General features: G+C 44.6%; 2 long non-coding RNA genes across 4 annotated transcripts; one reads left to right on the forward strand and one right to left on the reverse strand.

The window, feature by feature from the left end:
- The first annotated feature begins 6,236 nt into the window (after positions 1–6,236).
- LOC148001183 (uncharacterized) lies at positions 6,237–62,505 on the forward strand. The gene is made up of 5 exons (XR_015637686.1): positions 6,237–6,376; positions 9,900–10,003; positions 35,817–35,949; positions 61,346–61,481; positions 62,232–62,505. It is a non-coding gene; the product is annotated as an uncharacterized LOC148001183 (long non-coding RNA).
- LOC102551594 (uncharacterized) lies at positions 61,325–66,169 on the reverse strand. Of its 3 annotated transcripts, XR_015637689.1 has the most exons (4): positions 66,061–66,169; positions 64,073–64,265; positions 63,701–63,842; positions 61,325–62,763 (listed from the first exon to the last, which is right to left on the reverse strand). It is a non-coding gene; the product is annotated as an uncharacterized LOC102551594 (long non-coding RNA). The 3 variants fall into 3 exon arrangements; XR_015637687.1 differs by lacking the exon at positions 66,061–66,169 and having other exon boundaries at positions 64,073–64,441; XR_015637688.1 differs by lacking the exon at positions 66,061–66,169 and having other exon boundaries at positions 61,982–62,763; positions 64,192–64,419.
- Positions 66,170–131,516: the final 65,347 nt, after the last annotated feature.

Consider the following 131,516-nt stretch of genomic DNA (forward strand, 5'->3'; position numbering starts at 1 on the left):
AGGGAGGAATGTGAATTTAGCTTGCTTTTGCATCAGCTGGGGTTGGCTGTGAGGGGCAACAAAACACCACTTATAACTTTTATCAAACATATTTTAAACCTTCCTAACTCTGGCCTTAAATCTGTCAGTTTCTTCAGCAAAGCAGGCATCTACAGAGAGGAAAAGGTGATCAGCTACCTTCTGACAGAGGGAGTGCCTCACCAGTGTGTCTAGTGTGTGTGTATGTATGTGCTTGTGTGTGTGCATGTGTGTGCATGAGTATGTCTGTGTGTTCATGTGTGTGTCTGTGTGTGTTAGTGTGTGTGAGCATGCAAGCATGTGTTTGCTTGTGTGTGTACATGTGTGTTCATGTGTGCATGTACCTGCATGTGTGTTAGTGTGTGTGTGCATGTGTGTGTTCATGTACCTGCATATGTATTAGTGTGTGCGTGCATGTGTATCCATGCCTGCTTGTACATGCATGTATGTTAGTTTGTCTGTGCATGCATGTGTGTGAATGCGAGCTTGTGTGTGTGTGTGTGTGTTTTCTGAGTTTTAAACCTTCCTAACTCTGGCCTTAAATCTGTCAGTTTCCTCAGCAGAACAGGAATCTACAGAGAGGAAAAGGTGATCAGCTACCTTCTGACAGAGGGAGTACCTCACCAGTGTGCCTTATACACAGTGTGTGTGTATGTATGTGCTTGTGTGTGTGCATGTGTGTGCATGAGAATGTCTGTAAGGTTTTTTTTACCTAACAATTGATAAGAATTAAATTCAGGTTAAGGAGAAAAAAAATAAAGAACCATAGCCTACAAAGAAATTTGAGTGCGGGGGTGGGGGACTGAGTAAAAGAATTAAACAGCAGTAGTCTAGCCTTTCATTTACGTGACACACATTAACCGCACATAGAAGTTCCAGGCGAACTGTCTTGTTCTCTTGTCTCCAGGAGCCCATGTAGGGTACTTTAATTGCCACATTTTCAAACCGATATAATGGTGGGGATGTCTTAGTAATTACCTTAATGAGATAACACCTTTCCTTCCCTCAACCTACTCATTATCACGCCTCTCGTTCAAATTTCAGCTACAAAGAACTACGCTTGTAAAAAAAAAAAAAAAAGAGTCTGAGATGTATTGTTCCAGGTCTCATCCCTGTAAAACAGTTCACATTGCCCGTATCTTAAAATAGGAAAGACACGGTACACACCAGCAAATCAAGTATGGTAAAGGAAAGGCCCGAGATAAGTAAACTAAACATCTGGGCGCCCTTTAATTATTCTTGGTTGGAGTCCCTGTCTTGACCCACAGTGATGTGAAGGTGCCAAAATGATGAATTTTAAGATGTTGGGCTGTGAAGACGCACAGCTGCAACACTGATGGATTTAGGGAGGGATGGCAACAAGGTTAGCTGCATGTGAAGTGTGAATTGAGATTTTTGCAAAGAGACTGTGATTGCAGATGGGCATAATGTTGTACCCTTGCATGAAATCTTGCTATTACTGTGCAGTGGTCAGACAGAGTGTGAAATGACTTATTATTTTTCTTTTATTCTTTAATGAAGTTGGTTAGAGCGGCAGTAACGCTGCTAGTCAATATTAGTAATGCACACACACACGGGAACCTATATGACAGGTGCTGAAATATTAAATATTTATTTAGTTTTGACTCTTTCCCCTAATTTTCATGAATATCCATATGCAAACAGAAGCGCCTCTCCCTCCATATAGACAAGTTTGTACTGATTCGTGTGTCTGCACTTACCCTTATTACCCTGTATAAATATCCTACAAGGCCCCGATGAAGAGAAAGGCTTTCGGTGGCCAAGAAATTTCCACAGCTCTCAGATGTCTTTAAAAAATGCTACAATGCTTCTTCTCAGAATTCTGATGCGAAAATCCTGTTGGATGATTTTGAAGTAATTAGTTCTTTGCTGCGGTGACTGGAACAAAACGGTGAAAGCCCAGAAAGAGTCAGCACCTAGCACGGTTGGGAGAACTTGGACGATGAAGTTGTGATTTTCACTGTTATAGTGTGGACTATGTACCTCTAAACTATCTTGCGGTAAACATTTATGTCGTGAACCTGTAATGATAAGGTTTCACTACTTTCCCACGTCAGAAGAACAGGAAGAAACCAGCTTTGGAAATGCTGCTATGATATCGAGAACGACACACGGACCAGTTTCCTCCCAGTGTTGGGCTTTTGCCTCTAGATGTTTCTTTTGGGGCAGCATGGTTCATGGCTTTTATGAAGCTTAGGTTTTGGAGTTGGGGGTTCTGTTGCATACAGGATTTGATGTGTCGTGCCGGGTTTATAACAACACTTTCCATGCATTGACTTTGTACAAATAGTGAACGTAGAAAGCCAAAGGAGTCTTTAACATAGGTGGGTTGTTTTTTTTTTTAAGTGAAAACTTAACATTTTCCAAGAAAGATTCATTTGAATTTGTTTACATTTTCCATAGTTCTAGAGTTTCATCTGGATCAAAATTTATTACATCATAGTTTGGAATAGCTACAGAGTCACGCAATGTTCTTCAGAACAACACAGTCAGTCCTTCGAAACATAGGGACCGTTGACCTAAACATGGTGTTCAGTCTTTTCCCCGGCACCATATTTACTGGCCTATTCCCGTACCTTCTTTTGCCATAGTTTGCTCAATAGAAAGAATTCCACAACTGGGCCATTCCTCACCAGCCATAACATGGGGTCATTTACACTTATTTAGGTGAAATACGGAAATAAACATACCATCTCTTCCATTTCTCTCTCTCTCTCTCTCTCTCTCTCTCTCTCTCTCTCTCTCTCTCTCTCTCTCTTAGCTGACAATGTTACCTTTTACTAGAAGCATTTTGGTATGACAGTGGAGGAGATGTTTAAGCTTTTCTTCAAGATTTTGCTATGGACAGTATTATGGGATATTATGTAGAAAGAACACTTTCGAAAGAATAGAATTTGTGGGCTATCTTAACTTTGTGTGTTTGTCACACCAGTTTCAGGAACGATAACTTCTTAATCTGCATACAGGGCGACTTTGCCCACGTCTGTAGGAACATGATCATTCCTACAGTCTTTAGCGACGTCTTCCCCGGCTTATTCCACACCCCAGCATTCAGTGCTGTGATTGGCTCCCACAAAAGTAAGATTAGCGCGTTTATAGGTGTATGAAAGAGAGCATGCGTGGGAATCTGGCCCTGACATTGTGTGAGAACTTGATTCAATGCTCAGGACTCTCAGGTTTTAAAATCCTGACTCGGTGTCTTTGTGTTTAAGTGTTCCAGCGTCTTAGGGATGCTGTGCACCCTGCATGCGTTCGGTGTAAAGCTTCGGGTACTTCCTCACCAGGGAAAGCCTTCTGCATTCCATGAATACCGTACGCACATCACGGACTTTTCCAGTCGATGGTTTTACCCTTCCTATCTCAGTGTAGGATGAGAGAGATCAGTCTTCACATCGAAAGTACTTCATGGTGTTTTCCTTAGTGAGACCGGACATCTTCCTTATGGACTGGCCCAGGAACCATGTGACAAACCATTGGCCCTGTAGTCGAAATGAAACACCTTCCTCTCTCTTCCTCTCATGCTAGTTTCTACTTCTAGATTTATGTCAAGAGCGTTATTCTATACTCTCTTTGGGTCACAACTGGTGGATTAGTACCTAAAAGCACCTTTTCTATGTGATGTTTGTAAGTGCATTATTCACACACTAACATGTAAGTTACATGCACATGTTTTTTTTTTTTTTTTTTTTTTGTCCCTAATATTTAGGTCAGTTACGCAAAAACAGGCTGGTACTCAAAACGCTCATAGAATCGAACACGGAGTCACAGGCGAGTGAAAAAACGAAATCTGCTGCTTTCGATGCAGAGAAATTCATGGAATGATGATCTAAGTTCTGTACTTTCTAACACCGTGCTTCCTTAGTGAAGAGTGAGCCAAGGGCCCAGTCTCTTTTCCGTGGGAGACGATATTCTAAATTGTACTGGTAAGTACATCTGGGCAGCCCTATAGACCTAGAAAAGAAGTAGCAAGACCATCAGCTTATTAGGGATAATTCTAATGACAACTGGGGAGAGCGGCCGAGTTAGTAACTTAATAGGGATAATTCATAGAGTAAACAGACACGCCAAGACTTTGTGGTTAACAGTACTGCACGAACAAACTGGTCAGAAGACACCGCTGAGGAAAACAACCTTTAAAACGAAGCTGCACTTAGCAACCACCTTTTGCTTGAAGTATTTGGCGTTAGCGTTCTGCATTGCTTGATGTAAGGTGAACTGGGACCCGCGACGTGCGCAGCAGAACAGAGCACGGACGCTTTCCGGTGCAGAGCGCTCAATGCTCAGCCTCTGTGTGTTTTACGACACCCGTCCGTGCTTGACGGTTCTTGTAGAAAGGAAGCACACCAGCGGCGGGAAGTCTGCAGCAGCGTCTTGTCAAATATTATTTACGTGCTACTATTTTGTTGAAAAGATGTGAGAATACGAGGAATTAGAAAACAGAACAGCGAAAATAAGTTACTAATGAGTCGCATCCCAAACACACACGTGGAGTCTAAGAATGTAATGACAACGCGTTTTCATTATTCCCTAACAAATTCTGTCTGATGGTTAAAAACCTAGTAATTGGATATTTTAGCTACTCGCCAAAGGGATCTGGCTATAATAAGTCGACTTTTCTCCCAGGGCGTAAACTAATGCGATTCTATCGGATGAATCTAGCTTTCTATACTCCATAATTTGTGGATATAGGAAGCATTGAGAGTGTTTTGAAAAACTGTGTTGAGATATTTTATAGGGGAGACTTCAAATTTCCTAAGTAGTTTGGGCATCAAGATATTTGAGGGGAAGACTGCAGACCAACAAAGCAGGAATCTCAGAAACACGACTCTCTCCAGAGAACCTGCGTGGTTCATAACTCACAGGGGAATGGGGCTCAAGTGGCTGGTACTTTTTATGATCCAAATGGGATTAATACTGCACTCCGCAGATACAACATGCCCACAGCAAAGAGGCCACATTTCAGCTCCCCGCTACATTAAGGCATAGAGGAAAAGGGCATTAGAATATCTTTAAACTTCCAGAATGAAAAACGGTCAGAGGTGCAATGATCTGTCCAAAGGTTGAGATAATTTTAGAATTATTGCAGTTTTTTTCTTAGGACGTCTGGGGTCTATTCACAGTAAGTATGGCTAGGGCTCACATTTACTGCTTTTAAAACAGTGAAATGTGCAAACACTTTTTTTCAGCCTAGACACTGCATTGCTGGCACCTACACTCTCAGGCCATCAGTCCTGTCTCTAAACTGTGAGAACTCCGGTAATGAAGTGAGTCCTGGGCTTGTTTTTGTGAACGTACCTTTTTAGTACCAGCGGAGTCACTCACTTCCAATGCCATTGTGAGACCATTGACTGTAGGCAGTAAGCATTGTTGGCGGATGGACAGATGGACCGATGGACAGACAGCTAGTATTATTTTGCAAGCCATTTTGCGGGGAACTATCTGCGCTATTCTTGAGAGCGTTTTTTTTTTCCACCCACCCTTGGTACCTGCAAACATAACTTTAAGTGTCTAATGCATTTAAGGCTGCTTGGTTTTGTGTAGAGTGATGGGCCGGGTCACCAGCTCAAACTTTACATAGAACGTGTTGCATTTGGCGGTTTAGCGCCCTCCTGTCCAGCTTCTTCTTCTTTTTTTTTTCTTTTCTTTTTTTTCTTTTTTTTTCTGGAGCCGGGACCGAACCCAGGGCCTTGCGCTTGCTAGGCAAGCGCTCTACCACTGAGCTAAATCCCCACCCCCCTGTTTAGCTTCTTACTCAGCACACGCATCCTGTCATCGGCAATGACTTCCAAACGCAAGGCTAGAAACTGACTCCATCTTTTCTGAAACAGAGGAGGAAAACCGAACACACACTGTCTTTGAAAGGAAAATCAGAGGGTTGGGGATATAGCTCAGCGGTAGAGCGCTTGCCTAGCGAGCGCAAGGCCCTGGGTTCGGTCCCCAGCTCCGAAAAGAAAAAAAAAAAAAAAAAAAAAAGGAAAATCAGAGCGACGAACCGGATCCCTAAAGCCAACAACAACAACAACAGCAGCAGCAGCAGCAGCAAGGGGAGGGCTAGGGCGGAAGTGAGAGATGGCCACAGCACCGCTGCCTGGGAAAGTTAACCTTACTGGGAAAGGCCTTAAATACAGGAAGGAGCATCCAACGACCATTTTGATTCTATATTCTATGACGACGTAATGTTCGATAGTTCTGAAATGCACTCTTGGCTTCCGGCTTGCAGCTGCCTCACACGATCCGAGAGGATAAGTTCAGGGCTTCCGTGGGGGACTATTAAAGAGTGTCTTGTTTCTTTCTTCGTAGCTGCCGCTCAGGATTTATCCAGCATTTCTCGGCAACGGTGAATAACCCTGCAGTCCTGGCAAGGAGAGCCTTGAGGAGTTGGCAGAGGAGAAAGGGCCTACCCTGTTTCTCAACTACCCAAATATTTTGTGACTTTAAATCCCAGCGGGCGTCTTCTCCTCCATAGCAACAGTGGGTGCATTGGGGGATTACTGTGTTTCCCCCCTCCCACCTCCCGTGGGAGAGTACCACGCTAAGCTGGGATGAATCAGGTCACTAGCTGAATTCAGCACGGCTCGGTCAGACTCTATTCCTAGACAGTTGGTGCAATAAGGCAAGGTGGGCCTTTGGAGGGACCCTGAAAGAACCATAACCAAACAGAACGTGATTACAAGTTTTAGCGTTGCATTTTTTCTTTGCGGCTGTAGGGCATGTTAAGAACGATATCTTGCCTATAAGAGCTAAACACACATATTCATAATATGTTAAAAAACTAATCCTCCGTCTTAAAGCCATTTCCACAGAGGGACTCTCATTAAACCCAAAAACCGACAGTGGATAATGACCAAATACCCACGTGGTGGATAAGCTCGGCGTTCAAGGTCTTTACGGAAACGGTTTGTGCGACACTGATTGTTGTGCCGTGAACATTCCCAGTGATGGGAACAAACCTTTGCCAGTGAATGACAAATTTACATATGCGTCGTGTCAGCCAGCAATGCTTTACAGCCTTATTTGCACTAGCTTCAGGCACTCCACGAAGGAATGGAGTGTTTAATGTCCTGCAAGTTACTTTGTTTCTTTGCATCGTTAAATTATTCTGTAATTTGCCTGCTTCCCTTCTACTGCATTGTGCATTAAGTCATTTAATAATTTACAGCATAAAAGGCACGGTGAGGTTTTAAGTAGAGCGTCCAGCTCCCTTTCCAGAAGGTTCTGGACATTTAGAAAACCTGAAACCCTGAGATGCATAATGCGTTTATCTCTATCTTATATTTCACGAGAAAAAGACTTGTTGCTAAGACTTTAATGCGCCCTGCCTTGTGTGCATTCATGTGTGCACGTGTGTAGCTTTGTGAGTTTTTGTTGTTGTTTGTTTGTTTGTTTTTGACAGGGTATATATCCTGGTCTACTCACTTTGTAGACCAGGCTGGCCTCGAAGTCACAGAGACCTGCTTGCCTCTGCCTCTCAGTGCAGGGATTAAAGGTGTGTAACACCACGCCTGGCTGCTAATATTTAATTTTAGGTAAAATAGAAAGTTACAAAGATCTCCAGGTGAACGGTATGTTGCTTTGTTATTTCTTGGAGTCAAGCTCTCACTGTGTAGCCCTGGCTGTCCTGGAATTCACTCTGGGAGCCAGGCTGGCCTCAGACTCTTAGAGATCTGCCTGCCTCTGCCTACCGGGTGCTGAGATTAAAAGCGTGCACCACTAACTGGCTCAGGGTTTTGCTTGTGTCATTTTATAAGTGTTTCGACTGCATGTATGCATGTGCTGGAATTAAAGGCATACACTCCAAGCCCCACTCCGTCTGGTAGTCTGGTACCTTTAACCACAGAGTAGATTCTCTCTCTCTTTTTTTTTTTTCTTTTTTCTTTTTTTTCGGAGCTGGGGACCGAACCCAGGGTCTTGCACTCGCTAGGCAAGCGCTCTTCTGCTGAGCTAAATCCCCAACCCCCAGAGTAGTTTCTCTTATTTGGCAACATCTAACATAAAGCATGAAATCTAAAAAGCCACCTGTGCTGGGTTAAGCCAGTTTTAACAGAGATCTATCAACACAGAGGAAACTCATTCTTCTGACTATGGCTGCTATAGGTCTGAAATAAACTGAATTTTTTTTTTATCATTTTTCAAGTGTACATTGCTATTTGAGTTATATAATTTTTACCAGTCGGAGGTTGACCTTGGGTCCACTGGTGAAGAATACCCACTATATCACCGTTTCCGACTTCAATGCTGCCAGGCACACTAAGAAGTAGCAAAGTTTACCCACGTCTGTGAGGCCAACGGCACCTGAAATGCTTGTCTCTCCTAAATACGCTGTGTACAAAGAGTTCCTTGTCTTTAGTTACAGAGTTATCAAAAATACTATTCTAAAGAGCAGTTTTAATAATGTATTCCTAGAAACTTTATTTTCAAAATTCCATGAATAAAATAAACGTATGTTCTTTTTGGATGCCTGTATCTGAAGAGATAGAAGATTTTATTTAAAACGTAGAAAAGAAAATGCACATGTTCTTATATTAGTTATACCTTTTATTCCCTTTAATTGTTGTATTTATCTGTCGAGTTTCCCGACTGCCTTTCGACAACTTTAAAGTTTGGTTACCGAGTCTTCGAGATGCTTAAGAACAGGGCAAAGCTCGGCATTGTCTGTCTGAATTACAGGGAGGGGTGTCGAGGCTAAGGCGTCCTCCACCAGTGTTCGAGAGTGTTTATTTAGTTGTTTACTTATTTGTTCGTGCTCTTAAAGACAGGGTCTCTTTGCACAGCCTGGATGTCCTAGAACTCACTATGTAGACCAGGCTGGCCTCAGTCTCATGGACCTGCCAGCCTCTAACTCTCAAGGGCTGGGATTAAAGGCATGAATCAGTACACCCAGCCCAGGTTTTTATTTATTTCATTTTGTGGGCGTAAGTGCTTTGACTGCATGTGTATGTGTGCACGGTGTGCACGCCTGGTGCCGGCAGAAGTCAGAAGGTGTCAGATCTCCTGGAACTGGAGTTGAAAGATGGTTGTGAGCCACCACTTAGGCTGGGAACTGACCTCAGGTCCTCTGGAAGATCGACAGGTGCTCTTAAGTGCTGAGCCATCTCTACAGAACCTACCCGAGACTTTTTTATACCTCTAAACCCACAGAGAAAATTGAGTTGCATAGATATTGAACCCATGGCTGATATGACATGATCGTTTCCCTCTCATTTGGAAGAACATGTCACACTCTGTTAATCAACTGTATTACTTATGATGAAATTTAAAACTAGTGTACAGGCTGGCGAGACGGGTCAGTGAGTGAGGGTGATGGCTACCCTGGGTATGGTCCTGGGAATGACACAGTAGGAGCGAACCTCCTCTCACAGTAATCTCACTCATCTCCACAGGCTTGCTCTGCCACTGGAGCTTTCCCCACAAATAAATAAATAAAAGAAACCTACTCTAATGTTTGATGAAACCATATCTGAAAGATTGGATCACCTGGGGAAGTTTTCTGAATATTTTTCCCTGTAACATTTTTTTCTCTCTTCTCTCTCTCTCTCTCTCTCTCTCTCTGTGTGTGTTTTGAGGGGTGGGCATCTTGTACGAAAGGTTGTTGAAAGTCATTTTGAGACAGCAAGACTTTGCTGCCACCATAAATTTAGTTGGCTGCTCATTAATGAAACGCATCATCCTTTAGATGACAAGGGTTGACAGAGAACACGGGTAGGAACCGGTTGCAGAGCTCAAGACCCAGTGCTGACCCAGCACCAGATTCTATTCTGTGACTTAGAATGTGAAGCCCGGAAGCTGTATTTACTCGAAAGCCTGTATTAAGTGCTGCTTTTCAGTGTTTCCAGCCTTATCATGTGTTCTCTACCGCCCAGATGCAGTTCAGCAGAGACAGAAGAGAGGCCCGGGATGGTCAAGAATGGCTTCCCCGCTCGAATGTTTACGTTGTCGAGCAGACTGAAATTATTTGCAGTAGCAGGTAGGTTCTTTTATTTCTTTGTCTATTGAATTAATATGGACACCATGGCCAGGATTTTGTCTGAAGCAATGTTGGCCTCATAATTCTTACAGGAAGCTCCCACTGTCCACAATTTCCAGAACACACGGTAATTACAGTGTTCCTCCACTAAGAAAGAGAATGGCATGTAAGGAAAAATTGATTCTTCTGTTTGCGTCCTCAGGTCTAAGCCTTTTCTTCTTGCCGTGTCTTTGAAATCATGAGGAATAACTTGATACTCCAGCACATGCGTGGGGTGGTGAGGGCACAGGTAGGGCGAGGGAGGGTGCTTGTGGCTACATTTCTGTATTGAATTTAATTTTTCATTGATAATTAGACTCTTGGAGCCACCTGATATTTTTGACCAGCAGGAAACAAAAGCCCACTGATTGACTCAGGGGATACGCTGGAGAGGCCCCCACTGTGTTCACACAGCAGTGCCACAAAGACTACAAACAGGAGCTGTGGCAAATTGGATCACCATGCAAGTTCCAACTGGCCCATTGTGTACAAGCAGCAAATTGGGAGCTGGTATTTCTGAGAACTATTTATTAGTGAAGCTGTGTGTTTTTCTCCCCCGCCCCGAAGTTTTCTTCAGCAAACAGCTTTCGCCAAGTTAGATGAGCAATCTAAAACACTTACCAACAATACAGCTCATTATCCAAAGAGTCACCCGAATCAGAAATGTACTGGTCACGTATGTCAAGCAGCTTAATTTGTTTTCGGTGATCCTAACAGGTGTTTAGATGTGTGGAGTCGTACGAAGGGCAGATGGACGGTATGCGATAGTTTGCCAAAATGCAAAATAATGTTTTAAATTTCAATTGCATCGCTACTCGTCTTATTGTGAGTTTTAAATGAGGATGCCTCACTGACAGCTTCTGGTAGAGCGATCGGTTCTAACCATTTAGTACAAAGAAAGGTGTGAAAGTACCAGGCGGCGGCCAGTTAGCAGAAATCATAGTTATACAAGCCTAGACCTGCATGTCTTGCAGGAGAATTGATAACTCTGAATTTTGTTTTCCATATGAGTAAGGCAGAGAGAGAGAGAGAGAGAGAGAGAGAGAGAGAGAGAGAGAGAGAGAGAGAGAGGTGCTGATTGTTTCATTAGTGGCTTATTTGTGTACTGTGTCTGAGAGTTTGAGCTTTGGGTGACTTGGGATATGGTATGCCTAATTCTATCAATATGATAGGGACAAGCTTGTGCAACTGCGACAATAGTTTCAACTCATTTTTATAATAAGGCTTTTGTGGTGATGTCAGCTCAGTTTTGGGCATTGTTCTTTTGGTGTTTTAAAGACACCATCCTGTTCTTTTGTTTTTTGTGTCTATCCACTCCTACGGTGTATAAACTGATCCTGTGGGTCATGAGATGATGCGGAGAGAGGGACTCAGAGTAACATAGCTAATAGTGGTGTTCCAGCCAGGGACACAATGGGGACCATTACGGAGAGGGTACACGCTCTGCTCATCGTCTTGCTTCCACGTGTACTAGGGATCGGTCATCAAATAGTAACAGGTGCCTACGGTGTCCACATCTGTTACATGCTGTAGCTGAAGAGAAGGATGTGGCACTTGCTTTCTGCATCCAGAGCCTGTCACTTGGCAAACAGACAAAAGTTATGGCACAAGGCAACTGTCAGACCCTTGTATTGCAGAGGCTGTCAGGTCAACATTCCAGAGCTGCAGTCGTCGCAAGTTTTAAATAAATCTTCTTTTAGAAAGAATGGAGTGTCCATTTCCTTAACCGGGAAGCTTGTGTGGAGTCGCTGGGGTTGTTGTACCCCAGAAAAGAATACATAATTTAGGGCACCCTCATTTGACCACTGGGGAGGAAAACAGGCGGTAGAGACTCATGATCAGAAGACACCGACAATCTGAAAAGCCTGGAGAATACAAGGAATAGAATGTGTTGACGAAAACTGATTTTGTCTTACTTTTTTTTTTTTAATGCAAGACATTGAAGAAGGATAAATGGCTTCTTTGTTAAGGCTGCTCATTAGGCTACAATGTAGATTAGATGGGGGTGAATATGTAAGATATTTGACACATACTTACTTTTCTTGAAAACAAAGCTAGTTGTTAAAAAGGAAGCTGTGAGGGAAGGTTGAAGAGTTTCTGGTGCCTGGGAATCAAGACTAGATTGGACGTGACAATTCAGTGTCCTGCCTTGGCTCTCAGAGGGTCAGATGGGTAGGTGCTAACTGGGATTGGGCCCCCAGCTTTCTTTACAGACTGAGCATTTACTTCTAAAACTACCCGTTTGCTATCTCCATGGGAAATAGACCCAATTTCTGGGTCCTGTGGACTCCTCTCTGAGGCATTTGACATTTTCAACCTTCCTCTGGTCTTCTGAAAATGTCCTTTCTTTGACTTCTGGGAAAACCATTATTTACTCTTTCCACTTTTCCCAATGTTCACTTTGCCTCTTTTGACAGATTTCCATTTCCTTTGTATGAATACTCCTCTCTTGACGGAGTCCCTTCTCCTCTGTGTGAACAACCCCCCCTTTGACTTTTTGTTTTGTTTTACCCCAGTTTGATTCTCAGCACTTACTTTGGAGTTTGAATGGGCTCCCTTGGAGGCACTCACCACTCTCACCAAGCCCGCTGTCCTATGGTCACCTCAGCTCTCCACATCCAGCCCCTGCCTCTCTGTAGGGCTCAAAGATGCACTGCCAACTAATTTCTCTTGCATCTCCCAGAGTTACCTTAAATCCAACCTTTCAGGTTGGAATTCATTTGCACAGCAGGCACAGTTCATCTCCTACATCCCCTTAAAAAAGGAAAAAGAGCTTCTCATGTAGTGCTCAAATGGACAGATTGCCTGGGGCTGGATGCTTCCGGAAACTCTGGTCATTCAGTTCATAAAATAGAGAAGGTCCCAGTCACCTCTGTGATCTACAAAATTTCCCCAACTAGAGACCTGTCGGTACTTACCACATTCATCTCTTACCAGAAGTGAGTCACTGAATCCCAAATACTGTATCTCAAAAGTCTTGCTCAAAACTCCCTCCCGTTCTGTCAGTGTGACTGTCCGTGTTCGGTATTTATTATTGTACTTATTCCTAACACATCTGCTGGCAAAGCAGCCCACTTGGTGCCCTCTGCTTTCACTTATTCATTTAATACACAGTCTGAGCAGTTCACATTCCTCCCACTCTCACGGTCAGGGTGAACTTAGCCATTCAGCTAAACGTTAGAAAGGTGCGAATCATTGTACTCTGCCATACGCCCCTTGGCTCTCCCACTCCACCAGAACCTCTGAAAGGGGCTGTTTATACCTCCAGGCAGCATCTTGATGGATGCTCCCCTTCGCTGCCCTCTCCTGGGCAGGAGAGCATTCCTGGGCATTCCTATCTAAACCCCTGCATCCCAACCTTCCTAATGCTGGGACCCTTTAATGCAGTTCCTCGTGCTCTGATGACCACCAACCATACAATTATTTTATTGCCACTTCATAACTAATTTTGTTACTGTTATGAATTATGAGGTAAATATCTGATATGCACAAAATATGTTGAGAACTGCCGATCTCATCACAGTGAGACAGAAACAGCCTCACTTTTTTTTTTTTTTTTATAGTGCTCTGCTCTAGGTGAAGCCAGCTTGCACGTCGTGAGGAACACATGACCTTAGGGAGAGATCTTTGTGGTAGGGAATTGAGGCTTGCTAACCCCCAAAAATTCTGCTCCTGGTGTGAGAGAGCAGGACCAGTTTGGAAGCATCCAGTTCTAGGAAGCCACGGGCTGACATTAGCCACCAGTACCCAGACTTTTGGAAGACCCTGAGCCGGAACAGCTCCCATGAGCTGTTTGAGCTGTTCCTAGACTGCCCACTCTCCTCCATCCTACCTCAAGCTGCAGTCACACCCACTGTCAGTTAATTTGCTTGTTTATTTACTCCACAAAAACCTCTGAGCTCCCATTTTAACTGTGTGTGTGTGTGTGTGTGTTTGTGTGTGTGCAGGTGTGTGTGGTGTTTGTGTAGGTGACCTGTGAAGGGAAGAGGCCAACCGCAAGTGTTGTTTCTCAGGAGCCACAAATTTTTAAAAAATTATTTATTTTTCTTTATGTATGCATGTGTGTGTGTGCACATATACATGTGTGTGTGTGTGTGTGTGTGTGTGTGTGTGTGCACCTGTGTGTACATGCTCCATGTACAATGCAATGGCCACAGAAGCCAGACGGGCATTACATGCCTTGGAACCAGAGTTTGAAATGATGCAGAGCTCCCAGGGACTAAACCACCAACCAAAGAGGACACATGGAGGGACCCATGGCTCCAGCTTCATATGTAGCAGAGGATGGCCTTATTTGGCATCAATGGGAGGGGAGGCCCTTGGTCCTATGAAAGCTTAATGCTCCAGTGTAGGAGAATGCCAGGGCAGAGAGGCTGGAGGGAGTGGGAGCAAACACAAAGAAGCAGGGGGTGGGGGGATGGGATGGGAGTTTTTGGGGTGGAAAATGGGAAAGGGGATAACATTTGAAATGTAAATAAAGAAAATATCCAATAGGGAAGGAAGGAAGGAAGAAGGAAGGAAGGAAGGAAGAAAAAAGAAAGGAAGGAAGGAAGGAAAAAAGAAACGATTGTAAGCTTCTCACTGTTCTTGCTGGGACTCGAACCTGTGTTGAGTGAAAAAGCAGCAAGTGCTAGCTAGCGCTCTTAGCCACTGAGCCATCTCATCAGTCCCATCACCTTCTTCTGTTTTGTTTTTTGTGTTGTGTGCGAGACAGGGTTTTTCCATGTAGCTCTAGTTGGTCTAGCTCCCTGTGTAGAGCACGTAGCGGAGTCTCAAACTCAAATCTGCCTGTCTCAGCCTTCGGAGTGCTGAGGTTAAAGGCCGATGTTACTACAATTGACCATCATCTTGTTTTCTGAGACAGGATCTCTCATTGTCCCAAAGCGTAGGGATTAGGTATGAGACAGGATCTTTCATTGGCCCAAAGCGTAGGGATTAGGCACGGCTGACTGGCCATCAGGCCCCAGGGCTCATCGCATCTCTGCCTCGGCAGTGCTGGGATTAAACGTTTGTGCCACCATTTCAGTTTTTGTGCACAGGTGTTTTGCCTGCCCTTGTGCCTGTGCACCACGTGGGTATCTGATCCTCCGGAACTCGGGTCCTCTGCAAGAGCGGTTGGTGGTCTTGTCCAGACATCTCTCCAACCCCGTGCCCAGCTCTCTAGCTGCAATATTTGAGGGGTTGCAACGCAGCAAACATTTCAGTAAAATCTCATCCGAAGCGGTCTTCTCAGGCCTTCCTTAGAACTCTACAGAGAGACCACAGGTCTGTCTGTAACATCTTCATATTCTTCCCCTCAGAATCACAATGCCGTCTACTTTTACATTTGATGTATAAAACGTAACCTCTTCTAGGCAATACTTGCCCACTGTTCATTTTCTGCCGGGAATCATCCCGTTTCATCTTTGTTTTCTCCTATTTTCCTCACGTACCCAGAATTTGCCACTAGTTGACAAGATGATAAGCATCAACCTATCATTTAAAAATCATGTTTTTTAAAATTATATTTATTCATTTAATATATATATTTATATTTATATAAACGCACGGAAAGCAAGGATGAGCTTTCGTTTTATTTTGTCTTTCCAGTGGTACACATAGATCTAGGCAGGGTATGCTTTGGATTGCGGTCGTTTAACTGGTTTTAGTAGATGCAAATGTTTTGTTTTGTTTTGTCTTGTTTTTGTTTAAGCCAGACCTCATCTGGTGACATCGCCTTGTTTTGAACATTAAGCTTAGGAACCCAGGAAGCAGATGGCAGCCGTTGAAACAGCCTCTGGCTGCCTCTGCAGAGCCGTTCTCTTTGCTAGCCCAGGTCTTTCCTTCGGTCTTAGCCTTTATCCCAGACTTTCTTTCCCTCAGGCTTCCATAGTTTAAGTCATAGTCCCCCCCAAAAAATCCTGCCAACATGTTTCAGTCTTTGGTCCACTGACCAGCTCTTCAGGTCTCTTTCTTAGCTCTTTAATGTTTTCTCTCTGGCTTGACTCCTGGCTTCACATCTTACTCTCTGTGGGAAAGCATTAAGAACTCCACTAAACAAAAAGTTTCTGTGCACTTCTGATGTTTAATCTGTTCTCTGAGTTCAGAAGTTTCATTAATCTGGCCCTTACTCTGCCTCAGTCCTGGAAGTTCAGGCCTTGTGGGCAGAATTTTTATTTTTTGACATTTTTTTTTTTTCCTGTACAGCTTTTTAGCGATCATCAACCTTTGGAGAACCCAATGGGCTGCAGGCTCATGAGCTGAAATCAACTCTTGTGAGTGTATGCTCGTCAGAATAAAGAAAACGATTGTCTTACCATGCATGTCGCTGCTGTCTAGAGTCGAATTAGGAATCCAGGGTGAGCTGAAGGTGGATCTGGTTCTAGAAATTGGAGAGTTGCTTCAGCCATGACAGCTGATTTAACTGGTCCAATGGAGAGAGCCCATGATTTTGGATTTCCTGGGCCAATCACTGCATGTAGGTTTTCTCTAGGAAACAGGTGTAACCTTGGGTAAAACTTCTGCTGAGTTCCGTGATTAGCCTTGGGTCAGCTTTCTTCTGCTGAGTTCCATGGTTAAAAACAAGACTCTCTGTACATTTCTGTGTAGGTTTCTCAATGAACATAGTTTTTCTTTTCTCCGAGATGAATATCTAGACACAGGAAGCTGGGCACTATGGTCATCCTAGGTTTCATTTTATAAGAAACAGTATGGTGACTTGTGCCTTTGGTCCCAGCACTCAGGAGGCAGAAGCAGGTAGATCTGTTTACTCTGTAGGTCAGGCTGATCTACATATCCAGTTCCATGACAGCAAGGGCTACACAGAGAGACCCTGTCTCAAAAAGGAAAAAGAAAAGAAGAAAGCCAAAGTCTCCAGAGCAGCCATACCATATTGGTTTGCTTTGCCCTCTCCCCTATCCCTCCCTTGCTCCCTCCGCCCCTCCCCTTATATGGGCATACATGTGTGCACAGCTATGCATGTTGGACGTCAGTGTCTTATATCTGATATCATTGTCCTTTTGTTTTGAGACCGAGTCCCACAGTGAACCTGGAGTTCAGCAGTTTGAGCAGAAGGCTGGTCAGAGGGCATGCAGGATCTGCCTGCCTACCTCCCCAGCACTGAGGTTACAGGCACCGACAGACTGTAGCCAGCTTTTCATGAGGGTGCTGACTATGAACCAGCCCCACTCGCTGCATTTCCCTCAGCAATGCACGGATACCAGCTGCTCTGGGATTGCCGCTCCACATCGCGTGTCCTTGGGTTTTCTGTTTCTTTGTCTACACTGGGAGCTGAACCCGGGGCTTTACTCGCATGATGCAATCACGGCGACTGAGACATGTTCCTGGCCTCCTCTTTTATATTTTATTTGCTTGTAATATTTTAGATATATTATTTTATGTGCACGAGTGCTTTGTTTGTAAGTATGCCTGTGGACCAGTTGTGTACCCAGTGCCTTCAGAGGTCAGAAGATGGTGCCAGATCCCCCAGAACTGGAGTTACAGATGCTTGTGAGACGCCATGTGGTGCTGGGAACTCCACCCAACCTCCGTAAGAGAATCAAGTACGATTGACTGCCCAGCCATCTCTTCAGCCCTTACGGTTTTGCTGGTCTTTGTTCTGTCTTGGGAAACAGCTCTGTCCAGTCACCTCGTGAGATCTGGATTTCAAACTTAGGCGTCAAGCCTTGCCTCTTGCAATGGCTACTACTCCCTGGGCAGTCTAGCTAGTTTCTCTTACCCAGGCTTTGTTTTGCTTCATGTTATCTGGAGACAGGTCTTGCAGAGGCTGGCCTCAGGTCCATCGTCCCTGGCTTGTGCTTGGGTCTCTCTAGGACCTGTGATAGCAGATGACTGCTTCCCTGTCGCTGTGGCTGGAATTTGTTTCCAAAATGTTCAATGCTAGTTTACATGTGTACATTTGGTATTCATATACTCTTCATTGATGAAGTGCTTGGTCCCTGTGTGTGTGCATGTGTGTGTGCGCGCGTGCATATGTGTGTACATGTGTTGTATGTGTATGTGGTGTGGTGTGTATGTGTTTGTGTGTGTGTGTATATATGTGGTGTGGTGTGTGTGTATGTGTATGTGTGTGTGCATGTGTGTGTGCATGTGTGTGTGCATGTGTGTGCATGTGTGTATGTGTGTGTGCATGTGTGTGTGTGCATGTGTGTGTATGTGTGTGTGGTGTGGTGTGTGTGTATGTGTATGTGTTTGTGTGTGTGTGCATGTGTGTGTGTGCATGTGTGTGCATGTGTGTGTATGTGTGCATGTTGTGTATGTGTGTGTATGCATGTGTGTGTGTGGTGTGGTGTGTGTGTATGTGTATGTGTGTGTATGTGTGTGTGTGTGGTGTGTGTGTTTGTGTATGTGTGTGTGAGTGTACGTGTGGTGTGTGTCCCACACTGGCCTTGAACCTTCTATGTAACCAAGGACAACCTTGAACTTCTGCTCCTCCTGTCTTTCCTGTCTTACCACCTTCCAAGTACCAAGATCATTTAGGTGTGTGATTCAGGCCCAGTCGTGAAATACTGGATATCCATGCCTGGGCTTTGTGATACCAGACAATGACTTTACCAACAGAGTTACAGTTCTTAGTTCCGTACTGTTTACACTTAAAAAAAAAATTACGTTTCCAAGTAACACAGAAAAAAAGTAATATCAGGTAATTGTTTTTCTTGTTTTTGTTTTCACTTTGCTTCTTTGCTGATTTTTTTTCAAGTTTTTCAGATATTCTGTGGACAATTGCTTTGCTATGTATGTGATTTAGATTCTGGTGCTGTTCCCTAGTTTATGATGTGTCTCCTTACTCTCTTTATCAAAACTGAAATCAAAACAGTGTTCTATGATGGTCATTATAAAGCCCAGCTTATAAGCTTTTAAAATGAACTGTTCTACCAAAGGCATAAAGAGTCTCCCCAGGTTTCCTCTGACTTTTACATGTAGGCTGCTGGCTAATTTGGGGACCGATGTTTACAGATGTGCAGGTGGAAAGTGGAGTTTTGACTGTGGAGACCCCGTCATTGTGTGTCCATCTGCTGGCAAAGGCTGTCCTTTCTATGCTAAGTTGGCCTTGTACATTCCTCAAGAACCAATCAACTAGGTTTATGTTGCTTTACTTCTGAAGAGTCTATGTGTCTAGCCTTTCATGTGTTACCAGTGTCTTGGTTGCTAAGGAATAAAACCATAGCTTAATATGGGTAACACGAATTCCTACATTTAGTTCTTTAATATATATTTAGTTTTTTGAGACAATAACTCATCACGAAGTTTGGGCTAGTCTCAAATTCTCAATCTCTCTTGCCACAGCCTCCCGCACAGGAGGGCACAGACATGTGCCATCGTGCCTGGGGAACTTTTCCTCACACCAGGGAAAGTAGTTTTTATTTTTATGTTGTTGAGGAGTTTCCTCCTTTTATTAAAAAAACCACAAATGGGGGTTGTGGATTTAGCTCAGTGGTAGAGCGCTCGCCTAGCAAGCGCAAGGCCCTGGGTTCGGTCCCCAGCTCTGAAAAAAAGAAAAAAGAAAAAAAAATCACAAATGGATGTTGTTTTTTTTTTTCTGCATTATGTGGTACAGTCACACAGCTTTTCCTGTTTGCTCTGCAATATGGTAGGCTGTGCTGATTGCTCCTCACATGGGATAACACCTTTCTTTTCTAAGACAAGCCCTACTGAGTTGGGCCGAATTAGTGCACATATAACAAAGTTTGGTTTGTGAAAGCTTGGCAGAGCTTTTTAGATCTGTGGTCATGAGGAATTTTGGTCAGTAATTTTCTTGTCTGATTGGCTTCTTAAGTAGATTAGCAATAAGATTTTCTCATTCTATTAGCTCTTGATAGCAGCTGTGGTTGCCCCATGCAAGACCTGAAAAAGATCAAGCCAGTCAGAGTTCAGGAGCCTTGAGGGTTGAATGTTGCCACTCAAGGAGAGTTGGTTTTCTTCAGTCAGTTTGCTTAGGCTCATTGGATTACATGAACACACAGACAGCACAGAGTGAACAGAGTGGGCCATGAAGAGAGGACACTACGTTGCAGATGATGTGATAGGAAAGAGGGGGTAACTGCAGGGACAGAGAAGGGTGAGCACAAGAAAAACAAAGTGTCCGCATGTATGACAGTCTCCCGGACTAACAATTTTTCAAGCCTGCCATCTGATTTTGGAGTTTGTTTTACTGGAAGTCTTTCAGTTGTTCTTCTATTTAACAGATGTTTATTTGCTTAAGAGGACAGTTATCTCTCTTGATTGAATTTTGCTACTTAGTGATACTTAGTATCTTTTGAAGAATTTCTTCATTTAGTTCATCAAATTGATACTCAGTGAACTTTTTGTAGTGTTTTCTCATGGTCTTTTATTGTCTATAAGTTTTATGGTGATTCCTCTTTTCACTGTTGATTCTCATCGTCTTCTTCCTCTCTCTGCCCTCCCCCATCCCACCCCACCCCCACTTCTGACTTGGTTTTTCTGGTCTTGGTTCAAAGATTGGTATAGTTTTTGGTATAGATCCAAACCTCCATTCAACAAAGACAAGACAGCTATCCATACCCTGGAAACACAAAGATGAGTTCTGGAGCCAGAATCATTTTTCCTCCTCTTCTTCTTACATGTACATGTTTGTATGGATGTACACGTTTATATGATGGTACATGTAAAAGCCAGAGGTCAACATTGGCTGTCTCCTCAGCCTCTCTCCATCTTGTCTTTTTGAGACACAGTCTCTCACTGAGTTGTACTGATTTCACCATTCTGACTAGTTAGAGAGCCTCAAAGTGTCCCCATTCTCCGCCTTCACAGAGATGGGAATACACATGCCTGTGTCTGCTCTTTACCTGGGTCCTGGTATTGAACATGTCCTCATGATTGTGTCATAGTACTTTACAGACTGAGCATCTTTAATCAAGATGATCAACAACTGGAGACACCTCCAGGAAGTTCCTAAAACTGATCAGGTTCACTAGGCCCCTCCCTTCCATGGTGAGCAATAAAGAGTCCTTCTCAGACAAGCCAAGCTGCAAAGAAGACACTGAGATCAGACCAGCTATCTGGAAGAAGTTTAGAACAACCAAGTCACTTGGAAAGAACACTGTCCAACCTGTTAAACTTTTTGCCGGCTGTGCAGTGTCCTCCAGGTTCCCAGGAGCTGGTTTACAGGTTCAGAGGTTTAGTTCTTTATTGTTATTGTGGGAATCACGGCAATGCGTAGACCAACATGGTGCTGGAGAAGACGCCTAGAGTTTCATATCTGCACTGGCAGGTAGAGAGAATCTCTGGGCCTGGCTTCAAGTTCTGAAATCTCAAAGCCCCCCTCCCCCCTCAGTAACACAACTTCTTCCAACAAGGCCGTACCTATGTCAACAAGACCACACCTCCTAATGCCACTCCTTAAGCATTCAGATATTTGGGCGTACGTGGGGATTCTCATTCAAACCACCAGGAGTGGTTTCCATCCTTTGATCTATCATGGATTCCCTGTCTGGGATGAGTAGATAGATACATGTGTGTACTGTGTTTATTCAAAGAAAGTTTTGTCTCACAATATACTATTATTAAGTAATGAAATTAGTGGCCACAGTTAGTAATAATGTGTATTATTCAGGGTTCTCTAGAGGAACAGAGAGGACACTATTAAAAGGGGGTCTATTATGTTGGCTTACGTGATATGGTCTAGGTTGTTCACGATAGGTGTCTGAGAGAGGGTAAGAACTCGAAGTCCGCATGGCTCAGCATTCCAATACTGTTGTGAAGGCCTTAAGGACTGTGGCGAGCCATCGGTCTTTGGTCCAGTTTGGAAGTCTGAAGCTGGATCCTGGCCTCAGTGGGGAGATTGGCAGTGTTAACAACAGAGCCAAGGAACTTAAAAGTCAGATGGAAGGCAAGCAGGACCTCTTCTCTCTGGGCAGCCACCAGAAGGTGCCATCCACCCTGTCTTAGGGTTTGATTGATGTGAAGAGACACCATGACACGGCAATTCTTACAAAGGAAACTATTTAATTGGGGCTGGCTTACAGTTTCAGAGGTTTAGTCTGTTATCATCAGGACAGGAAGCATGGCAACCGGGAGATGAGAGTTCTACATCTTGATCTGAAAGCAGCTAGGAAAAGACTGGGAATTCCACACTAGGCAGAGCTTAAACATAGGAGAGCTCAAAGTCCCTGTAGTGACACACTTTCTCCAACAAGGTTATGTCTTCACCAACAAGGCCACGTCCACTCCTACAAGACCATGCCCGCTCCAACAAGGCCACGCCCACTCCAACAAGACCACGCCCACTCCAACAAGGCCACATCCACTCCTAGAAGGCCACGCCCGCTCCAACAAGGCCACGCCCACTCCAACACGGCCACGCCCACTCCAACTCGGCCACGCTTCTAATACTGCTATCCCCTGTGGGCCAAGAGTCCATGTGAGCCAAACCACCACACAGATTTAGAGTGGGTTTTCTTGTTTTAAATACTCTGATCAAGAAAAATCCTTCCCACAAGCATCCAGTGGCCCATCTTTTAGTTGTTTCCAGATCCGGTCAAGTTGATACCACAGTATTAGCCATCCCTATAAGTCACCTCCTCCGAGCCCTGAAATGCTACCCTTCTTTGCTCATCTGCCCTGACCTCCTTGCTCTTACCTGTCCCCTAGGGCTCAGCAAGCCTCTCATCATTTCTCACTTTGTCTGCCCTCCAAAACTTTACCCCAGAACGCTTTTACCGTCTCTCTATGACCTCACATCATCTCTGTGTCTGATTGTGGGGAAAGGTCATATGTCGATCTGCAAGCGAAGGAAAGCTGGTGAATATCTGTGCAATGGATTTGTTGACTTGGAATACCGATAGACCTTCTTGAAGCCCCAGAGCCAGTTGGATGCTTTCTTGTTATTAGTGCCTCACTGGTGGCCAGCCCAATTCAGAACAGACAACATAAAGAGGTCGCGTGCAGAACACAGTTTTCAGTTGTTCTTGCTGGAAATGTGGGAGCCTCTGTCTTTCACTGGAATCCCAGTGCTGGGAAGAGGAGGTGGCAGGAATCTTGAGTAGGCTGAGCGTGTAGTCATGCTATCTGTGAGCAAGACTCCAGCAGGTCCTGGAGGTGCCGTGATATCTAGGTACTTAAAATTATTTGGAGGGACCTTTTCAAGTTCGATTTATAACATTTTAACATACAGGAGACATGCCTTTCGGTTAGAAGAAATCATTTTCTTTGAGCCTTGCATTTCAGAGCTTGGCAAACACTGATTTCCTATTTGGATACTGGGGCCTCAGGTGCTTCCTCTGAAGATGTTTACAGGGAGACTCTGCTTTCTCTCAGCACCCAGAGCACAGGAATGGATACTATGTAAAATAGTTGTCACAGCCTATGAATGGTGCACTCCTGTTTACCCCAGAACACTTGTTTTATTTTTCTCTTGTAGAACGCAAGACAGGTATAGCTATAATTATCATGTTGCCTAGCCGGTTAGATACTCTGTGAGACTATAATTATGCAGAGTGTAGAAAGAACTTTATTTATAAACTTAGTTTCCAGGAAAACAAAAATCAGAGGCAGAAAGCTAAGCCAGCACACCATCTAATTCTCAATGTAAAATCATGCAGGAGTGCGGAAGATGAACATCTGATTTGTCACATCTGATACACTAATGTTTTATCCAAAAGGAAGAACACATTGTAACGTGCTCAGTCATCTGCATAAACACCACCTGGCCCTTTCCAGGCACCCACTCAAGTAACGAGTCAACAAGGCATGGCGGCAAACGGCAAGCCTGTCTCTTCTTTAAACACAAAGATTTTATTTACAGAACCAGCAGAATCTGGTACACGCTTTTTCGACAGCATAATATCTATGTGATTAAAGTGAAGTGGACGGAGCTCGCCACATTAGGAAATGCATGATCACAAATTCCCTAGATTTTTCAACAGCTGAAAAAAAAAACCAATCATTATCCTTTAAAAAGACGGTAGTTCAAACCAGATCCTGGGTGATGAGGTATTTATTACAACACGAAACCACTTCCCTTGGGTATATAAGCAGGCCGTACATTGGAAATAGGTATGGTTATGTGTAAAATATCTTGCTAGAGAAGGAAAATTATTTTCATCTCCAAACTGACACATTCTGGTCGTATGCCTCAGTGAGCATGCCGCCGTGCTACATTACACAGAGAGAGGCAGCATGGTATCCCCCAGTTGTCCTGATATAAAAACGAGAAGCGTCCATCACTGGGGCATGCTGTACCAGCCCTGAATATTTCAGAGGGTGTTCACTAGGAGCGTGACCAGGAGTGATGAGTCACCATATTTACACCTCAGAGTCGAGACACGCTACGTAATCCAAAACATACTTTGTGGTTAGCTGCTGGGCTGTCTTTCTGACTCTTGTTCTCCCCATTGAGAAAATATCACGAAGGCTCAAATAAGTTGGATATAATAGGTGGTTATCATTTTCATAATCAGCTATTGTTTTGCAATTTCGTAGGTATGAGAGAATTTACTTATACATTATATAAACATATAAGTGCTCTGCTCCTGACCATCCCTTAGGTTTTCTTGTTTTCTCCTGAAGCTGCCAAATGCTTCCTTGCCAAGTTTCCTTCTTCATCACATCTCCTCTCTCTCTCTCTCTCTCTCTCTCTCTCTCTCTCTCTCTCCCCTCCCTCTCTCTCTCTTACAGATAATGTTGGAGGACCACTGAACTCAGTTACTTGCTCATGTTTTTACTGACTCTCTGTGAGTCATCTCTAGCTTCTAGAAGTCTCTGCCTTGCAATAAGTCTTCCAGTTATTCATGACTCCCAGGGGCCACTTGAGAAGTGAGTTCATAGCTCTCCTGTGTAAGGGTTCCAGACATGTGTCCTCAGCCAAGTCTTCTATTCACAGATTTTTAATGTATCTCCCTGGTGATGAGGGTGACTTGGCCCTCCCCACTTTTGGATACAATCCACTGTGGTATTCTGCAGTTTAATTGCCCAGGGCATCTATGTCAACTTAAGGTAAGGGCTCCACCTCAACAGGCTCAACAGGCATCCCCCTACTGCCTTTGACACAGATTACCTGGTTCATGGGGGGAAAAAGACGCTGGCATTAAATAAAGAAAAGGAATTTTCTCTTTTTCCATGTTCCTAGAGAAGTCCAGAAAGCATTTATTCATCTATTATTCTACTGCTAAAAGTCCCTACTATACTCCACTGCTAAGCAGAAACACACACAGGACAGACAGACCTAGGTCTGCGTCGTGCCACTTTTATTCTAATAACTTTGAACAAATGCTGACCATGTTTTTGCTTCAGTGTCAGAGAAACTCTTAGTCATTTTGGGAATAAATAAGAAATCACTCCTCCCTCCCACCCCACCCCCCAGTTACCGTGTCGGTACAGCAAGCAGCATGCTACACACCATCTAATTTAATCTCCACCACAAACGTAATAATTTTATGAATAAGCAAATTGATACATAGATAGGTAGGTCTTACCGCTTTCTCAACAAGATGGCTACTCAGGTCCATCTGACTGTGAGGTTTAATTGCTGTGGGTCTCTGTTGGCCTCAACTTCTGAGAAGTGTGTTATATACTTTAGTGAGTCAGCTAGAGGGAACGTTTCCTTTGATGTTGACACCCGACTTGTACACTCTGTTTGGAGAGAGGTGGGGCGTGTGAGTTGTAAATGTGCAGTTTCTTGATTTTTATACTTTGTTGGTGAGTTACATTCTTTAAAAATTTTGCCAGAATCCAAATTAATTATCATTGAGTGTAAGTTTTAGAACATTCCTCCCCTCATTTTCATCATATGTTTTCTTTTTTTCTTCTTTTTCTTTTTTAAAGATTTATTTATTTATTTTACGTATGCGAGCACACTGTCGCTGTCTTCAGACACACCACAAGAGGGCATCGGATCCCACTACAGATGGTTGTGAGCCACCATGTGGTTGCTGGGAATTGAACTCAGGACCTCTGGAAGAGCAGTCAGTTGGAGCCATCTCTCCAACTCTGTTTTCCCCTTCATAACGACAGCTTATTTTCAAGCTATTTAAGCAAAACCAAACCTAAAAAATAAAAATGAAATCCTCAGCGTAAGGCCGACTGTGGTGTAGACCTTTTAACTCCAGGCTGAGTCAAGGGGATTGAGAGTTTGAGGCCAACCTGTGCTACATATCGAGGCTGGGTCTAACAACTGATAAAGTAACCTCTTCCTGGGTACAGTGCCATCCAGGGTGTAGGTCTGGGTTTGTATTCTCTGCCGATTAAAGAAAAGGCAGAGAAACAGTGTTAGCAGAAATCCGGGGGCACCCTCGTGGAGTCACTGTGCAATCTGAGGAAAACTGAGGCCCTGGCGTTCTTAGTTACATTAGTAAAAGAATTTGAGAATGGACTCAAATGAAAGCTCAAGACTGGCGGTTTCTGTGAGTTCAAAATGAAAACCCAAGCCAAGCGAACTATGAACCTTGAGCTGCTTAGAGGAGGAGTAAGGGGAAGGAAAGAAAATGCCAGGCGGTTTGGGATGGCAGGCTCGGAGGTCAGTCCTGGGAACCTCGGAGTTCTGGGAGGGAAAAGTCACAAGGTGAACTTACCGTCTAGGGTGACCCCCAAGCCAGGCCCCTGATCTGCTCCACTGGATTAATTCTTAAGGGAGGAGACCCCGGCACAGCGCCACCTAGAGGTAGATTTCATTCTCTCCTGTAATAACGTTAAAGAAAACTCAGCGAGCTATGCATTGGGTTTGGCATGATGGCCGAGAGGATTATATCTGAGGCGACAAGAAGCCGTGATTTATTTGGTTGGCATGCCCTACAAAAATCTGGAGACGAAATGCTCAACTTTGATTATCAAGGTAAGAAGTAAGTGGTGTTGTTATACTAGCCACCACAGAGTCTCGGTGGGGGTCTGACATCTGAAACCAGAGTTAGAAGCCTATTAGGCTAATGAGTAAATGTGAAGCGAGATTTGTATACATTTTAAGTGGGGTTTGTACAAATCTTAAATTACCATGCATAGTATGACTTCGAATGGTGTTGAAATACTATTTGATGGCGTGGACCCAATGAGCTAAGAATGCTGCCGGGAGAAGAAGCTCTTCTTGTCTCTAAGAAAATCATCTTAACAGGTGTAGCCAGTGGCAGAGTGTACTCTTCACATTCGCGAATTTGCCTTCTGGGTTTAGAGAGTTAGATTGTTTCAAGTGTTTTCCAGAGCCCTAGTTAATTATTAACTTTCAGTCTAGTGCAGTCTTTGTAATGACTAATTCTTTTTAATGCTACTTTATTTAGGCAAACCAAATGAAACTAAACCATGTGCTACCTGGGTCAAGGGATCTATGGAAAATATGTATGCAACATCAGGGCTAGGTAGCAAAGACACGCCTCACACGGTGGTGCTTTCTAAGCTGGCACTTTAAGGAACTCTTGTCTTGAGGAATTGTAGGAGCCAGGAGAAAGAGAGAGGGAGAGGGAGAGGGAGAGGGAGAGGGAGAGGGAGAGGGAGAGGGAGAGGGAGAGGGAGAGGGAGAGGGAGAGGGAGAGGGAGAGGGAGAGGGAGAGGGAGAGGGAGAGGGAGAGGGAGAGGGAGAGGGAGAGGGAGAGGGAGAGGGAGAGGGAGAGGGAGAGGGAGGAGGAGAGGGAGAGGGAGAGGGAGGAGAGGGAGGAGGAGAGGGAGAGGGAGAGGGAGGAGAGGGAGGAGGAGAGGGAGAGGGAGAGGGAGAGAGGGAGAGGGAGAGGGAGAGGGAGGAGGAGAGGGAGAGGGAGAGGGAGAGAGGGAGAGGGAGGAGAGGGAGAGGGAGAGGGAGAGGGAGGGAGAGAGAGAACAAACCGATGTTTTATAGAGATGAGGAGAAAATACTGGGTCAGTATGAGTGATTGCTAAGGGGTTGGTTGATGAAACATTGTTCTTTCCGGAGTCTGGGAGTTTCTGGGAACCCATGTGGTCATTACTTTTGTGAGATTCTTTTTCATCTTCAGAGAAAAGAGGCCAGGGGTCAGTGGGAACACGATTTTTCCTCTACAGAGGCATAGAGCTTTGTGCCTAAACTCTTAATGAAGTCAAACTGTAAAACTGCACAGACCTAGATATAAGAGCAAGCATAGCTTGTTTCACTCTAGATCGTTCTAGGGAATGGGGCCCTTTTATCTGTTGCTGCTGTTCAGAGAGAAGCCTAGAGCCAATCTTGGTTGGCTTCCCAGGACCTGGCAATGACGTGAGGAGAGTTGGAGCTGTGAACAGTTACAGTTAATGTCATCCCCCAACCCCTCAACCCACTGAATCTTCAGTGACTTGGGCTGGTCAAATGACTCAATGGGTTGCCAAGCCCGATGACTCAGGTTGGAGTTACAGGAACAACACGGTGGGCGGAGAGGACTGACTCCAGCGTGCTGTCTGCTCTCTGAGCGACACACACTGTGTCATGTCCCCACCCTACGTGCACATAGATAAATGAAAAAAAAAAAAAGTAAAGTAAAAGAAAGAATTGGGTAAACATAAACAACATAAACATAAATATTTATGGACAGGTGCCAAGGGGACTTGGCCTTGGATGCTTATGGAATTTGAAACAGTGAGGAGGAGCTAGTGTAGTTCCAAACTCTTGGTCCTGGAGGACTAGGTGAAGAGCTGAGCTTCAATCTACTGAACCATGAGTCTAGGAGAGAAAATGAGTCCTTTTTGTGGTCAGGTGGAGTGGGATTGAGTTAGAGCAGGAACTCATGTTGGAGTTAGGGAGAGCCTACTTGGAGACACAGATGTCCTGTTGATGTCTCTTGTTTTACAAATGAAGGTATCACCATTCTGAGAGTTACTTATAGTCCACAGAAACGAAATGATCGGACCATAACAGAAATCTAGGTGTGTTGGAGCAAAACCTTGCATATTAGATAATGCCATATGCCGTTTATAAACGTTTGTGGGTCTGAGGAAAGACTTCACATAGATGATACTAAACTATGAGCTAAGTGTATGGTGTAGTTCCAGGGCTGGATATGCTAAATGCTTAACAAAATACTTAAGCTTTCTCTTGATGACTACTTCTTCTTCTTCTTCTTCTTCTTCTTCTTCTTCTTCTTCTTCTTCTTCTTCTTCTTCTTCTTCTTCTTCCTCTTCCTCCTCTTCTTCCTCTTCCTCCTCCTCCTCCTCCTCTTCTTCCTCCTCTTCTTCTTCCCAAAGATGTAGATATTTAATTAGCTAGCTATTATTACTGGCTTGCTTCCTTTCTTCCTCCTTTCCTCCCTTTCTTTCTATTTTTATTTTTATTTTAATTTTATTTTTAAATTTTTTTTTAGTATTGAGGATGAATCTGGGCCCTACTGTATGCTAGGCGTGTGTTCTACCGCTGGCTTACAGCCTCTGCCCTGCTTCCTCATTTTTATGGATAAGAGAACTGAACTTTTTAGGTCGAACAATTGTTCTTTTCTCCAGGTCCTATGATTTGTGAAGCCAGTCCAAAAAGCAAACCAACCAACCAACCAACCAACCAACCAACCAACCAACCAAACAAACAAACAAAAAAAAACAAACCAAAAAACCCAGGGAGCTCAACCTCTTATTCAATACCCTTTCCTCCTATGGTAGAAAACAGACAACTGGAGAGATAGCTAATCTGTAACTTCAACTAAAGGGGCTCAGAAGACTCAGGCCTTTGCAGTCTGCACTCTGAGCACCTATGCACCCCCACTCACATAAACAACTAAAAATACTGGAAAGAAAGTCTTAAAAACATAACTTTCATGGGTGCCAAGCAAGGGTGCTAGAAGGTGACTTTAAACCTCCACACACCTGCACATGCACATACATGCACATGGACACACATGCATATGGACACACATGTACATGCACACACAGGCACACACAACTCATACACACCCATATGCACCTACACAATCATGTGCCTATATACACACACGCAGAGAGGAGATAAACATTCAGAGTGTTCTGTTCTACGGAGCTCCTTTGATTCTGTCCTAGGGTTATTATCGGTCTGCAGATCTGACGTCTGCTTTTCCAAGCTCTCACTTCTCCCTTTAGATTTTCAGCTCAATTGAGGCCACTTCCATCCTGTTCAATTTAGGGACATTACCCGTGCTTACTTACACAGGCAGCTTTTTCCAAAGCCCTAGAATATGCCTCTTTAGGATGTATTGCTGGCTTCGTAAGCTCTAGTAGCTTTCCCTGCTACCTTCTTAGAACAAAGGTGTAATTAGAGATCATTTGTAATAAAAGCCACTTACTTCCCTGTCTCTGAGAGAAGAGCCTTTGTGCCTTTGCTGACCTCTTTGAAAATTACAGAGAAATATAAAAATCATTCTGTCGAAAAAAATCCACAAAACTCAACACCTCATCCAAATAACTTCCCCATCCCAGACTGAGTGCCCTCAGAAGGAAGCTTCCTTGGTCTTTCATCTAAGGCCAGTGTGAAAGCCTAGGTAGTCCTTGGGGCCACTTTAATCAATTTAATGGGATTTGTGGACTTTGGGATGGTACAAAGAGACACTCAGATGTGAGCATTGAGCCAATGCTCTCCCGACACGTTGGGCTGAAAAGAGCTGTGTGTGACAAGAGGAGAGGTCAGAGAGAAGTCAATGATGGTCCACTCAGGCTGGATTGATACCATCTGAAATGCGCTGTGGCTTCCTGAAGGTGTGACACAGCCAGTTGGACCCTCTAGGCAGCATCATTTCCTGTACGAGGTACTTGTGAGAAAAGATGTGTACGGTGACGGACCTTTGTTAGTTCAAAGGTTTTTCTTCTTTATCCTAAAGCTCCATTGTGAATTCACAGGGCTTAAAATATGTATTACTGTCCCTTTCATTTTATCTTTCTGAAGGAAATCAAAGATAGAGAAGTTTCCTTTCCTTCCCAATGAGCTTGTGTGGTGTTTGTACATTTTTTTTTCTTTTAAACATCTCAGCTGATCTCAGCTGGTTCAGCGGGAGCTGCTGAAACATTGCTCTTCTTCTCTTTCAAGCCTCTTTTGCAAAAACCTGGACTGACTCTCTTCTCTTCAGCAACTTCAGTTTAGCTTATTGTAAAATGCTGCAAAGAAGAAAGCCCTCAAGTGCATTCAAATTATTTTATGTGTATTCATGTTTTTTTTCTGCGTGATTATTTTTGCACCACTTGGGTGCCTGGTCTCACAGAGGCCAGAAGAGGGGTTCCTCTAGTGCTGGAATTACAGATGGTGTGAGCCACCTCGTGGATGGTGGGAATTGAACCAAGTCCTCAGGAAAGAGCAGCCACTGCTCTGAACTGTTGATCCGAGAGTGTTAATTCCCCTTTCATTTACTCTTAAAGCTGAGGAGTTTGTCTTTCTGTAGTCCCTAACAGAATTGAGAATGGTTTTGGGGATCACACGGGGGCTTTGGACATGTTAGTGTTGGAAGATATTAGTGCTGAGGAACCCCACCCCCACCTCACCCGCCACCCTGAACTCAGCTGGTTTTGAACTCACAAATTTCCCATCTTGGTCTTCGGAGTATTGAAACTGTAGTTGAGCATTTCCATTTTTTGTTTCCAATCGTTGAGTATTTTTATTCATGACTTTTGCTTCAACAGAACCCAGATAAATAGAGTAGGCTTTGGGCATAACCACTGTGTTCTACATAGGGTGATAGTTAAAAAAAAAAGTAAGTTCTTGTCTGTATGACCAAAATCACGGTCTCACGAGTATTACTAATTGCTGTTTATTTCTGTCAGCCTGAGGAATTTTCCTGTAGGCACTTATTTCTTATTGAGAATTCCTTGCCCCCTGGAGTCTCCATGTATTATGTTGTTGTTTTTTTTTTTTTTTATCTGACATACGATCCATACTTTAAAGCCTATCTTTTATCCATTCGATACAGTTTAAAGTTTTGTTGACTGACAGTTTATGAAAACAAGACATGTTCACTTTTTCAAAACCAAGAGAAAACAGAGTAATCTCTTAGCAGCACAAAAAAGCCCCCACCAGTGACACCATCCAGTTTCCTAAAGAAACACACTGTTCACTAGCTCCTAAAATGTGATTCAAAACACTCGAGACAGGTGAAGGAAAGGGGGAAAATTAAGATACGGCACAAACAAAGCAGCATTAATAATTCAGGTAAATACAATCTGCGTACAAAAGAAACTGTCAGGGTAACAGACTGATTCTGCAGGACAGGACATTCAGGCAGTGGGAAACAAGCTGAGGTTTGAACGTTCTGTACTCTGCGCAAAGGCTCTACAGAGTTTGAATTCTCTCTAGATCTCCTTCTGATACATGTGTTCATGTGGTGTGTGTGCACATGCACATGTGTGTCCCCTGCACGCACATACATGTGTGTGCACATGGAGGTCAGAGGCTGGCATTGGGTGTCTTCCCTGCTCACCCTTATTCATTGAGAGGAGGTCTCTCTCTCCCTCTCTCTTCAACTCAGACTTTGCTGATTCAGCCAGTACAGCTAGCTAGCTTGCTGGGGAACCGCTCTGTCTCCCTTCCCTGCATGCTGGGCTTACATTCGTCTGCATTTATCAGGGCATTCATGTGGGTGCTGGGGATCCAAACTCTAACCCTTAATGCTTGTGTACCAAGTGCTGTTTTGCACACTGAGACGTAACTCCAACCTTGAATTTCCTCTTTCAAGTCCATTGTTCTGGTAAGAATCTAGCCTTTCTGAGGCAATGGGGGCTGGAGTTTTTCCTCTGTGGTACACATTGTTGTGAGCTTTAAGAGACTGGCAGTGGGGACTCCCTGCTGTTCTTTGGTGATATGTAGCTTATTGTCACTAACTGTAACTGACCGGAAGCGTTTACTTTTTTGGTTAAGCCATCTACTGTCACATGTGTCAAATTCCATTGATGGTGGCTCTGAGAGGGATTTGAATCTAAATGATTCAATCTTTCAGTCACAATGTAAAAACATGACTGTGGAAGATGCCTGAGAGGGCTAGGATCACAGGTTGCATTGACAAGGGTTTAAAATGAGAGGGTGCGTGCTCAAGATAATTTAATTAATGCATCAATAGTTAATTAGCTGAAAGTGTATTAAGGTTTCTCTGTGTAGCTTTGGCTGTCCCTGAGCTCAGAGATCTGCCTGCCTCTGCCTTCTGAGTGCTGGAATTAAAGTCATGTGCCACTATAGCTTGGTAAGATCCATTATTTTTAAGGAGAAATTTACTGAGTTTGGAAGTGTTACATTTAATTAGAATACAAACTGGTTTAATAGTTTTGATCTGCAGTGACCCTCAAAGGATCCTGTACTAAAGGTGTGATTGCCAACTCGTGGCATGATTGGGAGCTGTGAAATCAATCAATGGTGGGGTCTAGTGGAAAGAAATCGAGACGTTAAGGGCTGGCCTATGAGGGGATCTTAGGGCCCCGCTCCTTCCTCACCTGCTTCCTCACCAGCAAGGGAATAGTCCACCGCTCCCACAGGTTCCCACATGAGTAATGAATTATTACACTCTGGAAACAACCAGGGACCGAAATTATGAGCACAAAGACCTTCCATCCTCTGAGTTCATTTACTCAGCTACTGTGTGTGTGTCTGTGCGTGGGTGTCTGCGTGCGCATGGGTATTTATGTGCGGGTGTCCGCGTGTGGGTTTCTATGCAGGGGATTCTTGCGTGGGCATCTGTGCATCGATGTCTATGTGTGGTTGTGTTTGTGGAAGCCTGAAATCAATGTCAGTTGCCTTCTTCAATCGTTCCCCACCTGTTCATTTTTGTCTTTTTGAGATTAAAAAAGTCCTTTAACTTAGAGCTTGCCGACTTGGCTACGCTGGCTATGGAGTGACACCAGGAACCCCACTGTCTCTACCTCCACTGTCTCTATTCTACTCTGGAGTTACAGACACAGAACTCTTACTTTTATGAGAGTGCTGGGAACTGACTTCAATTCCCCATGCTTCCTGTTGTTCTGAAGGACCAGTTGCTTTGTCTAACATGTCCCATCTTTTGGGACAATGGCTGAACCAGCAAAGTCCCTTAAGATTGTTCGAGTGATGGTCATGGGGCAAAAGACTTTGCTCTCCTGGGTTTCTGGTGTCAGAAGCAGAGTTGTCTTTTGTTGATTTTTTTTTTCTCCTCTACGATTTCAGGCTCCAGGCTTTTCTACTTTGTGAAATCAAGGACGTTTGCTCGTGTTCACCTGCGATGGCCACCTCTTTCTCTCTTACTCCGTGTTGGCTGCTTGTCTGTTCCTTTTGCCCTCGTGGGCTTATAGCTTCTTCTTTTTTTTTTTTTTGGTTCTTTTTTTCGGAGCTGGGGACCGAACCCCGGGCCTTGCGCTTCCTAGGTAAGCGCTCTACCACTGAGCTAAATCCCCAGCCCCGGGCTTATAGCTTCTAATGCCCGCTTCGTCGCTGTAGTAATGTATAAGAGGGAGAGATAAACACACAGGGTCAAGGTGCCGTATTTTCCTAAGTCAACTTAGGTGATCGCACAGCACCTGGAAACATTCACAACTATAAAATCCTACAGAAGAAAACCAACCGTTTTACACACAAGGAGCAGATGGTGAGAAAACCTTTCTACTCTCGCCCTGTCATGATAAAGCCTGTATATAATAACAACACTCATCTATTTGTCTGTCTGCCTGACTTTCTTTTTGTTGTTGTAGTTGTTGGGTTTTGTTCGTTTGTTTGTTTGTTTGGAGACAGGATTTCTCGGTGTAACAGAGCCCTGAGTATCCAGGAACTCATTTTGTAGACCTGACTGGCCTCAAACTCACAGAAATCCTCCTGCTCCTGTCTCCTGAGTGCTGGGATTAAAGGCCTGTGCATATATATATATATATATATATATATATATGTATGTATATATATGTATGTTTCTGTCTATCATCTATACATATATAGTATAATATATTAGTATACCTAATATCTATAAGGGATATAGCTGGGTTACTGTAGTACCTTAAAAATTTATATATTACTGTCTGTCATCTCTCAACCCTATGTTAGTCATGTTTATGGGCATATATACTTTCTAGATGCTAGACATTCATGTAGTCCAGAATTTTCTATGTATGTATAAACACAACGAATCCTTGGTTTTCTTCTCTCTACAAAACTAGTCATTATACTTAGAGTCACATTCTTGTTCGTCCATGGTGCTATTTGTAGTGCTTTCTCTTTCTTGTTTTCAGTGATGGTGGGACAGTGTCTTAGTCAGGGTTTCTGTTCCTGCACAAACATCCTGACCAAGAAGCAAGTTGGGGAGGAAAGGGTTTATTCAGCTTACACTTCCACACTGCTGTTCATCACCAAAGGAAGTCAGGACAGGAACTCAAGCAGGTCAGGAAGCAGGAGCTGATGCAGAGGTCATGGAGGGATGTGTCTTATTGGCTTGCTTCCCCTGGCTTGCTCAGCCTGCTCTCTTATAGAACCCAGGACCACCAGCCCAGGGATGGCACCACCCACAATGGGCTGGGCCCTCCCACCCTTGATCACTAATTGAGAAGATGCCTTACAGCTGGGTCTCATGGAGGCATTTCCTCAAGGGAGGCTTCTTTCTCTGTGGTAACTCCAGCTTGTGTCAAGTTGATACACAAAAGCAGCCAGTACAGACAGTTTGTGAGTGCAGTTTATGTACCACCCCTCCACTGGGCACTGGGATCTGGGTCATCACCAATCTTCTGTTCTTACACATGTCGCTGACCTCTCTGTAACCTCACATGCATGCCGACCGGCTTTCCAAAGTGGGATCGCCAGGTTGAAGGGCACACGAATTTGTAGATCTTGCTAATAGTTTGTCATAAGAATTAAATAAATTTACACTTCTGCCAGCAATGGTGAGAAGGGTGAACTGACCCTGGGCTTCTAGACTACAGCCAACAGAGTTCCTGAATTTTTCTCCTCCTGATTTTGTTCTTCCAGATTTCTTGGAACTCTATACATTATGCAGATTCACTCATCGAAAGGACCTCCATACGGGATCCCCACTGTGCCCATGGATGAAGGAGAACCTGAGAGTGTCGTTGAGCCAAGAGATTTTGAGAAAACTGGCAAGGTCAGGAATAAGGAAGATCCTTAAAGTTTGTTTCCACAAAGAGATGATCCTGGGCCACCATGGCTCAACCAGGCGGGCAGCAGGAGAGGGTCGAGGCAGTGGAGGAGCGGAGGGTACTGTCACTGCTGCCAAAGACGCAGTGGCCTTCACTGACACATGACAGAGTTTGGAAACAGATCTCACTTTAGTAAACTCTCAAGGTGAGATCACAATTAGTATGTGTGCAGGTGGGCCTGCCTATTTCTCTCTCTCTCTCTCTCTCTCTCTCTCTCTCTCTCTCTCTCTCTCTCTCTGTCTCTGTCTCTCTGTGTCTTCTCTCTCTCTCTTTCTCTCTCTCTCCTTTATGTGTGTGGAATCTCTCTTCTCTCTGTGTGGAATCTCTCTCTCTCTCTCTCTCTCTCTCTCTCTCTCTGCCTTTCCTCACTCTCTGTGTAATCTCCCTATCTCTCTCTTTCTATCTCTCTCTGTCTCTGTCTCTCTGCTCCACCCCCCCTGCCCCCGTGTGGAATCATCTGTCTGTGGAATTTCTCCTGTCAACCAGAAGGTCTTAACATGTTGTATTCTGGTTCAATTCTGAGTGTTTAAGGATTTTGTTTTTAATTATGTATATATGAGCGTCTGTGCATGGATTTGAGCATGCAAAGGACAGAAGACAGCATTGGAGTCTCGAGAGCCAGAATTGCAGACTGTCCCGAGCCACCCTGTGGGGTGCTGAGAACCAAATTCTGGTTCTTTGCAAGAGCAGTGTTTGCTTTTGTCTCTGTGCCCAACTCTGAGTGTCAAATGGTGATGGCCAAGCTCTCTCACCAGTGTCCTGGTGCGGCATCTCTACATCCGTAGAAGGAGGCACACACTTTGTGCACAGGTTCATTCAGTATTTCCAGAGAAAGAGCAGAGCTTGTGAAATTCATTAAATATTACCACAATAAGAAAAAGGGACAAACCACAAGAGAAAAACAATCTGTGCACAAGGCTCCATTGCAAACTAGACTGTTTCAGTGTTTATAAATACTCGTCTGTGGAGAGAAGTGCGTGTATTACAGTAATTATGCATTAGTGCCTCATTAGTGGGGGTTACAGCCATGCTGCTGCTGTTTTCTCTGGTGTATTTCTGATAAGTTAGCATTTTTAAAGTCTTATTTAAAATGTAATAAAAACAGAGGAGAGAGTGTGTGTTCAAGAGCGCATGATTTGTAATTCCTTCTGCTGTCTGAAGAAAGTAGACCGTGGCTTTCTGCGCCTCCAGAGAGAATCAGGAAGTGCCTTCCCCTCAGAATCACAGTCCAATTAAATGCAAACTGCCAGTCACAGCAGAATCTAGATACCACTCTACCGTTATTTACATTTAAATTCTAGGTGTCCCAAATACATCGTGAGTGTAGACCAGAAGGTCCAGCATGGCCTTCATGATCCAACTTAGTTCACATATTCTTAATTCAAAATCTTGGGCATCCTCACTAGATCGCCTGAAAGCCAGTGCAAATATTGATATTCACAGGTGTAAAGAGATATAGTTTATATTTATTTTATACAACCTTTATTTCTTATTAATCTCTTTTTTCTCTCTGTCTCTGCCATCCCGTGTGTGTGTGTGTGTGTGTGTGTGTGAATGTGTGTGTTAGTATGTGTATGTGTGTTAGTGTGTGTGAAAGTGTGTGTATGAGTGTGAGTGTGTGAGTGAATGTGTGAGTTGTATGAGAGTGTGTCAATGTGTGTGATTGTGTCTGAGTCTGAGTGTGTATGAGTGTGAGTGAGAGTGAGTGTCTTAGTGTGTGAGAGTGTGTGAATGTGCATGTGAATGTATATGAGTCTGAGTGTATGTGTGAGTGTGTGAGTGTGTGAGTGTGTGAGTGTGTGTGTGTGTGTGTGTGTGTGTGTGTGACACATGTGCAGGTGCTTGAGGAAGCCAGAAGGGTTCATCAGCTTCCTAGACCTGGAGCTACAGGTAGTTTCAAAGTCACCCTCTGTGGCTGCTGAGAACCAAATTTAGGTTCTACGGAAGAGCAGCAAGAGCTCATAACTGCAGATCTGTCTTTCCAAACCCATACTTTACATTTCTACGAATATCTTTGTGTCTCTATTAAATCTGTGGATGCAAAGCAGCCATTTGCAACTGCTTGTTGGATATATAGATATCTTGTAGGCCTTCAGAGCCAAACAAGACCAAGCAGGAGTCTTGTGTCTTGGACCCTTCTTGGTTCCATCTCAGGCAATGGGCTGGCCATCGCTCAGTCACTAGAACAAGAAACATCGACATTGCCTTTGGCCAATTCTGTCACGTCCCTGCCCGTGTCTACCGTCTTGCATTCTTCCAGACTTTCACCTACAGATTTGCAATTATATTCTTATGTTTGTGTGTGTGTATTTGAACACTCAACCCTTTTTCAGTTTACAGTACATGAGACCGGAAGGGTAGAAATCTCTTGGCTTTTATAACTCGCCCTCGGAGATGGCTATAGGCAGCTGACTGTAGAGGGCAATCAGAAGCACGGACTTAGGTCCACTGAGCTCTCACCACCTTCCTGCTCTGTTTTTGGTTTGTCCCAATCCTTTGGCTACACTCCCTTCAAGACCACAAGTACCTCCTCTGCCCACATCCAGGCCTCTGCTCTCTTCACTCTGTGATCAAAGAGAAAACGAAACAGCTGTGTGCGGACAACCAGAGAAACACTCTCAGGAAGAAACTAAGAGTTAGGCTGATTTGAGCCATCCATTATGTTGGAAGGAGGGGTCGTCAGGGCACATAAACTTTCTTAGAAAGAGCACAGGTTTGAGATTGATGGGGAGAAGATTTTTCTAAAACTTGAGGGAACATTTGACAGTTTTAATGTACTTTGCATGTAATTAACTCTCGCTGTATGCTAAATTTTCCTTTAAATAAAAAAAAAAGTCTGTTTGAAAAATGGTAATAAGCAGAAGTGTTAGGAACTGATTTTTACAGCCGTGGAGATCAGCGGTGTGTTAGCTTGGGGTGCCAGGTTAAGTCAGGCAATTTCTTGGAATAAAACTCCAATGATCTTTTAACTTCAGGGCACCCCTTACTATTTGCAACTGCTTATCTGTGTGAAGCAATTCTCTGCAGCAAGAATAAGATACACACATGCAAAGGAATTTCCTCCAATAGTGACCAGGGTGCTGCTTAGACAACTGCCATCACCTGACACCATGCTCTTCTGATCCTCTCACAACCGGAAGGAGTCCCATTCTCCTTTATGGACTTCATGTTAAGTATACGGAGGGGGATTTGATTCAGAGACTTATTGCTTACTGATAAAATAGTAGTTTCAGAGGCTTTCTTCAGGAGATGTGCTGGTTGTTGTCAACCTGACACAAATCTAGAGGTAGCTGGGGAGAGGGAACCTTAAGAAACTGCCTCCATATGATTGTCCTGTAAGCAAGTCTGTGCCCATTATCCTGATTCATACTCTCTCTCTCTCTCTCTCTCTCTCTCTCTCTCTCTCTCTCTCTGTGTGTGTGTGTGTGTGTGTGTGTGCATGCGCTTGCGCACAATTCACTGTGGGCTGTGCCACCCCTATGCATGTGGTTCTGCACTGTGTAAGAAAGCAGGTTGAACAAGTCATGAGGGGCAAGCTGATATTCCTCCAAGCACTCCTCCATGATCCTAACCTAGTTCAAACTGATACTAGGTCCTCTCTTCTCACAAGAGCTGGATCTCTAGTTTTCTTGTATTCGTCTGAAAATAAAATGTATCAGTCCCTGCCTCCAGGTTCCTGCCCTGCTTGAGTTCCTGCTCTAAGCTCCTCCTGGATGAACTGTGAACCTGGGAGTACGAACAAAACAAACCCTTTCCTCCCCAAGTTGCTTTTGGTCAGTGTTTTATCATAGCAACAGATGTGCTAATTAAGGCAGCAGCCTTTCATGTAGAGCTCAGTGTGTGAGCTCCTTTTCCTTTATATGGAGGTGGCCTTCATTTTTTTTTTTGTGCATTTTTGATAATTCCAACTGGGATCTAATAGTTGATGATTTTTTCATAGTTTTTTTTTTATTGTTTTCATTTTGAAGACAGGATTTTGCATGTTTCCTAGGCTGGCCTTGAGCTTCAGATTTAAACAATCACCCTGCTCCGACCTCACAAGTAACAAGAGCTCCGGGATGCACCACTACACCGGTTCTGTGTCTGTGCTTCAGGCTGGGTCACACTGTGTAGCCCAGGCTTGCCTTCCACTTGCTCTTTAGCCTGGCCTTTGTTGCTACACCTGGCTTTCATGGTAGTTTTGAGTATTTCCCCCCAAAATTGGTGATATTTAGTCCTTCCATGCACCTGTTGGCAGTCTGTTTCATGCTATAATATATAGCGGATTGTTTACATGAGTACACGACTGTGCATACCTTGTACACAGACATTATATGTCTTGGAGTGTTTTTCCTTACGTTTTCTTCTAGAAATGTCCACTTGGGCATCCTAGTTTTGGAATTTGATTCATTTTGAGCTGAACTCTGTATATGATAAGAATCCTGCTCCTAAAGAGGTATCTGTAAGCAGATGTCTAATCTTCCTTTACTGAAGATATGTCCTTTTTCAGCATTTTTGTCTGTGTGTCTGTGTATTTTTTGTTTGTTTTGTTTTGTGTGTCATCACTGAGAATTTACTATCAGATGATTATATTAGGCCACCCAAATGAGTTACTTAGGCCTCTAAAAGAGCCTGGTTCTATCCTAACGGCCATTCTCACCACACGGGTATCTAACTTGACACTAAATATCGAGTCAGGTTGTTTTCGAAACCTACAAACTTTAAATTAGCTCAAACATGCGGCTTTTTAGAATGCTCCTAAACAGACCCGTGGTTGCTGATGGCTTTCCTTATGTGCAGACGCTCGACAGTGTTAACTAACCCTTGCTTCTGATTCCTGTGCTGGATGAGTGAGAGGTTTAAACTAGGCATCCTAACCTAGTACAAACTGATACTATGATTCTCTTCTCACAAGAGCTGGATCTCTAGTTTTCTTGTATTGGCCTGAAAATAAAATGTAGCCGAAAAACTTGATTAAAGATGAATTGAAACACAAAATAATCCAGTCTGGGTCCACCTAGTGAAGAGATAATTTGACACTGAAGACAAGGGGTGGAGTACCACTCAGCATCCCACTGTCTTTAGAAAGCCAACCATTAGAATGCTTCTGCAGCCTCATTCCCGTCAATGCAATGTCTTTCTAGCAATAAAGGGTTTGCTCTGAAGTGAATATACTTCCCTTAAACACCGAAGGAGATTTGTCTCAGCCCCCACGAAGGTTGGCGTTCTAGGTTGAGAGGAATTTACGGTGGAGTTGGAAGCTCTCAGGGGACACATGCATTTAGGGCACTGGTAATTTCTTTCTGCAACCTGATTGTGGGCCTGGAAGCCGAAAGCAAGTGCTTCTGGTTTTCTTTCTGGAAGGAGATTAAAATGGACAGTTACACACCCCAAGATGTAAACAGTGCACCAAATTGTAGAAGAGTTAGTTTGAATTCATTGCTTCTTGACATGAGCCTGTTAGTTGAGAGAGATTTTTGGCAAAGTCAGAAGAATGTTGCCAGGGAATTAATTTCCTTCGTGTGATTGATACTTAAAGGCGGTGAGAGTCATATATTTATGAGGTTCACGTGTCATGTGGACTCTCTAACACTTCCCCTGAGCAGACTCTCTCATGATGAGAGGAAAGAACGGCAAACACTTCGCTCCTAACTTAGTCTAATGATGCTTTCTGGACTTGGTGTTTACTGTGCTCGAGATGTTAGATTTGATGTTTAAAGAGTTCTGTGTTGGGTTAAATTTCAAATGCTAGACTTGAAGACTTCTTTTTCCCTCCCAAACAGCGAAGCCATTTCATTAATAGTTCATGGAAACTTACCTCTTGAAAAGCTGTTCTGATGTGTTTTAGAACCTACTGTGGGTTATTCAATGCTGTGCCGCTTAGGCTCTGACAGATTGTTGAAATCTGTTTTTTTTTTTTTTTGTTTTTTTTTTTTGTTTTTTTTTTTTTTTTTTGGTTTGGGGCAGGGAGGGGCCTTGGCAAAATGTCTCCTGAATGAAATGTATGTATGACTTGCATAGGTGTGAATGGCTAGCATTTCGGATGTAGCATGCAGTCCTCCTGGGGTTGAGAGAGCTTTGTTGGATTCCAGAGAACATTAAACTTGAGTAAGAAGATTGAGTGACAGCCAAAGATAGGTTTCGCTGGTTCCACAGTTCTCGAAGGCTTAACCTCACCAGTGACACAGGGCAGTAATTAAAGAAAAAGCAGCATCCCTTAGGTGCCCTTCTTGGGGTCCGCCCTCATGTGCAGCTCATGGTTCAGTTCTCTCTTCACGAGGCAGGAGGCCTTGGAGGCTTTCTAGAACAGAGTCCCTAACCAAATGGTCAACAGTATCCTTGACTCTGATTTAGAAGGTGTGAAGCACACACATTCAGAATTTATCCTGTGGACCGGAAACCCTTGCTTTCTGATGAGATGAGCCCAGGAGCCAGGACTGCTGCACCCCAGTCTTTCCACCGACAAGTGGGGAACCTGTCACCTTGGGCAAACTCCCTGATCTTTCAGAGACTGGAGAAGTACAGATTCGTGGCTCAGAGAGAGAGAGTGGGCAATGTGAGAGACCCACACGAGGAGAATACATTAATATTTTAATAATGTTCAGAGCAGAGCATGAACAGTTGCAGAAAATGTGTCCTCAAGGGAAAGACGAGTTTAAGATGAGAATGAATTTTTGCAGTGTAAGACGATCTGCTAAGGATTGTGGTCTGACCTTCAGTCCATCCATCTATTTCCTGGTTTTTAAGAGCAAAACCATCTTCTCTATCCCTTTCCCGTTGTGCTTTTTCCCGATTTCAGAAGAAAGATACTTTTTTTTTTTGGTAGAATATCTGGAAAATACAGAATATTGCAAGGAGATAAAAATAATTTTATTACTCACTGAATAAAAACAAATTATAGATTAATATGACTGTGTGGTCTTCAAACCCCTGTGAATGTTTATGTGGTAATTTTGTGTATTATAGTGTACACAACTCCTTGTTTTATATTATAATATTATATGATGTTCTATGACTTTTTTTTTCATAAACTAGATGTTCTTCTAAAACGTAATTTAAAGTGCTGTGGTTTCAGAGCGGGAAGTTTGTTTTCTTTCCCAATATGAAGTATTCATTGCTAATGATTGTAGAAATCATAAAGAGAAGAAATATAAAATCAGTGATAATTTTATTATAAAAATTCCATGTTCCCATTATTTCTGTAGGTATCTCAAACATCTCTATGATATATAATCTATCTATCCAATGTGTGTGTGTGTGTTGTGTGTGTGTGTGTGTTGTGTGTGTGTGTTATGCATGTATGTGAATGATCATGCGTGGTAGTTTGAATAGAAATGGCCCTCATAGGCTCACATATTTGAATGCTTAGTCATCAGGGAGTGGTACTATTTGAGAAGGATTAGGAGGTGTGGCCTTGTGGGAAGAAAGGAGCCATTGGGAGCTAGCTCTGAGGTTTCAGAAGCCCCACCAGGCTGAGCATATCTCATTCTCCTTGTGGTTCAGGATGTAGCTCTTAGCTACTTCTCTAGCACCATGCCTACTGCCATGCTCCCTGCTCTGATGATAATGGGCTAAGTCTCTGAAACTGTAAACTAGCCCCCAACTAAAGGCTTTCTTTTGAACAGTTACTAAAATACTCATGTATGCAGGAGCACATGCATGTATTTGTATGTGTGTGAAGCTAGAGGACAGCCTCCATTAGCAATCCTCCTCAGGTGTCATCCACTATTGATTTTCAGACAGAGTGTCTTGTTGACTAGGAGCTAGCCAAGACTGGCTCCTTAGTGTTCCCTAGTGATCCACCTATCTCCCTAACTAAGATTACAAGCTTGTACCTCTATACATTGTGCACTGGCTTATTTTGTTTTTAATGTGGGTTGAACTCAGGCCCTTGAGTATAGCAATATCTTTATCTACTGTGCTATCTCCCTAGCCCCATATTCTATGTATTTTATTAACTAGCATGACATAAAAAGTTTATTGTATACGTTAACATTAGAATTCATTGTTTAATTTGTGGAGTTTGTGTTTACAGTTAACTTTTAGTGTGATTACATAAGTAAATAATTGTACTTCACAGTTCATACACTTACCATACGTATGGAGACATTTCATGTGTTAGATGACTGGCATATTCATAAGAAAGGAACAAGGCACACACTCAATGATAATCCAGCATTACCTAGTCTTTTGTTCTCATTACCAGCCTGTGTTTACATACAAGCTGATGTGTTTTGATGTTTCTTTATCAACAGCCACATTGCAATCTGTTTTCTTCATCATTCCTTTGTAACTCATTCAGTGAATCGCTGCTGTACCCTGAGACCACTGCCATCCTCTCTTGAGATTCCTGTGAGAAGATCCTTACATAACCCTCTTTTGCACATTTTAAGTTACTTGTCTGTGACAATTTCCTAGAATGTAGTCCTGGCACTTAAAAGTCTGAGGGCAGCTCTCAGCCCTCTACCCAGAAGCAGAGACCATTGCAGAAAGTCACAGCTGCTCAAAATGCAGAGATCAGCTGACTGCAGGGGGCCCAGCCGCCCCTGATACATGTATCACACAAGCCATTCACTGAAGCTTCAGGGATCTCCACCCAGGAGTGTGCTGGAGGTGGAAGCACTGACAGCCCAGGACCAGGAGGCTTCTTGCAACGTAGTATCTTCTAAAAGACATGGAACTGTATCTCTGAATTCCTCACAAGGTGGTTGCCTAATCAAGACCTGTACAAGGACAGATGGGGGAAATCTTACAAGGCTCCACTCCTACATGAAAGAGTGAATGTAAGGGTTGGGGATTTAGCTCAGTGGTAGAGCGCTTGCCTAGCAAGCGCAAGGCCCTGGGTTTGGTCCCCAGCTCCAGGAAAAAAAAAAAAAAGAGTGAATGTAGGTTAGAGGGGAAGAGATAGCGTTCTCCAGAGACAGGTGATAGGTCACCCGATGCCAAGTGGCCAGCCATATAAACACTAAGTAGACTCTGCAAGTTGAATTTAGGCATTCATATATGTGTGTGCACATACTGTGCAAACTGTGTTTCGGCTGCATACAGAAAACACACATACACTCAGAGAGAGAGAGAGAGAGAGAGAGAGAGAGAGAGAGAGAGAGAGAGAAAAGAGGCCATGAATTCTGAGGGAGTGAGGGACATAGAAAAAAATTGGAGGAGGTAAAGTGGGGTGCAAATGAAGTTAACATAGTACACATATATGAGATTCTAAAAAAAAGTGTAAAAAATATGTAGGGGCTGGAGGGTGGAGAGGTGGTTCAGTGGTTACGAACATGTACTGTTCTTGCAGAAGACCCAAATTAGTGGCTCACAGCCTCCTATTTCTCCAGCTCCAGTGGTGTTGCTGTCCTCATCTGGTCTCCATGGGCATAACTACTCATGTGCACTGATATACATTGCACCCCTCCCGCAAGGGAAACCAAATTAAACAAACTGCATTCATACTTTTCAGTTTACTTGTACAATAACAATTTTCAGGTACTGATAGCAACATAAGTGCCATTTCTTAACATGACACAAAGGGGTATCACTGCCATTTTAATTTGGCATGCTCCCTAAATGTTTTGCTGGTAACTTATTTTTGTTTATTGGTATTGAGTCCTGTGGACTTTTACAATATTGAAGACACTAACTGTGTTTCTGCTTGATAAAGTTTCTTAGACTCTGGTTTTAATTTAATTTTTTAATTTTAAATTTTTATTTAATTCATTTTATTAATTCATTAAATTTAAACTTTAAAAAATTAATTTTGTTTAAATTTCCACATTCAGAAGTTATACGTTTTAATTTATACAGATTCACCAGTCTTATATTGTAGCCTTAGGTTTTATGTCAGAAAACACATTCTGTCCTATTATGTCTAAATTCTATGTACTTACATTTTACATGATTTCATTTTACATTTTATGTTGTTAGTGTAAGAAACATCGTTTAGCTCAGCTGGAATTTTGTATTGAGTCACAGAGCCTCTCTATATGGACCTGGGAGCCATGTTTGGGTCGTGGAGCTCCGAGAAGACACTGAGCGCTTTGCTTGCAACATGGGTATAGTTCATTTCAACACAGGCGACCACGAGCTCTCCACGGACGACCACCCGCACCTGCTCTCCATGGACGACCACTGCCTCTGCTTTCTGTTCTGTTTCTTGGTGTTTCCTTAGGATTCCTTCCTTCCCCCTTTAGTTACAATCTTACTTTACATACTCATTTAGAATTTGGTATTCCAGAGATGTTTTTCTTTTAAATTACCAAGGAGAATCTTTTCTTGTTTTCAATTTTCTCCCTGAATTGTTCAGGATCAAATCCAGGTCTTTGCGCAGTCAAGCAAGTGCCACACTGCTGAGCACTGCCCCCACCCACCCACTATGGCCCTGCCCCTGCACTGCTAGCACCGCCCCCAACCCCCAGCCACAATAGCCTTCCCTTTCTTTCTTTCTTTCTTTTCTTTTCTTTTTTTTTTTTTTTTATTAACTTGAGTATTTCTTATATACATTTCGAGTGTTATTCCCTTTCCCGGTTTCCGGCAAACATCCCCCTCCCCCTCCCCTTCCTTATGGGTGTTCCCCTCCCAACCCTCCCCACATTGCCGCCCTCCCCCCAACAGTCTAGTTCACTGGGGGTTCAGTCTTAGCAGGACCCAGGGCTTCCAGCCTTCCCTTTCTAATTTTGGATGCTATGTTAGAATTCTAGTGCTTATATTTTAAATGTGAAGATTTCTTTGAGGTCTTGATGTACCATCGACTTTTATATGTATTTCACTTTTTGAAAAGATGTGGTAACTCGTGGTTCTATGGTTTCTGTCACCTAACTTTCCCCTCAGTTATGTTTAAGTCTTTCATTATTGGATAGCCGCCTGCCATTTTCCTTTCATGAAAGAGAGTTTCTGTTCAGAGCTAATTTAACCATTCTCCCATTTCCTGTATTAAAGCCTCCTTGAGGGCTTCCCCTCTCTGTTGCCCCCCCCCCCCATTTCCTTCTTCCTCCAACCCCCTCCCCCTGGTTTCCTCTCTAGGTAAGACTGAGACTTTTATTTTTAAATTTTTAAAGTTATTTGTGTATTTCATGTGGGCGTTTTACCTGCCTATGTGGGTATCAGCAGGTGTGCAGTGCTCCCAGGTCTGGAAGAGCTGAAGTTTTTGGATCCCTTAGGACTGAAGTTACAGACAGCTGTGAGCCACTGTGCGGGTGGGTTAAGGGTGCTCATTTCTCCTCACCTGTGAGCCACTCTCTCTCTCCAACCTTTACTTAAACATGTGACTATTTTTTCTTTTCTTAAGATGGGGTCTGGCTGTGTACCCCAAACTAATCTCAAACTCACAATCAAATCTCTTATTTACCCTCCCAAGTGCCAAGTGCTGAGATTTTTTTTTTTTAAAGATTGATTTATTACATATAAGTACACTGTAGCTGTTCAGACACACCAGAAGAGGGCATCGGATCTCATTACAGATGGTTGTGAGCCACCATGTGGTTGATGGGATTTGAACTCAGGACCTCTGGAAGAGCAGTCAGTGCTCTTAACCACTGAATCATCTCTCCAGCCCCAAGTGCTAAAATTTTTAAGTGTGTACCATTACACCAGGCTGTCTCTCTCAATGTCCTCAGGTAAGTCAAAGACGGTTTGGATTTAGAACCAGAGAAGATCCTGTTTTAACTATATAACTGTGCCGGTCAGTTTTTTTCTTTTGTTTTTGTTTCTGTTTGTTCTTTCATCAACTTGACACAGACTAGAGTCATCTGGAAAGAGGGAACCTCACTTGAGGAGGTGCAGAAGTGCCCCATCAGATTAGCCTGTAGGTAAGTCAGTGGGGACATTTCTTTTGATTAATGACCGCACTCTGGAGGGTCTAGTTCACTAGGATTCTCACCCCATGGCAGGTTATGCTGGGAGGTCTAAGAAAGGTAGTTGATAATGAACTGAGAGACAAGTCAGTAGACAGCAACCCTCCACACCTCTGTGTCAGCTCCTGCAGGTTGCTGCCTTGAGTTTCTGCCCTGCCTTTGGCTCACGACCCTCCTTTCTGTTCAGAGTCAGAAATAGCTTTGTGGGTGCCTGCTTCCTTCTCTACTCTACACTAGCTGGCTCCCTGCTTTCCTTTCCTGCTGAAGACCAGATTATCCATGCAATGCCTTTTACGAACTCCCCCTTTCCTTGTGCGGAATGTGTCCTCAGGTTCTGAGGATTAGATTGTGCCTTTGGAGGCTGCTTCTTTTGTCTGGTTCTCACTGGCGAGGGTGAGGACAGGTCATTTCTCTTTTCTTGGGCTCCTTAAGGTAGATGAAATATTCCACCACTCTGAGGAGCTCTCACCTGTGTATCTCTCCTGTTGGAACTGACATTTTCATGTCTTCATGTGCTCTCTTCTGGGGAAGAAGCACAGGTGATTTTTTTTTAGGTGTGGGCTGCTCTCGAATGGGGCCGCCTGCTGCTCCAGACCTTCGTTTTCTTCTGGACATCTGTACTTTTAATTTTTACAAGGTCTATTTCTTGAGCTAGACAGGATATCATGGGGAGTGTTCTACAATTCACTGTCAAACTGCAGCTGTGTGTGCATGTAAGACCTCGGATCTCCCATCCTCCTCATACTGATAATGTGGGAGGATGGGCTGGGTTGATGATGGCTCAGGAAGATGGGGCCTGGAAGATGGATCGAGCAGTTAAGTCCTTGTTTTGCAAGTATGAGGATGTGACTTCAGTCCCATTCCCCATGAGAAAGAGCTGAATGTAGTAGCTTGGTGGCTTGCTTGTCATCCGGGTGCTGGGGAGCCTGGCACAGGAAGGTCTCTGGAGTTCACTGCCCAGCCTAGTTTACTCGTCTAGTTTAAGGCCAGTGGGAGATTCTGTCTCAAAAACTACATGGACAACACAGAAATGATGTCTGAGATTGACTTCTGGCCTCCACAGGCCCAGGAGGGCACATGTGTGTACCAGCAGACAGACAGGCACACACACACACACACACACACACAGACATACAGACACACCCACAGGTACTCACATGTACACGCACATACACACATATGTACTCACACACAATGCACACACATGCATAAATACATATTACACACACATGCATACATACCCACTCATGCACACGCACATACATATACATGCACAGGCACCCACATACATACAGGCACACATCACACACAGAGAGAGAGAGAGAGAGAGAGAGAGAGAGACAGAGACAGAGACAGAGACAGAGAGACAGAGAGAGACAGAGACAGAGAGAGAGAGAGAACGGAAGAGCACAACACCATCTCTTAGTAAGCAGTCAGTGTGGCTTCGTGTGTGAGGAAGAAGAAAATAATTTGTATCTTACAGTGATCTTTCTGTATTCAGGTCACAGCCTTCGCTACCACATTTGGCAGGAGTCAGGTGTTTAGTCATACAGACTCCACTCTAAGGGAGTCTACGGGACCTGAAAATACATGTCTTAGGGGTTGCAGACTCTTCGTGTCTGTTAGAGTTCTGTCAACAACAGCTACCACAAAGAGAGAAGTGATGGGCTCATTACTGCAGTTGCTAAAGCTGGGGGCTTCTGTCTGCTTGAGACTTCACACGGCATTTCTCTGCTTTTGGAGTGTGGCAAGGTGGCCGCGTGCAGCCCTTGACTCATAAGACAGCAAAAGCCAAGTCAAATAGTGGGACAGAGATGACACCACTGTCTTCACTGCCTTTAGATTCCCAGAGGTCCCTTCTTTTGGTCGGCAGGAACCACCTCTGCATCCAGTGCTGTAGCTGATTGGAAGGGTTCCTCTTTTCCCCCATTAATTAGTTTATTTACTTTACGTGATCAGAAGGTTCCTGTCTGTTGTTCATGTCTCAATCTTTGGACTTGAGGGAAGAATGGGGAAACATGGCATCGGTCAGCCATCTTGAATCAGAATCCTCGGCACACTGGATAGAGTCTAAGAGCTGTTAAGAGCTGTAGACACACAGAAGTCAATATCCTGCCCACTGGGCTCTTTGAGCTGGAGAAGGAAAGATATACAAACTGTTTCTCAGTATTTGGATCAGTGATGAGATGCCATGCACTTTAAACGTGCAGTTGTTAGTGCTGTCAGCTTTAAACGTGCAGTTGTTAGCGTTGTCTTTAGGTCTTGGCGACCGCAGCCTGTTTGCTCCCTGGGCTGTAACTTGGCTGCATCTGCTCATGGTGATGTGAGCAGTGAGTGCCTCTGGTGCCCAGTGTCACGTTTCATTGCCGGCTTCCGCTTACAGTGGCTGCTGCGGTGGACAGTTCTGAACAAGTTCACACTCACCTTGCTCTGAAGCTGGGCGGCAGGTGTCTCTGCGCTCTCGTCCCCAGGGCTTTCTTGGATGACGACTCTATCTACATGCAAGCATAGCTGCGAAATGTCAGGGCGTCATAACCTCAAGGTCAACCCTTGGCCAGTGTGGTACGAGACCCAGTGGCCGTTGGCCCAGCTTCCTGTCATTTGTTCGGATGAACGTGGTCCTCAGGAGTCCTGAGGAGAGTCAGATCCCACTTCCCATTGGGAAGCTGGGCAAATAAACTGCCTTTTAAAGTATCTTATTATTATAATATCTTATTATTATAATATTTATGTGCATGAGTATTTTGCTTGTGTGTGTGTTTGTGTGTGTGTGTGTGTGTGTGTGTGTGTGTGTGTACAACATGCATAACCTGATAACCTGCAGAGGTCAGATTCCCCGGAACTAGGGTTTTAGATGGTTGTGAGTCTCCATGTGGAGCTGGAAACTAAACTCCTGGGTCTTCTGAAAGAGCAGTACACATTCTTAGCCACGAGTCGCTTCTGCAGCCCCTAGCAACACATTTATTTTATTTTCCCTCCCTATCTTGGCTCACGCTCCTGGTTTCTCTCTTCCTTGGAATCCTCTCCAGAGTAAGTTTCCTCAAGGTCTTATCCCAAACTTTCCTTTTGGTAGAACAGAACTGAAGCTGAAACTGTGATATTAAAAGTCTCTGTAAGACCTTGAAACATTGTTTCAATTAAGGAGAGATACTTTATAACTACCTGAAGAAATGGTTAGAGAGTCAGTCAGGAACCTCGGCATCCTCCACTGATCCCCGGAGTTGTGATCACTTAGGCTGTGTGAGCATTTATAGCCCAAGAGTATTCTGGCACAGGGCACGCCGCTGAGTCTCCGAGTCGATCTGCTGGGTCTTCTCAGCACAGCCTCTGTCAACAACCTTGACAGGTGAGTGAGGAGATGAACCAGCACTTGGTTCTTCTGTGAGCATGGTTGGCTTATAGACTTTATGTAGCACATCCATGTCAGCACTCCATTTTCTCTGACAATTTTAATTTCTTTTTACAAGAATATAGAAATTTGGACCCTGATACAGCTGTCTGCTGAGAGGCTCTGTCAGAGCCTAACAAATACAGAGGCAGATGCTCCCAGCAAACCATTGAACTGAGAACAGGGTCCCCAATGGAGGAGTTAGAGAAAGGATTGAAGGAGCTGAAGGGGTTTGCAATCCCATAAGAAAAACACACTATCAACCAACAAGACCCACCAGAGCTCTTGGGGACTAAATTACCATCCCAAGAGAACACAGAGATGGACCTATGGCTCCATCTGCATATGTAGCAGAGGATGGCCTTGTTGGGCATCAATGGGGGGAGAGGCCCTTGGTTCTGTCAAGGCTCGATGCTCCGATGCTCCGGTGTAGGGGATGTGAGGATGTGGGAGGGAGTGGGTGAGTGAGGGAGCAGTCTCATAGAGGCAGGGGGGTGGAATAGCATGTTTCTGGAGGGGAAGCTGGGAAATGGGATAACATTTAAATTGTAAATAAAAAATGCAATTAAAAAAACACAAAAAACTAAAACCAAAACAGACAAAAAACAGACAAAAAAATTTTCATACTTTTAAAAACTGTACTTGTTAATTTTCCTCGACCAACATGCTACCTTTGTTTACTGGGGTCCTTACTGTAGTGTTAAAGGCCCTGGTAAGCTGAAGGATGTTATTTGTAGTAAGGATATTACGCCTACCGCCATCTCTTGTATTTGCTATGTAATAGCTTTTGTGAAAACTAATTAAATTTAATCTAATGGCATCATTTCCTTCCAACAACATAGTGCACAGAACTTGAAGGCTATAAACTAGGGTAGCAGTGTTATGAACAAAGGAACCAAACAAGTAGGGGTTGTGGCTCCCATCAGAGAAGACTTAGGCCCCTCATTTAAATAACTGCCTTAAAAATCCAGGACTTGTCTTCCTATAATCACACAGAGAGCTGTCCTTTACTGTTACTTGACCTTTTTTTTTTTAATTCAATGGGGACATTACAATTACCGTCCCTGAAAGCATCTGTATCAGTTGCTTTTCTATTGTTGTGCTAAAACACCAGGAGGAAGGCAACTTATACAAGAAAGTGCTTAATTGGGCTTATGGTTTCAGAGGGTTCAAGTCCACAGGTCAAGGGGTGATGGGAACAGCTGAGAGCTCACATCGCAAACCATGAATAGGAGGCATAGAGACTCTGGGAATGAGTCTCAAAGCTTGTCATCTCCAGGGACACACCTCCTTCAAGCAGGCCACGCCTCCTAATCCTTCCCGAACAGTTCCATCAACTATGGACCAAGTATCCAAATACGTGAGCCTATTGGAGCCATTCTCTTTCGAACCGCCATGCCACCTTTTATTAATGTTAGCGGAACATTAGCCCTATGTTGAGCGTAGAGGTGAATGCCTCATAAAGACCACAGAGGCATCTTAAGTATTTCTGAACAAGAGAGAAGGGTCAGTGACCAGGACAGCTGACCATCATAAAGCTGTCACCCTCCTTGTTACATGTGCATACAGATATGTATATGTGTGTGTATATGTTCATAGAGTCAATCTTCTAGATTCTGTTCCATCATTTAAAGATCCCCTTTAGCCAGCACACTGACCATTTACACGCACGCACACACACACATACACACACACACACACACACACGTGCAGTTTTATGATTTCAATCATCATTGTTTAAACAATTCCATTGTGTTTGTGAATTGCTATCAGACACTCTGTTTCATAACCACAAAATCCTTAGTCCAAGGGGTATGCTTCCTCTTTGCAAGTAGTTTTATTTTTGTGGTCAGTCGGATCATTTGAGGGCCCCAATTTAGAAAGCAATTTAGGAAGGAATTTAAAGCAAATGATACAAACTCATTAAAATAAAATAGATCTCTCTCTCTCTCTCTCTCTCTCTCTCCCTCTCCCCCTCCCCCCATACACACATACACACATATATAATATATAATATATAATATATAATAAATATATAATATATAATATATAATAATATATAATATATTATATATATATAATCTTTTGACATTAAGAAGTTAGGATGCTGGGTTTCCATTACTATGACAAAATGCTTGAGATTATCAAGTTGGAAAGAAAGACAGTTAGCCTTGACTTGTTGTTTCGGAGGCCTGTGGCCAGTCTGTTGGCTCTCGTGGCCTTTGGGTCTGTGCTGATGCAGTGCAGGAGAGTAGGAGGCCATACTACCCTGGTGCATCAGCCAGGCTGCACTCTAGGAACATAGCAGCAGCAATGCATATATATACATACATATACATACATATACATACATATACATACAACACAAGAGTGTTCCCTTTAATATATATATATATATATATATATATACATATGTATGTATGTATATATATTAAAGGGAACACTCTTGTGTTGGCTTACACGGTACGGCTGGAGCAGGGTCTATGTCATGTTGCAGAGACTGAGAATCTGGATCTCACTCTGTCCACCGGACTGGACGCCTTAGCAGTCCCAATTTGGCAGAGAAGAACTATTGTTCTTCAGTCCACATTAGAAGCCGGAGGAAGCTGGTTTTAAGATCAGGGAAGGGTCAGGAGTGGCAGCCACAAGGCCGGTGAACTTGCCAGCGAGAGTGAAGCTCCAGTGAGGGAAGACCCAGAGACTTCTCCCCCTCCGTTGTACTTTCTCTGGGCTGATGGCAGGTCTTCTCACGTCATTTTAGGCCATTGAGACGTACCCACGGGTGAACGAGATGTACACAATCCTTTACAAAGAGTCGTTCACCGGACAATTCTGGGTTGTGTCAAAACTGCGCATCACATATGGTTGGAAGGAACATGGGCGAGGGAGAGGGACCAGGGAGTCACCGTTATCTGCAAGGGCGTTAGACTCCGCCCCTTAAGATTTCTACCATCCCACAAGAGCGCCACACAGAGGGCGAGCCTTCACCACACTGGCCTCCCCGTGGTAGCAGGGTGCTCATTTGTGCGGGACGCTTGTTTGTAAACTCACTCTAGACCATTTCACAAAATCTCAGTTCAGAATCTACTCAGAACAGTCAGGGCGTTGCTGGGGTGAGAGCGACCTTTACGGTGGGTGTTGACACCGGCGTATCTTAAAAGCTGTTCTTTCCCTGAACCCCCAGTGAACTAGACTATGGGGGGAGGGCGGCAATGGGGGGAGGGTTGGGAGGGGAACACCCATAAGGAAGGGGAGGGGGGAGGGGGATGTTTGCCCGGAAACCGGGAAAGGGAATAACACTTGAAATGTATATAAGAAATGCTCAAGTTAATAAAAAAAAAAAAAAAAAAAAAAAAAGCTGTTCTTTCCTGCTCTGAGTGGGAAGCTACAGTTCCTTGTGCTGTCAAACCTTATTCTCTTCATACTCTGAAGCCTCATTTGCTTTACCTCGTCTGTTTGTAATACACAGTTTTGATTGACATTTTTTTTTACCTTATCCTTGGGATCCTGAATTATTGTGGCCAGTGCTGGGTAAGCAGAAACTGCAGCCTTAGTTTCCATCATATAATCATTTGTTCTAAATATACGTCTCACCAAGAAAGAGATGCCAAGTAGAAATAGATCGTTATTATTTTTCTAATCTAAAATATCTAATTACACACTTAGCAGATTTTGTGAGTAGAACATCACATCTTAATGACTTTTAATGTTTGCCATAAATATACTTTCTCACCTTTATTTTCATTCGTTTTGTGTCTTCTAATAATAGGTGGATACATTTCCCTCATTTACTGGCAAAGTCTCTGTTGATATAGCCAAAAAAGAAACCAAAAACCAAAACCAAAACAAAACAAAAAAACCGATATGGGGAATCTTCTAATATTCTGACAAGCTAATAAGGAAAAATTCAGACCCCTTTTTGGTTAGGTCAAAAACAACAATTAGGAAAATAACCCATAACCACATTCTTTGGAAAGCAATTCTCTCGGGGCAGCGTCTGTCAGAGCCGGCGTGCTGTGCTGGGGGCCCGCTGTGTTAAGCTGCACTGAGAACTTACGATTTTCACAGGTGTGAAGCTATGCAGGTGACTTCGAACTCCGAGTGTGTCAAATGTCATGCTTAATTAAAAGGTGTTCCTTGCAAATTCAGATCTAAAATTAGATGTAAGAATTCAGTGCCTCTCCCCATTACTCCTGAAAAACTATACGTTGTACTTTGGGGTTTTATTAGATAACCTAAGCCCCCGGAGGCACGTTTTCTCTTCCATTTGAAAACGAGGAGGGTGACACTTCGCTGGTAACATATGCTAAGACTTAGCTACAGAGAGACTCTAGGTTTAAGTTGGACATTTATAGGTTGGCTGAATTCTAATTATAAGGAGAACAGGGTTTTTTCCCCCTCTGCTTCTCGGTTTAAAATTTGCTGGATTGTGTCACAGAGGCAGAAGTTACCGCTGTCGTCCTGACTGGCTATGCAATGTTAGCATCTCAGAAACGCCACCATTGCTCTTAAGGGTAGATACAACCAGTTTCATGAAAGGCCATAGCAGCTCTGTTCAGATTATTAGCTCGCCAGTGGTCACATCAGCATACTCCTCAGTGCTGTGATAACAGTGGTCGACCATTCATAAACTCAATTACCATTTAACCATCCGAAATTAACACATAGGTGCCTGTTTTTCCTAAAACACAAAATAAGGGCGCTAATGATTAATAACATGCTTCCACAGAGCTGAATTTTTAGCCATCGGATGCCGAAACGCAATTAGTCTTTGTTATTTAATATTTAACACTGAGAATTTCTACACGAGTGAGCTGAAAATTCCGCACATTAAAATTTAAATATCGGGAAGCTTATGGAAGTGCACGGAGCTTCCTGAAAGGGACGGAGATAAATTTAAATACAAGAGTGGTCTTAAAATCCAGCACTTTTCTAGGCAAATGACCTCTCGTAAATTCCCCCTTTTTCCCCTTGAGTCACAGGCTGCCTCGTTCGTTCGTCCGGTTTTGAAAATACACCGAGGACCATTGTCTGAGCTGCTGAACAACCCCTGTGGCATCATAGGCCGAGCAAAGATGCTGCCTCTGGAAGCTGCCTTGCTGTCTAACTTGCTCCGTACTCTGCTGTGGTTCCCTGATGACTGTGCACGGTGTTGATATTTGGGAACGCTGTCCATCAGCTTGGGGGTGGGGGGAGTTTCAGAAATCACACCAAAGACTTGAGATCCTAGTGGAATTGGTTAGAGGAGAGCCAGCATAAGAGCCCTTGCTTTGATGCTCCTCATAATAGCCAGCAAAACCCACCCTGGGCAGGCGTGAGAGCAGAGACCACTCTGATACGTACTCAGTTCTTTGGGGGTGATTATGGCTTATTGAGGCAGAAAACTTGTTGGAGTTCAAACTCTTTGAATTCCTTGTTCACTCAAGAGTGCGTCAGAAAAGAGTATTCAGTGTTTCATGTCACAAAAATCACCGACGGCCTAAATTGTTCCTATTTCTCTTTTGCATATGGTGTGCAAGACAGTGTCCCACCCTCTTCCGCAGCACCACAATGCTTTGATAGGGGCAGCATCGCCATAACAGCCCGCATTCAGGAACTTATATTTTATTCTTCTTTTCAGTGTACATAAAAATCCCAGCTTAGTCTCTTTTTGTCTTTTCGATCCTTTGAACCCTTTCAAGCTATGATTCAAGACTTTCTGGGCTTTGCTGGGGCTAGGCATTCACTGTAAACGCCGGCAGTCAATGCCTCAGTGAGACCACAAGCAAAACTCCGGAGTGTCTTAAGCAGGGGACCACACAACTCTTGTGAGAATTTGCATATTTTAGCAACTCCGTCGAGTGTGAATCTCAAAGCAAAGAATTCGGTTCATTAATTTCCTTCGTTAAATATCTTGGGTTGGAGACTTTTCTGACCACAGTGTTACCTGTGTCAGATTCTTGGGAAGGAGGCTACGGGGAGAGTCTAGATGGAGGTGCGAATCTTTGAAAACCGTGTTCGCATACCCAAGCCTGGCTTGGTAGTAGCACCGTGGAACATGTTTACTCTGTGGTGCGAGATTCTAGAATAAAGTGTTGATTCAGACACAAAAGTATATACACGTCCCGAAGTAGCCAACTGTGGGCTCAAAGGGAGCAAGGCCAAAGCTGGACTGCTCAGTTCACTTTCCAGCTCAGTAGCTGTCCTAATCCAGCTTCGCCAGCTGCTAACAAGATTGGGTCTGAAGTTTACCCCCACAATGAGATAATCAGATTACCAGCCACAAAGATCAAATAATGACCCAGCTTTCGAGCAAGTTCAGCAGGCCCTTGATAACACTGTGTGGTCCTTGAGGCTTGATTAAAAAAAATTAAATGGCTAAACTTTGCCTCAATATTTTGCATTAGGATTTTGGGTGACTTGATGGGTCTTTTCAAGGCACCACTTTCCTACCCTTCTACTGGTTTGAAATTAAGAGGTAGGAGCAAAGGAGGGTGCCCCGCTGTGCGATCATTCTTGAGCTGGGTTTTAAATGAAGCATGCAGAATTTTTAATTTGGTGGAGGAGGGAAGACAAGGCGAACGCAAAATCATTTGCGAGCAAGGAGTTGGGCTACAACAACAACAACAGCAGCAACAACAGCAAACCAACAGCCTCTCTCTCTGCTGCGTGCGGGTTTTCCAGCTCTGGACCAGAGTGGATGTGGTATTTTTTCTGCGAAGGGGGGAAAAGTTTGAAAGTTTGTGTTTTGGCTACTCGATGATAGCTGTTTCCAGTGGTAAAGGGATTATTCTGAGAGGCATACAAATGTGATTGTCTCACAGCAGATGGTGCGCACTGTTTCACCTTTGAGCAAAGTTAATTAAGCCAAGCATATTGGGCCCATAGAGAGGAAAGTGTAGATGAATATTGAGCGATCAAATTCAGTGTCTCCTTTTTTCATGCCTCTGCAATGGGACACAGAATCCCATTGAAAAAGAATTATGTACAGAATCAAATTAATTCACATCCAACTTTACTCTCTTCCCACGTTTTAACAGGGTGCGCACCAGGCCCTCAGAAGTTTTGTCTGCAATCAATGGGCCACACTGCAGTGTCCACTAAATTAAATGAACCAGCGCAGAAGATCTCTTGTGAGATATTAAAAGGGCGAGAGACTGTTTAATTCAAATCCTTCCGTAGAGTCTTTTCACAGCCCCCTTTCCTTGGTACAGTATAAATTATTAACTAACCTCTTTCATCCCAGATCAATTTACAAAACAGAAACAATTACCCCTTGTTAATGAGAACGAACGCTTCTGATAATTATGAAAGTTGCGTCTGCTTGTTCCCTCACAGACCCTTGTTTACAATCTAATTTAGAGTTGTGTGTGCAGGGAAATAAACCAAGGGTTTCCCAGTCAGCTCCGTGGCTGGTCAGGAAGCAATGGCCTTCTGCAAATGAACGGACCCTGAGGGATGCGGTCAGACACTTAGCTGCCTGAGTCACTCGTCTCTTCTCTGGATGGTGTGTGTAGGGTGCTAGCTACCGAGGGGGATGCTTTAAAGGACTGTGTTTTGCAAGGTGTTCAGACAGCTCTACAAATGGCCTGCCAGTCATTGCTCATGCCCAGGCTTTCCTTGGGAAGAGCCAAGGATTTCTCTGTGGCCTCCTGCCATGCCGAGGGCTCTGAGGTCTCAGGCAGGCTCCTGACCTTAACTTTATATTTCCCTTCAGGATCAGAGTTCAGAAGGATAAGGTAGACATTAGACTCCAAAGGAGCATGGAGACACAAACAGAAAGGCCGATTTTCATCTCAATTGGACATAAAGGGGTCGGAGGAAATGACTCAGATCTTTGAAAGAAAGGGCCCAGTCTGAGGTAGGCCTAGCAGCTGGGCTGCTGCACCTGGTCACCGTCTTTCCCAAGACTGGCCATCCCCCAGCCTCAGCTATTGTACTCAATACTCACGGTGAGTTCAGAGAGGACTAGTAATGCTGCAGCCTGGAGGAGGAGAAGGGGGTGTCCCTGCCAGGGAAGGAGGGGGTCAGTGTTGTTATCTGAGGTTGTTCTTGGCTGTGGAAAGGAAAAGTCCAAAGCAGGAAGAGTTTCAATAATCACATCGGTCACAGGGCCGGACATTCACACTCTGTGCTAGAGTAAGATGTCTGATGGGGGCGGGGGTGGGGAGGGAACAAATGACTCAAAGGCTTAGAAATGATTAACAAAGAAAGCGGCACCATTGTCTACTTGTGCTGAGAGGTAGATTTTTTTTTTCTACTTTAGAGCCTTCACGGGAGAAACAAAATCCTTAGGATCCGCCTTTGAAATTCACCAAAGGCTCCTTAGGAAGAAGCACTGAAGTAAGATGTCAAGGCAACTGTGCTGTCTCTTCCCGCCATGCCTGTCTTCCTTAGCCTGGTGTGGTGGGGCACATCTTCTAGTTGCAAACATGGTATGGACCATTCCCAGGTCCTCTCTACCCAAAGTTCCCTGTCACTAATGTCTTAGATGGTCAGAAGGCATGCCTCACAGTTAAAGTAATGTTACCACCGGATCCTGACTCAGGTCTGAGACCTTTTTAGCTCTTTGTGCTCTTCCGCTAATTCCCTTTTTTTTTTTTTTTTTTTTTTTGTCTCATGGTCTAATTCACACCCTGCTTGTGCTTGGGGTTGTGACGAGCTCCTTCTGTTGGATGATTTCGATGTTCTGGAGGGACTCTATGTTTTTCAGAGTGACCTTCAATTTTCCTCATGTCTTTCTCACAAGCAGACTTAGGTATTATGTATTTGAAGCAGACAAAACTGCCATCCATCCGCTACTGGTATCTGATAGCATCCAGGGTACTTGATGTCAACAGAACTCATCGCTCCTGGTCTCCTGGTGTTGGTTTCGTAAGTCAGTGAAATAGTGTGCCACTTTCCTGTACAGTACACTGCACACCTATACATCTATATAAATTATTTAGAATTTTACATGGAGACTTGTTCAACTTATCTGTTAGGTCTTTGTGTAGCGTCAGACTTACAATTCTCCCATCACTCTGGGCTGTAATCCAACAGTGCTTTATGGCGTAGCTGAAATTGTTCCAGACTCTGACATTTGGAGCTGCTCAGGTGGTTATAGGAACAGAGTTCTTTGGACAACCCCCCTGTAGGTCATTATTATTTCACGCTCTGTAATCACTCAATATTCTAGATTATTCCAGATCCAGAATCATCCTAGAATCATTTCTCTAGGAATCTCTTATATTGTGGTCTTAGAAGTCAAGATCTGCTACTGCTGCTAGATATTTTCAATGTGCTGTAAATTGTGAAGGAGAATAATTGTGTGTGTATGTGTGTGTGTGTGTGTGTGAGAGAGAGAGTATATGTGAGTGTATGTGAGCGTGTATATATGTGGATGTGAGCATGTGGGTGTGTGTATCAGTGTATGTGTGTGTGAGCATGTGAATGTGTATGTGTGTGAGTGTTGTATATTTGAGTGTGTGAATGAGTATGTGTATGTATGTATGTGTATGTATATGTGTGTGTATGTGTGTGTGTAAATATATGTGACGGAGTATGTGTGTGTGTATGAGTGTGTGTATGTGTGTGTGTATGAGTGTTGTATATGTGTGAGTATGCGTGTGTGTATATGTATGTGTGTGTGAGCATGTGAGTGTGTATATGAGTGTATGTGTGTGAGCACGTGATTGTGTATGTGTGTGAGTGTTGTATATGTGTGAGTGTGTGTGAATGTATGAATGAGTATGTGTATGTGTGTGGGGACATGTGAGTGTGTATATGAGTGTATGTGTGTGTGAGCACATGATTGTGTATGTGTGTGAGTGTTGTATATGTGTGAGTGTGTGTGAATGTATGAATGAGTATGTGTATGTGTGTGGGGACATGTGAGTGTGTATGGGTATGTGTGTGTGTATGTGTGTGTGGGTGTTTGTGTGAAATCTCCAATCCTAAGTTCTCGTCCATCTGCCCATCAGTCCATTGATCAATTAACCAGTTGGTCCATCCACCCATGTATCCATCCTTCCAAGCATTCATATATACAAAGACACTGGGGATGAAAACACGAAGACTACTCTTTGTAAACATGAATCATGTCTAGAGGCAGACCCTTAGATATTTACACAAACACCGCACACGATTTTGTTTGTTTTTATTTAACAGGTGTTTGCTGTACACATCCTGTGTAATTGACACTGCTTGGTGTCTGAGATTCACAGGGAGATGTGGTCCGATTTCCACTTTTGAAGAACTCCCACTTAGCATGGCAAGGGAGGGAACTAAAAAGCCTGGTGGACAGGTAACCATGGAACTGTGTGGCCTTCCTCCTCTAGAGGAAGAGCTGGAGGCTTGGGTCTGCATCCTCATCAAATAACTTTTCATCCTCATCAAATAACTTTGCAAAAGCTGATGGCATCCAAATTCCCATGGGACTAAAAATGCAGCCCCCGTCTCTCTGTGTGTTCCTGGTAATGGGCATGGGAGGTCTTTGGGGTCTTACCCATGTCCACAGTGTTTGTCCTGACCCCACCCTTAGAGCTGGGCACACACAGAGCATCCATGGCTGCTCCCAATACCTGCTCCATGAGGAGCATCTATGTCCCCTTCCCAGAGACCAGTGCCTTGCTTACTGCTGCCCCCATCTGGAGTTGGGATCCATCACAGCCCCTTCTGTGTCTGATGCACTGTGCTCCCTGGTGACTCTCTTTTTATTTAAATATGAAACTCTCTATTGGCTTAAAGATTTTTTTTTTGGAGACAGAATTGCCATCTCAGACAGGAATCACATGATAACATCTATATTTTACTTACAGAGGATTTTAATGATATACACAGAATGTCCATGTTCATTAATGAGCCTCAAAAAGTCACCCCAATAGCTGTGTAGAAGAGGACATGACTAGGGGTGTATTCTCTCTCCTCTCCTCTCTCTCTCTCTCTCTCTCTCTCCCCCCTCCCCCCCATCTTCCGGCCCCCATCTGCTCTCACCTGGAACCGCCCAGGACAAACATTGTTTATTTTTTCATTTTTGCTCTTCCGTGAGTTACAGGTCATCATGGAGGTGCAGCTCCCAGCCTAGCCTCCTCCTCTGCCTGGGCAGTCAGCTACCAGTCAGCAGACAGAGAGGAAATGACTAAAAATTGAATGGAGACTTCCAACAGGGCTGCGAGGAGATCTAGCCCATTTTTAGCACCTTTTAATGTGAAAATGTCTCTCAGCAGGGCTCCCTCCCCCCTTGTTTGTTTGGTTTTGCATCTGGAAGTGGACACAATCTTCTCAAATTACTCCTGCCAGACACCGAATTACAGCTCAGAAAGACAACCTTTTGATTGTTACCTCATTTCTGTTACACGCCAAAGCTGACCCAATGAGGCCTTCTCTCACTGAATTCCAGTGGAGCTAAAAAACCAAACAAAGCTGGTTTAGAGGATAGGGGAGAGCCTGGAGCAGTTCACCACCGCTGCTGGGATTTAGACTCAGCCTTGTGAGTCCCAGAAGAAGAACGCCCAAGAAACTTGTCAAGGCGGGGCCAGCGAACCGATGGGAACATGGTGACTGTCTCTACCTCCTTGGGGTTGCTCCTGAAGGGCAGGAAGAGAAGGAAGGGGTCAGAGTCATATGATAAAAGGACAAACTACCCTGTCATGGCAAAACTGACAAGGTTTTACTTTACTAAAATGTGGTTTGACTATGAAAAAGCAATCAATGGCTGACTCTTCACATAGTCTCCCAGATGCTGTTGTTACTGTTGAGAAAGGGAATTGTCACGTAGCCTAGTCAGCTGGCCTTGAACTCACTGTAGGCTGGCCTCAAACTTCTGCTGTTTCTGAGTCATACGTCCAAGTACTGGGATTATAAGCATATTACCATCACACTTAGGTCCATCTATTATTTGTGTCCAGTTATAACTGGATTTGTATGGAAAGGCTTGTTCCCCTTTCAACAAGGAGACACCAGGGACTATATGCCAGGTTCTGGGTCACATGAGTATCAACAACTGGTCAGAGGCATCCTCCCAGCTCTTCCAACACGGTGGTCATTATTTGACTGTCTAACCCTTTTTTTAACCCAATCACCCCAACTATACCATTAATTACAGAAGCGAACATACATGGGCTAATTGTCAGCTGCATTGCCTTATCTTTCTCAAAGGGCTTTCCTCTGCCTCAAGTTGTGTTTAATGCCAAATAATGTGTTAAAAAAATTTTTTTTAACCTATAGTTTGCTGTCCTCATTTGACCTAAGAACATCACAGAACTCTTTACTCAGATTTACGCCAGAAAACCAGGCTCACGAAGACTTAAGATGTCATTTCTAGATCCTATTTGGAACACAGAGTCCTCCCACAGTTGTCTCTGGATTTATCTAAAGCTTAGATGTTTAAATTCTCAAAGTTAGATTGTTCTTAGATTCAAGCAGTCGTCTGCTGTACAGATAACTCCTTCAAATGCAGTCAAAGTCTGGCCATCTTTGGTGACTGCAAGGGTCAGTTCTACCCAGCTTTCCAGTCTGACTGACCTGGAAGAGATCAAATTCCCTTCGAGGAACCGTGGCGCTGGCAACAGCCAAACCTTCAGCTTTCCCAGGGTTTCACCAGCTTCTTTCAAAGGTTAGGTTGACAAACACCAGAACGGTGGGAATGCAGGCACAGGAAATGAGCCTCGGAGAGGAAAGCAAGTCGAGATACCAAGTGTCATTTCCTAAATATTCAATATTAAGAAATATGCCAGATGTACAAAACATAGGATCGCTAACAGTATTTAAAAATTTTTTAATCAATGTTATTCTTAAGGTAGTTTTATGGTCACAGCAAAACCGAGTGCAAACCACATAAGACTTCTACATGTTTCCCAGCTCCAGGCATCCGGTCTCCCTACGGCTGACACTCACCGGAGTGGCGCACTTACAGTTGGTGTGAGTAGTTCCTTTTACATGTTCAGTTGTAAACGTTACTGGGGTGTTGTGCACATGCCACACACATGGGGCTTAGTGGAAAATCCGAAACTCACTTCTCCCACCTTTATGTGGGCGCTGACGTGCTCCAGTTTCCTTCTTGTTTCTGTGATTCTCTGACCATCAGCAGCTTAGGGAAGAGAGGGTTTATCTCAGTTCACAGGTCACAGATCATTGTTGAGGGAATTCAGGGCAGGAACTTGAGCAGAAACCGTGATGGATGTGCTGTAGGCTTGCTCAGACTCATGTTTAGCTAGCTTTTCCACAGAGTCTGAGATTGCCTAAGCAGAGAGTGGTTCCTCCCATAGTGGGCAGGGCCTCTTACATGAATTAGCCATTCAGGCGCTCTCTCCCAGACATGCGCACCGGTCAGTCTAATCTGAGCGATTCCTTGGTTGAGACTCAGCTCTCAGATGAGTCTAGGCTGTTTCAAGGTAAGAATTAAAGCTAACAAGGTCAGGTCACTATACTTGTATTGCAAGCACCGGTACTTAGGGAACCATAATACCCGGTGAATAGACTTTATAACTAAACCACTTCAGAGCAGTAGAATATACATACATACATATATATACATATATATATATATATATATATATATATATATATATATATAGTCACTCACAGACAGCCTTCAATGTTCTCCTCCCCAGGGCCCCTACCTGAATTTGAAGTTTACTCATTTGCATAAATTTTGCTCCAAGTCTTTGCACATCAGAATATGACGTTTCATCTCATTTTGTCTCCACAGGAATGACACTGTATGCACTCACTCCACAGTAAAGCGTCCCAGTCAGCACTGCACTAGACCACACTATACAATACTCTGTGCTGGCCCAGTAGCTCCAGCTTATTTCCTATGCTACACAATCCTTGTTCAATAACATCCATACCTTTTATTTGAGTTTACTATTCACCAATGTGTAGACTATTTTGGCAGTTGAAAGCGAGGCTTCTCAGGGTGTGGCCCATGCCCAAGACCTCAGCACTTGGGAGGTGGTAGCAGGAAGATAGTTCAAGGCTAACTTTGGCTATATAGTTAGTTTGGGGTTACCATACATGAGACCCAGTCTAAATAAAACCTCAAAAATTTATTTAAAATGACAGCTATAAATATTTTAAGCCTCTCTTACATACAAATGCTTCTTTATTATGAAATGGAATTTATAGCCATGTATGCTGTAGGCATAGGGCAGCTCTGGAGACAGGCTGGAGGATCGTATATCCAAGGTCTATAAATGCTGCAGAATCAAGGCCAGCCTGGGCAACTCAGTGAGCTCATCTACCAATAAGATGTAATGTGAGGACTCGTGGCCAAGTGCTGGCCTTGCAGGCTAAGTCCTGAGGTTCAATCACAGAGTCACAGGAAAACACCACATGCCCTGAGAAAATCTCAGGAATGGGTTTATAGATCATAGGTGGTCACATGATGTGTTCTAGCTTGTTGCACGGCTTGTCATGTGACTGCACACTGATGGTTTATGGGGTTTATAAATTTGCTCTTGGCTTCAAACTCTTGCAACACCCAGAATGAGGTGTGGCTCATAGGCTGGGTGAAGTTTCAATGTTACTTTAATCTGAATTTCACTGTCTTCTGGGGATGTTGGATATACATTTATGATCTTCCCCATTTGGGTTTTTGGATTTTTCTTTGAAGTGTGTCAATAGCACTTGCTCATAAGAATTTTATTTCCTTATATCTTAAAAAATAATAAAAAATTGCCATAAAAAGGTGGACAAGAAACAAAACAAAACATAATATTCCCTTAAACCAAAAGCTAATTCCAGGTCTACTCTAGACAGGTTTATCTATGGCTTGCCTGAGGAAGTTCATGGAAAAGGATTCTATGTACACCTATGTCCTGGTTACTTTCCCATGGCTGTGACCAAACATGTCCGACAGAAACAACGGAGGAAAGATTTACTTTGACTGAAATGTTCAGCAGTCTTCGCCTGTCGTGCAGAAGAGACAGAATTCTGGGAGGTAGCAGCGTGTGACCAGCATGTGACCAGAGACAGGCTCCGCCCCCTCCAAGCCATGGAAACATCCCTACAAGCTGGGGTCAGAGTGTTAAATCACACACCTGTGGGAGACGGTTGAGATTTCAACGGTCACCGGCTATGTTCAGAAAACAGAAGCCGTGTGCTCGTGTGCATGTACTTCTTACTACATATATGCTGAACGTAGGTTTGTGCGGACCGCAGCCTATCATCCGTGTCGCCATTTGCATATTTCTTTGTCGTATGCAAATATTACAGGTTGGAGGAGAAGAATGTGGTCTTGACACATAACCCCTGTGTGACATTTTGAGTGATCTGTCTCCTCTTCTCAGACGGTGGGTTGAAGCGATGGGTGGAGTAAAATTGAACCATGATCTAAGACCCTGAACAAGGCATGGGGGACTAGGAGGGTCCTGTCTGCTAGGGACCCAGACTACGCAAGCGGCTTCCATTTCCAGGAAAATAATGGAAATTTAATAAGACTCTACAGTTCCACCTTGCACTTTTCATCTGAAAACCTCAAGGCATTCAGGAAACATTAATTAATTAAGCTTTCCAACAGCCCTGTGAACTAGGTAAGGGTATAAGAAACACGCCTCTAGGGGGACGGTGCGGCAGCTGTTTGGAAGCGTACACGAATACTAAGTGGCAGGCGGTAAGGAACTACAGACACGGGCAATTAAAAAATGATGAGGGCCTGTGGGGTGGGGCTCTGTCCTGGAACTTGGCCCAGATCCCGGCATGGAGCATTAGGAGGAAGCAGGTCCTGCTTGGTCCGGCGCAAGTGCTGCGCGCCGGGACTCAGTCATTTGAAGTAAGCGCCTCATGAGGCTGCATCCTGAGACGAGATGAGTTTCGTCTATTTTCAATTTTAAAGTATGTTTTGACACAAGCTATTGATTCTTCATGTTCAAAACCCCTTTTTTCTTCTGAAGAGCGAGTAGAGGCAGGGCGGAAAATTCAGCAAAGTACAAGCCTTTCAGAGTGAAAGATCCGATTTTGATAGCCTTAAGATTTCTGTTGATTGTTTTTGTTTTGTTTTCTCATCTGGAGGCAAGAAAAAGGCAATAATAATAATAATAATAATAATAATAATAAATGAATGGTGCCCGTGTTTTGGATGTAAGAAGAAAATCCAAATGTTTATAAGAGTAAAGTTTAGATCTATTCATTCTGGCTGGGAACCGGTTGAGAGGATGGGCTGCCTGACTCCTCCCATCTGGCAATCGCCAACTTTATGACACCGAGTTACTCCTTTTCATCTGAAGACTTCAGGCAGAGAGGGGTTTTCCACTTAAGGTCTCCAGTTATTATTTCCATGCACAAGGAACCAATGGTGTGGGCTCAAATAGAAAGAGTAGGTTCAGGGAGGAATTATTGCTATAGCTATAAGAGAAGGCAGGAAATATTTCCACTCAGTGCCAAGGACCTCACAGACTGTGATACCATTCCACTTAATTTGTTCATTGGTACACTCGATACCCTTATCAAGTGACATCATAGCCCCATCATATTCCTCCTCTTTGTGTGTATTTTCAGAAAAAATGTTTTCTCTGTGTGCTTGCATATCTGGAAACAGAAGTCATGCACATGTGGATTTCTTATTATCCTAGTTTCCTTTCTGTTTTTGTGACAGAAGACTGGCAAAAGGAACTAAGAGGAGGAGGGTGGATTTACTTTGGCCCAGGGTTTGAGGCTGTGTTTGTCACAGAGGAAGGAACTCGTGGCCACCATCACTTACATCCACAGGGAAGAAATAGCGATATATGAGTCATAGTTTATGTCTGGCTCTCCTTCTCACTTCTATACAGCCCATATCCTGTCCCCGAGAGTGGGGCCACGCAGAGTATCTCAATTAACCCAGTATAATGTTCTCCCACAGGTATGGCCAGATGCCCTTTCCCAAGTCTTTCTGCATAGCCTATAGCTAACGGTTGAGATAAATCATCACAAACGTGGATGTAGACCTCAAACGTATACAAATGATATTGTACCACCCACAGCACAATTTATGCAGCTTTAAAAATAAAACGACCCCGTTGGCAGCTACTTCCTTTCAGAGACTGGAATACAGTCCCTCTATGCTCTCCTGACTTTTGAAAACATTTGCTGAGGTGTGAGCTGCTCTTTCAACTGCTTTCCCTCTCTGTGCTTGACTGGACATTTCTCTCTTTCAGCCCTTGGTGTCTTCTCCTTGTCTGCGGACTCAGCTTTTTAACTATAACATGGTTCTTTTCTGGCCTTTCAAATGCTTCCTGTATCTGGCTGACTATCCCCTCTCCTAAGGTTGAGAAATTTTCGGTGGTGATTTGTTGAATATATTTTCCATGCCTTTGGCTTGCAGCTTTTCTTTGCCTGTATTTGTAGGTTTGGTCTGTTACATGGTTATAAAGCTCTCCTAGGATCTCTTCTTATCTTAACCTCTTTGGATGTTTAATTCACTTAGCTGTCTTTAAGCCCTAATATTTTGTTCCTTTGATACATTCTATCGATAAAGCCTTCCATTAAAATTTTTTTTGACCTTTTGGAAATTTCATTTCTGAAATTTTGATTTTTTTTGGCATTTTAATATATTTTTTTTCTTTTCTATTTTTCAGAGCTGGGGACCGAACCCAGGGCCTTGCACTTGCTAGGCAAGCGCTCTACCACTGAGCTAAATCCCCAACCCGCATTTTAATATTTTTACAATTGAATTATTCTTTCATGCCCTACACAGGCTCTCGTTTTGTTAAGGCATTTACTTGTACTCTCTTTGATTCCATTCAGTGGTTTGTTATCTCACTGATTTCACCGGACATTTGATAAAGTTTTTTGGAAATTTTTTTTCTGGAATTTTCACCTCTCATTTGGATTCATTACTGTGGAATCAGTGCCTTTTGAAGAAATCGTGTTGCCTTGAGTTTGGGGGCTTCTTGTGTTCCTTCAGTGGGACTAGAGTGTAGTAAGATTGGGCTTTCCCTTCTTACTGGCATGGGAGTGCGGCTCAGTAGCTGAGCTCTCAGTCTACTTGTCAGGGCAGTGATGCAGTATCTAGCATTGCTCCAAGACTAGAATATTGACTGTGGAAGCAATCACTCAGATGCATAGGCCTACTATGGAATTAGAGGAACTGTGGCTGGATGGCTCAGTCATTAACAAGGCTCGATGCTCAATCATGAGGGACTTTGGATCTCTGTACCCTTGTTGGGAGGCCCACAGATATCTGTAACTCCAGCTTCAAGGGATACGATGCCCTCTTCTGGCCTCTATGGGCACCTGCACATGCTCTCACAGACACATGGGCATACACACACACACACACACACACACACACACACACACACACACATAAAATAAAGGAGAAAAACCAGTACCAGCCAGTTAAAAATAATTGCTCCTTTATTCCAGCAACTTCGGAGAATAAGGAAGATAGGTAAGTGAATACTAAGAATTACTAAGGGTGGGAACTGGGAAAAACAAGCTGAGATTATCAATGAGTATTAAATCCGTGGGGAAAATTAAATACTACAGAGATAAGTGACTAGAAGGGCAGGTCTAGGTCGTGACACTGCAAGAAGAGACAAGGATAAGGAGACGAAATTACAACATCAGACAAGGAGGTTGTGGCTGGGAGATGTCCCAGTCACAAGTCTCCCTTTGACCTTTGAGTGAGGCTATCTAAGAGTGTGGGAGAGGACAAAAGGAGTCTGGACATCTAAACTCAGATGTCAGTAGTCTGCCTGTTTCTGTGTGGTCACCGGTATGGAACCCTGCTCAGACTGTGTCATTACTTGCTTATGTACATGCGCAGAGCCTGTCTCTAAGGGGCCTTGCTTTCCCTCCTCTGGCTATATGGGTTGGTGTCTTCTACAGGCTTTGGTTGACTCTTCCAGTGTAGACCTTTGTGTGGTGGGCATCAGAGCTAGTGGTGTTTCTCGGGCTCTTGGCATTGGTAAAGACTGACAGTGAGTTTGCCCATGGCTTGCCCAAGTCTCCCGCACTTGTGAACATTCTTGCTCCAGGGAGGTAGTGAGTTCCACTCTGGTCCATGTCTCTGACAGGATTCCCACCTCATGTAACATTGAAGGGCAGGTCTCAGAGAATAGCCTCTGAGACCTGCTTTGGGTGTCTGAGGTGGCCTGTGTGAGAAGGGACAAGTCTTAAGGGCCATCTAGCCATTGAACAAAGAGGAACCCTTTAAAATAGTTTCGTGTGGAGTTTCCATGAACCTCCAACAGCCCACCAGCTGGGGACCAAGCTGTCAAGACACAAACCTTGGGGAGGACATTCATGACCAAAGCATACTATTAGATTTCTAAGATCCAACTGTAATTTTGTTAGAGGCTGTTTGCTATTGGGCATTTTGGAAAACAAGTGGCATTGTCTTACAAAGTTGAACATCTGCAGACCTCACTACAAGTCTCCTTGAAGTCTGTATCCCAAAGAAAGTCTCAGGATGCGTAGCCAGAGGTGAGTTCAAGAGTGTTTATAGAAGCGTGCTTGTAACTGCAGAACTCTAAAAATAGTGTAAGTCCCTATAAATAAAAGAAAGACCATATATTAAAATATTTACATCAAGAAATAATTTATATTACTATTAATGAAAGACTTTAATTAAATTTTAAGGTTTATTTTAAATTACATATATTAAGTGTTGTTGCAGTAAATATTAAAAAACAAAACAAAACTGGTAACATTTTATCCTGAGTTAGTGCCAGCACCCATGGGGCTGCATGGCACAGAGGGATAACTTTACCTCATCAGCTCCATGCTGCCCCCAAGTACTCTCTGACCCAGGTGGTCCTCAGGCCGTTCCAGTGTGGCACCTTGCCACTCTGGTCCCTGGAGTTAGTTCTGGCACCTGTGGGGTCATATGGAACTAACCATAATTTATCCCTGTGACTCTCTGCTAGCCGGGAACTCTCTGGTTTCAGCTACCCAGTAAAATCAGGGCAAGAAGTCCAGCGTGGGGCTGGCCTAACGGCCTAATGGCTGCCACAAACTCTGGTAAACTCCCAACAACCTCCCCCTGGTAGTTGAGGTATAAACTTCCAATGGCCCAGTGAAATCTGGACTCAATAAACTGTAATCAATCAGATTTATATGTTAAATTCTCAATCCACAATACATCGACACAATAAACTCACAACCAATTGATAAAGATATAACCCCCCCCCACCTAGATAAAGATAAATTGACCTATAGAAATCCAACCCTTAAGAAATATTCATAACCACCTGAATGTATGCAGGATGCATGGTGAGGATTGTTTACGTCTGCCTCCATGTTGCTTCTCCCTTTCTGCCTCTCCCTTCCTTCTAAAACCTCTGTTCCTGACGGGCTTTGTTTTATCTTGTGTCTGCCTTCACCTGAAAAATGACATCAATCTATAATGCATGCACACATGCACAGCCCAAATGAACTGCACACACACACACACACACACACACACACACACACACACACACACACATGCATGCACACATGCACGCATGGCACGCACGTACCCACGGAGGCCAGAAGAGATGGTCAGATTCCCTTGTAGATGGAATTATGTGGTCATGAGCAGATGGATGTGGAATCTGGGAACAGAACTCAGTTCCTATTCAAAAGCAGTACACACTTAACCACTGAGCCCCCCATAATTATTCTCATTTAAATACATTATACCAGATATGAAAAGCAGCTAGAGGTCACCAGTGCATTAATTTGCACTGCTAATTCTGCTCATAGTCTTGGGGACTTAGGAGAAATAATCTATTATGTTGTTTATATATTTGAGCTTGATTTCTAAATCCTTAAACTTGTACTTCTACACTGTCTTTAAAAAGACATGGACCACTGTACTTGAATAGTTTACAGATGCTGTATAGCAAGCCTTGTATCATGGCACAGTCGTAACTCATGTTACAAACAGTAACAAATGTTACAAACAGTAACAAATGTTACAAACAGTAAATGAACATACAAGCCAACATCAAGTGAATGTGGCATGCTTTGATTGGAAAGGCCCAGTGTATTATACTTGTCATGGGAGTATCTTTACATGTTTTCAGTTATTCCATCTAGGACAAGCACGTTTGGCATATAAGGGAAACTGATGGAAGCACCATGCATTTACAGTTTCTCTTTGGAAATGCATGCCAGGCCGACTAGGTCACAACCTCAACTGCGCCTATGCTGTGGTGATCTACTCCTTATCCTGCCCTGATGAGAGGCTTTCCCCTGTGGTTGCTGTGGAAAGATGTGGATGGCGTGTGTCTTAGGGTTTCTATTCCTGCACAAATATCATGACCAAGAAGCAAGTTGGGGAGGAAAGGGTTTATTCAGCTTACACTTCTACATTGCTGTTCATCACCAAAGAAAGTCAGGACTGGAACTCAAGCAGGTCAGGAAGCAGGAGCTGATGCAGAGGCCATGGAGGGTGCTGCTTACTGGATTGCTTCCCCTGGCTTGCTCAGCTTGCTTTCTTAAAGAAGCCAGGACCACAGCCCAGGGATGGCACCACCTATAGTGGGTCCTCCCACCCTTGATCATTAATTGAAGAAATACCTTACAGCTGGATCTCATGGAAGCATTTCCTCGAGGGAGGCAGTAAATATTAAAATAAATATTAAAATATTTCTCTGTGATAACTCCAGCTTGTCAAGTTGACACACAACACCAGCCAGTACAGCTTCTTTGAATGATTCTGTTCCACTGTAGAGCAGCTGGTGCCTCTGGAGAGCAGCTGGTATCAGTGGAGAGCAGCTAGTGCCTCTAGAGAACAGCTGGTGCCTCTGGAGAGCAGCTGGTACCACTGGAGAGCAGCTGGTGCCTCTGGAGAGCAGCTGGTGCCTCTGGAGAGCAGCTGGTAACACTGGAGAGCAGCTGGTAACACTGGAGAGCAGCTGGTAACACTGGAGAGCTGGTACCATTGGAGAGCAGCTGGTGTCACTGGAGATAAGCTGATACCTCTGAAGGGCTGTTGGTACCACTGGAGGGCAGTTGGTGCCTCTGGAGAGCAGCTGGTGCCACTGGAGAGCAGGAGAGCAGCTGGTGCCTCTGGAGAGCAGCTGGTGCTACTGGAGAGCAGCTGGTGCCACTGGAGAGCAGCTGGTGCCACTGGAGAGCAGCTGGTGCCTCTGGAGAGCAGCTGGTGCCACTGGAGAGCAGCTGGTGCCTCTGGAGAGCAGCTGGTGCCTCTGGAGAGCAGCTGGTGCCTCTGGAGAGCAGCTGGTGCCACTGGAGAGCAGCTGGTGCCACTGGAGAGCAGCTGGTGCCTCTGGAGAGCAGCTGGTGCCTCTAGTGGAGGTTCTAGTAAGGTTGGAGACTCTCAGAGGGAAAGAGTATGTCTGGTGAGTGAGACTCAGGATGCAGTGAGGATCAATAACAGGAAGGAAGAAGTGAAATTTTAGACCAGGCACTGTGGTTTGCCAGTTTCAATATTCGAGCCTATTAAAATGCTTTCATTCTATCTGTAGATTAGCCTTATGATGATAAATGCTACACATTTTAGTTGTGACCAGAACAACACTTATTAAGGAACATGTTTTTTCTACCACTGAGGTAAAAGCCTCCTGGATACATCTCATCTTTGTCAGAGCATATCCCCTTTCTTTTAGGTTTTATTTATTTATTTTATACATATATGTGTTCTATTTGTATATAGAGCTTGCATGCCAGAAGATCCCATTACAGATGGTTGTGAGTCCCTGTGTGGTTGCTGGGAATTGAACTCAGGACCTTGAGAAGAGCAGACAGTGCTCTTAACCACTGAGACATCACTCCAACCCCCACATGTCCACCTTTTTAAAAATTTGATTTATTTGTCATTTTCCCCTACACCTATTTCTGCATAAAAGGAATAATTTCTATAATTGTATTTTGTGCTAGTTATATATATATAATGACTGATTTTTGTTTTAAAATTTGGCTTGCTCCTCTTATTGACTATTCTTACTGCCATTTTCTGGTTGGTTCTTTTGCACTGATGCTTAAGTGATAGACATTCTTATACAGAGCTTCTGAGATATCGATCTTGTAGCAAAGCATCATTCAGCTCTCTCCACTGATTGAGGTGCTCAATAGAGGACTCTCAATTTTATTTTTTTTTCTTTTTTCTTTTTTTTCGGAGCTGGGGACTGAACCCAGGGCCTTGCGCTTGCTAGGCAAGCGCTCTCTACCTCTGAGCTAAATCCCCAACCCCTCAATTTTAAAACATATTAATGCAAAGCTATTTCAATCCCGTAGAGATGGAGGAGAAAGTCAAACAGAAGAAGAACCTAGAATCTTGGTCCTACTGTAGAGTGTGCATGCACACGTGTGTGTGTGTGTGTGTGTGTGTGTGTGCGCGCGCGCGCGCGTTTAAATTAAATTTTTTATTTACTCTATTTTTTCTACATATGCACCTGCATTATTACATGTGTCCTTGAGAAATGTGGAAAAGGTGAAGCTAAATAAATTTGGTCATTTGGGTACTCGGTCAGGCAAAATGCATATTGACCATCAAGGAGACTCCTTCATTGACTTCGACTATATTGCCCTTATGATTCAGCACGAATCCAGAAATTTGCAGTAAGCTCAATGACAGGAGGTCTGTCATCAATAGGAAGTTCCCCTCTGTCTCCCTAGAGGAGAATCCCACCAGCATTAAATGCCGGGCCATGGCGGCCACTGGTGTCTTCAGCACCATGGAGAGGGCACTGGAAATAGTTTCCAGTAGGATCCACTATAGGTCACTCATTCAAGCTGTAATTCTTGGTGTGATCTAACTTTTTTCAAATTGGTATGATTCACCTTTTTTTTTTTTTTTAAAAAGCATCGAACATGGAATGCTTTGGCTATATATCTTGCCAACGACTCTTAATCTCTCTTATTTTACTGGGCATACATTCTTACATTCACTGTAAGGATCTTGTCTAGTTTCACAGGCTGAGGTTCCAGTGCAATTAGAAATTTGAACTTGCCATGGGTAAGAAGTCTTGAATCTTACTGTTTTTTAATGAACTGGAAAGTTTTAGTTTATTGTGTTAATGTATACACAATATTTGCTATTTTAACTATTTAAATGAGGTTTATCTATTTAGTCTTGAATTAAAAGGTCGGTGTTGCATGACTTAATGCATGCTGGATTAGTTACTTTTTTATTGTCATGTCCAAATACCCGATAAGAAAAATACAGGCAGAGTTAAGGTTGAGGACCACAACCCATCCTGGTGGCAGAAGTGGAGGCAACATTGTATCAACTGTAGAGGAACAGAGTAGATGGGAAGTTGGGCTGGATTATAAAACCTCAAGATCCAACCCTGTCACTCCATTCCCCACTAGTCTCTACCCCCTAAAGGCACCGAAGCCTTCCCAAACAGCACCATGGGCTGAGGACCAAGTGTGCAAACGCTTGAGACCGTGGGAAGCATTTCAAACCATAGCAGAGCTAAGGTACTTCATAAAATGTAGAAGCTGTTCTTTGTTAGTTTACTTTTGTATTCTCTGAAAATTTTGTATGTGTATACAATGTATCCTGATTATATCTGCCCCCTACTCTCTCTTCCAGGTTTGCCCTGCCCCCAGACTCTTCACCAACCCTAGTAACTTCCTGTCTTAGTCTATTAATTTTTAGCATTTTTTATGGTTTGAGATTTTCAAATTTCAAATTTTGCACCCACCTGCCATTCCCTCCCCTTACATCCCTCCCCAAGCTACCCCCACACCTTTACCTCCCAACTTCATGTGCTCTTTTTAAAAACCCATTGAGTCCACTTCAGATTGCCTGTATGTGTACGGCCGCAGGGGCCATCTGTTGGAGCATGGATACCCTCTGAGGAGCCATATCTGTAAGGACAGCTGACTTTCCCTCTGCCAGTAGCCATGATTGCCAGTAACTCCTTGCGTAGAGGGAGGGAGTTCATGAGCAACACCCTCCCCTCATGTACTCCGGCTTCCAGCAGCTATTCTTGCTTGCTTGCTTGCTTGCCTGAGACAGGGTTTCTCTGCATAGCCTTGGCTGTCCTGGAATTTTCTCTTTAGACCGGGTTGACCTGAATCTCAGAGATCTGCCTGCCTCTGCCTCCCAAGTGCCAGGATCAAAGGTGTGTGCCACCACACTCATGTGCGCCATCACACTTGTGTGCACCGCCATACTCATGTGCACCACACTTGTGTGTGCCACCACACTCACTTTGGCACCTATTTTAAATAAATGCTCTAAAGCACAATGGGGGCAGACAAACTCCTCAACACCACACAGGCCATTCTACAAAACTGGAACAGGAGGCAGAAAACTAGCTTGTGGTTCAAGTAAAGGGCACTGTATATTCATGTAAATTAAATTTCATTGGGATGGACCACACTAACTTGAATATACACTGCCTGCCTTCATTCTGTCATTCGTGCTGTACGGAAGAGTTGAATAACAGCACCAATGACCATGATCACAGAGTTTAAGGTGTGTGTTTTCTGGCTTTCAGTGGGAAAAATTATCTGTGCTGACCCCTTGCTAAAGAAACAAATAGTAAGGTTATTCTCAGCAAAAGTAGGAGCAACTAGAAAATATACCTTATTGCAAATATTATTTATTCTGCCCTCCACTTAGTAGGGGAGGCAATCTTAAATCTAAATCCGATGAGGTAATGCTTTTCCCCCCATGATTAGAAAGAGACTCCAGCTTATTCCTAGGATCCCCAGACTGGCATGCACGGCTTGTCCCGAGCTGCTCCTTTCAGCCCTCTGCCTCTCTCTTGATCATCATATTTCAGTTCCACTGAGGGGTGGGGGCAGAGCACTATCCATTTGAAGGACTGCAATGAGATTGGTCTGGCAGGAGTAGCGTAAGGTAGGAGAAGCAAGGTGGGCCAGAACATGAAAGCGTCTTATGCCAGGTGTTAGGAGAAGGCCACTGAAGAACCGTGGTAGGAATGGGGTTTGATCCCTACAGGGAGTGGGGAAAACATTCTCTTCTTCTCTCTGGTGTGGCCATGAGGGGGACCTGAAAGACCCCAGATCAAATCACTTCCGAAAAGGACAGGCTTCCATGGTTCTGATTTTTACAGTGACTCACTTTCTCCCTGGAGAAAGTCTCTCCGGTACCTGACAGTCATGGCATCTGAAGAGCAGAGCTTGGAATACCCGAGGTGCCACTTGCTGTTCGGTTCTCCACAAGAACGAACGGCACTGTAACTTGTTTGCAAAACCCTCCCTGTTCCTGATTCCCCCAGGTAGAGGGTTGGGGCACAAGTGGTAAATGCCTTCACTTCCTCCTTCAGAGCTAGAGACAGTCTGGAAATAAACATCTCTTCATGTGGAGTAAAGTTCAAAACAACATGCCAGGTAACCAATTTACACCTGTGGGGGGAAAGAAGCGACTTCAATGAGAACTAATTGAATAGCTTTGCCCTGGAAGCAGGCACTTGTTTCTGCTGGTGGAGAGAAGGCCCCTGGAGAACCAAGAATCCACTGACCTCGATTTCCCTGGGAATGCTTGCATTCTGGAGAAGCCCGGGACTTCTGAGCAAGGATTTCTGTTAGCTGTGGCATGCATGCAAGTCGAGCAGCTGGTTCCTGAATGCTCCACGGCCGTCCCCTCTGAGGCCTCTGTGAATGGCTGGAGAGAGCAGTGGCTGTGTGTCTGCAACTGGGAGGGGATCCCAAGGTGCAGTACCTACTTTTGCGTGACTTCCTGGGGAGATGTGAATGGCACCTCTTCTCCCTACAGAACAATGGATCACCCAGCAAAGGGGCGATTCCACCAAAGTCCACCTTGGCAATGATTCTATCAGGCTTACAGAGCACGGGTGAAGGGCTGCTCAGAAGAGCGTAGACTCAAAGGAAGCAGACTCATCAAAGGCCTGACATGACTCATGAACTCTGCATTCCTGGAACTCCCTGTAAAACTGGCAGGTAGCTTGGACAGGGCATTCTCTTCCAGCTGCTGTTGCTGCCTGTATAACCTTTAGGACAGTGGCTGTAACTATCTGGTTTTAGGACCTTCCTGAGTCTTGTGAGGTTTCTTTTACCCTCTAGTTCTAATGTGTCTCCTGCAGAAAGGAGTGTTTCATGTTTCAATTCAATGGAAATCACTGCACAAGATTTACTGTGACAGATCCAGCACCTGGCAGCTCCAGGTGCTTGTGCCTCTGGAGGTCTGGACGGCTGTTTCCAGCAGGAACTGTGCGAGCCACAGTGGAGAAAACATGACTTGCTCAGGGACATAGATAAGATTGACTGGGTTACGAGAGACTGACAAGAACTTCCACAGGTGATGAATCATGAGCTGACCTTGATTTTCATTTAAATTTTGTCTTGAAGGAGTCTGAGGGATGGCTCAGTGGTAAAGTGTTTGCCACTCAGCCACAGGGACCTGCATTCAAGTCGTAGAACCCAGATTTTAAGAATCTCAGCATGGTGGTGCCATTTGCAATATGGAGACCGGCAGAACCCTGGGGCTGTCTGACCAGCCATGCCAGCCTAGTAGAACGAGGGAGAGACCCTAACCCTAAAAACAACACAAAGTCAAGGTGGATGATACCTTGTGGAACAATGCCTGAGGTTGACTTTTGACCTCCTCAGATGCACAACATAAGAACAATGACAACAAAGGACTTTGCTATGAAGGAGGTGAGAGGCAGGTGGCAAACTAAGAAGTTGGAGACAGGTCATCAGAACTACTCCAGAGGTATCTCTGGCGGGACTCTACTCTGCTGCCATGATGGCACTGGTCCCTCAGCAAGTGTAGGATAGGGTCAGCTCCTTGGTCTGGACATAGTAAAGAAGCCCCACCACACACACACACACACACACACACACACACACACACACACACACAGACACATGCATGTGCACAGAAACAGACACACATGCACATACACATGCATATGTGCACACTCACATATGTACACATATATGCAAATGCACACACAAAATGCACACACATGCACTCATGCACATGCACATATACATGCATATGCACACACATGCATGCATACATTGTGCACACACACATACACACAGACACACACACACACACACACACACCTCCATGCCTAGGTTCTCATTCTCAGGCAGTGTCTTACTCTGATAGTTCCCTGTGATTCCCACAGCATCTGTACCTCATGTTCTGCCTCTGGTATTTTCTATAGAATGTCCTTTCCTGACTGACAGCCTGGTGACATCACACTCCTCCTTATGAGACATCCGAAGTCCTCACCTCCAGGATTGTGAAGGGGTAGAAGGAGGGGATGTCTCTGTGCTCAGCAGACATACAGTTTATTTACACTGGCACAGAGCGAGTATGTGAGCACACAGTCTACACTGACACAGTCAGTGTGTGAGCACATGGTCTACACTGTCACAGTGTCACTGTGTGAGCACATGGTCTACACTGTCACAGAGTCAGTGCATGAAAACAGTCTATATTGTCACAGAGTCAGTGCATGAGCACATACTTTGGGAAGTGAAGTGCCCAGGCTCTTGTCCTTTTCCTGATATGACACCTTACCCATGGGTCTATTTTCCTGAGTTGTAGAATGTCGACCTTGCTCCTATGTATCTACCAGACCCTTTCCCTTCATTTTGGTTTTGAGATAGTCTTGCTATGTGGCTGGGGACAACTTTGAACACCCGATCCTCCTGACTCCTAAGTGCTGAGTTTAGCACGTGCCCTGTAGCCAGCTTTCCTCGTGCCATTTCATTTGCTATCAATACACATTCATATTCCAAGAACACTGGCAGTGTTTAGCTCACGAACACAAAATCGTACCCAAGCATGTGCACAAATGGCCTTTCGGTCTCATTTCAAGGAAGCAATTAAAAAGCAGAAACAAAAATGTAGCATATCTGTGTAAAAACTTGGAGAAAGAGAGGCTGGTGCAGACCTTAGGAATGCCAACATCTCTCCTGGCAGTGCGATTAAACTCTAATTCTGTGCCTTCCCAGCAGCGGACATGGAGATCGCATTCTCCATGGGAGGGCGGTGAGGAGGGCATGAGCTCTGTGTGTAAGAGCCTAGTGTAGCTCTTGACACAGACGCACTTCCGTAGTGCGAGTTTTGTCTTATGAGATTGCGTGGGGATTGACGGGCTGTGAATGGCTGAGACCCAGACTCTGTCCAGCTACTGTGGTCCAGAACTCAGCATCAGCGTTCAATGTGACCATAGGGGGACAGCAGGGAAACCAGCCACAGCAGCTATAGCGTGGGCCATCAGCCATTGGCAGGTCTGTGCTCACGAGTGCCCCTGAGACATGACAGCCACCTCCTAAGGGGAGAGGGAGGCTGGGGCCTTACTCAGTGGCCTGAGACACTCCAGTCGGTGCAGTTTCTGGGGTTGCCTTGCCCGTGTGATGCCTGCAGTAGGAAAGAGCCCTCATGAGTCAACATGCGGGGAGGTTCCAGCATGGATCACCTGGGAAGCAGAGTCACTGACATCTTCTATTAAAATGCAAATGCAGTCTGGAAGGCAAGGCACATTGATCTCCCACCTTCATTTCTGAAATTACAAATCACACGTGCGAGTCTCCCATCTGGGTAGGAAGCCAGGCGGGTCTCAGAGCACGGGGTATCTGTCATCCCTAAAAATAGGTTTGTGCTAAACCGTCATCGTGTATCTTCCCTGCTGAAGTCTGGACAATTTCATTTTCTCTCCACCGATTTTATAGTTGAGCATGCGTAACTCAGGCCCAGCTCACATAGCATTCGACGTTTTACAATTCAAGAAAACAGTGGTTTGGAAACGAAGGATACTCTTGGAAAGTGAATAATTTTGTTGGTCCTGGTTAGTTCAAACTCAGCCCTTCATCTTTACTTAACATTTTCTGGTTTTTATTACCACCATCATCCTCCTCCTCACCATCACTGTCATCACCATCATCACTGTCATCATCACCATCATCACTGTCATCTATCATCACCATCATCACCATTATCACTGTCATCGTCACCATCACCATTACTACCATTATCACCATTGTCACAACACCATCGTCACCATTACCATCATCACTGTCATCACTTTCACCATCATCACTGTCATCACCATCATCACTGTCATCATCACCATCATCCTCACCATCACTGTCATCACCATCATCACTGTCATCATCACCATCATCCTCACCATCACTGTCATCACCATCATCACCATCATCACTGTTATGATCACCATCATCATCACTACCATTATCACTGTTGTCACAACACCATCATCACCATCATCAGTGTCATCACCTTCACCATCATCACTGTCATCATCATCACCGTCACTGTCACCTTCACCACCAACATCATCACTGTCATCACCACCATCACCATCATTGTCATCACCATCATCATTGTCATTGTCACCATCACCATCACTACCATCATCATCATCATCACTATCGTCAGTGGCACTGCCACCATTGTCACCATCATCACCATCATCACCATCATCACCATCATCATCATCACTATCGTCAGTGGCACTGCCACCATTGTCACCATCATCACCATCATCAGTCATCACCACAACCACCATCATCGCAATCACCATCACCATCACCACCATTGGTCATCACTATCACTATCATCACTATCGACACCTACCTTATGTATTCAAGTAAATGAGTTGATGAACTGAGCCTTTAAACTATGAAAAACCTGAGCAAACCTTGGTCAGTGAACAGAAGATCTCACTCTCATAAACCTGTATCAGGGATGTGCTGTGGAGCAAGCGAGCAAGCGTGAGAGACACAGACACAGACACAGACACAGACCCAGAGAGACAGAAAGAGAGCAGGCACATCAGGGGCTGACCATGACCGTGGAGATGAAGGGAGGAGCTAGGCCAAGATGTGCAGTGGTGAGGAGGGAAGAAAAGGCAAACAGGCTCCAGGTCTTGAGCTTGGGCATCGAGATTCTAGGACATCAGCAGAGAGATGATGGGGAAGAACAGCTAGGTTGGAGCTCAATGTTGGCTCAATGCAGAACATGGGCTTGAATGAAGGTCAGGTGTTAGCCACCTGCCACTTCCGACAAGGATGAGCTCATGTGACTTCCAGCTTCATGGCTCCTGTGTTCTCACATGTCTTCAAGTATCCTCACATGTCCTGACATGCCCTGACATGTCCTAACATGCACTCCTGTGTCCTCACGTGCATTCCTGTGTCCTCATGTGTACTCATGATGTATGCACATGTCCTCACATGTCCTCATGTGTCCTCATGTGCACTCCTTGTCCTCATGTGTCCTCATGTGCACTTATGTGTCTTCATCTACACCCACGTGTCCTCACATGCACTCCCGTGTCCTCAGGTGCACTCCTGTGTCCTTGTGCACTTATATGTCCTCATGTGTCCTCCTGTGTCCTTGCATGTTCTCCCATGCTCTCACATGTCCTTATGTGTCCTCATGTGTACTTACTAGGGCTCTGAGCTGCTCAGTGAGAGGGTTCGAAAGACACAGTGTTTGCTTGAGAGGACATGGCATTGGTCATGGTAAGAGCACATGTACTCAGCCGCACCTACTGCCATGTGAGCAGCCAAGAATGGGAAGACAGAAGGGATGCTGGGACAGACAGGCTGCCAGGGCAGGCAGCAACATGCAAGCACAGAACTAGAGGATTGTTGGGCAGAGTTGGTGGGGGCTGTGGGCGGAGAGGGGCAGGGGCTGGGGCGGGGCCATGGCTGGGGCGGGACTGTGGGCGGGGCCGTGGCTGGGGTTAGGCTGGGTCGGGCTTGTTACTTCAAGAACCTAGAGCTCAGTTGTCCCTTATGATCTCAAAAATGAGAAGTATTCGTTCACAGTATAACTCCCACTTAGAAGTGAACGATACATGAATAAGCAGACGTGTAGTGCTGTAATGACCTTTAACCTCTATCACTCGCTCATTGCTTATTATTTTTGTCTACGGAGTGGGGAGGGAAGGGGGGAGGGAGAAAGGCGGGTATGAGAGATCACTAGCAATTGATTATTTTTATATCTTTATTAGGAAAAGAGGTTTCTAAAACTTGAACAGAGGAGATTTTCTGCCCTGAAGAATGGGTTAGGGGTCCCTGGAGGCGTTGTCTTTTTGGCTTTCAGCCGCCTTCCCATCCCTCTTCTGTCTCACGGGCCTGTTTTGGGTTCTCTGTTCTGGAAGGCTGCTCATTCTCACTGATGTAACATTGCCGCCAAGAAGCCTCGGTGTCATCAGGAGGAGCGACCGTGGCTCAGGAGGCGAACCCAGACCTTTGCCAACACTCCAGCGGGTTGCTGCTTATGCAGTCCTGTCTAGGGCTGTCCACAGGGGTGTCATTAAAGTCCTTCCATATGAGGCTGAGAACATCCGTAATGATAACAGATCTAACAAATGACACAGGCCATCCAACATTGCAATGGCGCTTTGGGCGGCCATAACAGTGGTGTTACGGATCGGAAATCATTCCCTTCTGATGAGGATCACATTACCCATTATGGAGGGGCAGCAGCAGCAGCAGCAGCAGCAGCAGCAGCAGCAGCAGCAGCAGCAGCAGCAGCAGCAGCAGCAGCAGGATTAGAACATTTGACTTTTGGAGTGTACATTTTGCCTCAACCTCAACTCTGACAGTGGCCACGTCAGATTAAAGGCTTTACTGTCTCATTAAAATAGTGCCATCTAGTGGTGGATATTTTAAACTCTAGCTAGGTGTACAGAGGGTTGTCACAGACCTTCAAGGGGTCTGTGCCCATATGTGTATGTGCATGTGTATGTGTATGTGTATGTGTATGTGTATGTGTATGTGTATGTGTATGTGCATGTTCATGTGCATGTGCACGTGTATGTGAATACACATGTATATATTGTATATGTGTATATATACATATATATGTGTGTATACAGAATTATAATTTATAACAGGCATATATACTTATTTATCTATTCCTTCACCAAATTTATTTGCCAATTATTCCAGAATCGGCCTCTTGATGGGGGTTGTATTCAAGGAGTAAGGAAGGTTGCACTGATCTCCAGGGACTTATGGTCTAGATCTTTGTAATCCAGACTTAATGACTCTGACACAAGAATGTGGGGCATTCAGGAGACCCCAGTGTCCAAAACTTTAGTGGTGTTGTTGGAAGTCCACCTACATATAAAGGCATACCTTGCTTGGAAGCATGAAAATCATAAAGAGACCATGGAGATGCATCATTTCCTTGAGCTAGCGTAGGATTCCCAGACCTCTAAGATCTCCTTTGGGTTCTCCTCATGTCTCTGGCCCTCTGTGTAAGTCAAGAACCAGAATGAGCTTGAGATTCACTATGGATTCTCTTGCTTTCATGGATTTGCCTCCTACTGGGATTTGGTCCTACTGGGATGCAGCTTGTTGGACGTGGTGGTATGCTGGAAGCCTTGAATGTTCCCCAGGAAAACAACAATGCATTTATGTTCCTCATCTGCCATTTGCTCATTTATGTTTCCCCTTTCTGCCCTGGAGATTTTCTTAGGCGTCTTCCTCTCCCCTGTAGCTGTCTCTGAGCAGTCTGGCCACACGGTTCTTTTCTGACATTCACACTTGTGTCAGCCTGCTGAGGCCCCCGATCTCTCCTACTCCAAGGGCTGTTTTTACTTAAAAAACCAGGCCAATAGCATTGACCTACCTACCTTAATTAGCGTTGGTAAAGTGTTTTAATTATGATTTTGTATGCTCTACCATCCAAATACACGCTTGTTATATACTTTTTTTTAACTTGTTTTAAGTTATACTGTGTGAAAATTTCCCCTCATACTGCTTTTGGGTAGAGTTTAACACTTACAAAATTTCCACTTCATTTGCTTTTTAACACCAGACTCCTAGAATAAGTCTTTTCACTTTCCTTCTAATTGGTTCTTATTAGTTCCCCATCTTCCCCTGGTTTTGCTAGGAACAGCTATCTGTCCATTCCGCTCATCCTCCTGGCGCAGTGCTCGTGCTTACTCCTTCTGCCCTACTCTTGTCTTTCTTGGTTTCTACAAGATTGCCCAATGCCATTTCCTCTGCGAGCTCTCCCAATGTGTTTTCCTTCACATGCTCTCCCGATGTCCTTTGCTTCTCGTGCTCTCCCGACGTCCTTTGCTCCTCATGTTCGCCCACTGTCTTTTCCTCCACATGCCCGCCCTATGTCCTTTCTGCCCTTGCTCCCGCTGCCCCCAGAACCCTTCCCCTACATCTCTCACGTTCGTTACCTTTTGATGTTTCTGCTCTCTCCATCTTTTGATTCCATCTCTCCAGCAAATAAAGAGGTCCCATGTTTAGCTTGTCCCAGAAACCCACCGCCCCATCCAGGAAAATAATATACTGCTGCAGAGAGAAGGGCAAAAGATATGTTGGGAAGAAGCAAGAGTTAGCCATTCACCCACCCACCCACTGGGCATGCGCGGAGTACCTGTGAGGTACCAAGCGCTGTACCATGGAGTACATGGGGACAGAGACTAACAAGTACAAGATGGCCCTTGCTGACTAAGGGGCTCAGACTCTAACCAGAAACCAACTGCTATGATATAGTTATGACTTGGGCTACATAGACAACCGTGGAAAGAAGCTGGATGCTCTACAATGAACGGCAGAAGACACGGAAAACTCGCGAAGCATGAGGCCCCTGGAGAAGGGATGTAAAATGGTTTGGAGGACATACTTGGAAGTGGTTTGGGTCCCTGAAGGTCATTTCAGACAAATGACAAGAGAATGAAGCTGTTGGTGAGCCTGGTGGATCCAGAGAATGGGGGACACAGGCAGATAAAGCTGTAGCAGGGAGAAGATCGCTCTGTGGAAAGTCTGATGTGCTGTGCAGCAATCAGGGCGTTATTGCATAAATACTGGGTAGTTGTGTGCAGACAGTGAGCTGGTATGTGTACTGTGTGCAGAGCAAGGGGATTAAAAGGGAATGGATTTGATGTATTTAACATCAAATGGAAGGACAGAAGTGGTGGGCGACTGGATGTGGAGGGTAGAAGAGGAGTTGCTACAATATGACTGTGTTCATCTGGCCTGTTCCCAAGAACTTCAAATTCCCCTGAGCTGATTTCCTTTTCTAGACTCCGGACTTCCTCTTTGTTGGTAGGGTGCTTTCCTAAGGAACGTAGCCCTGCAAGTTTCTATGCAGCTTCGTGGAGTCGATGCCTTAAATGTGACTGAGAGGTCATGTTTTCTCACTCTGCATGGGTTTGGCTATTTGGTGCTGAGCTCTGCTGGTTCTGATGTGTATAGATGATTCCATTGCTCAGCTTCTGAGGGGGACAGATTACGGGGTGCAGGGTGCTAAGACACCTGCACACATGCCTGTGTGGTGGTGGTGGTGGGGTAGTAGTGTAGGTAAGGAAATAAAAAGAATTTCAACTGCCAAGCTTACAGCCCAGGAGTCCTGTTGGTGTTTGTGAGAGGGAATAAATACCATTTCCAAATGTGCCTAAAATAAAGAGAATTCCTGTTATCCTCACAATATATTATCGAAGGGCTCTTCAAGGGAAGCCTGGGTGGGAAGGTCAGCTGTGGGGCAGTGGGCTGTGTTATCAGACAGAAAACTTGGTGAGGTTGAGTGGATTCAGAAACCCTAGTACCCTCATACCTGAGGATGGTAGGTTTTTCATCTACTTCCAACAGGGTCCTGTCCTGGAACATGTGACTATGATACCTCATGGAGTGAACTGTGACAATCAGTCAAGTAGGGGCAGCGCTCAAAGCCCCTCCACATGCAGATAAGGCATCCCTAACATCTCAGACCAAGCCCATAGAAAGCATCTGCCTTTAAACCCCAACCCAACTGAAAATTTATATAAGACCTTGTCCACAAGGAATAAAACATGAGTTATTTCATCAAAGATCGTCTCAGAGCTGAAAGTGTCTGTCATATGGAGCCATGTGTAGTAGCACTTTGGGGAAGAGAATTTTCTCTTGAAGCTTTCAATGCTGGAAGCTTCTCAAGCCTTCCAAGGTCACTTCCTGGTCTGACCTTGGCTCCGAGCTGCTCACTGAGTTGCACTGACTCCAGAGCTATTTCAACCATGGAAGAGACCTGGCAGCTTGTCTCCATCTGATGCCCTCCACCAGCTCACTGTGCCCAGCTGCCTTCCACACCACTGTGGCCTCAGAGGATCAGCTTCCCTTCCCCTTCAGAAAGCACAACGTTTTTGGCTGCTCTGGCTGGGCTAGAACCCCACAGATCTCCACAGAGAGCATCTGGTACCCAGACTGGCACTCAACGACTATTTTCTTGTTACCCAAACTCTAAAATTGTTTTCTATTTCCCCAACTGAAAAGCAAGGAAGAGGTGGATGCTCTACTGTGGTGGTTTTTTGTTTTTTTATTTTGTTTTCATTTTCATTTGTTGTTGTTGTTGTTGTTGTTGTTGTTGTTGTTGTTTGGTGGCTTTTGACCAAGCTAGGGTTCTCTTGTTTTAGAATTCACTGAAGGATCACTATACTGACTTGCCGTAGGGCTTAACATCATGGTTTAAGAGATGAGACACTGTTGAAGGGTATTCGATTACACTGTGAACCCCAAGATTGTGTTATTTACTGAAAAACCTGTTTCTAGTTGTAGTGTGATTCAGCCCTTAGCATATGCCTCAAATTCCTTTGGCTGGGATACAGACATGTTTTTAGTACACACCTTTCATCCCAAACAATGAAGGTAAAGTTAGTTTGTAGAAGGAAGCAGCAGCCATGTTTGGAAGGGACGTCTAATTGAGTGGCAGACAAAGCGACGAATCAGAGAAAGATCTGACGGAATAGGAGATACCCAGCTCTCATGAGAAGAGAGAGGAAAGGGAAGCACTTGAGGGGCAGAGAGGAACAGGAGGAGGCAGTTTTACCAGGACAGTTGTGCAGAGACAGGTTACAGAGAGAACAAGCTAGACACGGGGGAAGACGGAATGAACCAGAGAAGAAGGAGACAGAAGAACAGATTGTCAGAGTTAGCATGAGGCCAAGTAGAGCAGTTCATTAAGACACTGAGAAAAGCCAGATTGAATCAGGCAGCTTGGAGAGGAGTTTGACCCAGAACAGCTGGGTTGACCAGCCAGAGATCAGAAAAATAGAAAGACAGCTTATTCAGCAATAAGTCTCAGAGGCAGAAAACATTCTAGGTATAGATTAAATGATATGGAAGGTAGAAGCTCCCAGGACTAGGCCTAGGTTAGCAGACTGGGACAACAATTACACAAGGCAAATAAAAGATAACATTTGCATCTGGTGCGCACCATGGTTGGAAGAAAAATCTAAGGTGACTGGAGAAGGAGAAAACCCTACCAACATTGCAGAAAGCAGAGGATGTGTGACAGACAGAAAGCCACAGTGGAGAAATTTACCCGGGATCATCTACAGAGGAAGCGTCAGTTCTTCAAGTTGGGCTGGGCTCCTAGAGAGACACAGAAACTCTGAAGAAGCAAGAACTTCGAGCCCAGAGCAGGAAATGATGCAGGAGCCTCCAAGACCGCAAGTCACAGTAAGCCATCTAATAGGGCAATCTTAATTACACAGTCAGACTTTCCCTGCATTCAAAAGGTGGGAAACTCCATTCCAGATCCCTTACAAGCAAGGAGAAGACTTGAGGGGATTGAACAAGCACAACTGTGACCACTGGAGTAAACCCCTCCCAATTACTAATCACCATCTTTGTATCTTTCCTCTCAAAAAAGGCTGAAAAGTAGCCATACAACAAGATGGATTAGCTATGGGAATACGGAGGCTTGCAAGATAAAAGACAGAGGAAGTGAGAGAATAGGGATGGTTTAGTTGAGAACCTGTGGCACCTAATGAAGACAGACAGTCCATTGACAATGGGTATGAAGCCCAGCTCGACAGTGAGAAGCCAGCCGTGCAATGCAAGCACCTAGCTGCCTTGTTTGTGTGTGGACCCATGAAGATCTAATGGTACTTTGATAAACAGGCAAATAGGATTACTTGAAAGGCATTGTATTGTAGGGGAAAAACTGCCGAATTAGACCAACCTGTGTACTTTAAAGATGTTGTAACATCAGAGTGGAGCTCAGGGAATGTGCTAAGCTCTGGAAGAGGTTTTACCTATGAAAGACCATGGGCTACAGGTTCCCTCAAAACTGGTAAAGATCCGGTCCAAGTAAGAGAAGCTTCCTCATGAAAAGCCTTAAGGAAGGAAGGGGTGCAGAAAGATAGCAGCTCAGACAACACAGAAAGCAGGTCCCCCTCTGCATGGAGACATCCCCACAAACCAGCTAAGGACAGATCGTTCCTCAGACAGGCAGAGTGGAGAACCTTGATGCTGAAGTGGACCATTGCCGAGGAACAGGTGACCGGAGCTGCAGTGACAAACGGTCAGGGCATCTCAATGCATCTTCACAGGGACATCCAGACTCTTACATTTTGGGGATTGATACTCGTTTCTGATATAATAGCTAAGCTGTGTACAATTTTTAAACAAATGGGGGGGGGGAATGTCGCAGGATATTTGATCACACTGTGAGACTGTGTTATTTACCAGAAGAAAAAAAAACTATTTCTAGTTGTGGTGTCGCTCAGCCCTTAGCTTTCACCTTTAATCCCAAACAATGAAGGTAAAGTTAGTTTGTAAAAGGAAGCGCCAATGTTTAAAAGTGATGTCTAATTGAGTGGCAGACAAAGCGACGAATCAGAGAAAGATTTGACAGACCAGGAGATGAGCCCAGCTCTCATAAGAAGAGAGAGGAAAGGGAAGGCACTTGAGGGGCAGTGCAGAGAGAAAGAGGCAGCGTTACTGGGGCAGGCTGAAGAGAGAACAAAGTAGATACAGGTAAAGATGAAACAAGCCAGACAACGAGAAGGAGCCAGGATATTAGAACAGACTGCCAGAGTTAGTTTGAGGCCAAGCACAACAATTCAGTCAGAGGCAGAGAGAGAAGCCAGGTTGAATCAGTCAGCTTGGAGAGGAGTTTGACCCCTAACAGTTGAGTTGACCATCAAGCCAGAGTTCAGAAAGAAGTAGGAAGGGTGAGTTTATTCAGCAGCAAGTCTCAGAGGCTGAAAACATTCTAGAAATTAGATTAGATTAGATTGGTTGGAGGGTAGAAGCTTCCAGGACTAGGCCTAGGTTATCAAACAGAGGCAGTAAGTCGAGGAGAAGATATTACATTGATGAGTAAAGATTACTTTTATCAGACACATTACGTGTAGATCCAGCATCTCCTCTTCTTTACCTCAAGAGCCATCCCTAACCTGCCCACTCCAGTTGATGATTTCCTGTGTCTATTGCTTCTGTCTGGGTCTGGGAAGGGTCATTATGTGCATATTCACTGTATGCACACTCATTGTGTGCACACTCACTACCTACTGTGTGCACACTCCCTACCTACTGTGTGCACACTCACTATGTGCACACTCACTACCTACTGTGTGCACACTACCTACTGTGTGCACACTCACCACTCACTGTGTGCACACTTTATATGTGCACACTCGCTGTGTGCACACTCACTACCTACTGTGTGCACACTCACTACCTACTGTGTGCACACTTGCCATGTGCACACTTGTGCACACTCACTATGTTCACGCTCACTATGTGCCCATCTGCTCCCTGGTGCCCCCCTCTCCGTGCACTTCTCCAACATCTGAGGTGTGTTACACATTCTTTCTTCACATTCACACGTAGATTTCTGTCTCCAAAGTCTAGTCCTGAGCAGCCTCATGCTGACTGATCACATGTCCCGATGGTATGTCCCCCATGCTATTGATGTGTCCCTTTGTAATTTCATTCATTTGGACAGGTTTTCCCATCTTTGATTCTGAGATTAGACATTCCGACTTTGGTCTTGTGGAGTTGCTACCAAAGAGCCTGATTCCGGTTTTGATGTTAGCCTATGGATAAAAATCTAGACTTCTAAGCTGTCCTTCCTGAGAATGGCCCCCATAGGCTCGTATATTTGCTGGACTGTTTAAGGGTTGAGGAAGTGTGGCACTAGAGAAGGTGTGACACTAAATCCAGGTTCTCTTCCTGCTGGGTGGATGTAGAGAAGACACAAGCTCTCAGTTTCCACTCTAGTGCCTAACCTGCTTGCCTGCTGCTGTAATTCCAGCCATGATGATCATGGGCTCACTCTAGGAAACTGTAAACCAGCCCCAATTAAATGGTTTATTTTATAGTTTGCCTTGGTTGTGGTGTCTCTTACAGCAACAGAACAGTAACTAAGACTCTTTCCTACCAGTCTCTTTGTTAGGAAACATGCGAGCATCCCTTGATATCATGGCATCCTTGAGCATGCAGGTACCCTGACCCACACAATAACCCCTCTCCATCCTTATCTGAAGCTCTACCAGAAGACTGGCTCAGTCTAATTTTGTTTTCTGTCTTGCCATCCAGATTAGCCATTCACTATCGCGTGTGCAATAAACTTGTATACGCAGTATTAGCAGCCTCAATATCTAGCCTATGAATTAGGGGCAAAGTGGAGTCTCTCCCTTCCAGGGTGACCACAAAACAAGACCTAAAGGATGTGATGCTTGTAGATGGCTGAAAGACATCTCCCTTGTCATGGCCGTCCTCAGGCCAAGCACACGGAATACTACTCTATTGCCCAGTCACCTCCATCCGCCAATGGTGGACCCCAGATATGTGATCAAGCTCAGCTAACATTCCCGGAGCCTCCTAGCTAAGCAACAGCGGCTTTAGTGAAGCCAGGCAAGATCAGTCAGGTTCGCTAGAGATAGCCGAACCCCCAAACTTGTGAGGTAAATGGTTACTGTCTACGTCTTTGTGGTTCTGCAGTCTTAGGAAGCAAGAAATGAGTGCAGACTTCTAGACAGACCTTGGCATAGAAGACAGAGTCTCCTAACATTAGCAAGTCCCCTGGCAACCTGTAGCTTCACAACGGAAGCAAAGGGTTATAATCAAACTCATGTTTAGTTCTTACCACTCTATTTTTAAGAGTTTATTTTGTTTAATCTTTTTTTTGTGCTAGGACTCTTAATAAGCAATTAAAAAAAACCCTTAAGTAAGATTAGCAATTTGCACCTTTTTAAAAATTAACAGCGCTCTGTTGTTTTGATATTGAGCTCCATCACCAATTTGCATCTCTAAAGAGGTGTAACCTTTCTCAGATATTTTGCTCTGTGTTCTTATATTTAACTAGCAAGACTCGATTCTTACATTGCATTTACTATTGCGCAATTAAAGCAAGCACGGAAGGGAAAACAACCTGAGGCTCAGGAACCAGGAACTTGATGTCAACTTCAGCAGTGTAGCCTATCTGGAGGAGGTGAGCAATCCTACCAAGAGGTAGCCCTGTGCGTTCACAAAGGAAGGACATTCTCGAGTTTCAGGAGACACATTGTGCTAGTTACTTCGTCACTGCTGTGAGAAGACACCATGATCTCTGTAAAAAGCAACTCACAGGAGAAAAGGTATTATTTTGGCTTTCAGCTCCAAAGAGATGGCGTCTACCACGGTGGGGAAGGTATGGCCGGAGGCACCAAAAGCAGGGTGGCAGAAGCTGGAAGCTGGCAGGTCCCATTGTCATCCACATTGGAAAGGAGAGGCAAGGCTGTAAACCCTGAAAACCTGTCTCCAGTGGCATAATTCTCCCGCAAGGCTGAGCCTCCTAAAGATCCCATAACCTCCAACACCAACTGCGGACCAGTGGCGGACATTTCTAATCCAAACCACAACATACATCAACAAAAATTTCTTGAGTGGTTGAGGACCATACCTTCTCGTTTATTACAGTAACTCCAGAGAACAGTCAAACCTGCTCCCAGCTGTACAGAGTCACAGACTCTTTCAGTTATAAAATCAAATTGTCTTGGTGAATGATCCTCCACACTGCCTTGCCGTGTGTCCACTTGTCCCGTGGCAGAAGGTTCACACATCCTAGAGTCATCCTCGGCTTCCTGCTAATATCATCTCTAGAGGATGATGCTTGGTTCTGGCAGTGTGTTCCTTCCATGTAAAAGGAAAGCAAACATTCCTTGCTTGATTAGAAAAAAAAATCTATTCACCATGTTTCCCAGTAGAAGGAAATATATTTTAAAACTAGATTTTGTAATCCCCAGGACCTATGTAAAAAGCCTGGTGAGGCAGCCTGTCCCTGTAAATTCCAATGTCAAGAGGTAGAGATAAGAGGACTCCAAATGCTTGCCTGCCTGCTAGTCTAGGCAATTGGTGTGCGCTACTGGGAAACCCTGTCCCCCTAAAATGAGATCGGGCACTACTGACCTTGACCTCTGTCTCCACACAGCACTAACAGGTAAACACATGTGTACTCACACAACACACACACACACCACACACACACACACACAGGCATATACATGTATACTAATATATAACACACAAATGCACACACAAGCACACACATGCACACAATACACACTAACAGGCATACACATGTGTACTCACATACAACACACACACGCACACTAACAGGCATACACATGTATACTATCATATAACACACACAAGCACACACGTACACACACGTACACAATACACACTAATAAGCATACATATGTATACTCACACATAACACACGTATCACACACATACACACTAACAGGCTTAAAATATGTACTCATGTGTAGCACACACGTGCACACACATATGTAAGGGTCTGAAAATTGCTGAAGGAATTCCCTAGACTCAGAGAGTGTGCAAAGACAAAGAGCGTTAACTCTGTAAAAACAACCAGCATGCAGGGCTCAATCATTCTTTGAAATGGTGGCCCCAAGCCTTCTTAATGGGAACCGGGGAAACTCTCTAGGATTAGGTAATCTAAAATGTCATGGTGGGTGCTAGGGGGTCATAGGTGGTCAGTGGTTTGCATTCCTATGTCGTGAACATTCTGTGATGAAATAGGGCTGCCCAGCACAGATAGCCTATTCTGAGATAAGATAGTTCCCCATTTTTGTGGTTATCCCCAGGCTGTCCATTGGGAGGGGTTTATGACCTTGTTTCTGGATTTTATGGTCTGTACCTGGTGCTGGTGTCTTATGGCCTTCTTTTCAAAATCATGCCTGGTCCTTAAATGGAGACAAATGGGGTTTATGTTGCCCATGCACTAGCAGGCAGACACACTTACACATCACACACACATGCATACACATACACATTACTCAAGTTTAGGAGGAGTGCCTGCCTGTGCACACACACATGCAGGCACTCCTCCTAAACTTGAGTAATTGTCTATATACTTTTCAAATATACCAAATTACGAAACACATGAGCAGATGTCATGAAACCAGGAACAAAAGCCATGTGTTTGTTTTTATCAATGGTCAGATGACAACTGTAGCCCACTTTATAAATTGTCTCAAACCCACGTGGTCTGGAACAGAACCAGATCTTGATGACTCCTTCCTGTGACCCTATCTTTTAGGAATTCTCTGTACATTTTAAAATTCTATGTGAAACCTAAAAGCTTGAATTTTTTCTTTAATTAATATAATTTACCTCAAGTTAATTGTTCTTTTCTATGGTAAGTAGAAGAGGTGGAAACAGGGTGGGGGGAGCATTCGGGCAGGTCCCACCTGGCGGCCTTGGGCCACCTGACCCCATCCTCAATCTTGCTTTTGGCTGCCTGTGAGGGCGTGTTGTCCCCATGGTGACAGTCTGAAGTGATTTACATGGGTTTCTTTGGAGAACCCCACTCTGGAAAAACCATGGGATCTTCTAGCTTACCATTTATAGCTCAGCCAAATGGTCTTTGGACTTTCAGTATCTTCTATTTCTAAAATCCAAACAGGTCGAAGTAATGTAAATGTTGATGAAGTGGGCATGTGTGCCTTAACAAAGTCACCATTGTGATCAGACCAGTTCTCTTAGTGTTCCAAAGGTAATCCAGACAGAATAAAGAATTTGTTTAAAATACTTTACATCGTTATGTGTGTGTGTGTGTGTGTGTGTGTGTGTGTGTATGCACCTGGTATGTGTGTGTGCACATGGTCTGTGCATGTGAACATGGTCTCTGTGTGTGTACACATGATGCGTGTGTATACATGGTGTGTGCATGCACATGGTGTGTGTGTGTGTGTGTTTGTGTGTGTATGCACCTGGTATGTGTGTCTGCACATGGTCTATTTTTGTGTACACATGATGTGTGTGTGTATACATGGTGTGTGCATGCACATGTTATGTGTGAGTGTGTGTGCATGGTGCGAGTATGACCTCACAGAGCTCAGCGTACAGCTTTGTGGAGTTGGTTCTCTTCCTCCACCTTTGCCTGGGTCACAGAGCTCAGGCTCAGGTCACCAGGCTTTTGCAGAGAGCTCCTTTACCCACCCGTCTATTTCACTAGCCCAAGGTGAAGAATTTGTAGAGGAGTAAATGTTTAAGGTGACAAGGATGTGTAAGAATTGTTACATAAGATGTGCTGCATTTGGAAATTAGGAAGAAAGAAGGCCTGCTCTGTCCATGAACAGTGCAGCCTCTGACTTAGCCCTGGTGATGAGGGTTGCATGGCGTCCTGTGCTGCTGTCTGCCACAGCGGGATTTGGTCTCTAGCATCCACTGCTTAGAGTCTTAATTTTTTCCTTTACGTTTTATAAATTACACAGGAATTCATTGTGGTCGTCTCAAGCGAAACAATGGAAGGGCCATGCAGGAGACATTGCCCTCCCAGGCTCTGGCGGACTCCGCCTTAGACACTTGCTGAGTCCCACACTTGTCATCCTTGTACACTCACGTCAAAAGAGCGTTGCCATGCATAACTTAATAAGAGACATCAAAATGGGACCAGGCTATGCAAGTAAATTTTTATTTTGCATTTTACATTCGAGAGTGAGCATTCCTAGACAAATTCTGAAAGCAGACCAGATCCAACACCATCATCATCATCACCATCACCACCATCATCATCACCATCACCACCACCATTACCATCACATCACCATCATCTTCACCATCACCACCACCATCACCATCACCATCATCACCACCATCATCACCATCACCATCATCATCACCATCACCATCATCACCACCATCATCACCATCATCACCACCATCATCATCACCATCATCACCATCACCACCACCATCATCTTCACCATCACCACCACCATCACCATCACCACCACCACCACCATCACCATCATCACCACCACCATCACCATCATCACCACCACCATCACCATCATCACCACCATCATCACCATCATCACCACCACCATCACCACCACCACCATCATCATCACCATCACCACCACCATTACCATCACATCACCATCATCTTCACCATCACCACCACCATCACCATCACCATCATCACCACCATCATCACCATCACCATCATCATCACCATCACCATCATCACCACCATCATCACCATCATCACCACCATCATCATCACCATCATCACCATCACCACCACCATCATCTTCACCATCACCACCACCATCACCATCACCACCACCACCACCATCACCATCATCACCACCACCATCACCATCATCACCACCACCATCACCATCATCACCACCATCATCACCATCATCACCACCACCATCACCACCACCACCATCATCATCACCATCACCACCACCATTACCATCACCATCACCATCATCTTCACCATCACCACCACCACCACCATCATCATCACCATCACCACCAACATCACCATCACCATCACCATCATCACCACCATCATCACCATCATCACTATCATCACCACCATCATCACCATCATCACCACCATCATCATCACCATCACCACCATCATCACCATCATCATCACCATCACCACCACCATCACCATCATCATCACCATCACCACCACCATCACCATCATCATCACCATCACCACCACACACAGGTACATTTCAGTTTATGTAAGGAACCTACAAAATGCTCACTTCAGATTGAGGTTGGATCTGGTACCCTTGCCTTCCTTCTCATTACCTCCTCTCCTTTCCCCTTCCCTACCTCCCCTCTCTCTCTTCCTGCCTCCTCTCTCACTTTTTTTTTTTTTTGAAACATGGTCTCTATATAATCAAGGCTAGGCTGCTTATTGTGAAGCTGAGGCTGGTCTCGAACTCACAATCCTACAGTCTTGGCTGGGATTGCAGGTATGAATTGCTGTGTCTGGCGATCTTCCTTTGATTTCATCTTAGAAATGCTCTTTCTTCACATGATCATGTCAGTGAGCCCCCTTTGCTGCTCATACCCAAAAGTGTATTCACAACGTGGACCACTTTTACCCCCGACATTCAACTTGTGCTGGGTATCGCCATCGAAGCTTCCCACGGGCGTCTCAGTGTAAGGATCCTCCACTTCTCTCCCTGTCCCCTGGCATGTATTGAAACACAGCCGTGACCATCCTGGTACAATGCTGGAAGCCAGCCACGTGTAGTTCCTCACCCGTGTCTGCCTCTCACTTAAAGAGCCTTGAACAGGTCCCATCTTTCCTGCTTTCTCACTAGTATACCAGTTATTAAGGATTTTATTGAATACTGCAAGGTTTTCTATTTTTTCCCACTCACTACCCAAACCATAGTAAGTCCATAAGAATGTATATAGCGCTGGCCCAATACAGAAAATGCTGTGTTGTTTGGAACAAGGTTGGAAGTAAGGCTGATTTGTTTGTATGAGGTTTCTCATTGTTCTTTGGGAACGGAAAATGCAAATTATTTATTAATATGTAAAACAAAAGCAGCGAGCAGAGAGAAGCTGGACGGAGCTGATGTCAGAGCAAGAGGTCACGTGTGTAGGCTCACCCTTCCCTTTCAAGACCTTTAGGTGACTCTTGCGTCATGGGATCTTTCTGTTCCAATATGGCAGCACGGCAGAGTCCGGGCGCGGGAGCAGGAGGCAGGATTAGTGGGACTGAAGACCTCTTGGGTTTCCTCCATCAGCTCCTATTGGTTAACCCGCGCAAACAGTCCGCTAGGATGGTTCAACTTCCGATTTCCCAACGTCACAAGGGTGTAAAACTGACAGGCCTTTGTAGAAATTGTACTCCCAGTTCCGAATTTGGACCTTTTTGCAGAATTGTGATGTTATATGATACTCTGGCAGTCCTGGGTAGCAGCCGCCATTCCCACCCCTAGCTTTGCCTGCAGTTACAAGGGTGTGGCTGTTACTCTACCTGTGCTGTGTTGCCAATCGAAGCTTCCAGTAAGTCACGGAGGCGGCCACCATCGACCGCGCCTTCTCCGCGAAGTTACAGATGAACTCGGCCACGGTCTAAGGTGGAAGGCACGCCTCCCCAGCCACCGGCTGATGGTACACTGTATTTTATTTGCAATGTCTACCTCAGGGTATAAGCAGAGAGGCATTTGTAGTTGAAACTAGGCTACCACACTTCATTTTGATATCAATTGCCAGAAATCCCACAACCTTCATGGAAAGCTTGGAAAAAGCAGTCACGGCCTGAATCAGGCAGGAACACAAGCCAAATGTCTGGTTTGGGCCCTACCCATGTAGACCATGTATGGAGAGCAGACACTGCCAGCGAACAAAGTAATAGAAAACTTGCATTGTTCGGTCAAATGGGGGGTTTGATAAGGGAAACACACTACGAGAAGTATTTGGTTCTCAGTGTTTTCATACTGGGCTTAGCACTAAGAGTGTTCTGGTATCCATGAGGGAAGGCTATTTATTGGATGAAGAGCTACTTGGATGTGAGCGACTCAGAGGTGGGAAAGCAAACAGAATCAACCATCATTCTTTTTGCAAAAGTAGAAGTACGGATCAACTGCATGCTTCTAAATTATAATATCATTAGCCTTGGCCCCAAGGAACGACAAGGAAATGATGCTTCGAATCCAGGAAAGTGAACACTCGTGACAGTGGGGGGGCCCCAGCAAGAGTGGGAGCCAGAGAGGTAGAGTTGGCTTTTGTGTTTTACCCCCCGGGGTGGTGCACAGCATCGGTGCTACAGGATGCAGAAGGTCTGCTGAAAGCTTTGGGCTGGCCGCCATCTTCGAAGGTGTTGTTCAAGAACAGAACACGTGACCTCCACCACAGACCGACTGACACAACCGACAGAGCTTGGGGTTTCCTCGGACCCCGCAGCAACATCCTCGGTGTTTTTGCTTCTTCTTCTCCTTCTTCTTCTTTCTTCTTCTTCTTCTTCTTCTTCTTCTTCTTCTTCTTCTTCTTCTTCTTCTTCTTCTTCTTCTTCTTCTTCTTCTTCTTCTTCTTCTTCTTCTTCTTCTTCTTCTTCTTCTTCTTCTTCTTCTTCTTCTCCTCCTCCTCCTCCTCCTCCTCCTCCTCCTCCTCCTCCTCCTCCTCCTCCTCCTCCTCCTCCTCCTCCTCCTCCTTCTTCTTCTTCTTCTTCTTCTTCTTCTTCTTCTTCTTCTTCTTCTTCTTCTTCTCCTTCTTCTTCTTCTCCTTCTTTCTTCTTCTTCCTTCTTCTTCTTCTTCTTCTTCTTCTTCTTCTTCTTTTTTCTTCTTCTTTCTTCTTCTTCTTCTTCTTCTTCTTCTTCTTTTTTCTTCTTCTTTCTTCTTCTTCTTCTTCTTCTTCTTCTTCTTCTTCTTCTTCTTCTTCTTCTTCTTCTTCTTCCTTCTTCTTCTTCTTCTTCTTCTTCTTCTTCTTCTTCTTCTTCTTCTTCTTCTTCTTCTTCCTTCTTCTTCTTCTTCTTCTTCTTCTTCTTCTTCCTTCTTCTTCTTCTTCTTCTTCTTCTTCTTCTTCTTCTTCTCCTTCTTTCTTCTTCTTCCTTCTTCTTCTTCTTCTTTTTCTTCTTCTTCTTTCTTCTTCTTCTTCTTTCTTCTTCTTCTTCTTTCTTCTTCTTCTTCTTCTTCTTCTTCTTCTTCTTTCTTCTTCTTCTTCTTCTCCTTCTTCTTCTTCTTCTCCTTCTTTCTTCTTCTTCTTTCTTCTTCTTCCTTCTTCTTCTTCTTCTTCTTCTTCTTCTTCTTCTTCTTCTTCTTCTTCATCTTTCTTCTTCTTCTTTCTTCTTCTTCTTCTTCTTCTTCTTCTTCTTCTTCTTCTTCTTCTTCTTCTTCTTCTTCTTCTTCTTTCTTCTTCTTCTTCTTCTTCTTCCTTTTTTTTTGGAAGTTTCGTGCAGAAGATGACCTGGTTTGGAAGCCGCCCCAATTAAGCCAAGGCTAGTGGTTAGAGACGTGTTTGAGGTGGAGTGGCTTAGACTCCTGATCTGCCCACCCTCTCAGAAAACCAAGAGGGAACGGGCAGTTGAGCCTCCCAGAGTGCGGCTCTCCTACCTGGAGTGCAGGCTTTAACTGCACTGTCAGGGCGCACACACCGGCTAAACTTTTGCTGGGGACTGGAGAGATTCAGACACATTTCCTGGGCTGGTGGGAGGCATTGCTCTCCAAAGCTTCACCTGCATGGCTCAGAACGAGTGTGTTATTCCATGCTGGCCTGCTAAAAGCTTCAAAGTTTAGTTTAGTTTAGTTTAGTTTAGTTGGGGGGGGGAGCAGGTGGGTGGGAGGACAAAGGTGAACTATGCTAAATATATTCTTATCCAGGTCTTAGAGGAGAAAGGATCTATTCACTGCTTTAACCAGAGTTCCTCGCAAGTAGACCTCATCAGGCAGCTACAGGGGTGGGGTGGGTCTTTCGGCTCCCTTTCCTCTAAGCCCTCCTTGGAACCCTCCTTGTTGAGGGTTTTCCTAGTCCAGCGTGGCACCCGAGAGACAACAATGCAGACAGGGCTCTGGAAATGAATTTCAAGTGTTGAGTCTTCTAGCGATTTGAAATGTAGCCAAGAGTCTTCTCCCATGGCTTCTTTTCATTCCTTATAATTTCCTGAGAAACTTTCCTACCGGGAGACGGCTCAGACAGTGACAAACCGAATCCTCATTAAAACAAAGAAAGGTTAAGGGGAAAAAATAACCTATTTAAAATGAGGTGCCTCCCCAGTCTTTCAGCTATAAATTGACAATAGGATTTATATAAATCCATAATTGTAACTTTTACCTGCAGTTAGGCTACTTAATGATGGGAAAGGCATACAGCCGATCCCGTGGCTTTAATGAGGATTCTTTTTACAGAGTTAAAAAAAAAATCCACCAAATTAAATTCTGCCAATTTACTCCATTGCAAATTGAGTACCACCCTGTGAGCCAAAGTGGGGGGAAAAGGTAGTAAGAAAAAAAGGGGGGTGGTGGAGGGAAAAAAAGTCATCAAGTAGCTTAAATCAGTTACAGCTAAGTGTGTAAGTCAGCGTGTGCTTTAGCCTTTAGTCATGAAGAATATATTAGATTTTAAAAATAAATGGCTTTCTGCTGAGTCTTCATTGCAATGGCTTTCTGACTTTTAATTAAATTTTCAGTACTCATGGTTGCTTCCCGTGTTCTTCTGGCCACAGAGCCTTGTCTCCATCATTAAGTGGAGTGGAAAACCAATTGGAGATTATTAAGCTTGTTCATTTCTTTGTCATCAGTAGCTGGCGACTCTCCTCGTTCTCCTTGTTAAGGAAGGAGGGGGCTTCCACCAGCCTATTTCCCAAGAATGAGATAAGCTCTTGCAAACGGAGCAGATTAGCCTAACGCGGGAGCTTGTTAAATGGTCCTCATTATACATTTCTGGTCTGTTTCATCAGTGTTAAATGAACTTAATGTAAATTAATAAAAACAGGTTTGCATTATTTGTAACAGCATTGAGAGCACAGAGGAAAACTGTAAGCAACACCAAACTTGGCGGCTCGCGCTGGAGTTTGCACTTTTCCCTGGCTGCCCTCGGTTCGGTTCCGTGGGACTGTGTAAGGAGCTCTGAGGGCTTGAGCGTCCTATCCTCCCATCCTTCTCAGCAGAGCAGGCAGTCCAGCCCTCCACGGCGGGCTCTAATTGCTAATTTGGTGCTGCTCTGCAGAATTTTGTCTTTGCTCCTTTTGAACCCCCGAGAAACAAAGAGATTTGTGAAAATCACATCTTCTTGCGCAGAAACAATCTTCAACAAAGGAATTTGAATTTTTATGCTAAGAGGGTCAAGAGCGATATCATCTTGGCCATAGAACCTAATGGTTGCTTTTAAATTCATATTTGTTTTGATTTTTAAAAATAAGTTCATTGCAGATGCTTCAAGGCGAATGTGTTAGGTAAAATTCACATTGTTTTAAACAGTGACAGTCTTAAAATACAGGGTTTCTTCTCCTAATTAAAGAGAAACCAAACTGAAAAGACACTTAAACACGCACCACAGGTCAAAAAGCCAAGGGCCGCTAATCTAAACGATAAAACGATTTAGCTCGGAGATGTGGAATTAGATGCCCACGAGCAAATAAGAATAATTAGGGATCCCAGGACTTAAAATTTCAGAACCTTCATTAACTGAAACAGAATATGCCTAAATTATAAACTCCCTTTGAATATATTATTAGAGATAAAAAGCTACAGGGATGTAGACCTTGTGGGTGCTTATGGGCTTTGTGGGCCATCTATAGTCAAGCACATTCTCTGTCTCTCTTTGTCTCTGTTTCTCTCCATCTCTGTCTCTCTCTGTCTCTGTCTCTCCCTTCCTCCCTCCCTGTGTCTCTCTGTCTCTGTCTCTCTCTTCTCTCCTCTCCCCTCCCCCTGTATTTATATATGTGCACGAGCACAAGTGTGTATGTGGAGGTCACCGACCAACCTTGGATGTTTTTCTTCAAGTCACTTTGCGCCTTCACATTCTGAGGCAGGATCTTTCCCTGGGCAGGACTTGCTGATTGGACTGTGTGGCCAGTGAACTCCAGGGACCCACTGTCTCTGCTTGCCCAGGCCTGGGTTACAGGCATCAAGCATTAAACTTGCGTTTGTCTCTTCACCTGCTCACAAGGCGAGTACTTTATTAACAGAGGGACGGTCCCAGCCATCTGGTGTAGTTATTTTAAACAACTCATTGTACTGGCTGGTTTTGTGTGTCAACTTGGCATAAGCTGGAGTTATCACAGAGAAAGGAATCTCTGTTGAGGAAATGCCTCCATCAGACCCAGCTTTAAGGCATTTTTTCAATTAGTGATCAAGGGGTGGAAGACTCAGCCCATTGTGGGTGGTTCTGTCCCTAGGCTCATGGTCCTGGGTTCTATAAGCAAGCAAGCTGAGCAAGCCAGGGGAAGCAAGCCAGTAAGTAACATCCCTCCATGGCCTCTGCATCAGCTCCTGCTTCCTGACCTGCTTGAGTTCCAGTCCTGACTTCCTTTGGTGATGAACAGCAATGTGGAAGTGTAAGCTGAATAAACCCTTTCCCCCTCTTTGTTCTTGGTCATGATGTTTGTGCAGGAGTAGAGACCCTGACTAAGACAAACTCTTATGGAGTAAGGCAGAGAGTTTCTCATCTAGTTTTTGTTTTATTATGTGGGTCCTGGGGGCTGAAGTGGGTTCTCCTGCTTGCGTAGCAGGACTTGGCCGGCAGAGTCATTTCCCCAGCATTTTGTAAACATCTTAACACTCATGAAGGCTATGGTAGTGTGTGGAATGAAGAGAAAAGTAATTAAAATAAAAAAAATATCCCAGAGTTGTGGATGCCGTCTGATCTTAAGTATGGTTTTCTGGAGTTTCACTTCTTATTGCAAAACGTGTAGTTCCTCTGACTCAGTGCATAGATGTGTAATTTGTCAAGCAGCAGTTGCTGTTGCGTGGGAAGCAAACACTTGATTTTTAACTAGGATTCTTTCTTTTTCTATTGGTTATTTTATTTATTCACATTCCAAATGTTGTTCCCCTTCCCAGTTTCCCCTCTGCAAATACCCTATCTCATTCACCCTCCCCTTGCCTAGATGAAGGTGCTCTCCCAACCACCCACTCACTCCTTCCTTACCACCCTAGCATCCCCCTACAGTGGGGCATCAAGTTTCCACAGGACCAAAGGCCTCTCCTCCCATTGATGCCAGATAAGCCCATCCTCTGCTGCATATGCAGCTGGAGCCATGGGTCCCTCCATGTGTACTCTTTGGTTGGTGGTTTAGTCCCTGGATGCTCTAGGAGGGGGGAGTCCGGTCAGTTGATATTGTTCTTCCTGTGGGGTTGCAATCTCCTTCAGCTACCTCAGTCCTTCCCCTAGTTTCTCCATTGGAGTCCTCTGCCTTTTTTTTTTTTTTTGGCTTTAGTTTTATTTTATGTGTATGGGTATTTTGCCTGCATATGTGTCTGTGCACCACATGTGTGCAGTGCCCACAAAGGGCAAAAGAGGCATTGCATTCCCTGGCTTGGAACTACAGATCCTTACAAGGCATCGTGGGACTGTTAGGAATCTGGCCTTGGTCTTCTAGAAGAGCAGCCAGTGCTCTTAAGTTCTGTGCCATCTCTCTAGCCCCTGAACTAGAATTCTTAAAGAAGGGCACGCTTATAACTCTGGCTTGTGAAAACCTGAATTGTATTCACAAATATCAACTACGGCAGTATGTCTGGCTGCTCATAAACCAAATCCCTCTTAACCCGACAGACTTCAGAATCTTCTCAGCACACTAATGCAGGAAACTCAGCTCCTACCAGTGGGCTGTATTTGCCGTGTGTTTCCCCATCCTTCCCTATGGGGATTAGTAAAAATTTTGAATTTTGAATCTTTAAATTTAGTTTAAAAAGCCTTTCTGTGCTTTAGCTCTTATAGCCAAACCCTTTCTGGTCATTTTCTATCTTTGTTGAGTCTAGTGAACACATTGTAATTTTTATGTCTCAATTCATTTAAATCTTCATTTCCTGAAGATTTAACCAACTGAAGTGATTCAGTGTCACCACGGTTCAAAATGAACTGAAATTGGTACAAGGAAACCGGAGATTCTCCCAAACAGAACTCTCTTCCTCCCATCTGGCTTTTCTTTCTATCTAATAAATCCTCGATTCACAGAAAGACAAACAAACAAATAAAAAAAACCCAAGAAAACAAAAATAAAAAATATAAAAATAAATCAAACCAACAAAACAAGCAAGTTTTCCAAGCCAAGGCTTAGAGAAAAGACAGGATGCGGGCTCTCTGAAGTACCAGGCTCAGGGCTGTCCACTCTGAACTTCAGCCTCTGTCTGCTTTGTTGTCTGCTGTTTGTCTCCCACCTCAGTTCTGCTTTGATCTTCTCCTCTGCTGGCCTCTCTTTACTGCGTAGCCTCTGTCCTGGACCCTTGCTTGTTCTGGCTTAAAAAATGCATAGCCCTCTCCTTCTGCACCTCCAAAGCATTAAAACTAGAATCTGTGCAATTGGTAACCGTTGACAGAGGTATGTCTAGCAGAATTTACTAACTTTATTAACTACAAAATTCATCCAAGGAGACTTCATTCTTGTGGCCAGGCAATGTAGGCTGCCAGTAATTCTGTGTGCCGGTGTCGCAGGGAGAATTGGGGAGATTTCGGGATAAGAACAGACAATATAGCCATTACCTCAATATAAAAAAGGAACTGCAAGAATTTGAAATATGACCTACCGGTGGGGCAAATATTGTAACAACAAAGAGCTGTAGATTATCTAAGCATTCCACAAAATAGGTGTAGTTGACATTACCAAAGAGTAATTAGGAAATATCCTTGGAAATGAAGAAGGAATGATTAATATGTCTACAGAACAATTGTCAGGGGAAAATGAAAGGGCTACTTCCTGTGCACTAAGTGTTCCTCCAAGCTTTGGAGTGTATTCATCCTGTCAGGCTTCATACATCAGCTGTTGGAGGCTAGCTACTGTGATAGCCCTGGTTCCCTATGAGGACGGTCAGTTGTAAAGACCTTGAGTGACTTGTTCAAATAACTGCTAAAGGGTAGAGCTGGGAGCCCCAGCCCAGGAAGGACTACCGTAGCCCAGACTTGGCTTGGCTACAGTTTCTAAAGCTGAGTGCTTTGTTTTTCTTTCAGCATTCCTGAGTTGACTCTGAAAACAGTCATGTAAGCACAATCCCTGGCCTGTGATGCTAGAAGGTTACAAGAGAGGGTTTGGATAACGACAAGCCACCCTCGAGGCTTTTGTGTCCCAACTTCCAGGAAGTCTGAAGGAAACAGAAACCAGAAAATGATTAGTGAATTTTAGAGCTTTGGATAAAACCAGGCCCAAGAGCAGGATTTTCTTCCTTGCTAACTTTTCTTTTATTCTTTTATGATAGAGTTTTAGGGGAAGAAATCATCGGTTAGTTAATATGGAATGGGTTGAAAATGTCTCCAGACACAAAGAGGGTGAATCCTGGTGTCTGTATAAATGAAGCTCAGGCTGACTGAGGTGCAGTGTATCTCCTCGGCCAAGGGAAGGTGTTGAAGGGAGAAAGAAAGAGAAGCTACAGTGTATCCCTCCCATCAGCACATCGAAACAATTCGCTCTCAAAGGGTGGTTTGTTGTTCAGGGTTGGATTCTTAGAAGTGACATTGTAGAAACAGATTGCTCCCCTCAAACCTACTGAAAATCCAATATGCATGAAGTCTGATGAGAATTGAAAGGAAAAAAAAAATCCCTTCTGTTTACTGCTCTAATTGGCAGTGGCACCTGGGAAGATGGAGCCTAAAAATGAGGCAAACTAAAGTCTCATGCAAAGGCCAACTTTGTTCAGAGCATCAGACAATTTATACTCTGGTTAAGGTCCCCTGAGGAAAGTTCTCATGAGTTCAAGTTGCATATAGCACACCACAAAGACATGTTTTTCCATTGAGACATATAAACAACATTAACCAGCTGCAGTGAATAATCAGAAGTAAACTCACTCCTATCTGCTATACCTGGGAGGGGCAGGAAAACACATTCCAAAAACAATTCTGTTTTTAAGGAGACGGAGATCAGAACACTCTTACCTCGCTTTCTTGGAGTTTTCCCACAAATGCTCTGAATTCCTCACACATGACTCTCCTCTTGGACCACGTTCCAACACCATTCCAGGTAGTTATGGAAGATCCTGTTTTCTCTTGACACTGCTCACCTAATTGTGTTAAAAGAGTGGATATGGGGGTTGGGGATTTAGTTCAGTGGTAGAGCGCTTGCCTAGCAAGCGCAAGGCCCTGTGTTAGGTTCCCAGCTCCGAAAAAAAGGAAAAAGAAAAAAAAAAAAGAGTGGATATGGTGGAGTTGCTCAGAGATGTCATGAACTCAATGTGGCTTTATTCACATTCTTTCCCCTGCACCTTCTAGGCAGCACGGAGAGGGCCTGTAAGTACTTTGCAGTTAGAAACCTATCCAGGATTCACCCCACTTTAGGAAGTAAATGTCCACTCTGATGAACCCTGCCTGCCAGCAGGACATGAAAACTTGGGGGGAAAAGGGTGGAAAATTGAGAATCAGTAATTCTAACCTCAAAATGTCCCAGAAATCTTAACGGATAACGTGGGTTTCTCTCTGGGGTGCTGTGTGATGTCACTAGTTGGAAGCGGATCTTGTGTTTGGCAAGAAATGCCAGTGGCCATTGTGGGTTCTCCACTGGGCTCCCCTCAGACATTCTTATAGTCTCTGAGTGGTTTTCATTGATGTTTTCCAACTTCATACATTTATTATTATTTTTTTCAAAATAAAATTCAAACGGCAGAAGGAAGACCTGTGTTCATTTAAAAAACATTAGCGTGTGCTTTCTTTGCCAGGTTCCCAGAGAGGGTTCACTTTGGTTTGGGGTAAGCACCACACAAACAAAGCTGAAGGCCCCAAGCACAACTGTACACATCTATCTGTACAGCAGCTGCCTCTCATTTACCTGTGCAAGGCAGTGCAGGGGAGAACCAACTGTTCACTGATGCCATGAGAGCTCCAACTCACCAACGAAGAAGATTAAGTCAGAGAGTGGCACACCATTGTAACCCCCTCTTCCTCCCCTCCTGCCCCAGTTTTTCAAAACAACGCTGCAGTGTTGCAAAGATGCATCTCTGTTAGTTGGAAGAGACAGACAAGACTCAGACGAGCTAGCCCTTCTCCATCTTGCGGTTACGAGGTAGCACCACAGTTCACACTAACGCACGCTGCACGCATGCACCACACCCCTTATTTCCTTATGTGACCCCGTGTTAGAAAGCCCTGTTTCACCTGGCTCATGGATGAAACAAAAGGGAAAACCACAGCCCTGTCACGAAGTTAAATACCGTGCGTGGGGCCCTTGTCAGCTCATCCAGCTCTTTCTGATCACTGATAACTAATGCTTTTCGTCCAAGCTTTCAGAAGCAGGCTCTCCAGACAGACAGGTGTGTGTCTAGACAGGAAGAAGATACAGAGGCCCTACTGCACGAGGTGCTCCTTCCTGTCAGAACATATTTCCGCAGAGCCCCGCAGTCTGCAAGCTGGTGACACCTCCTGCTTCTGCCTCCTAGTGGGCTGTCTGAGGAGGCTATACATATGCATTAAGTTATTAAGCGGTGGTATGGGTTCTCACAAGTTCAAACACAAAGCCCGGCTGTGTCTCTCTGCTCGAGCATCTCCAGGGGGGCCTGGATTAATAGGGATGCAAATAGAGCATCTGCACGAGGCCATATGATTAGAGCCTCCCCCTCACACCTCAGAGTCAAGAGCAGAGAAACACTGCATGCCAAACACAACAAAAAGTGGTGATATAATATGCAAAGTCTGCTCCCCGTCGCAACAGCAGTCAGCAAGAACATCACCACTCACAAGGCTCAGCACAGTTCTGCCTCCATTCTATTATGTAAGCTACTGTTCTCATCTCGGATAAAGGGCTGTTCCGTCTCCTTGCTTTGTGGCTCAGAGCTCTCTGCCTGCCACCGAAGAGCCCATCCCAGAGACACAACTGTCACAGGGACGAGCCTGGCTTTCATATTTCGCTCCAACTCCTTCTTCTTTCTGGATAGAAATATAAGGGTCTCCAGGGCTAGCCATCAGCCTCAGCCCTGGTGGACCCACCAGGCTGGTTTGGGCTCAGTGCCTTTGGAGGTTTGCCATCTCCCTACGCGTCCATGTAACCCTCCGACTTCTCAGGACAAAGGCCAAACCCAGTATCTTGCTGCAGTAGTGTCCTGGATGTAATTTGGGGATGAGCAGATGAAAGAAGAAGTTAAAAGAAAATCCCACTCGCCTCCCAGCACATGCCATGGGCAGGGGGTGAGGCGGCGAGGGGATTTAATGTGGCTGGCCATACCCACTGGGAAGAAACTCAGGAGAAATGAGACTTTTCTCTGCTTTGTCTCTCACGGTTCTCTTGGTGTCTCCCTGCCTGAACCCAGCCCTCTCCCTTATTTTATTCTGATTTGGCTTGTGCCTAAGTGGTTCTAGAAAACAGTCTTTTTCTGATTATGACCTTCTGAGGTTACCTGGACAGGTGAGAGAAGCACAGTATGTTGCTTTCCCAGAGAATGAAGGGCACCTTTGTGAGAGTTTCACTCATGTCTAGGGATGATACATTCTGAAGCAACTCTGACACCAATTTGGTATACTTTTGAATATGTGCGTGCGTGCGTGCGTGCGTGCTTGCGTGCGTGCGTGCGTGCGTGCGTGCGTATGTGTGTGTGTGTGTGTGTGTGTGTGTGTGTGCATGCGTGTCCTTCCATCCCAGGGTCCCAGGATCTCCAGATGAATTTGAATATATTCATTAGAACACACTAGGGGACAAACTCGGGTGTTCTTCCTCAGGGGAAAAAAAACTACATAGGCTTCTGAGACAAAGTGTCTAATTGGCATAGACTTTCCCAAGTAGGATTAGCCTGGCTAGGCAGGAAGTTCCAAGGGGCTGCCTGCCTCTGCCTCCCCCAGAGCTAGGGTTATAATCCCACACCACCTCACTTTGATTTTAAACATGGGTGTTGGGATTTGAACTGAGACCGTCAGCTGGCAGGGTGTGAGCGCTTCACCAACCCAGCTCCTTCCCATCCTAGCCTCATACACCCTTCAGACTTAAGATCCATGGTGGACCGAGTTCCTACGGCGTATGCTAGAAGTCATGCTATGCTAGTGCAGTAGATCATCTTGCCTTACTAGAGAATCCCATCGGGACTCCCTTTACCCCAGCACATGGCCACTGTCCCCGTAGACCTTCCCCCTCACCTGGGCTTCAGCTCTATGCTTCTGGCTGGTCTCTGGGCATGCCCCACAGGTTATATTGTGCACACTCTCCACATCTGTCATTCCAAAGCTGAGCTCTAAGTGACTCCTTAGCTAAACTGTTTCAGCAACATCCCTTTGCTTAAGAAACAAGCTTCTCTAGGCAAAGAGGTTCACATCTGTGATCCCAGCACTTGGGAGGCTCAGGGAGGAGGATTACAGGAAATGTCAGTCCAACCTGGGTTACACAGTGAGCTCCAGGCTAGCCTGGGCTACAGATCGAGACTAGACAAACAAACAAAAATAAATGAACAAAACTCAAAGTTTCTTTCCCAGACACTGAAAGACCCCTCAGCCCCCTTTGTATCTTGCAGCATTTCAAAATATCTGCACTTAATTAAATTAATTAATTTATATGATAAAGTCTCCGTGCCAGTCACTTCTGGGCCTACAGAATTTGGCCCTTGTTTTTGGTTGACATCCCACTTTTCCTTAGATTCCGGGTCATACATGTCACTTGGACAGGGGTATGTTGAGTTGCTCAGCAAATGAAAGAAGATTGGTGAGGATCAGGCTGACCGACCTCTCCCGGTTGAGTTCAGGTGGACCTGAGGGACTCTGAGGACCAATAGGAGTCTGGGCTCTGGGTCAGAGACCTGCACTGAGTTCTCTCCTGGCCTTCTGTTCTCTGCAGGACCATAGACAAACTGCCTGGTTTCTTTATGTCTAATCCTAGTTGATATTTGTAGAATTCACAGATTTACATTGAGGTTTTGTTTGTTCCTACGCAGGCATTTTCCTTCGCTCCTACAAATGCTGAGCGGGGAGGGATTGCTTGCCTTACAGATAGCCAACAGCTTCCTCCCGTAAATCCTGGTGTGAACTGACACCGTACACTCCACAGACCTGTAAGAGACAGTTGAAAAATAATGAGTCGGGTGGGCATTCCTCGACCACGCTGGCACCGACCCGGGTGGCGGCTGAGAACAATGGAAATGACCTGATTACTTTTAAACGGCGCCCATTCCGAGAGCTTGACGAATGTGGAGACCAGTAACACCAGTGGCATGGCCGCTGCTCCGGTGAGGAATTACTTGAGAGAAGAAGCAGCAAGAGAGAGAGGTTTCTAAGGTGATTTCTTGCATCTGCAATCCTAAATCTGATTTAGTATTAGTGCTCCTGACAGGGAAAGAAAATTCGGGGTAGTTACTCACACGTTTGAAGGTTTTATTTGGCTTAACCTCGGGAATAACTGCAGTGATGGAACCCAGCGCTCTCCGACATGGGCTTCTTTTCTGAAATAAAGGACTGGATTTTCTCCCCATGCTGAAATGGGCTCTGAGATGCTGTGGGGGGCCTCCTGAAGATGCCTTTAACTACTTCTTATGTTAAAACATAAAATCAGGCCCTGCCCGCTAAGCGACTTTTCTTTTCTCTTTTTTTTTTTTTCTGGAACAGGTAAGAGACCAGGAAAGCTCATTGATCCTGTGATGGATTTGAAGATGATGGACATTGTAGCTTGCTGTTGACACGTCCTTCCTCCCTGGTGCACTTCCTGTCATCTGGGCTGTGTGTTGTGCCCTAGCCACTGAGTTATAGTGAGAGGTCCACCAATGTTCCAGGCTCCCCTGGAATGACTTCCATGTCATTTATAGCTACGCCTCCCTCTTCCTGGCATCTGTCCTTCTCTTCCGAAGTCTCCCCCAGGCCTCTTGTCAAACTGCAGTGGCAAGCATTAGACAGGAGGCACACACTCATTTTTCTATTGGGGGTGAGATAAATAACTAAACAAGAAACTGTCAGTCTTGTAGCAAACACTATGGGTGTAATACCTCACCTCATGTGTTGCAGCATGGGTAAAAGAACGAGCTGGTTTTAGCATGGGCGTACCTGAGCCCAAGGCTACACTGCGGTTGCTCATTTGTGTCCCCCTGCCTGGTCTGGTGCAATCCTACGAGAGCTCTGAAGGCAGGGATCATTGGTCCTCACATGTTTCCTGACGTTTGCGAAGTGCTTCCCACAAAGTTTTAATATCAAAGAGAGCACCCATAATATTTTTATTTCCTAGTGGCAGGAATGAAGTCATGGTTTTCAAGTAACAGACACTGTGGGGGAGCCCCATGCTGCCCATGGCCCCGGTACCCTTGGAAGTGTGAGCAAGGGAAACTCTACCCTAAGACAGATGAGAACCCAAGAGGTTGGGTGTAGAGGAGAAGCCCTGCTAAAGCCCCAAGTCCAGGGTTGCTCATTCTGAGAAAACCGGATGAAAAAGAAGATTCAGGAAGAAGAGGCTAAGATAATCCTGAGCCTCAACCGGGAGCATGGCAGGGAGCACGGTGGACCCTCTGAGCCACTGAAAAAGAGCTCAGGACTGCTGTGCAGAATGTCCATAGTTGTTGAGATTATTTTTGTGTCATTTATTCATTTTTTGTGCGTATGGTATATGTGTAAGTTGGTATGAGTGTGTACATGTGTGTATGCATGTGTGTGTACATGTGTGTGCACATCTCTGTGTGTGTGTACATGTGTGTGCACATCACATCTCTGTGTGTGTGTGTGTGTGTGTGTGTGTGTGTGTATGTGTGTGTATGAATGAATAGTCTTAGGTACTGATGACAGATCTTGAAATGTTAAGCCTTTGGACAGACAATACCCAGGAGACACAATGACGTGAAGAAAATGTTTGAATGCATAAGGATAGAAAGTAGGGCTCCCGTTACTCTAAGGAAGGCCTGCTCAGCTCTTTCCTTAATTCCTCACCTCCTTCCACAATAGCTGCTGTTTGTTAGCTTGACAGCATCTGAAAGGATCACGGAGACAAACTCTCTGGGCATGTACCTTTAAAGATTTATTTTTAATTTTAATGACGTGTCTCAGGTCGTGTGGGTGACTGCAGGTGCTTGCAGAGTTTAGACGAGGCCAGTGGGTCCTAACTGGAGATACAGCCAGCTGACTAAGGTGGTGGGGACCGAGCTTGGGTCCTCTGGAAGAGTGGGATTCATTCTTAACCTCGGAGTCAGCTCTCCGGACTTTAGGTGAGATTATTTTTATGTTACTTATCCATGTTTCGTGTGGTATGGTCATGAGTTGGCGTGTGTATGTGCATGTGTGCATGGGGGTGTGTGTGTATGTGTGTGTATGTGTCTCTGTGTTGCAAGTGTGTGCATGTAAGTACATGTGTGTGAATGTGTATTATTTGATCTCTCTCCACAGTATATTTTTTTGAGACACAGCCTCTCACTGTACCTGGAGCTCACCAATCTATTTAAAGAAACAGGCCAATGAGCTCTGTAGATACACTTACCTCTGCCCCCACCACCCTGGGATTACAGATCTGAAGTCAGAGCCTTGTGTCTTCACATGAGACACTATACTGGCTGAGCCAACATCCCAGACATCCTAAGTAGGAGGCAGTCAGGATCCCAGAAGACCCTCAACCACAGCTATGGGGAAACAGTAACTCTACACCTCAGGAGACCCCTGGAATTCTCCAGGGGAGGATTCAGTGGTTATGGCCATTTGCTGGTTTTGAGGCAGGGTTGCTGTCGCCTGAGCTGGGCTGAAACTTGTTTCTGCGTCTGCCTCAGTGCCCAGTTTTAGGACGTCAGGCATGTTGCCCAGGGCTTGGTTCATTCTGAGGTATGAAGAGAGAAAGTGCAGCAAGGGGCATTTGCCTGTCTTACAGGTCGGTGCATGATAGCTATGTGTTCCAAGTCACAGACTGGTACCTAACACAGGACCTCGTGTGACTTTATCCCGGGTGTAATTCATGCTACCTATGTAGCACGTGTATTTATCAAGGAGGCCACAGAATCAGTAGCAAGTAAAGGGAAGGCTAACCATCACACTTTTCGGAAGCCCCTTGATGTCCAAGAACACTTCCGAACAACAGTCCCATCTTCTGCAGAGACATTTATATCAACTTGACCTGGAGGGAGTGGAGACCTGGGAGTGAGAAGATGGCCTGGACTAGCCCGATGCTTCTAGGAAACTGGACGACTCTCAGTAAGGGGGTGGGACAGGACAGTGGTGTCTTGAGGTACCAAAAGGCCACGGGAGGTCACATGTGTGCTAAGGAAGGTCAAGGTTGCTTCTGGCAGGGCAGAGTCACTTAGCAGTGTGAGGACCACGAAGGCCCACTTGAGAGCTAAGGGTTGTGTGTCAGGAAAGCAGCGTCTACGCAAACGCTTGGGGCCCAAGCAGCCACAAAGGCATCATCTCCTGCAGGAGGACTAATTAAAGATTCCCTGAGAGACCAAGGATTACTTGATGCAGACAATGCTGGCCGATCGGGAACTGCTGTTTAGAAGAGAGGCTTTCTTGGGACCAATGGTGGCAGGTGGAGGGTATTAAAGAGCTGGCAGCTGAGTTCAGTTGAGCTCGCTGTGGTGTTTCTCACCTGCTCCTGGAGTCTGTGCTTTTGTCTGCACCGCCTCACCTCCAACACCCAAGGGCAGGTAGGGTCGGGCAGCCTGTAGTCCAGGGCACAGGTAGCAAAATAGACTAAGATCTTAAGATCCTAAGATCCTGTCGTAGTTCTTGACTGGTTTCTCTTCTCCCTCTTTCCCCTCCTCCTCCTCTTCCTCCTCCTCCTTTCTTCTTCCTCCTCCTCCTCCTCTTCCTCCTCTTCCTCCTCCTCTTCCTCCTCCTCCTCTTCCTCCTCCTCCTCCTCCTACTCCTCCTCCTCCTCCTCCTCCTCCTCCTACTCCTCCTCCTCCTCCTCCTCCTCCTCCCTTCTTCTTCTTCTTCTTCTTCTTCTTCTTCTTCTTCTTCTTCTCTCTCTCTCTCTCTCTCTCTCTCTCTCTCGGGGTTAGGTGCACACGTGGGTGCACGTGCTTGTATGTGCACATGGTGTATATGTGTACATGTGCAAACATGTTTGCTTATGTGTTGGTACATATGCACTTGTATTCATATGCAGGTAGAGGCCAGAGCTCAATGTCAAGTTTGTTTCTCAGCTGCTCTCCATCTTAGATTTATATTTAGATGAGGTCTTTTATTGAACACGGTATTCAGTGGTGAGGCTGGCTGGCTAGCAAGTCCCCGAGAGGGATCCATCTTATGTTATAACGTATGTTACCCCACTTAGTGCTTCTGCGGTTGGCACTTTACTGACTCAGCCGTCTTCCCATCCCCCAGTACTTATGTTTCTTTAAGCTCACAATCTAACTGACTATCCCAGCGTGTCTGTCCATTAAAGCACTTGTCATCCCTTCACATCTTCTTGAGCCAGACCGAGGTTCTCTGAAATCCAGCTAATCAGATACTGACCCTTGCATGAAACAAGCCAAGGTTCCTTTTCTCAAGGGGACAAAGGGAGAAGCCAGCAACGTTTCTCAGCGTGTTACAGAGCAACCTTCTATCACTTTATTGATATCATGTGGTCGCTTGGCAGTACCTTTTGGTAATTGGTTTAGGTAAGGGAGCCAGAACTCTTGGGCCTCACTGGCTTTTATTCCACTAAGAACTCTGAATGTCAATCATGTGCCAGGCCTCAGCAAGGGTCTTGGTGGTGTCTCACAACCCTTCAGATTCCTGCACAGAAGTGGGGAAGTGTCAGTCGTTAGTCACCAGTACTCATGGAGATCATAAAAGTCAAACTAAAGGGATTAGGAAGAAGGAGAATGAGAACAAGTAAGGTATAGTGTCATTGAGTTTTCAGACACTGGGTAAGGTTCTTCCAGTCAAACGTCCTGGCTGATAGGCAGACTGAAGTACCATGGAGTAATGCCAGCACATTAAAATGTGCTTGTCGCTTTTCATAGATGCTTCGGCTCTTGTAAGACAGCTCTACAAAGTGGAGTGGTAGGAGAGGGTTGGCTCTGGAGTCATCAAATTTCTTTGAGAAAGTTCTAGGTTTATTGGCAAGGGGGGCGAGTTAAGATGTCAAAGGTCAGGGTTGTAGGATACCACAGGTGACCAGATTTGAAAAACCAACCTTCCTTCCACCATGAATATGTACACAGTAGTGTTCGCCAGCTGGGTCCCTGAGACCAGTGTCTGGTGTGTGAGCACTCATTGGCGGATGATGGATCCTGGGTATTTCAGGTAACAAGCTACCTGCTGTCTGAGTGGAAGTATTTAAACACCTGCTGCTTTCCATCAGCCAAGTTGATTCCCACTATGCTTCTCCTGCTAGCAAGCAGGGCTGCCATATGTACAGGGCCACCTGGCTGGGAAAATACACCCGCTTGGTGTTGGAACTAGGAGTGACAGCAATCTCTCAGGCACCTAGGGAAGGCACGTTTCGGCAGTTCTGTGGTTACCATTATGCCCCAGCTCATGGAGTATCTACTGGGTTCTGGTCTCAGCGGCAGTCAGGCGTCTATGATGCTCTTAACAAATGTGGGATGTTAGCTTCAAACCTTGCATCCGAAGTTTCAATGAAGAGCTTGGGCTCTAGGGATGTGGGCTTAGAATTGGGCTCTGCTTCTGTAACTGTTAGGCCTGAAGCGAGTGATCTAACTTCTCTAAGCCTTGGCTTCTCTATTTATAAAATAAGGCTAAAACAGTAGCTCTCTCACAAGGTTAACTGTGGATAAATGAGGACACATCTGTGAAACCCTTGGCCTTGTGTTAGCGTTGAATAAATACTCAGGTAGCTTTTGTGCCAGACGTGAGCAACTGGTCATTTCTTACCCTTCCCCTGGACCTCCCTTACCTAGTTTGCAGTGTTCAAAGCGTTAGCTTGTAGAAAAAAGTGTAAGATTTATTTTATGCCTTTATCTTTAAATATTTTAGAAAGCCAGGCTTTGTAAGATTCATGCCAAATGCTGAACAGTTCAAAGGAGTGTAATTGCTGGTTTGTTGGTGGCCCTGCTTTTCATGGACTGCTGTAGGCGTGTGAGAGGGGAAGGCACCGTGATCCCCGTTCTCTGTGTCTGGAGCATCTCTCATCCAGTTATCCTTGGTCCCCTACCTGTGCATTTAACTTAACACATCTGTTTCTGCTCCTACTAGCCACAGCCCCAGTTCAAGGCATAGGCTCATAAGCAGAACTAGAGAATCATCTGTTGAGAGGAACTTGAATGGTTCACTTCTGTTGCAGTGGAGAGAGTTAGTGTTCGTTGCTAACCTGGGTGGACTTAGCAATCTCTGTGTGGTCTGTGAGGGTGTCCCAGAGAGCCTTATCTGTGCAGAGAAGCCCCACCCCAGATATGGGTGCCACTATCCTGTGTAAAGAGCAGAGAGGTTAGAAAGTCAGCGGGGAAGTGAAACGGAGCCGAAAGGTGAACACCAAAGTTTATCTTCTTCCTGCGTGTGGCTGACAGTGGCCACAATGTGGTCCGTCACCCTGACCTTCTGCCACAGTTAGGGCTGTTCCTACCTCCACATTCCCTGCCAGGGGGCTGCGGGTGGGAGGCAGAACCCCCACGCTTCAGCTCTTTTTGTCAGATTTTTATGCCAGCAACAAGGTCACATGTCCTAATGCCTCTGGGGAAAGCTCGTGGGGGGTGCAGAGAGGGAGGTGGGTGGAGAGCTGAGGTGGGTGCAGATGCAGTAGCATAAGATGCTCAGTGGAGGCCGTTAGACGAGGAGGTGAAAGGGGAAACAGGGTGGGAAGGGGCGGGGGCACTCATGGCTAAATGGCATCGCCACAGAAAGTTTGCAGAGTGCTTCTGTAAGTGTCCAGAGATGGGCAGCTGAGAAGTTAGATTACTCATTTTAAGTTCCCAGGGGAATGAGAAACAATGATCACTTTACTGTTAGTTTGCACAGTTGGCCGTAGCCAGAAGAAATACCAAATTAACAGACCACACGGGCAGCTATAAACAAGTTAATTATTTTATTTATTAGAGCCATAAAGCATGCATAAAACATTGGCCTCGTTATGTACAGAGGCTCGCACGGTGATAACTAAACTGAGACTGTACCAGCAAAGGAACGTTTATATGACAGGAAATCTATACGTGTAGAGGGAAGGCATTTAACTGCTAGCAAATTAGGAACGTTATTGAGAAAGATGCTGGCCCAGGCTCACAGAGCTACTCTCTGTGAAGTAATTACTGTCCATGCAGCAGGTAGGTGGCTCACCACCAACTCAACTGTTCTGCTCAGGAAACTTCCTAATTATAATTGTTTGGCTTAGTAGTTCATTAGAACACCCAAGGAAGAGAATGAAGCCATAGTCAAGAGATCCTGAAGGGGAGACTGTGAGAGAAGACATCTGACAGAATTAGATCTGATCGCTGGGGGTGGTAATTTTCCACATACACATATTTTTAAAGGAGGAGGAGGGATAAATACGGACATGCATTTTAGAAACAGCCCTATAACTAATTTAATTCTAAATGCCTCTTTAAAAGGCAGGTGAGAATTCAGGGTTTAAATCACCTCAAGGGGAATATCACTCTGAATTGATACCATAAACTGAGTCTTATGTAGTGCAGGCGCTGGGCCAATCCATGGCGAAGGCTAGTCCTTGAAGAGAGTGCAGGAGTGGATCTGGAAGGCAAACAGACCCACTCCTTGGTCCCCTGGCCTTCCACTTAGGGATGGTAGCCACCTGGCTCTAGAAATTCCTTAGAGCAAGGCAATCAACTGACAGAGATCAGATCAAGGATCAAACTGATAGAGATGGTGGAGAAACAAGGAGACCCAGCCAAAGACACTTAGAAACGTTGTTGAGAAGGAAGTCTTTCCATTTATATCTAGAAGCCCAAAGAGCTTCGACTCTTGGAAGCAAGGATATAGATGTTAGGAAGCACAGGTAAGAATGTAACTAAAGCCCTCTGATCCTACACAGATGTTAAGACTTCTGTATCTGCTGACAGAGGGTGCTGAAGCACTGTCCCTCCCCTGCCCCATCTGACTGAAGACACTGTTATCTGCATCACAGGCAACCTGTTCTGTTACGGACTTCTCTCAGCTGGCCCATGGCCCTCACACTCTTTTCTCAGAAGAGGAAACAACTGACTTAAGTTGTACACACTTAGTGGAAGCCTTGACTTGGATTTGAATCTGGATCTTCTGATCCTAAACCTGATAAGTATCATCTGTTCCATCAGTCTGATGCTGTCTCAGGCCTGTGCTTTAAGGACATTTTCATTTTATGCTGTAGGACATAGTGTAGGACATAGGTCTTGAACCACAGCAAACAGATGTTTTAGTATCATAGGGCATATGAACAGGTATGGTTTGGGGTGGTGGACCCTCCAAGCTTTTCTGAAGTTACACACCGTAATAGTTCATCTTCACCCTGCTTCCCAAAATCTGAGATGGGGGTGTCCTTGTCAAATTTGTGGGTGTGTGGGTATGGGCATTCCCACACACTGTATCAGGCCTCAGGTCTTTCTAATGTTCCGCATCCTTATTGTATAGGCCATGCTAACCTGCCCTGAAGCTTTCAAGGATCTTCCTGTTGGGAATTACGGGCACCTGCTGCCTGCCTGGCTTTCATACAGGGCACAGGGATCCAAACCCAGGTCCTCAGGCTTGCAAGGCAAGCAACTTACAGACTGAGCCATCTCTCCAGCCTCCTTCCATACTTCATTTTATTTTTGGTACAAGCAGATGGGGAACAATAAAGGAAAGAAAAGGATGAATTTCTCAGTCTTCATTTTGTGAAGAATTAACTAGAAATTAGGGAAATATCCAGACTCTGACTATGTAAAAAGTAAAGGCCCAGGGTCAGGGCTGGCCTTACCAACTGTGTGGTCTTTCTACAGGACCTGGTGACCAGCATCCACTGTATATAAACCTAGAAAACTTTATCCACTCTGTCGAAGCCCTCATGCTCAGCACGTGCTTAACAAGGAAAATTCCTCTGGAATGACTTTCCCCCTCGGTGTTGCTGGCATCAAGTATAGTTATTTATATGTTTTCCATTCGCCGCTTGATTTATTTTAGAGAATGACACTTTTACAAGCTGACATCTCGGCAGACAGACACTTTTTTTGCTTTGCTGAATGCGGCCGATGCTGCTTACTTGACGCCACGCCGAGCGAAGCCTAGTTAAAGGTTTCTCTTCGTGCCACAACCCATCACTTCCTTTACAGTTCTTCTTCTGGAAGAGTGTAAACTGCCTCCTAATTCTGGCATCTGTTACCTGCCTCCCTGGTACTCCCTGTTGCTTCCTGAGATCACTCTGTCAGGTAGACACTTGAGGATTTCACTGCCACCTACGGGTGTAGCAAATTCAAAATGATTTAATGGGGTTTTTTAAAGCTCCCATTGAGATAGTTATAATGGATGGATGACTAATAGCAAGCCAGGTACTAAAATAGAGACTTGACCATCTATTTCGAGTTGGTTATTTGCCCATTTATTCCTTTAGAAGGATGCGTACAGTCTATCTATACTGGACTGTCAGATTCAAAGCAAAATTAAAGTCCTTTTCCTTCGAGAAGTTGAGCATTGTGAACAACAATCCAATGCTCTGTTTATAAAACTGTGGATTCAGTTTTCTACCTCTCTCTCTCTCTCTCCCTCTCTCTGTTTCTCTGTCTCTCTGTTTCTATCTCTGTCTCTCTGTCTGTCTCTGTCTCTCTGTCTCTCTGTCTCTCTGTCTCTCTGTCTCTCTCTCTGTTTCTCTCTGTGTCTCTCTGTCTCTCTCTCTGTTTCTCTCTCTCTGTCTCTCTGTTTCTCTCTCTGTCTCTCTGTCTCTCTGTTTCTCTGTCTCTGTCTCTCTGTCTGTCTCTGTCTCTGTCTCTCTGTTTCTCTGTTTCTGTCTCTCTCTCTGTTTCTCTCTCTCTGTCTCTCTGTCTCTGTCTCTCTGTCTCTCTCTCTGTTTCTCTCTCTGTCTCTCTGTCTCTGTCTCTCTGTCTCTCTGTTTCTCTCTCTGTCTCTCTGTCTGTCTCTGTCTCTGTCTCTCTGTCTCTCTGTTTCTCTCTCTGTCTCTCTGTCTGTCTCTGTCTCTCTGTCTGCCTCTGTCTCTGTCTCTCTGTTTCTCTCTCTCTGTCTCTCTGTCTCTGTCTCTCTGTCTCTCTCTGTCTGTCTGTTTCTCTCTCTGTCTCTCTGTCTCTGTCTCTCTGTCTCTCTCTGTTTCTCTGTCTGTCTGTTTCTCTCTCTCTGTCTCTCTCTCTGTCTCTGTCTCTCTCTCTGTCTCTCTCTGTCTCTGTCTCTGTCTCTGTCTCTGTCTCTGTCTCTCTCTCTCTCTCTCTCTCTCTCTGTGTGTGCTTGAGAGAGCAGCTCCTCCATACAGAACACCAGACACCAAATCCCTGTCCTCCTGGTTTTTCAGTTTTCCTTTCTAGTACCCAACATACCTATACCGTAAGCCGGTGTTTTCGTGCGTGGGTGACTGAGTAGAGCCAGTGTTTGCTCTAGGTGCTGGAGACTGGTGTAACTTTGGCTTAGAGTTTTGAAGGGCTTTTACAAGGTGTCTATTAGGTCAGGCTGTTCCATGTGTCAGACTGGCGGGTGAACAGCATAATAAAATGTCACCCCCTCTTGCTGAAGTTTTGAGCTGCCTGCTGTTCCAGGGAAGCAGAGAGGTCCTGTTCCATGAGGCAGTGCCCACACCTGGATGTCTCCCATCTGTCACACCACAGTCCTTTAGGGCTTTGGCCTCACTGCCATGGTAGAGCCACAGTCAGGGTAGGTTCTCACTCCACAGGCTGTGAGGAGGATGAGAGGGAAAGTTGCCTCCTTCACGAGTACAGCCTGGAAATTGTCCCAATCATTTCCCCTTAAATATTATTGTCCAGAATTACCTTAAAGGTCACACTGACCTCAATGGAATGCTGGGAAATGCAGTTCCTGACTAAACAATTAGGTTCCTTTTCCTAGAGGAGATTTATATTAAAGAAAGCACAGGGAATGGGGATGTCGGGGGAAATTCGCTGCCCTCCATGAATGTCTGTGTAGAATCTTTTATAAGGGAGGGAGTATATTGATCATCTCAACTTATAGGTGATTAAAAATAGAAACAGCTTTCTTGTATACAGCACGCCCCAGCAAGTGTAAGTGCCAGATGTACTTCAGTGGACACATTACTCTATCCCTGTCCCTGATATTTTCTAAGGAATATGTGAACACTAAAGATGTCTGCTTCAGCTGAAATCAGTTCATTAACTCTTTAGGGACTTGGCTGCCAGTTTTGAAGGTACTCCTGAAAGTCCTTACAGCTCCCTCCACAGCACTTGAGTTTATCCGTGTATGACTAGCTGACTTTCTGGTCAGCGGACGGGAGACTTTCATTCTACTCGTAATTGTTTATGGCTCCATTATGGGTCCCAGTTGGAACTTGAGCCTTTCTAGTCCAATTTGTTCAAAGTCTTTCGGTAAACATATCATGGATGCCTACCATGAGTGGTACCAGAAGCTGATGCTGTGATGGCAAGAAAAGAAGAAGAAGAAGAAAGAAGAAAGAAGAAAGGAGGAGGAGGAGGAGGAGAAGGAGAAGAAGAAGGAGAGGAGGGAGAGGAGGGAGAGGAGGGAGAGGAAGGAGAGGAGGAAGAGGAAGGAGAGGAGGGAGAGGAGGGAGAGGAGGGAGAGGAGGGAGAGGAGGGAGAGGAGGGAGAGGAGGGAGAGGAGGGAGAGGAGGGAGAGGAGGCGGAGGAGGAGGAGGAGGAGGAGGAGGAGGAGGAGGAGGAAGAAGAAGAAGAAGAAGAAGAAGAAGAAGAAGAAGAAGAAGAAGAAGAAGAAGAAGAAGAAGACACAGTCTCTCTTCTTAGTATCTCACAAGGTAGCAGGTGAAGCTGACACACATAAAGAGGCTTGAAGACAGAGTAGGGCAAGTTGAGGGCTGTGCTAGAAATAAGGAAACCACTCGAAGCCCAGACTGGACGGAAGGCAGTTCTGAGTACAAGGCTATGCAGAGTATTCGTGGGGTTGTTGGATTTTACGTGGGGAGATGGGTGGTATCTCATCTGTTCCATTTGCTGTGTACGGAGCAAGCCTCTCCCTGGCTTGCAGATTTGAAATAGCGAACAGATGCTGCTGGGACCTGTGGGCAAAACGAGGGAGGGAAGGGAGAAGCAGGCTTTTGTGTGACAAGACTGGCAGCTCTCACTTTTGGAGGCCAATTGTCTTCACAAACCAAAGTGAGAGGCTAAGAGAATTCTAAGAGGAGTCTGCGGTGTGAGAGCCAAGGTGTGTGATGTGATATGGTATCCTGTGTGCGTGCGTGCGTATGTGCGTGTGTGTGTGTGCATGTGTGTGTGTGTGTGTGTGTGTGTGTGTATGTGTGTGTGTCTGAGAGGGAAGAAGACGTAAGTGTTAGATGGGGCTGAGGCACAACTGTGGGAATAGGAGAACAAAGATTGAGGGGCGCTTAGGCTGGCTGCAGTGGCTCAGATGTGAGAAGCCGAGGCAAGAGAATTGCTCCAAATTTGAGGCCAGCGTGTGCTTCAGATAAAAAGTCTGTGTCAAAAAATGGAAGAAGATTGTGAGGGTTTGGTAGAAATTAAGTTCTAGGGCAGGTTGAGGGGGTGAGGTGGGGGCAGAGATTCTCAGTTTCAACTACTAAGAGACACAAGTTGGTTTGTGTCTGTATATGGAGATATTAACACTTACCCTGTACTGGCTTTATTATGCAAAATAAAGGACTTTAAAGGGATCTGGGCAACCGTGTGCCAGGTAATTTCAAGGAAATGTTTTTCTCTTGAGCCATCTAGAGCGTCATCCTCTACAGGGAAAGCCGTTGTTTATTTCCTCCCCATACCCCGTGTTAGACAGAACGGTGAATGTTAACTTGAGGCCTCCAGAACATGTCCAGTGAGGAGTCATGTTACCCTTCATTTGACCTCGAGTTTTACTGGACTTTGAGCCATTTTCTTGAAGATGTCCCGAGTGTCTCTCAGAGAAGTTCTTACAATACACTGAGAAACACTGCCTTGGGGTGATATATGATTAAGGGTTAAAAGATAAAAGTGCTAAAGAGAGAAGGACACTGGAGTGTCGTCTGTCCATCTGTATGTCTGCTCTGCTCTCCGTCTATATCAGAATTAAAGTCTAGAGGGGAACTATCCCTAGGCAAAGACAGAGTCTTGAGGGCAATGCATGGCTGGCTTCCTCCCTCACACCTGATCACAGGTCTTGAAAGGCTCACCGTCAATTTAAAAATCCGTGTCTTTAAAGCTGTAGATACAGCCCTAGGACTTTCCTCTTAAGACTCAAGTTCAAGGTGATGGTGGTCACAAGTATGTCCTGGAGGCAGTTCTGAGACCTTAAAAGCTTCATTTAGTTTTCAAATGTTTACCAGTGCTCCAGGCCCTGGAAGGTTACCAGACACTTCCAGAATTCAGAAACACAAGAAAGACAAATCAGGATCGAATTATCATGATTTCTTTCATAAGATACTGTTTCTATCATGGGGAGAAATTACAACATACACATACATACATACATACATACATACATACATACATACATAAATACATAAATACATACATACATACACACTGTAGGAGTTATAGTTTATCCTATAAAATCTCTTGGAAGGATGGGTAACAGAGAGAGAATATCAATCAGTAAACATGTGTGATGTTTTCCCTATATATGCAGGGAATTAAAAACACCCGTATTAAAAATTATTGCATTAATATTTTAAAAGGCACTACACAAGGCATTAACAAACCTTACACACTCACACACGCACATGCACAGGCACACGCACATGCACATGTACACACAGTTATTCTAGTCAGCATATCTCATGGGCATTGAATTAACACTATGGGGCTTGCTGTTGAAGTCTTGGATGGTTCACGGTTACACTAAAACGTGTTCTGTTTCTACTCATTTAAGGAGTGGCCGCCATACTTGCCTCTTGTCAAAAGAGGCTGCTCTCTCATGAATGGCTAAAGTGCTAGAAACTGGAGATTTGCAGCTCTCTTGCTCCAAATGCTCATGTGCTTCTTGTCTGACGAAAGGTACCCACCATCAGACAGATCTCATTTACGGTGTAATTCTTGGGTTACCATGGTAACATTAGGTTAATCATCTGGACCACGCTTTGCCTAATTGAGGGAGAACACTTCAGCTCCCACTTCAGTCCCTGAAAGATGAAAACCTTTCATCTTTCTCCCAGTCTGATGATTGGGCTCGTTCTAGATGTACTTGACTTCAGAAGCGTCTCCCTCACTAGTGCTGACACATGCTTGTCTGCCGAGGTGTCACCTGTGCTGGAGTGACTGGGTTTTACTGAGGTCATCCCCTGTTGGCTACATATAAATAGAATCTCTACTGTATAGCTTTCTCTGGAATTCTACCGAGATAGTTGAACTTACAATATTGTCTGCTAACAGCATGATGCGTTTCTAAATTTACCACTCTTGGCTTTCCCAGTTGGTATAAATGAGGAATTTTATTTAAGCAAAAAGCTGTGGAGACTTGGCTGATCATCCTAGAATTTTATGTGCCAAACTTTAAGGAAAATTTCCAAGTACCATTGTAAGTTTCTCTTTGTATTCATTTTTGTCTTCCTCTGAAGATGAGCAAACCTGACCCCACAGGTTAGCTACCGCCTGCTTCCAAGGAGTCACATAGCAGCTGGCACTAACCGGAGTTAATATTTGGAGAACAGATATAAAACTACATGTCTGCAGTCCCAGGACTCTTGTCAGCAGAGTTCTGGTATAGAAACTCTTCTCCAAACTCAGTCAGGTGGGGTTAGGCACATACATCAATATGCCAATTGAACAGACAAGGAATGACAAGAAGCAGAGGCCTGGGGAAGAAGGACCAGCATTGTAGGTTGCTGGCTTGTCCCTGTCATTTCAGTCTCACAGAACACTGAGGTAGGCTGGACCAGTGGTTCTCAACCTTCCTAATGCCATGACCTTTTAAAATGCTTCCTCGTGTTGGGGTGACTTTCAGCCACAAAATTACTTTGTTGCTATTTCATAACTGTAATTTTGTTACTGTTATGAATCATAATGTAAGTATCTGTTTTTCCAATGGTCTTTAGTGACTCCTATGAAAGAGTTGTTCTCCCCACAACCCCTGTTCTTAAGGGATCATGACCCACAGGTTGAGAACCTCTGTTTTAGAGCAACACTTTAGTGATAGCATATCTATAGCAGGGGTAAGCAAGTGTCCCAAAGATGGCGTAGGAAGCCAGAGACGCCAATCCTTCAGCCCATTCTTAGTAATCTCGTAGACTTCCAGGGGAAGTCAATGCAAAACAAAAATAAAGAGAACAAATGTATAGTTACTATAGAGTAGCTGGCTGTTGTCTCAGCCAACCTACAAAATCATGTAAAGTAAGCCTTTAAAAATCTACCCTGGTAGTACAGGTCTGTAATCCCAATACTGCAGAGTCAGAAGCAGGAGAGTCAAGAGTTCAAAGCCAGTCTGGGCTACATAGCAAGTTTGAGGTTTCATGTCATTGTTACAAACAAACAACAATGATAAAACCACCTTGTACCAGCTCCAGGTGTTGTTATTTGATTAGGTGACTTTTGGTCTAAATGAAAGAGAAATACTAAGCAAAAATTAAACAGAGAAATCAATAACTTAGCTTTGAATGAGTTTCAAGACTGTATAAAAGTAAGGAGTGGTTTGTGACCCTCTCCTACTCTTGCTTTTAGACTCTGGAAAACAATGGTTGGCAACGTTTCATGTCATTGCTTCATTCCTGTGACTTCTAAGTATTTCCAACAGTTATGGATTGCTAAATGGCTAATACCTAAAATGTTCCCTCTTCTACACCCTTGAATTAAAGATCAGACCTTCAGAAAGGAGGGAGAGCCTGCACATTCTAGAAGAATCTGTTGGTTGTGTAAGGCTTTAGTTATTCGAGGTTCTCTGGAGGTGTCCTGGGTATGAGCTCTCTAGTCAGTACCTGATAAAGGTTAGACCTGGTTATCTTCTTCCTTTTATATAATGAGGGAGAGTTCCTACCTTGCGGGGGGATAGAATGAGATCATGAGTTTGTATTGGTCCTGTTACTCTCTAACTGAGAAATACAGTTATTAGGGAACAACTTGAAAGATTTTTTTCCCACTGATCTCTTGCCTCATAAAGGAATAGACATCTTAAGTGGTCTATAATTGTTTTCAAACACATAATTTTAGGTTGTGTAGTTCTTCTTGAAGGGCCTTTCATCTTGGTTTCATGATTTACATGAATATTCTACCAACTCAAACAAGCCATATGCCCAAGCTATGCACTTTACTTGGACAGAATTATCAATGAAGAGAAGTGATAGCATATTCAATGACCATTCCTTCAGTAAACATTAGCAGCTGCCATGTTAGCAGCCAATAGCCACTGTTGCTACAGAAGACAGCCTCCTAATGTGTGTTTGGCAACAATAGACACATGTAAGGGGACCTTCATTTCTTTGGCACTGGCTACATAAATAAGCAATGTAACTTTTTTGGCTTGCTGTCTGGAGCAATGTCAGCAGGTGTTTACCAAGAAGCTTGCAAATCTGAGCAGGCCACATGGGTTCTATATTATCAACGTGCACGTTGTTGTTATTGGAACTTTCATGATACCCATATGCATAAAGTGGGTGAGTTTGAGGTGAAAGTCAATTATACCAGGACACAAATTCTCCTAGCTGTGTCCAAGAGGTTTCTTGACTTCATCTATATCTTCAACTGAAAATTACCCTAGGGAAGTCCTCTGAGCCACCAATGCTGGCTGGGCTAAGATCGCTGTCTACCTGTGTTCTATAGAAACCCCTTTAGTATTGATTTGCTGAAAGTCTTCTTAGTTAGCTGTATACTTTTGCATACTAATTCTTACTTTTGGTTGTGTGTGGGGGTGATTTTCTGGGTGTGCAGGTGCATGTTGTGGGTTGAGTCAGCCTCGGGTGTCTTCCCTTGTTTGTTTTGTTTTGATTTTTTTTGTGGTGGTGATGGTTGTGGAGTGGGAATGTGCTCTCTGTTGGTTTGGAGCTCACCGGGTAGCCCAGTGATCCCCTGGTAGCGGCGCCCCAGCTCTGAGATTTCAGGCATATTCACTATGCTGTTTTCTTGTTGTTTGTTTTAAATATGGCTTCTAAGCATGTTCTGCCAAGCTCGTTCATTTATTTATTTTATGCACGAGTTCTAGCATTGGAACCTGGTTCCTTAATTGTAAGGCAATCACTTTAGTGCCTGAGACATCTCTCCAGTCCTCCGTCTTCATCCCTTCGAACATCTCATATGTAGCAAAGTAGCTTCATTCGCTGTTTTAAGCTTAGCATGTTTGTTTGATTTATAACTCTGGTGTTTCCCACTCTCTTGTTGCATTTCTTTTTGGAGACAACTGGACTTCTGTTGAGCTTTTGTGTTCCAGCAGAAGATGGTTAAGCAGCTTCACTTCCCAGCGGGCAGTGGTGCTTTTGCAGAACTGGTTTCCATCCTCTCCACCATCTTGTTTTCAATCATGTGCCACATTTTTATGCACTGTATTTCTGGGCCACCGACTCAGTTCCTTTTTGACATATCACCCCATTCTGGTCCCTTGTGCTGATTTGAGGTTATACTAGTCATTGTTATGAAATTAATAGTAGAGTCAGTGTTCCAGAAGGGAAACGAGATTCTTTTACATAGTAGGATAGGAGCTGAGCTTCTTGTCCCAATTTTGTTCATGGTGTCCTGCCTGTAACCGTATATGTAGATGTAAGAAGCATTTTTAAAATGTATCCAGGCCATTTTAGACTAGGTTGTTTGCATATTGAAAGAGCTGTTCTTTCTATTTGTTCAAAAACTTCTCGAAAGGACAGTTGACACATTGTTTCCGTGCCGTGAAACTGGGTTTTAGAGATTTGATTCTGTTCTAAAAGCAATCTGCCATTAAATGTGGGCACAGAATAAGACAAGAGGTGAAGATGCGGCAGCTGTCCCTCTACTCCCAAGTGTTAGGGATGCACTTCAATACATTTTCCTATAGTTAAGCGTTAGATGGCATGTTCGGGATGATCCTTTTCAGGCATCGAAGAGTTACATTATATATCTTCCCAGTTGTCACCACAATTCTAACAATTACTATGGGTTCAAAACTATCGATCCCTTCTTTGCCCTAAGTTCTGCCACTACCACCTTGCGCTCTCTATTACACAGAGCATTTCTTCAATCTTCTTTATCCAAAGTGCACAGTGCACTGTGGACCGATTTCTCTTTTGACCGAAATTTAGTCATTTCTCGATAAGATGTTTTCAGCCAGATGTCGCCTGTGCCTTGCTCTCGTTCTGGGAATTGGCGTTTAATCTCTGGTTAGCTGAAATTTAGTCAGCAACGTCGATGCCTCTGCATCTCAACACTGGGATTTCTTTGTGGGACACAATTCCCTTCCATCAACTTAATATCCCATCCTGGTCTCTAAGGGACAATAATTGAGTTTAGGCTAGTTTTAAATAGCTATAAGGACAGGGGACACAGATGGGTGTTTCGTTGATTAACACTCACCCTGGCCCAAGGCCCTGATGTCACGCATTAGATTAGGACATTATGAAGAGACTGACAGAGTTTTGGTACTTTATTCCTCTCAATAACATTCTTTCACATATTAAGTTTATCCCCCCTAGGTAGCTACTTTATCATGCAGAAGGCCTTAATCCACTGATGGGACTCTCTGCTCTCACTTTGATGCCGTCTCTGTTTACAAGAGTAATGCGGCCTGTGTAAGACAAAGTGTTCAGGACACGCACACTGAATAGGCTTTCAGATGGACAGTGATCCGCCTGAGAGCCCGGAGTGCGCGAGTGTACACACACACACACACACACACACACACACACACACACACACACACACACACACAAATCCACAGGCTCACATGCACACAGAGACACCAGCAAAATGAGGCTGCTTTGAAATGAAGTTATGAGTCCTGCACCCTGAAGAAGCAGACATTTGGATTTCATCAAGAAGGATTTCATCAAGAAGAGTTACTGATCTCCTTGTTTGGCACTTTATCTTTTCTTGACCTTTGACCTTCCTTTCAGGCTCTCTTCAAGGCGCAGTGCACGTAAGCCCTTGCGGCGTTCTTTAAGAAGCAGGATCTCTGCCATCCCCTCGGGTGAGTTCAAACAGCTGCTGGGACCAGTGACAAGGTTGGGTACCGATTTGGTATCCTGGCTGGGAAAGAGATTACGGGTCAGTCCCCAGTGCCGGCAGACAATAGATTCAAGCAGTTCAGGATTTTTTGGATATCCGAAAAAGATTTCATGAAATTTGTAAAGATCTAACAGCGTCTTGCAGATTTCATGTGGTCTAAACAGCTTATGCCGAGCAGAACCCTCGGCAGCGAGTGAATGGTGTTTGCGAAGCTCACCATTTTCCATGGTGGGGCTCCTCTGGAATAGTTTAATTCCACCACGCTGCCTCCTTATTAAGCAGGTGACCACTTATGTTTACATGCATATCTTTAAAGGGCATCCTGACTTTACCGTGAAGACTCCTGTGCACGCCAGTAGGCACAGGTGACCAGGAATCCTTTTCAACCTTCCCGACCCTGGCAATTCATAGGAATTTATCGTTGAATACTATAAAAAAAATTCTACACCGTACTATAACAATATACTATAAGACGCACACATGCACGTGATAATGGTACTTTGGCAAGCTATAAGGTTTGTGCTGTAGACAATCTGATATGTATATATGTGTGCTGGTAACGTTTTCCCATATTATATAGTTTCTCTTTCCCTCACTGTCTAAGGGAAAATCTTTAGGATTTATCTAGACTTGAAAGTATTAAAATAATAATAATAATCTTGTTTTTATTGCACTTGCAAAGAAAGATATGGTTGCAGGTCAGATTTGCAATCTCCGGAAATTCTAAATACCTGCTGATACCTTTGATCTTCGTATCAAAGGCCGAGGACCCGGCTCGATCCTTACACACTGTCTTCGGCATTTTCCTTCTCTGCCAGCTTTCCTTTCAGGACCTTCGACCCTAAATTTGCAGGGAAAGCAGGCAGTGATTTTTGTGATTTGCACACAGTAGGACCTCAAAGGCAGCACAGACTCATTCTAAAACACAGAGTATTTGCCAGACCCAGTGTGTGTCCTGCCCCAGAGACTGTTGGAGTAGCAAGGAGCAAAGCCAGTAGCCATGGCGCTGAGCCTTTGCCACAGAGGCTAGAGTCTCTGCTTACCTGCTGATCCAGGTGAGCTCCGCAGTGCTGCCTACCCAGGGAGAGTGGCATTGCTTAACTCTCTGGAGGCAGTGGTGTGTTTCGGAGGTGCCCAATAATGGTTCATGCCCGTCTTTTCAGAATTAACCAGAACCCTGCCAACTCTCTTGTTGGAATTAATTCACAAAATGTTATGAAAATCACAGCATTGTGGAATAATAATTGTTGTTGTTGTTGTTTGTATCTGTGGGCCTTACAGTTCGATTTGAAAGATTTTTATCTAAGGGTTTGGCTTCCACTAGGTTAACAATTAAAGGGAAGTAATTCAGGAGAGAACATGTTGGGAGGGATTTCTGGACAATTCTGTGGTCTGAGACTCTGACTGTATCTGACTGTTTCTCACCAGGCTCACTGGGTCAATTTTAAACAAATCAAAAGCCAGGGCTGGAGCCAAAATGAACTGCACAGTGCAGTCAAACTTCTCCAGAGAACAAGAGGGAAAGGTGGTGACGGCCCCTGACCGGTGCGATCCACCTGAAGGCAAGTGTGTTTTCCACGCACAGCCTTTTCTCTTACGTGTTGGAGCACACCTAATGATTCAGTCTTCACACTAACAACTGTGCCGATCAGAAGCATTAGGGGAGGCTGCCTCTCCCTGACATTTGCAGGAGGCTTCCATTGTTACAAAGATTGCTTCGGTGAGAGTCGTATGGGTTTCAACCTGTGCCCACAAAAGCAGGAGACAT

Source organism: Rattus norvegicus, chromosome 14 (assembly GCF_021556685.1).
Source record: "Rattus norvegicus strain SHRSP/BbbUtx chromosome 14, alternate assembly SHRSP_T2T, whole genome shotgun sequence".
Classification (NCBI taxonomy): domain Eukaryota; kingdom Metazoa; phylum Chordata; class Mammalia; order Rodentia; family Muridae; genus Rattus; species Rattus norvegicus.